Source organism: Cetorhinus maximus, chromosome 19 (assembly GCF_964194155.1).
Source record: "Cetorhinus maximus chromosome 19, sCetMax3.hap1.1, whole genome shotgun sequence".
In the NCBI taxonomy this organism is placed as follows: domain Eukaryota; kingdom Metazoa; phylum Chordata; class Chondrichthyes; order Lamniformes; family Cetorhinidae; genus Cetorhinus; species Cetorhinus maximus.
The window spans coordinates 54,294,780-54,438,958 of record NC_135897.1 but is presented as its reverse complement, the minus strand read 5'-3'; the positions used below and the strand labels follow the sequence as shown (position 1 = coordinate 54,438,958).

At 43.8% G+C, this 144,179-nt stretch overlaps 1 long non-coding RNA gene across 2 annotated transcripts; it reads left to right on the top strand.

Annotated features, from left to right (window-relative positions):
* The first annotated feature begins 36,078 nt into the window (after window positions 1-36,078).
* On the top strand, window positions 36,079-82,552 carry LOC144694198 (uncharacterized). 2 transcript variants are annotated; one of them, XR_013579674.1, is made up of 4 exons: window positions 63,991-64,127; window positions 69,950-70,006; window positions 79,555-79,653; window positions 82,097-82,552. It is a non-coding gene; the product is annotated as an uncharacterized LOC144694198 (long non-coding RNA). The 2 variants fall into 2 exon arrangements; XR_013579675.1 differs by lacking the exons at window positions 63,991-64,127; window positions 69,950-70,006 and adding an exon at window positions 36,079-36,193.
* The last annotated feature ends 61,627 nt before the right edge of the window (window positions 82,553-144,179 follow it).

Below are 144,179 nucleotides of genomic sequence, written 5' to 3'. Positions count from 1 at the left end.
TACCCAACTGAATGACCAACATCATTCCTCAGACAACAGGTTTTCCAGTAGAAAACATGGTCAGCTGGATTTTATGAGGAGGCAGATAATCCCATCGCCAGTACTGAAAGCTGGTCTTGGGCCCATGTGGGACATTGGGACTCCAGGCGGTATTTTACTGATGGCAGCCAATTAAGAGGCCACCGCTGGGCCTAATGTCTAATTGAGGATAGCAGCCTGCCTCCCAGAGCTTCTAGCCCAATCAGAGGGCCATCTGCTGGACAGCCCTGGCAGTGAGGTAGCCACTGCTGAGGCTGCAGGAAGAAGAAATGGTGCCTCCATGTTGAGGAGCCCTCGAAGGTCAGTTAAGCTATTACTTTTACTATACTGGGGCCAGGCAGGCAGATACTGGTGATCAGAGGGGTGAACCTTTCAGCGGTGGAGTTGGAGCCACAGGGATAGCCATGCTACTGGGAGCCACTTCGTGAGCCATAGAGCAGACATCAAGGAAACCCTCCCAGCTGGAAAGCCTTGGTCTACCTGATAGTCTCCCCGTGCAGCGGGGCCCTGTCCCTCGCTGGTAAAATGCCGGCAGGGTCAGGAAGTCGTCATTAATTGGCCACTTGCCTCTAGTCAGTGGGTAGCTATACCATTTCCATTTCAACTGATGACAATATCCTATGATGGCAGGAAGACATTGGACTCCCCTCCCAATGTCATCTGTCAAAATTTTATTAGTGCCTCCCATCTCCCAGCCCATCTCAAGAGAGCTGGTAAAATTCCAGCTGGTATATTTAACTTAAAGGAGTCTCTGAAGTTGTAGCTGTTAGCTATTACTGATTCTACATGATTGTGAAGCCTGCAGCAGTATTTGCCTTCTCACTCTGCTTTTGGACCTTTGCAGGTTATGCAAACCTGAAAACACAGCGGGGTTAGGTCAGGGCAGGTCAGACTGAGTGTGCTTTGGGTGTACTCCATCTGACTATTGTCAGGCAGAGCAGTGGGGAAAAAATTCAATCTCCATAAGTCCACTTTCTCTAGCTTATCCAATTCGACTTTGAATAAATCTAATTCACATATGCTTGCAACTTCTCTTGGTAAGCTAATTCAAATGCTAACCATCTTGAACTGATTCCTTTTCAGTTTATACCTATGCCCTATTCTTCTGCAATCCTATACCAAATATCCCTAAGTTGATTCTCAACATCCCTAAGTCTTTATAATTTGACAACCAGTGTCATATCCTCCCTTAGCCACATGGGCGCACAACATGAAACACAGATGCTCCTTTTTAAATAAGAAGGGGTGTTCAAAACTTAATATCTTCCTCTGTGCTGTAACTTAAATCATTGGAGCAGAGGTCTGCTACATGACTGAACAAGATCTTGCACATGGTTTGGGATGTTGCCTCATATCTTTCTGTAAAGTTGAGCCCTTTAAAGCAAACTTAACAAGCTTTCTGACATGTATAAAATATACATTGGCTGTTTGAAAGCATAAAGAGCAACAACAATGTAGTATTAAGATGTTCAGGGTTGAAAGAATTAATGTGTGGGACTAGAGAAACAGTACTGCTCTCATGATGATGTAAGACACATATGACCAAGAGTCGAGATAGAGAATGCTCATGGCTTAGACTGAGTAACACCTAACCTGGTATATTTGTATATGTATTTGTATCCAATAAGCCAGTTATTGTTCAGACATACCTGAGTCTCAGCAATCGTTCCTTATTCAGTCACAGCCAACATACAACATGGTCTCAGAGATGTGATCTTACAACATGGTGGCAGCTGTGAAGGACCTCGAAATCTACAAAAAGCAACTTTAAAAGGTTTATAAGTCTGACCTGAAAAATAGCACCAAAATTGAAGACTTTGGTAAGACAGTTGAAAATCTCTAAAAGAGCTCCATAGAATACCTGGAGGCAGAGAGAAAAAAAAGCAATTGTTCAGCTTACTAAGGGCTGTACAACAGCAAGGGGAGATGGTGGCATAATGTCGCTGGACTAGTAATCCAAAGACCCAGGCTAATGCTCTGGGGACATGGGTTCAAATCCCACCATAACAGTTGGTGGAATTTGAATTCAGTTAATAAATTTGGAATATAGAGCATTGATCCTTGTAAAAGGCCCATCCAGCTCACTAATGTCCTTTAGGGAAATTTAACATCCTTACCTGTGACTCCAGACCCACAGTAATGTGGTTGACTCTGAACTGCCCTCTGAGATGACTTAGCAATTAGGGAAGGACAACAAATGCTGGCCTTGGCAGCAACATCCACATCCCATGAAAAAATAAAGAAAAGTGGTGGTTTATGAAAAATCCCGATCTAGCACCAGAGTCAAAGAACATAGCAACAATCAAGGAAGAATGAGCAGACCTTGAAGAAAGGTCAAAATCTTCAATAAGTAGGCAGCACTGGGAAAATTCCATTTTTAGCAAGCACAGGTTTTGATACACCCCGTAGTCCAGGTGCAAGGTCAGCACCATTACACATGGTGACCGTGAGCTGACAATTGAAAAAATAAATTGGTTGCTTTGGAAGAACCAAATCAAACACAGAATTGGGCACTATAGAGGAAGAGATTTTTAAAGTCTGAATCTCTTCTGAATTGGACAATAATTCTGAGGCTGAACAAGTCAATAGATTATTGTACTCTTTTGGAGCAATGGCAGATGATGTTATAAGGCATTAATGAAACATCAGACAAATTCAAAGAAGTCTTAAAAGTCTTTGATAATTATTTTAATTTATGGAATAGCAAGATATTAGAAAGACCCAATTTTAATCAAAGGGTCCAGAAACCAGGTGAACCAGTCAAATTATCAAAAACCTATATCAACTGGCTGAAGGTTGCGTGTATGATGATCTTAAAACTGAGCTGATACGAGACTGTGTTGTAGTCAGTGTTACTGATGACACCCTATCTAACCTACTGCAATCCAAAGAAAACTGAACTTTGGAGAAGGCAATACAGTTGGTGAGATAAACAGAGGTCTGTAAACAAAATGGAGCCATACTCATAGGAGGAGAAAAACCATAGCTCAGAAAATCCCCAGTGACAATACAACTTATTAAACAAAAGAATGTCAAAGATACCCCAGGGAAGAAGACACCTTATGAACAAAAGTTCAAGATGCCATCAAACCATGCCAGTGCTGTGGCATCAAAAAGGCCCACAGGCATGAACAGTGTGCTACAAGCACTGCAGAACGCTTTCATTGTAAAAAATTTGGACACTTTGGAAAGATGTGCAGAACCAAAACCTCTAGATACACAGAGGATAACAAGAGAATCTCCTCACACAAGGCCATCAATGAAATTGAGGAATCTCAACGTCAAGTAGAGGAACAACAATGTTTCCTGGTGAGACCAAAGACCCCAGATACACATTCTGGAATGCGGACATTTGTGTCAATGGACATATCACTAAGTTCAATTTCAAATTGGATACAGGACCAAGTGTGACAGTCTTGTCAGACAAAGAGCCATGGCTAGTAAACCAATGGCTGAGGACAACTGAAACACAGTTATATAGTCCAGGAGAGATCAAACTATAAGTTATAAGCATGTTACAAGCAATGCTGCAGTACAGGGGTCAACAGATACTGGAAACAGTATATATTATTCACTATCAGGAATTTTCTCATGTGAGCCGAAATACCTATGTAGACCTCAACCTCATCAAGACAGTGGAGGATGTCAATCAATAGGCAGTTATTGATGATACCAAATCTGAGCCTCTCAAATTGTCCAACTGCACTGAAAATGTGGATTGGGACTTCAGCACTGATTTTTTGATGCTCTTCACAGTGGCCGATAATCCAGCCCCTTTTCAGGAAGATGTCCAGGAGACAGAGTAAACTTGTTCTCACAGAAGAGGTAATGAGCCAATTGGACCAACGAGTACCCAAGTGCGACCATGACCCTCCATCATTTTGAGCGTCAGCTGAGAAGGTGAAAGAGAAACTCAAGCAATGGGATACACTGGTACAATACCATATTCATCTGACAGTGGTGACCTCTTTGTAATTGCATCCACACCTATCCATCCACCAAAAGTGGTAGTCAAGGAAGCAAGCAGTCAAACAAGTCCAGAACTAGAGACAGAACCAAACCATGCAATGTCCACTTCTTCCACGTTAGAAGACGCTGACCTTACTGTTTCACCAGCATTACTGGAATTTGAGGGGAAGCAAGATGTTGATCAAGTGTCTTCCTCACCTGCCTATCCTGCCTAAACAATTATCTCCAGAGGCAGCATCCAGGATTACCCAAGAGTTCACGAACAAGAGGCTACAAGGAGTCATCACTACAGAAGTAAAGAAAGACGGACAAAATCATCAAAAGGAACATGAGTCAACTCAACAGACAGGGATAGGGAACATATGAAATGTAAAATGATGGAGAAACCCACAAAATCCAAACATGAGAGAGATACAAGGGATTGGGAGAGATGTAGCTGCAAGGCAAGGCAAAAAGATCAAGTCTAGATCCAGATAAGAGATTCTTCCAATATACATTTGGAAGAACCAGATGATGAGTCACAAACTGACAATGTACCAGATACTGAACCATTACCAAAGGCCAACCAAGTCAAAGCAAAGAAGTCCAATGGGAGACTACCAATCTTCCAAATCTGACAAGGACATGATCAGGGAGAGTCATGAAGCCACCAGATCAATTGAATCTATGAAGCCAGAGACTTGGGGGAGATGGGGTAGAGTTTAAATATAAAAGTAAAATGTATTTGGACAAAGACTTGGGGGGGAGATATGGTATTAGGTTGTTCAGGATTGAAAGGGTTAATGCGAAGGCCTGGAGAAAAAGCACCGTCCACATGATGATATAAGTCGAACATGACCAACAGTTGAGAGGGAGAGTGCTCATGACTTACACTGAGTAACCACTAGTCTCGAATATCTGAATATAGTTATGTTTATCCAATAAATTGTTATTGTTCAGGCATATCTATGTCTCAACAATCATTCCTTAGCCAGTTACAACCAACATATAACATGGGCTCAGAGGGGGATCTTACAGCAAACACAGGTCATGCTAAAGGAAAATAATGTAGGAACTGGAAATCTGAAATAAAAACAGAAAATGCTGTAAACACTCAGTAGGTAGGCAGCATCTGTGGAGGGAGAAGCAGTGTTATCATTTCGGGTTGATGACCCTTCATCAGACTGGGAAAAGTTAGGAATGTAATAGGTTTTAAGCAGGTGAAAGGAGGGAGGGTGGAAAAAAGAACAGTTCAGTGCATATGGCCCCATTTGATATAAAAACACAGAAAATGCTGGAAATACTTAGGCAGCATTTGTGGAGAGAGAAACAGAGTTAATGGCCAGGATTTTCCCCTTGGCGATTTGGGGGCGGGGCCCGCTCGCCGAGGGGAAAATGACGCTGGATGATATCGGGAGGAACCCCCCGACATCATCCCGGCCCCTTTAATTATTCACGAAGGCGGGCGGACGGCGAAATCAGCTGACCGCCTGCCGACCTGTCAATGGCCAATTAAGGCCATTGACAGGCTAATTAACATTATTAAACACCCTGCCTGGCCAACGTAAAGGCTGGCGGGCAGGCCAGGAGCCCCAGTGGGCTGCAGATTGTTAATGAAACTTCATCCACTAGCAGGATGAAGTTTCATGTCCATTTTTTAAAAATTTAATAAATTTTATGTGTTTATTATTAACATGTCACATCTCGTGTGACATTGTCACACGAGGGGGACATGTTAATAATTTTAATATTTATCTATTTTTAAAGTTTACTTACTCTCACAAATCTCCCTGATTCTCAGGGCACACTTTGACAGATGGGGATTCCCCCCACCCCCCCCACACAGGAAGCGCATAGCGCATAACGCTTCCTGTCGGGCAGGCTGCTGGGTGGGCCTTAATTGGCCCGCCCACTCAAAATGGCGGTGGGCCCCGTTTCAGCGGCGGGGGTCGGCTGCTTACCTGCTACCGAGCCGGTGAGGCCCGCCCGCCCATCAAGGTAAGAATTCGGACCAATGTTTCAGGTTGAAGACATTTCATCAGAACTGGGAAAAGTTAGAATAGTTTTTGAGTGAGTGGAAGGGTGATGGTGGGGAAAAGAACAAAAGCAAAGGTCTGTGATAGGGTGGAAGACAAGTGAGATTAAATGACAAAATGGTTCATTTTGCAAGGCCAAAGGGAGTAATAATGGGACAAGTAAAGAAACTAAAAATGTGTCTAGATGAAGTGGGAATAGCAGAATAATGAACAGCTGCCATATGAAAGTAAGAAGAAAAAAGAGTGAGAAGCTTTATATGCATGCTGTTCACGTGAAGGCTGAGTGGATATGGCCTTCTGCTGTCATGCCACAGGTCAAGGGGGGATAAAACTACTGCAGCCATGGCTGGGGGCAAATGGTCTAAGTTGAACCCTTGAAGTCAGAGCCAATCATTCAGCACATAGGCCACACCACTACCGATAGGCTTCAGCAACTTTAAATAGCAGTTCAAGCCTCCATACACTCCTACAAACAAAACAACAATTAATAGAAATCAATCAGCCACTTACCTGAAAGTAGTTGATGATCCTTTTAAATAGCACTTGTTGGAGTTTCTTCCTGCTGCTGAGTGTTCAGCTGTGTGTGGTTAAGAGAGGGTGTCAGATCTTTCGTCTTGGATTTGGGGCCTAGAGGGGTTTCTTTAGGATGCCTGTCACCCTAAGAGTGCTACCATTGATAGTTATTCGTAAAAACCATTCTTGTTTAGTTACAGATCTATGTACATCTTAGTACTCTACACAATGTTGTATTTCTGCTTCCCACTAGAACTCAGTGTCTTAGTCAAGTGACATTGCATCACAGTTACATCATTGGTTACATCAATATCAGTTGCTCCTGATGTTAACCCTTTACACTACATCTCTCTCTAAGTCTTTATCCCAACTATATACATCCTCCTACATCTCCCCCCGCCAAGTCTCAGAATTCATAGGATTACAGTTAGGGTTAGGTACCTTGACGAATCTCCCTGATCTGGTCCTCATTTCATTTTGAGGTTGAGGACAAACTGCACTCTCTCATTGTTCAATAGGAGTGTCTTCCACCTGGGTAGTTGTAAAGTTTTGACTTGTTTCTGGTGACTTGTCTCCACCTGGATCTAAATAGTACATCCGAGGTTCTGTTGGTTTCCTTCCCAGTGATATCAAGGCTCTTCAGTCCCTTCTGATATTTCCTTGATGTGGAGCTCTTTCTGTTACAATACCCTACTTCTGTTGATCTCATATCCACACTCTCTCCCTGGACTGTAGCACTTTCAAGTCTCATGCTCTGTGTCTGAAGTTCAAATTACAAGCTTGACTGTCTCTTTGTTGATCCTCACACATCCTAACTTTCTAATGATCATCTGAGGTAATGTTAGGTTGTAATGTTTATTGTGGGGCTAGAAGTTGTGTTTGCAGCTGTCTTCCTGTTAATAGTTCCGATAGTGAGAGCCAGTTTTTTTTAGCGGTAAGGTTCTAAATTAAGAGGGACTAAGTTAATAAAGCTGCTCTTTTACATCAATTCCTTGATTTTTTTAAAACTCCTTTTTCTGCTTCTCTGCTCGACTGAGGATATCTAGGTGAACTAGTCACATGCATGAAACCACATTCCTGAGCAAAGTTGTAGAACAGTTCGTTAGCAAACCGAGGTCCATTGTCTGACACCACAATGTCTGGGATGCCATGTGTCAAAGATTCCTCTTAGTAATATAATGACTGCATCCACCATGGTGTTGTGCCATCTACTCACTTCAAACCATCTGGAGTAGTTGTCAATGACGATGATGAAAACTTTTCCTTTCAACTCAAATAAATCCATTCCCAGGTGCTGCCATGGTCTTGAAGGAAAAGTGGAGGGTGCCGGTCGTTCGCTCCACTGTTGGCTATTCACTGCTCACATGAGGCAATTCGTGATTAACTCTTCAATGGAGTGACTAATGCCTGGCCAGCAGGCTGACTGCTGGGCTCTAGCTCGGCATTTCACTATTCCCAAGTGACTTTTGATGGATTTTCTGGAGAACGTTGAGTCAACGCATTTTAGGGATAACTAGTCTGTTGTTAAAAACTAAGAAGTCATTGATGATTGTGAGATGTTTCCTCTGTTGAAGTATTGGCGAAGTACTGGGTTGTTAGGATTATACTCCAGCCATCCATTCTGGCAAAACTCTTATTTTGATGCACTTGTCATCTTGCTGTTGTACTTGCTTAATTTTTTATAATTTCTCAGTGGCTGGTAAGTGTTCAGTAATAAGCGAAATATATGCTCCCACTTCCTCAGTAACGTTTAAGTCTTCCAATTTAACTCCTTCCACTAGAATTCTTGACAATGTATCTGCAGTCGTCCGGTACTTCCCTTGAAAGTGCTTGATAACTGAATCTTTTCTGATTCATTTCAGTCTAAAACATTGAATTCTAGGTGGAATTTTTGCAATTTCATTTAGGTTAAGAAGATTAACCAAAGATTTATGGTTGGTTTCAGTTTTAAACCTTAGGCCCATGACATTATCAGAGAACTTCTCGCAGGCCCATATGGCCGCTAAAGCTTCTTTCTCAATGGTTGCATACCTCTTCTTTGTGTCCATGAGAGATATTGAGGGCTAATAAACTGGTCTGCTTTGTCCATCTTTTTTGAACTTGAAAGAGCACTGCACCCAAGCCTGTAGATGATGCATCTGCTGCTAAAATTGCTGGCAACTCTGGATAATAATGTACAGGAATTTCTGGAGAAATTAGGAGCTTTTTGATGCTGTCAAAAGCATTTTGCTGGTCCATGGCCCAGCACCACTTTTGACCTTATTTCAGGAGCTGTCATAATGGCTTGTTGATTTCACCAAGTTTGCTAGGAACTTGCCTACTTAGTTAGCCATCCCAAGGAATCTTTGTAATTCTGTCATGCTCTTTGGAATAGCTCAGGTGCAGGAGCAATTCCAAATGGTAACCTGTTAAAACAATAATGATGAAACGGAATGATAAAAGTAGTTGGCAATCTGGATTCTTTAGGTCCAGAGGCAATTGCCAAATGCCACTGTTGGCATCCAGTTTTGTGAAGAGGGTGCTTATTGCTAATTTGGTGAGACTTTCATCCACTGATGCCATCGGGTGGATCTTGTGCTCTATTGACTTATTTAATTGAGTTAAATCCACACAGATTCTAATTGAACCATTAGACTTTGGTACTGTGGTCATTCCAGAACACCACTTTATTGGTATGGTTATCGGAGGGGTGATCCCTTGTTGTAATATGTGTTCAATCTTGCTCTTGACTTTGTCTAAGAGTGGGTGACAGACCTTCCTCACTGTGAAGAGACACATAGGCCAGAATATTGCTGTCGGCATGCGGAGACGGGCCCGACATGCCGATGTGCAAAATGATATGAGATGATGTCGAGCATGCGTCCCGACGTCATCACGCGTCATCTCCATCTTTCGTTCGGCGGGTGCGTGCCCACTGAACTGTCAACGGCCTATTAAGGCCATTAAAAAAGTAATTAACGCCATTAACATTTCTGCCCGTCCAACCTTAAGGTTGACGGGCAGGCGAGGAGCCCAAGCAGCCTTCGCATTTTCCAGGAAACCTCATCCACAGGTGGGATGAGGTTTCCTGAAGGTTTAATAAAATAAATAAATTCATTTTGCTACATTGACAAACATGCCCCAGTTCATGTGATATCATGGGACATGTCTGAATAATTCTTCTCTCTATTTATTAAAAAGTTTCATTATGTACTTCATCTCCCTGAGGCAGCTCCGTGCCTCAGGGAGATTGCTGAGCTCCTTCGTGCGCATGCGCGAGAAAGTGCAGGCCCCAACTCCCCCTCCTCCCCCCACCCACGCAGGTAACGCTGAGCACTCCGGAACACGCATTGCGCTGGGCGGGCCTTAATTGGCCCGCCCACGTAAAATGGCGGCGCGCAGCTGATCGTGGGTGGCGATCGGCTCCGTACCTGCCCCTGCCCACTCCCGCCCAGCCCACCCGACATAAGTGAGATGCAGCCCATAGGCTTAGCATCTTCCCTTAGGATTATGTGATATTCTGTTTTTAGCTTTCCTGAGCATGAAAATAGGGATGGAAATTCATTCCCGAATACCTCACTATAGTCCTCATCAGCAATTTCATGTCCTTGTAACTGAGCCTCAGCTGCAAACGCACTTTTCTGCTCAATAATGATGACTCCTAGTTCTTTATCACAGACAAGGGTTCCACAATTTCTTTTTCCTTGTATCTTAATCTTGCCAAGTGTTGTCCTATTACTTTTAGTGTAGACGCTCTAGGACCTTGTAACTGGATGGAGGATGACTGATATTTTTAGCCATTTAATTTCATCAGATAACACTGAGATACCTGCCCTAGTATCTAGTTTGAATTCTGTGGGGTGACCATCAACGTCCAATTTAAAGCTCCAGTAATTACTTTCTGTTTCGTTAACTTCTCCTAAGAAGGTTATTTGTTTTTTTTCTGTGGCTCTCCCACTTTTTGGATTTTACTTGGTTTTGTTGTTCCCTCTTTCTACCTATGAGCTATAGGAACTTTGGGCCTGTGGACTATTTTAAAATGTCCTAACTTCCCATAGTTGTGCCACTCAGCTCCCCCTGGTGGGCATTCTTCTCGCCTGTGTAGGGTTTTCCTGCCACACCGGGAGCATCTTGAGATGGTGGTTGGCACGTTTTTTCCAAATTTCATGGACTTTTGCTTCACCGTGTTTTCTTTTTTGTCCAACATATTGAATAGCTTCACTCATTTTTTTTTCCCAAGGGGCATCTCTTTCCCCACAAACAACTGCTCTGTTTTGCATTCTAAGCCCAGTCTGTTACACTGTATGTATTGCCTTTGAGAGAGTAAAATTTTCCCTCATTTGCAAAAGATCTGATAGGGTTTCATCTAAAAGCCCAACCACGTATATTAATTCATCTGAGGGTCCCATAGCTGCAATTCTCCATAAGCCTGTACAGGTGATTCATAAGTGAGTCCATAGATTTTCCTGGTTTTTGCTTCCTCTTATTAAATTTTGCTTGCTCAATGATCAAAGGTCTTGAACACTGAGGTATGAATCGAATGCCTGGAGGACTTCCTCATATGAGCTTGAAGCCTCATCGATGTCTTGTCTTGCAATAACATTGTCTGTGATGTCCCCTACAGTGTAAAGTACTGACTCTCTGGTCCTTCTTGGGCAAACCTGAAGCTGTTCTGTATCTGGAGAATGTCTTCTTCCAATTGTCCCAATGTTGTGCCTGTCGCGAGCCTTCAACGCTTTGGGTCGGTTCTGGGAGTAGCAATGTAGACTCCAAGCTTACTCTAAGCTGTGGATCTGTTGCTGCTTCAACAGTTTGGCTTGTAGATTGTGATCTGTCCCCACTGCTGTCTGGACTCCGGATCTGTGTGTCTGCTTGCATCTGCAACACCCAGAATGCTCCATTCTCAGGTGAGCCTTCAGTATATTTTCCTTGTCCATTTCTCCAATGGTTTGTAGATCTTTCAGGTCTACAGTCTTCTTTTGGAGTTCTTCTGGGTCTTTATGCTCTGTCCACTGCTACCATGTTTTATTTTGGGTTTGGGATCTAGAGGGGTTTCTTCAGGGTTTGCCTGCTCCCCTAAGAATGCTACCCTTGACTGTTATTTGCAAAAACCTTTCTAGTTTCTTTACAGATCTATGTACATCGCAGTAGAGTCATAGAGTTATAGATGTCAACAGCACAGAAAAAGGCCCTTCGGCCCATTGAGTCTGCACCAGTCAAACAAGTACCTAACTATTCTAATCCCATTTTCCAGCACTAGGCCCATAGCCTTGTATGCCATGGCATTGCAAGTGCACATCCAAATATTTCTTAAATGTTATGAGGGTTTCTGCCTCTACCACCCTTTCAGGCAGTGAGTTCCAGATTCCCACCACCCTCTGGGTGAAAAAATTCTTCCTCACATCTCCTCTAAACTTCCTGTCCCTTACCTAAAATCTATGCCCCCTGGTTATTGATCCCTCCAGCAAGGGGAAAACTTCCTTCCTGTCTACCCTATCTGTGCCCCTTTCACAAGGTTGTTCTTCTGCTTCCCACCAGATCTCAGTCTTGCAGTCATGTGTTGTTGCATCATAGTTACATCATTAGTTACATCACTACCAGGTGCTCTTGATATTATCCCTTTAATTCTACATCAACTGGAGCCTTCAGCTCTGTGAGCATCAAGTCAGTAATATGAACAGGCTGACATCTCAACCTTCCTACTGTACATGCTCATGGTGCATGCTTCCTGCACCCCTGCCTTACCAAAAGTCTGGTGCAACCCACACGCATGCATGTCGTGAGCACCATTTTGCAACCAAAATGGCACCTGTGGCACCAAAAATACAGATACTACTAATCGAATATTAAATCATATATTTTAAAATCATGCTGTCCCATGATTTCTGTGAGCGTTAAATTTATGAGAAGATGAGAACTCAACCACTTTTGGCTAAGGAACACTGCCATTAGTAATAGAAGTAATCTGTGACATTCTGAAATACCTCATTTTGAGATATTCAAAATGACTTCTATATTTAAATGAGATTTTTGTACTGCATAGTAATTTAAAAATGACTTTGGGACAAATATATTTTTTATTGTTGCAGGAAGTGACAGTGTTCCTGTCAAAGTTGAAGAGTCACTTGATTATTCAAACTGATGAAAAAAAATTAGCCTTAAATCATCATTTAAAATTCATGAAATATTGCTATAATACATCGACCGGAGAAAATAGATTTATTATTTATTGTAATGGATTCTAGACCACTGTGTGTCATTGAAATAATTGATCAAACAACATCTGCACCTAGCAGTACAATATTTTCCCAGTAAGGATTATTCAAATATACAGTTAATTTAATGAAGACTACACAAACTTTCAAACACAGCATTTACCTAGATAATTCTGCTTTTTACATCAAAATCCTGTATGCCTCATAAATCTGGACAATAAATAAAGATCTGTGGAAGAAAATAGAGACCTTTGAAATGTGGATGCTAAGACGTAGAGTAATGGGTTAATATTAGAAGCACGTGATACTGATGTAATGATGATGTAAAGCACAAGGTGGCGTAACAGAGATCTGGAGGGAGGAGAAATTCCAACCTCGTGCAGAGTTCCTATGATGTACGTAGTAGCTGTAAATAAACAGTAATGGTTTTAACAAACTACAGTCTCGAGCAACTTACCTTGGGAGAATAGACAAGCCTGAAAGAACCTCAACTAGACCCCAAACACACAATGAAACAAAGATATTTGCTAAAAATTCCACATAGAACCATTGAACACTACAGCACAGAAAACAGGCCAAAATATTATTCCGCTAGTCCCATTGACCTGCACCTAGTCCATAACCCTCCAGGCCTCTCCCATCCATGTATCTATCTAATTTATTCTTAAAACTTAAGAGTGAGCCCGCATTTACCACGTCAGATGGTAGCTTGTTCCACACTCTCACCACTCTCTGAGTGAAGAAGTTCCCCCTAATGTTCCTCCTAAACCTTTCCCCTTTCACCCTAAAGCCATGTCCTCTCGTGTTTATTTCTCCTAATCTAAGTAGAAAGAGCCTACTCGCATCTATTCTGTCTATACCCCTCACAATTTTGTAAACTTTTATCAAATCTCCCCTCATTCTTCTACGCTCCAAGGAATAAAGTCCTAACCTGTTTAATCTTTCCCTGTAACTCAACTCCTTAAGACCCGGCAACATCCTAGTAAATCTTCTCTGCACTCTCTCAATCTTACTGATATCCTTCCTGTAGTTAGGCGACCAGAACTGCACACAATCACACACACATTCAGACCATAAGACCAATGAAGGGGTTCTTGAAATTGCAAGAACAGAAAGAGCTCTAAAATGTGACATTCAGGAAATGATCAGAGCTGAAAAGCTACAGAGATCTTTTCTAGAGGGAAAAGTGGAGGGCAGCAAAAAGAGGGATCAGTTTGGGCATAGTTGTATGATGATGGCACAGAGTGGTTGCATACAAGCTATAGTGGGTATGTGAGGATGGCGCAAGACAGGCGAGTGTGACATACCATGACAGCAGGTGCCCTGGTAGGAGTAGCTACAAGCAGCAGAACTAGAAAATCTAAAACACACAGAAACTGATGTTACTCACATGAGAGCAGCATTTGAACATTGCATTGCCAGTATCTCCAAGAATGTCCATGTTAATTTGGCAGCATGTTGGCACATCATTGGTTATGAATAATAACTTCCCAAATCCATTTAAATGCTAGAAGTTGCAGAGCAGACTTAGTGCCAGAATGTATAGGAGCAATAGTTCTTTCTTGACTCTGCTTATAGATACTTCTTAAAGTTTAGAATATAATAAAAAGGGGGGAATGTAGGACCACACAGCAAAACCAAGGGAGCTGAGTGGAGATGATCCAGGTAGAAACACAAGAGGAACTGCTGCTGCTTCACAACCAGCAGGAGACCAGTAATCCTCAATCATTTCATTTTACAACCCAGAAGTGAAAGATCGATCAACATCAAGCATGTACTTATCTTTGTAAAAGGTGGATAAGTTCCAGAGTATGATTAGAAATACTGACAAACAATATATTGGATTAGAAATGTGATGGCAACATGCCACTGTCTCGGGCATCAAAACCTCCAATATGAGGGTCAGGAAACATATCGACCTGGAAGTGCATTGCTGTCATATTGGCACGGGCAAAAAAAAGGTGTTCTGATGCAGGTGCCAGACCCTTTGCATACGAAAATAAAAGATTAACACTCGTTTGAAACTCCCTGTGCAAGATGGGGTTGTCCTGAACACGGCTGGTGCTGGGCCCATTGTATTCATGATAACCAGGTCAACATTTGGCCTAATGAGCAGTCCTTAAAGTGAATATGGCAGGTCACTGCTTAAAAAGGTAAATTTTTAAAATCTACTTATCTGAATGTGGATCTGGGAGGAGCTGCCATTACCAGTCACTGCTTGGTGTCCAGATCCCAACTTCAATGCCCATCCCACACCCCCATAACTGATCATCATCTCCATCCCATCCCATTTGGCCATTTGCTCCATGTTTCCCCCCCGCCCACCCTCTTGATCAGTCTCTTCTCCTGGTACACCCCCCCTCTTAATTGGCCCTTCTCTCCCGGTCACCCCACACTCCTGATTTGCCTTCCTCTTTAAGCACTTACTTGAGGACCAGTTCTGACGATGCAATATTCAAAGGCCCTTTGCCAGCAAGCTGTCATAAGTAAACAGTCGCAGCCCACCAGTGTCATTTAAAAGAAATCAAGATCCAATATCGGGTGTTTATTGGGCCTACCCATTCAGGACTACCCATTGATACTCTCTTCATGCTGTCAGGCTATGGAAACTAATTTCAATCCAAAAGGACTGAAACTCCTAGAATCCCACAAAAATGAATTGCAACATACAAGGAAGCAAATAGAAAATGATTGGTAATCTTTCTAAGACTCATTAAGGAGGCAAAAAAAAAAGAAGGGGCATTGTGCAAATAGCTAAACTTTTATTTCAACTCATAAATTTGGTTAAAGTACTCTGATATGTGACTTGCCGACATGCTTATGGGACCATAGCAATTTAATATGATCTTTCATGTGTATCCAGAACTTTTGGTTTTAGAATTCCGCCTCACACATGCTTCGGAACAAAGGAAACATGTTAAACATTCTGTGGAGTCAGAATTAAGAGAAGGTTCATGCTCCTAAATATGACAAGTAGTTAATCATTTCCAATTCTAAAGTACGACACGCAAAGCAGCTCAGTGCTTATAACCATGACTGTATTGGTCATCCACATTTAAAGTGTAGTTCAGTGGAATCCTATGTTCAACGAAACCCTATTTGTGTCTGCAGTTTATCTATAAATTTGATGTTATTGCTCTTTATTAAACATATTTCGTTTTCTTTGTGATCTAGTTGTAAATTAACATATACGTTTACCCTACTGCGCTGATTAACCCAAAGGGAGAGGGGGTGTTGGTTTCCCATCCTATCAGTGGGATAGCATGAGAATAACACTCACAACCACCCATATACCTTCACTATTAATCTGCTGAAAGTTCATCCAGGGGCCCTCATTTGAGCTGGAAGATGAATTTATAATAATAGTATCACTCCTTATAGGTTTTCCACCATTGGGAGGGAATTTTAAAGTTGCAACATTTTAAGTGGTGTAACAATTTAAAAGTAGCACAGGTGTTTTTGGAAAGTAGCAGTCAGCATTGTCAAAATTACGGAAAGTTTAGCAACCTTGGAGATGTCAACAGCTGAATGGATTCCCAGATTCTGAAACAAAGCTGTGGAGGCCCTTTTGAGAAAAGTAAAGACTGGAAAATCAGGACTGATGGAGGCAGGAAACCCAAAAAGACAGTGGGCTGAATTTGACAGTCCCCCTGCCAGGCATTCTTTTGGTGTGTGGGGAGGGGGCAGTAAAATATGACGAGTGGCTAGCCCACCACCTTCCCCCCGCCCCCAACACATTTCCCCATAATACGGTGAATGGAGAAGGTGCCCCACTAGGCTGCCCATCCCTAGGCCTATTGAGGCCCTTAACTGCCCAATTAAGGGGCAATTAAGGACCTCATTTCATCATCACCACCATAATATGCTGGGCAGTGGAAGGTGGGCAGGAGTGGGAGGCCTGCCTTTTCAACATTTGAGGTGCAAAAGCACAAAGGAAGGGGTTAATACTTCCTTTGGGGGGGAGTTCCCTTGTGCATCAGGCAAGATGGTATCACCATTTGTGTCTCGCACCCTGGCCTCCAAAACCCAACCTCCACCCTCCTCCCACCCCTCCCTAAGGTGCCCAATGCCTCCCTGCCCAAAACTCCCAGACTTACCTTAGTCCAGTATTCATGCTGTCTTCTTCATGGATTTGCTTGCAGCCCCACCAGTGCCCACTACTGAGTTCTGACGCTGCTGGGACTGCAAAAGCTTCTGGTGAATCAAATTGGCCGGTGGCTCTCAATGGCAAGACTTCCCTCCACTGAGGGGCGGAAGTCCCACTCTCAGCTTATTAAGGCCACCACAGCATAATATCGCTGCGCAGCAGCCTTTTCTTAAAGTCGGTCAGTTTGTGTCTAATATTTCAAATGACAGGGATAAGCAATATGCCCCCTCAACCCAATAAAATTCACCCCAATGTTTTGGGATGAGTGGAGGGAGGGACAGAGTCTTCAGTGCTACCTTCACCAACCAAAGCACTGTGAACAATGCAGCAGTAAATTCAGTGATCAAATTGGCCAAAGGAAGCCTAGATATTAGGACCAGCACATAGATTCTACCACTCACTTCCTTCGCTCATTTCCTTACCTAACATTAACTTTCTGACTCAGCCATGCATACCACGGAAACTCAACCATGCAAATAGCAGCTTCCCCAAAGATGCATTTGCCATATAAACCAACAGTCTTCAACTCACATTGCCTGTCACAAAGGTTTCTGCTAATCTGCTAGGACACAAAGGGGCAATGCACCTGTTCTCCTCTCAACTTGGCATGCCTACATACCTATAATGTTTTCTGCTCTTTGTCTAAACAGCAAGCTAATCCACAACGACCACGTGAAAAATGCAGTTGGAGAATAAGCATCATCACTTTGAGTCTACAGAAACAGAAGGTCTTAAATATCACGGGCAAACAGGCGAGAGAAGCTGTGGCAGATAGCAAAGTCAGAGACGAGATAACAGAAACTTTCTAAAGCTTGAGAAAGGCACAGGATATGTAGTCTCTGCTTCACGTTTGTTCAAAAAACATTGTGATGCCTTTACACATAACAACTATTCCTTCAAATGTTCTTCAGTGCATCACACAGACCTCTTATCTGTTCAAGCACTAGCTGATCAAGTAATGGATCTCCTCATCAATGGTGGCTTTTTGAGAGAGGTGGCTGTCAAGGTATGTAAAGTGCTCAACATATTCCATAGGCTCTCCTTCAATATATATATGAAAGGGAATATTTGGTGAATCAAGTATGGGTTGATATATGAGTTTTGTTTTGGCAACATTCAAAGACAGGCTGAATTTCTTGTATGCAGAATTGAAGAGATCAAGAGTGGCTTGCAAATCTGGTGCAGAGTGGGCAATGACTCTGCAGTCACCTGCAAACTGTAGGTCATGTATGTCTGTGGTGGCCAGTTTAGTTTTGGCATGGATGCAACTGAGGTTGAAGAGTTTTCCATCCAGACGGTATTTAATAATGACACCTGAGGGAAGCTGATCTTTAATGAGATGCATAGCCACTGTAAGGTAGATTGTAACTAGTATGGCGGCTATCATACAGCTTTGCTTGACCCCAGTCTGGATTTTGAAGGCTTCTTTTTCAGACCTCAAGACAGTTGCAGTCATATCATCATGCAGCAATTGCAGGATTGTGATGAAATTTCTTGGACATCCAAATCTTTGGAGACAATTCACACAGCCTGGCAATTTACTGAGTTAAATGCTTTGGTCAGGTTGGTGATGGAATGAAGAGTTCCTGGTGTTGTTCTCAACATTTTACTTTGATTTGTCTGGCAAGAAAGACCATGTTAGGGGCTTCTTTGGATGGTCTAAAGCCACAATCTTACTCTGGGAAGTAGGTGAAACAGGAGAACGTGTATCAGGATTTCCATTGCTATGGACAAGAAGGAAATGCCTTGATAGTTTTCAAGGCATGATTTATCTCCCTTCTTGAAGATAGATACAATTTTCTTATTCCTGAAGTTGGGGGGTGGAGAGTCCTTTTTCCTCTCAAATCCATAGGATGAATGCTTGGAGTCTCGATGTGAGCAAAAGTCCACCAGTTTTGAAGACCTCAGTTGGGATACCATTGGGGCTGCAGGCTTCGTTGTTTTACATCTGTAGGATTGTTTGTTGTAGCTCTCCCAGTGATGGTAGTTCACCCATAGATTCTACCACAGGGTACTAAGGGATAGCCTGGAGAGTATCAGCTACCACTGTGGATTCATGGTTGAGAAGTTGTTGTAAATTTTCTTTCCAGCATTGATGAATGACATTGTCATCCTGAAGAAGAGAAACACCATCCTGTGAATGAAGAGGATTTGTCCGTTTGACCTTGGTCTATAGATGGCCCTGGCGGCTTCAGAAAAGCTTTACACGTCATGATGGTCTGCATATTTTTTATGTGGTATTCTAACATTAGCATTGCTCCCTTTTCTAATACAGACTAGCAGCACTTGCATTAAGGTCTCTGGGAAGCTAAAGGCTCGCCATTTCCCTTGTTGCAACAGCCAATTTAATCTCTCTTCCGGGTGCCTGATCAACTCTTTCACTTCATGCTGATCTTTAAATGACACCTTGCCCTTGCTCCATTCCCAAATTTTTCAACTCCCTTTAGTGTAACTGGACTCCTGCCAGAAGGATTCATGTCCTCATTTTACCAATGGAAGTTGTTGACCCTGGGAGTCCTGATGAAGTCAGCCTTCTCAGATTTCAGCAGGCATTTATGTTGCTCCACTGTACTTACATTGCTACATCCAGCATTCAGGAATTTTGAGCTCTATGAATTTGCTGGATTAAATGGATACCAAAATTGATACCTGAAGCCCCATCCTTTACACGTTTAAGTTCAGTTCAATGGTCATTATATACAATTCTTCAGGAAAGCACAAAGTAGACTCTCAATAGGAAGTACAGTTTTAGCCAATAACAAAGAAAGCCCTACAGATATAAAGGCCAACAACCTGTGCTTCAACAGTACACTGTAATTAAATTTTTTTAAATGTCAGGCAGCACTTGAGGCAAAAATAAAATTTGAACTTCCCAGCATGCACAAAAGCAGTTGAACTGCCTTCATACTGGAGGCAGTTTTAATGTTAATTAGAGGGAAATGTAAGTAGTATCTGATTGTATCAACTAAAAAGACATCTGTTTTACTTAGAACACAAATGCCAAAGATCAATAAATAACTCTGACTGCGGCATGTGGTTGCAGACACCACTTCCAGACAGTGAATAAAACAAACTGATACAGAAAATGGCTACATATGGAGATGTTGTCATCCATCATTAGTATCACTGTGTATCACTTGTGATTTGATTAAATAGGGACTATTCTGACAATAATTCACCGTTGATTCTGTATATATTTTGTTCCAACTATAAGAATCCTAAAGCATCATTTGTGAAGTACTAGGATTTATAATGACTGATGATGTCAATTCTATCTCCTCCTCTGCAAGAAAGAAATACATATTACAGACAGCATGTTTCATCTTGTTTCAGATATTCTGAAGTAATGTTACACGATTGTCTTGTATTTTATTACTCAACTGTGACTTAACATCTTACTTTAATGATAAAACTCTAACCCCAATCTTTTGGTATGAAACCTGCAGCAAAATACAGTCAAAACATACACAGAACTAATATTTACAGTATTGTGTCAGCTGTTTGTTCAGCTGTATCACATATAAAAAAATATACAGGTCAGCAGTGTTTTCTTTCATAGAAGCTTCCAAAATAACAATATATGAACATTCTGTAAACCGGGAATGAAGTTTACCTGCCAGATTTTAATTGTGTGCAAAAAGTAGTACGTAGCACTTTCTCCATTAGAGTATTTTATTTATTGAGAAATAGCCATCCAACATGTGAAAAGCCCAACTTCAGAAATCTGAATTGCTCCCATATTCATGGAAATATGACTTTGTTAACAGCTTTTTGAAATCTGGGTTAGACAAAGCTTCACAAATTTTGTTTGTCAAGCTAAATAATTAGAAGTATTGCATATGGTGTTTGTTTGATATCCGCAGGGCAAGGGAAAATATTCAGTCTGTTTATAGGCTATTATATATGCTGATTGGTTGCTTCTCAGTGACTGAGGCCCAAGCCAATCATAAAGTATTTAAATTCTCATGCATGTTACGTGCATACTTTACTGTCTATTAAAAAATCACTTTCGCCAAAATAAATATGAAAAAGCCAAATTGCTTTGTAATTTTCCCTCATGTTTACTCCATTTTAAGTTTTTCCCTTCCCTCTGCCGTGGGTCTGCAACATGGAAATGTTGATTCCTTGACTAAACTTTGCCTCCTCCTGTTCACCACAGTCACATATCTTACTGGTCCTCCCTTACACAAGTTTCCTCAACCATAATAAACTATCCTGTGCCTCTGTAGTAAAGACAGAATTTTGGCCACACTAGATTGTGCCTGCCAGTACTCCCCAGTGTTCATCCAATTACACAAGACCAATGAATAACTAGAAAGTCTCTCCAAAACCAGCCAGTTCCCTAGGTCAAGGGGTGATCTAGATTTATAAAAATATATTCTTACTCTTCAGGGCTCCAGACCTCTCCCCTATTTGGATCCCACCTGTAAGCCCACTAATGGTGTCCTCTAGGCCAGCATGCCTCATTTCACTGAATGTACCAGACTTCTGATTGAACTAGGCAAGCTGAAGCTCATAGGATAGGGAATCCCCATACCAGGCCGTGGTAATTGTGCCCCTGATGTCATTGGTCTAAGGGCAGGTGGAGGTTTCAACAAGCCCATAAGGAAAATCCCAGTAATGGCAGTCAATCAGCCGTAGACATGATTGGTTATTCCCAGGATAACGGCTCTGCTCATCCATAACTTTGTGACAGGATAGCTGATAGGGCACTGGGGATACTCACTTCAGTCACAGATACTGATGCCTTTTTGTAATCTAGGGACAGAGACTAAAAACAAGTTTAATGGGGTATTAGGTACTGCCGGGTTCATTGTGGACCAGACCAGCAGAATTATCAAGCCTTGTTTCCAATAACTGAACAGATTAAGGGGAGTCCTGCAGTGTAGTTCAGCAAAGTCTTCAGAACTTTAAAGGCTTATTTAATCCTCCATAGCTTAGCCATAACAAAGCTATTGAGTGTTCTAAGCACTTAGGTGAACACAAGAAGACCAGGAAGGTGGGCACTTTTCCTACATTGCAACAGTGATTACAGTTGAGGATTACTTCATTGGCTGTGAAACACTTTGGGATTTTGTGTAAGGCACTATATAAATGTAACTTCTTTCTTTTACTTGAATAAATAAGGTGTCATAACAGAGTTAGTGGATCAGATAGAGGAAGGGTGTTAATTGTATTTTATTGTGCACAAGTGGTGAGCATCAACTGGGGATTCACTTGTGCTCCTATAAAGGGAATAAGCTTATGGCCATACCAGTCAGAAAACATCTGATCTCATCTGATCTGGGAAGCTAAGCGAACTCAGGCCTGGTTTGTTCTTGGATGGGAGATGTTCTTGGTGGTGTTAGGAGGTGCACATTTGTAACGTGTATCTCTGTAAATAAATTATAAAAACGTGTACAGATTGGCTCAAGTTCTGTCCTTCACTACCTGGCTTCATGGAGTATACAAGGGTTTCCTCTCAAGCTGCCAGTCTGTTCATTGGATGCTTCCTTTTATAAGCACATAGCATCTGTAAAGACACAAAGGATGTGATTGTAGGGAAGTCCTCTCTGACCTTTGAATTGGAAGGTGCCACTGAGCAGTACTGGGTCGCCTATCAAGTCATTATAATGCCCATAGACAAAAAAAGCTCACAGTTATGTAGGTGCTCCATCCCATGGCTAACCTGAATCTGACAGCTCTCATCTAACTTCTTTATCTCCCATAGCTGAAGGGGCAGATGAGAGTCTTTCCTTAATGCATTGCAGTCTTTTGCATCTGGTTGCTCATGTTTCTCATTTGCAAAAAATGCAAAGGGGTTGATTTTGAAACATAGGAGATTGTGGGCAAGCAGGATATGAGTAGGGGAAGGGCAGGTGAGTGCAAAATGTACTAATTTATCTAAGCTTGCCATTCTGGGCAGAAAATAGGGAAGAACATTGGGAAGATTGTGTTGCCCTTAGCTACCTGATGGCTTACAGGTAAATGGCCAGGATAGGATTATAGGAGTGTGTTGTGAGAGGGATACTGGGAAGCCCAGGACAGGGGAGACCAGAACTCTTCTTTGATCCTGAAGATGCAATTCTGCTCCTTCTGGCCCCACAAAGAAAGTGTTTCAACTTGCCTTGTGGGCCTCTTTATCCTCCTTGCAGCTGGTGTCAGCTGTGATTCAGGCCAAATTTTTACTCCCAAGTCAGGGGCACAGAAGTGGGAAAATTCCTGACTGAGCAAACCCAACTCGGGAGAAAGTGCCCCAAATGGTCTGACTTTCATTGCAAGGTGTGGGGGTGGGGGGTGCGGGGGAGTGGATACTAACAGAAGTTGAGCCTGCTGCCCTCAGAAAGAGTTTCAAGGCAGCCACAAGGGCTACTGGATGCTGAGGCAGGCTGCAGAAAAGGCCTGCCTTGGTGCTCCAGGACTTCATCGCAGTTGTAAAGAAAACAATAAAACCAAAAATAGCCCTCATCCTTCACGCACCCTCACTCCCCACATGCGCCATGTCCCATCCATGCCACCTCATATCCCTCTCCTCCATGGCCCTTTATAAACAATGCCAACTTAGTGCTAACCCATGCCCCCCACCCACCATCTTTTGCCTTTACCCCCTTCCATGCAAACTCATTCAGTATCCACCATGGAGAGACATCAGGAGCCACGGTGAGATTAAATAAAATAAAGTTCTAAGAGTATTTTGCAGACTTCACTATTTTAAAAAAAAAACTCTCATTCATAAAAACTGATTCAATGCATTTAAATTTATTCAAGTACCTAATCCCTCATAAAAACAAATATTAACTTCAAGTACTCAATCCCTTATCAGGATAAACATTTGTATTCATAGCCCCATAACAAAGATAGATAATCTCTTTATAAGCACTTGGAGCTGTCAATCAAACTGTGAATTTACAGCCCACCCCCCCCCCCCCCACCCCGCCATTGTGATAATGATAGGTTGTAGAAGCAGTCAAGCAGCACTAACCCTCTAATGATATCCCTCAGGCATATGTCAACAACCATCTGGTGAAGTTGCAAGCAGAGTCACAGCAACCAAGTTTTTTTTCCAAAACTTTAAAGAGCTTGGGGATTTAAATGATTTGACATCTTAACAGTTCCATTGAGCTTGTCCACTTTTTAAGCATATTCATGTCTACTCTTAACAATCCCAAAGGACTCCTTACCTCTCCCAAAGGGATACCTTACCTCTTCAAAAGGGCACTGGACTTTTCCAAAACAGTACCTTTCCTATCCAAATAACTCTGAAAGCTTTAAACCTTTTTCTCAAATGTCTAAAGCCCACAAGTTGTGTTTTGGGCATCCCAGTAACAAAAATTGCGCTTGGTTAATGGCAGCTTTTACATGTGCAGCTGTCCCTGTGAATCACAGGTGTGCAAACCACAACCTGCCGCCGCCCCCAACCACGGCCTCCCCCCGCCCCAGCAAAAGTAATGGGTGCCGGGCTCAGTGGTGGGACTTACAGGATCGGGTTCTGGTAAAATTTTGGCGGAGGCTCAGAGCCCTGCCACTTTACAAAAATTCAGGCCTCAGTATATAGCACTCCTGCCTCTGAGTTACCAGGTTAACACTCCAGTGCAGTGCTGGTAGAGCGTTGCACTGTCAGATTATAACTAGGAATCAGTAGGAATGGGGTGGGAAATTGAACCAATTAAATTGCTTGCTTACAACCTTCCGTACATGTGGAGGAGTGAAAATCCCCCTAGTGACCAAAAGGTCTCATTTATTTCTCCTTTTCTACTAGCTGGTCCTGGATAATGTGCAGAGGAGCCATGATTCCAGCAGTATCTCATCCATGTCTGCTTTAGCACCCATGCGTTTGTCTACCTTGGCCAGCTGGTGAGGTGGTTAAAATGTTTCTGGCACTGAATAGTTGTTAGTGGAATTGCCACTGACTACCAGTGCCACCTCCCCCTCGACGGGCTAGCCATCCTTGTTTTGGATATCACTCTCTGGCTGTCAAAAATGCTTTGTCTTCTTTCCCTCTGCTAGCATTATCTCTACCAAAGCTTCTGAGAATTGTGGGTCCTTAGTCATTGACGACCCCTAGATGGTGCTCCTCTTTCTTCCATCACTAATCCCTGTTCAAGCGCAGCTCCAGTTCTCTCTTTCACCCTCTCCCTGAGTAACCTGCTGTGCTTGTGGTTATTTTAGCTGCAGTGGACTTCTTACCTGCTCAGTTCTCCTCTGGGTCAGGATTGTTATTCTCGCTGAAATGCCATCCTGCAAATAAATGCAGATTCCCCCAGAAAAACGTAATCAGGTGGCAGCAGGTTACGTAGGTAGGTGAATGTCCCACCACACTACGTTACTGATGATGTCAGGAAGTCCTGGACCTGGTAAAGGCAAAAATGCTTTTGCTCTGATTTCAATTACAGGGATAAGACCGCCACCATATACTAGTGTCTGCCCCATGACCTGTCTTCCAATCCTCTGGGACAGGATAGAAAAAGAGAAATGTTCCTGGGTCAGCTTAGGCAGAAAGGTCCCTGAAAAAATTCTCTTTGACCCCGAAGGTGGCCGAAGAATTTCCAGGACACCCTGGTTCATCCAACTCCCTTTTGGATATTTGAATGGAATGCAGAGCCTCTGAATAAGTTGTAAACCTATTTTGAAGAAGGCTGATACTGTGAAAAGAAAAACCTCCTGTAATTTAACTTCTTTCTATACTTATGTAACTTTATGTCTCTGGTTCTCCATAACACACTCACTCAAATAACCTATCCAAATGGAGTAAATTGAATCTTTTCATTAATGTGGAGACTGCAATCAAATCCCATTGAAGTTAATGCTTCTCTAGATTAAACAGCTCTAAGGTTATAGTGTAAACTGAGGACCTTTAAACTTGGTATAAATCTAATGGCCCACTTCTAAACCATTTCCAGGGTCTCTGTGTCACCAATTATGTTGGGAACCAAAACTGGACACAATACTCAAGATGAAACCTAACCAAAGCTTTATACAAGAGAAGTAGAAAAGAGTAACTTTTGTTCTATAAGTGAGTATACCATTAATACACTCAATCTGCTTTTACTATAAACCCACAGCAATAAACACTAAGCATCAGAAATTATTATACTACAGTGACTCATACACTATGAGGTCTTTCTCCAACTCAACAGCCTAAGTCTGCATGATGTGCACTTGCTTCTAAGTGTATACAAACTATTGTTATGGTTCTTGTAGAGACCAATAACCCTGAAAAAGAAATTTGAACTTCCAGTGAATGGCTGAAAGGATCACGTGGCACGCTTTCAAGTTTTAAGACTTTTACTGTAATGCAGAAACTAAAAGCAACATTGATTGAACACTGGGGTGAATTTTATGGCCCCGCCCCCCCCCAATGTATTTGAAGGCGGGGTGGGAGCTCATAAAATAAATCAGGTAGGCTGTCCACCACCTTCCTAACCACCCCTGACCTGTCTCCCATATTACAATGGGATAAGGCATCAGGCAGCCCACCCGTCCTGGACCTCATTTCACCTCTGCTGCTATAATCCATGTGGCAGGGGAGGGTGAAAGCAGGTCAACTTTCACTGCACAGGCTGCTGTCGTGCAAGAACAGGGTTACCTTCTTTGGCTGGGGGTCCTCTGTGCCCATTGGGCGCACGCATCATCTCAAGATTATAACCCCCTTTAAGCCTCCCCTCCCGGCCTATAAAACATGCCCACCCCCCAAACCCTCACTGGGGCCTGCCAGGTAGGCCTGTCCAAAATCCCCAGACTTACCTGAAGTCCAGGATCCATGACACTTCTTCTCCAGGGACTGTTTGTAGTCCCAGCAGTGACCATTACTTGATCCTGGCATTGCTGGAACTACAGAGCTCCCTGGGGTGGGACCTCCTCCTAGGTGGAGTTGAAGTGCAACTGTGACGCAATTAAGGCTGCCCCTGGTGTAATATTGCTGCAGGGCAGCCAGGCTTTGGGTCGGTGGGTTGACCTTTCAGCTGGGGGGGGGGGGGGGGGGTGCTGGGGAATAAGCCCAACCAATAAAATGCACCCCATTATTTCAGCAGGCAACTTATACTCTACACTGCAGAAAAAAGTCCTCCACTCAACATTTAAAATGACTGAAAAATCACCTTCCACGGTTATACTTTACTCTGTCCCATCATTCTCCAGGAACCAGCCCAAAGTGATTCTTAGCTCCATTTTCTTTTTGCAGCTACATAACTTCTAATCCCTGAGCTGACTTTCATGGTATATATTACCTTGGAAATCCCCCTCCCTAGCCAAAGCTAGGTGAATCTTCCAGCTTTGTTTAAACCCTCATGACCTTAGACTCTTCAGTTGGAGTGCAAGCTCCCACCCACATTTTGTGTGGAGAATAATAGAGGCTAGCTGCCTCTAACTCTTTGCTCTCTCTCACTCTGTCTCTTGGATTCTTGCAGACTGAACCAGTCTGTGGCCATTGTTTGCAGGAGTAAATATCTTGCACCTTATTCCCAGTAAAATAACCTGGGCCCCCCTTTTACCTTTAACAACCAAGCTCCTCAGGCCTGTTGTAAGCAGAATTTAGAGCAGGTCACACTCCTCCAATTTACTCTAAATTAAAGACACGGTCTCAAAACGTAACTATCTTACAGCCCTCAAATTTGTGACACTATGCTGTGCTTTTCTCAAATCTGACAGTAGTCTGCAATTGAAGTACAACTCAGTTCTAACGGATTGGAATGCTCTAAAACAGTGTCAAAACAATGGCAGCATCATGACAACAGCACTGGATTAAGGCACAGATTATTGTGTTGTTTCTTTCTTTCAGCTATAAAGTGTGAGTTATCCTCAAGTATTTTATCTGCTTAATGAACATAATTAGCATTTAATATGTATGAGCAATCTTCCATATAGCATAAACTGTGAGGTTATTCACATAATGAATCAGTTTATTTCACTATTATGTATCCAGGCTACAGTGAATATATTGCTTTGGCTGCCTTCTACTGGTAAAGGCATTCTTATTGCATATAACTCTTCCCTCTGTGCTCTATTGAATAAAACATGATTCTATTTCATTTGGCTTCTTTCACTATTTGATTTTTTTCTCTTTGTTCTCTACTTTTGCTACTAAGATGTAAAATGCTTCCTTGCTTATGATTTTCCATTGTAAACTAAAAATCATGTAGGTTCAAATTGAAAATTTATAATGCTTGTGTTTTCACAGTAGGAGACCTTGACTTAGGAGAAAAGGCATCGGTACTTTGACTCTGTTATCTAGTGGAGTACAAAAACATTTCTAACAAAGTAAATCAAAAACATACTGGGGGAAACCATTGTCTTTATCACTTGGGCATTAACCATCACTTGGATGGAACACAGAAAGAAAATCTGACAAGGAGGATCATATGCCTCAAATATGCCATTGAAATGAATGGAAATAAAATCCAGTGGGTTCAGTAAGGAGCATGCGATCCTCCTGTTTGATTTCCTTTTTGCATTCTGTCGAGGTGATGATTAATACACAGGCAAGAAAGATGAAAATCTATTTCACACTTTAATTTGGAGGCACAGTTACATGACTACAAGGTACTCAAACAGATAAAAGAATAAAAGCCTTGCCTTCCTTAATATAAAAAAGGTTCAAATTATCTGTTCATTGCACTCCAGAAAAAAACAAATCATGGAATGATAGCTATTTTTTAGATGGATATTCTACCCCTTTTTCATTAGAATTAAGCAAATATAAAACATTTTTCATTTTTATTGAACAAATTGCAGTCATTGCGTCGTGAACATTAAAAATACTGAGAATGAATCTATTATTGTAAACGTTTACTGACATTTATTAATGTAATAAACAATTGCTTCTGTAAGTTTGAATGAAGAACTTTAAAAAAAAAAACAGGTCTTATTTTGAGGGTGAGTTTCTTTGGAGCCTCTCTTGCTTTGTTCCTGTAGCTTTGATGGAAGATTGGCAGAAGCAGAAGCTCTGTTTACAGATGTAAATAGAGCATCCAATGAATTTAGGCTGACGTTATGGCAGTGGAGCAGGAGAAGCTGCAAGGAAATTAACATCTTTTCTTGATTTAATGTTATGTCCTATTATACTTTAAAAGTAGGATTCTATCCTACTGTTGCAGCTACTCCTGCTTGTGAAATCCAGCTTGCATTGTTACGCAAAGAACACTTTTGAAAACATTTTTCAGACTTTTATTGGCCATGAAGACGCCCATTGTGAGTTTGTATTTAAATTCTCTGGGACCTCATGTTCTTCACTTGATTTAAAATTCTTGCTTTGGAGAATTAGCAATGATTATTAAAACTGTATAGATTAGGATTTTATTCTGATAAAAGAAAATCATGATAAAGACATGAATGCCTTGCAATTGTTATGACCTTTGACCAGGAAACAGTACAGTAAGGAAAGATTGCAATTTCTTTAAAATATCTGTGGAACCTATAATTGCTTTTAAGAATGGTTGGAAAGGAGCTGAAGAGTTTGCATCAATGGTAAAGGCATCAATTGTAATTTTCTTTGATAACAAGAAGTACTAGTCCATGTGGCATGGCAACCATTGACCTGGAAACAATACCAACAGAAAGGAAGTTAAGGAAGAAGCCATGTGGCTGGCAGACACAATGGAGAGGTAAAATCAAAAGAGCTGGAGGTGAAGGTGATCAGGACACAGGTACAGACATAAAGAGAAACAGATAGAGACAGAAAGAGGAACACAGAGAATTCTTGTGAGGAGACGAAACAAGTCACTCCCAGGAAGAGGTCAGTTTTTCTGTTCAGCAAAAAAGGAGGCAGGAGCCCTTGTAGGTTCCAGGCAAGCCAGCTGAAATGTTTTAAAACCAAGAAAGCTGTGTGAATATCTCAAGAGATGCTAAAGAATTGTGTGTTCTCCAAGAAGTGGCCAAAACCATGAACTGGGTTGTTATTGGTTGGTCAGTTAAAAAAGAACTCTGGAAAGCTACACCATCAGGACTGTTGTGACCTGAGGGAGAGAGGGTTCATTGAAGTGTGCCTTTCTGATGGCAGTCATACCTGCGAAACCTGTTGTCGGATAGGACTCATATGCTATATAAATAAAGAACATCACATTGTGGAACTATGTAGCTACATTTTCTTACTATTTCATGGGATATGGGTGTTGCTGGCTAGGCCAGCATTTATTGCCCATCCTTAACTGCCCTTGTTCAGAGGGCATTTAAGAGTCAACCACCTGCTGTGGGTCTGGAGTCACATATAGGCCAGACCAGGTAAGGACAGCAGATTTCCTTCCCTAAAACACATTAGCGAACCAGACAGGTTCTTACAACAATCATTTCATGGTCATCATCAGGCTTTTAATTCCAGATTTTTATTGGATTCAAATTTCACTATCTGCTGTGGTGGGATTCAAACCCAGGATCCTAGGACATTACCCTGGGTCTCTGGATTAACAGTCCAGTGACAATACCACTATGCCACCACCTCCCAATATAGTGCCATGTTTGTGCAGGAAGCAATGTAAAGGCTTATGGTTGTGTAAGATATCAATGCCTTGTACTGGCTATTTAAAGTGCAATTTACCTTTTTATTTGAAGTATCACCTGCTTTTTAATTTATGTTTAATTTGCAATGATTCTGATTCATATTAAAGCAAAAGTTACAAAAAGTAAAATTTTGTTGGTAATTTATTAATTTGGGGCTCATTTGGTAAATTTAGTTATTTTGGTTGACAGTTCCCCCACAGGGATCGTAATACCATGTAATATCCTGGTCATAATAAAAGGGTTATATACACTATCACCACATTAACCATTATTATAGTCTTAGGGATTTTCAGCTACTCATCCTTGTTGGCCATGGATGTTGATGGGTTGTAGATCCCAATCTGTTGGTGGAAACTTGGTCGACCGTTGCATCAATCAAAAACCTCTGGTAGGGTTTTAAAAAGTCTTCAAGGGGCTCAATGAAACATTTAAATTTTAGCTATCTATTTTGTGACTTTTGACCAAGAGTTTTGATCCAGAGAATGCTATTGCTTTAGTTATCTATCAGAAAATAGACACTCTAATGGGGATTCCATTACCTGTGTTCTTTTTGGAGAATGAAGAAGACGAAAGGCAGGTTATATTGCTTGTGACATGGAGTCCTTGCACTTCTCTTTGTCATGGAAACTGTTTTTGCAGCATGCATGTCATCAAGAACAAATGACAGAGCTGCACCATCTCCTGAAAACTCTAGCAACATCTACTACAGGGATAGCTTTTCCAATGATTGTCAATGTCAACACAGCCCTGAATCTTTGTGCCTCAGGCTCATTTGAAGGTGCAATGTGAGGTTCACAGATGTATGAAATAGGTGACTAATCCATTGTTCAACAGGGCAAACTATCCGGTTACTTGTCCTATGAACAATAAGTTGAATAAAAAGACAGTATTTCCTAAAGTTCAAGATATCACTGTTGGAACCTATGCTGCAACATGGACATCTGCACATGTTTTCATTGCCATCGAGTGCAGCAAGGACTTCTACCCTATCAACAAGTAGATTGTCTATAACCCTCAGACCAGCAACAGGTAAGCTAATGAAGGAACATGTCATTATGTCATCCTGAATGGAGCTTTACCTGTACTATGGGATGTTCTGATTAAGTGCTATATGAACACATGTCCTTTCTTTCTGAAATGCCCTAAGGTGGATATATTTGCATTGGATGTCTATGACATCTTTGGCAATCTCTTCTTGGCCTCCACCTATCACTGGCCCCCTATTTAGCTCTACCTGTCCCACCCCCCTCTACCAGCTTATATTTCATCTCATTTCTATATTTCTTAGTTCTTATGAAGGGTCATACGGACTCGAAACGTCAGCTGTATCCCTCTTCGCAGGTGCTGTCAGACCTGCTGAGTTTTTCCAGGTATTTTTGTTTTTGTTCTAGATTTCCAGCATCCGCAGTATTTTGCTTTTATACTTGTATTGGCGTTTGCTACGGTTGGACTGAATAAACGTGAATACTGAGAAATGGCCTTGCAGTTTCCTTTTCTGTTTCTATGGGCAGAATCGTCCGTGCCCACTGGTGCCAGGCATGTTCAGTGGTGTGAGCGGACAATATAGCGAGAAAGCCAAAAATTGGTTTTATGACACTGTGAAACCATTTTGCGTTCGTCTGCTCGGCCCGTCAATGGCGGTCCATGTTTCCTACCAATGAACATCAGGAAACTCATTGCAATAGATCAGCCAGCCCGCCGGACTCATCCCCCCTCCCGCTGGATCATCCGCCCACATCATCGTAATTGCTGCTGACATGTTTCACAACAGCATATAAAAGGCGTGCGCTTGGCAGACTGCACTTTGAGGGGAACTTGGAGATGAGTGCACAGTTAACATTGCGAGGTGCTGGTGAGGGATGCCTGTTGGACTTCAAGGTTGAGGCGTGTTGGGGCGGGGGGGAGAGTGGGCAAAGGCTGCCATACGGTTGAAGGTTGATGGGCAAGGGAAGCAGCCACTAATTAGGGACCATTAGGGTATAAAGTGGCCATTCCTTTGCAGCTGAGACAGTTTAGGCACAGCCACATTGATGTGATTGGAGTCAGACTTCAAGCTTATCTGGGAGGTGTCAGCTGTGGCTCAGTTCATAGCACCCTCACCTTTGAATCAGAGGGTTGTAGGTTCATGTCCCACTCCCGGAAACCAAGAACTGTGATTGTACTCGAAAGAGTTGCAATCTGTGACTGTTGATAACTCGAAAGAGTTTCAAGCTTATCTGCCCACTGAAGCAACGGAGGAGCATCAAAGTGCCACCAAGTGCTCCAGCACTTCTCACCCCTCGGGCACAGACTGTAAAGTAATGAGCATTTTAGTGGATTGCAGAGCAGTTGGGCAAGTGGGTATGTTGTACAGTCTCCTTGCTAAAGCTGGCCATGGAGCAGTCACTGGTGGAGGCGCTCACAGCCCCTTGCAATATCACCATCCTGGTTTGGACCAGTCTCCCCCATGGTTAATGCTAACAGTGCAGCCTTGCAGTGTGAGTTAGGAGAATGCCTGCACCTGAGCTGAGGGCACAGCATGCAATCCAATGAGCAAAGCTGCTGCCCATCGGTCAGATGGAGTGGGGCGGAGGTGGGTGGGGTTTCGGGCAGACATGCAGCACACTAAACTCTGACCATCTAAGTGGTGGCCAGCACTCTCTGGGATGCAATAAGGCGCCTTCAGACTTAATCAGGGCAGGTTCTTAGTGTGCCCATGCTAACCCACATGTCTCTCTCTCTCTTTCATCTTGCAGGAGGAGTACATCAGGGCTATGGAGCCTGGTGAACTAGCTGTATGCCTCGTGGCGTACAGAGAGCCAAGACGATGGAGAAGAGAGCAACTGAGGTGCCTGGCTGCACAGAGGGAGGAGCAGCACCATCAGGAAGAAGGGCGGCTGGGGCTCCCACACACGCCGCTGAAGAGCCGCACTGGTTGGTGCCTTGCTAGACTCAGGGTTTATAGACACCGCCTTTCGTTCCTGCAGATGACCGAGGACCAGTGTCGCCAAAGACTGTGAATGTCTTGGGAACTGGTTGGTCACATCTGCCAGCTACTGCAGGATTTGGCGCCATGATGCATGGACGGCATCCACTGCCAGTGGCCGTGGAAGTGACTGGGGCACTCAATTTCTATGCCAGTGGCTCCTTTCAGGGCTCCATGGGTGACCTATGTGGAATATCACAAGCATCCACCCACAAATGCAACCATGAGTTCATGGATGCCACCTTTGCGAGGGCACACAGCTTTGGCAATTTTGCCTGGGACCAGGAGAGCCAGGATGCCAGTGCGATTGGATTTGCCCAGGTCTTGGGTTTCCCACAGGTCCAGGGTGTGATCAACTGCACTCATGTGGCACTCAGATCTCCATCGCAACATGTAGTCAACTATGTCAACTGCAAGGAATCCCATTCGCTGAATGCGCAGCTGGTGTATGATCACGACAAACTCATCCTGCAGGTCTGTGCACAGTTTCCAGGGAGTGTGCACACAACTCCTACATTCTTAGTTGGTCATTAATCCCTGGCGTATTCCAAGGTCAACAGAATCTGCAGGGATGGCTCCTCAGGGACAAGGGCTACCTGCAGACGACGTAGCTGATGACACCCATGTGGTGGCCTCAGACTGCAGCAGAGTGAAGGTCTAATTAAGCTCATGCTGTAACTAGCAGATTGGTGGAGCAGACCATCGGGATGCTGAAAATAAGGTTCCGGTGCCCGGACCGGTCTGGTGGAGCCCGGCAATATAGCCCATAGAGGGTGTCACACATATTTGTCGCCTGCTGTGTCTTTTACAACTTGGCACTGCAACTGGCAAAGGAACTGGCTTAGCAGGAGATGGAGGACTCCTCGATAAGGAGGACATCGATGGTCATGAGGGTGAGGAGGCACTCGAAGGTGACGGTGACAGCAATTAGGCCCTTGCACTGGCCAGACAAGGAAAGCACGCTCAGGAGGCCCTCATAGCTGCTAGATTTGTGGAGGACGATGACGACATACAATGAGGAGACATCATAAGTTCCTCACACTGCATCTTTGAACGTTTGACACCAGTCTGGCTTATAGCAGCGCACATAAACTCTGTGATAATGTCCCTGTCATAGTGATGCAGTGGAGGCCCTAATAGTCGCTTGATTGCTGGAGGATGATGACGACATGCGGTGAGGAAATGCCGTAGATCTTCACATAGCCTCTGTGAATGTCTGACTCCTGTCTAGCCGAGGGCAGCTCACTTGTTCTCCGTGATCAAGGTCATATCATGGAGACGCAGCCGCAAAACTTTAAAAGCATCTGATCCTTTGTCAGTCTTCAGCATCTGACCCCTTCAGGAGCACAGCATCACTGATCACAGATGCTGAAGAAATGGGGACAGCCACACCTTAAAAGTGCTGAGAGCACACAGAGAGAATGACAGAACTCTGTGACACTGGCCCACGACATTCTGGCAGCAATGACAAGCACCTTTGAGGTGCAGGCATCAGTAATGTGCCCAGAGAATGCTAGGCTGGACCATTACTTTGGTCTGAAGGCTGCACAAAGCACAGGGAAGAGAATCTTAATCTAACCCGTCTGGCAAGAAACTGGAGGAATCAGGTCAATCACCAGTTTTACAACACACCCAATGTTACTCTTCATTGGCTTCAGTGGGAAGTAAAATTGGGCTGGGTGTAAAATGGACAGCCAATCCAACATTATCATTGTGGTAGTTTTTATGTGCCTGTAAGTCAGTGAGTAAGAGAAAGATGGAAGAAAGAATCTAAGAAGAGCATGATATCTGCCCTGTTCTTCAACAAAACCAGAGTTTCCTTTACTCTTGCCTATACCTCTATATGCTCCAGTGCAATGATGTAAACTGTTTGGAGTCTAAAATTAGAGTGTATTTTCTCTTTGGGTTTTCCCTGTGGTGTGAGGCTTTGTTCTGTGAGCCGCAAAGTTATGCTGAAATGTTAGAAGTTCGAAAAGTACACTGACACTTGAGAACCATCTGGCTATCTTACCCAGCTTGTGTCTAAGTAACTGAACAGATACTGCTGAATGGGAAGCTTGCTTTGTGAGGGCACTTTTCTTAATATTCAAGTGACAATAGTTTTTTTTATTAGTAATAATAACGAGAGCGTTACTGCAGCACAGTATATGCTCATAAAAGGCTGCTTTCTCAAACCTTAGCTTAGTCTGGACAAGCTAAAACCATTAGTGGCCTGTATTCTTTGCCCAATGAACTGATACAATGTACTACTGACTAGCCTTAGCGGACATCCTGAAAGATTAACATTTTCATTGTCTGCCTCCACATTCTCTGCATGTTTGAGGCATTAATTGCTCACACCTCTGTATGTAATATGCACTCTTCTCCACAGAAGATGGTGCTGGGAAAGCCAAAGCAAAAAACAATCCTAAATATAATTAGCATAAAATTGTGTCAGTGTATGTGAAGCAATTTAGCAAATCAAGAATGCTAGATTAGGTTCAATGAACTCATGCTTTGATAAGGATAGAAGTCTATTTTAATTTTTAACAGGAAACAAACCTTAAACTATGTGCCTGAGTATACAGATTGATGTCTATTTGTGTATCCTTTCCTTTCTCCCTATATCCTCACTGTTTTTTTTATTGGGTTTTTGGCACTTCTTATAAGACAATCTTTAAATTTCCATCAGAAAATGGGGCTGACTTGCTTCTTGCGACAGATATTTCTTCTTCAGTGGTGAGCAAAAAATAATCAGCAAGTTAAATAGCAGGCATTAAAAACTGCATGTCATTTCCTGCTTTCTGAGGTCAGGGAACTTCCACTTACAGGGTAGACTCAGTTTTGTGATGGGACTTATTATGAGTATAATCTTGAGGAACCCTAATGGGCCCCATCTTTGGTAAGTGATAAATTTATTGCTCTGACATCCTGCTACTTTAGCACTTGAACTGTGAAATTCCTCATAAAATGAGGTACTATTAATGTTACCAATGCTGTAGGATTGCCCTGGAGCCTACAGGAATTTACAGATTAATCTCCTGGGCACTGCTTTGAGTAAAAGATGAGAAAAATCATAGACATATTTTAAAAACGTGTTTCCCCCCATTTCCTTTTACTTATAAATTGATTAAAGTTAGAGATGGGAAATTGTTCTTCAACTGGTTGAACAGAGGGTACTCAAAGTGATTAATATCTCCAGGTATATATCCAAAGAGATCTTGAAATCCTAAATATAATTAGCATAAAATTGTGTCAGTGTATGTGAAGCAATTCAGCAAATCAAGAATGCTAGATTAGGTTCAATGAATTCATGCTTTGATAAGGATAGAAGTCTATTTTAATTTTTAACAGGAAACAAACCTTGAACTATGTGCCTGAGCATTCAGATTGATGTATATTTGTGTATCCTTTCCTTTCTCCCTATATCTTCATTGTTTTTTTTATTCATTCACGGCATGTGGGCTTCACTGGCTGGGCCAGCATTTATTGCCCATCCCTAGTTGCACTTGAGAAGATGATGAGCTGCCTCCTTGAACCGCTGCAGCCCATGTGGTATAGGTACACCCACAGTGCTGTTAGGGGGGGAGTTCTAGGATTTTGACCCAGCAACAATGAAGGAACAGTGATATATTTCCAAGTCATGATGGTGAGTGACTTGGAGGGGAACATCCAGCTGGTGGTATTCCCATCTATCTGTTGCCCTTTTCCTTCCAGATGGTAGTAGTCGTGGGTTTGGAAGGTGCTGTCGAAGGACCCTTGGTGAATTCATGCACTGCATCTTGTAGATGGTACACACTGCTGCTACTGTGCGTCGGTGGTGGAGAGAATGAATGTTTGTGGTTGTGGTGCCAGTCAAGTGGGCTGCTTTGTCCTGGATGGTATCAAGCTTCTTGAATGTTGTGGGAGCTGCACTCATCCAGGCAAGTGGGGAGTATTCCATCACATTCTTGACTTGTGCCTTGTAGACGGTGAACAGCCTTTGGAGAGTCAGGTGGGGAGTTACTCATCGCAGGATTCCTAGCCCCTGTCCTGCTCTTGTAGCCACAGTATTTATATGGCTAGCCCAGTTCAGTTTCTGGTCAATGGTAACCCTCAGTATGTTGATAGTGGAGGATTCAGTGATGGTAATGCCATTGAACATCAAGGGGCGATGGTTAGATTCTCTCTTGTGGGAGATGGTCATTGTCTAGCACTTGTGTGGTGCGAATGTTACTTGCCACTTGTCAGCCCAAGCCTGGATTTTGTCCAGGTCTTGCTGCATTTGGACATGGACTGCTTCAGTATCTGAGGAGTCACAAATGGTGCTGAACATTGTGCAATCATCAGCAAACATCCCCACTTCTGACCTTACGATGGAAGGAAGGTCATTGATGAAGCAGCTGAAGATGGTTGGGCTGAGGACACTACCCTGAGGAACTCCTGCAGAGATTTCCTGGAGCTGAGATGATTGACCTCCAACAACCACAACCATCTTCCTTTGTGCTCGGTATGATTGTTTCAAAATTAAGACATACTGTGCCATGTATTAATCTAACTCATTCTTTTCCAAGACCTCAAATCTTCTATAATCTGCAGGCTGTGAAGCCCAAGCATGTGACCACCTTATTATTACTTCCTATTTTCTCCTAAGCCTACATGCCTAGCATCGTGGCACTAATCACTCAAAACCAGCTCCACTGGGCCAGACATGTCATTGGTATGCCTGACGCCAGACCCCCAAAGCAACTGCTCTATTCAGAACTCGGTTGTAGCAGGAAACTCCCAGAAGGACAACAGAAATGCTTTAGGAATGTCCTCAAAGCATCCCTGAAAAGGTCAAACATCCTTGTGGAATTATGGGAGACCTTGGCTTGTGGCTGACCAATTTTTTTTTTTATTCATTCATGGGGTGTGGGCGTCACTGGCTAGGACAATATTTGTTGCCCATCCAAAATGGAGAAGGCTTATTCGAGAGACTTCATCCCGAACAGACATAGGCAAAGTCAGGGCACACAAACCTCAAATAAGTAATCTAGCAGCACCACGTAGCCTGCATGTGGCAGAGTCTCCAGATTACACATTATACTTATCAGCCACTTCAGAACCCATCAAACTGGAGTGGAAGCAATGCATCCTTGCTAGGGGCTACCTAAGAGAAGAGAGACTTCTTATTTTACTTCCTTGTTTCTATTACATTTTTCAACTTTTTTTTTTAGCTCTATGGGGTTTGGCCCCTGCACTTTAATTCCTCAGAAAAAATTGCAATGGGGCAATTGGTTGGTCATCTTTATCATTGCCAGCACCAGTCACATATCCCGCTTGAAACAAATAAACACAGAAAAGGTTTGGAGACTGTTATCTGCAGTAGGCCCCAAAACATATTCTCTGAAAAATAATCAGAACAACCCTAATCAACTAAATCACTTCTAATATTTCTTGTGACCACAAAAAGCACTCAAAAGGAAAATGCTTACCTCAAAGCATTGAGTTATGGAGATCCCAAGCTTTGAGGATTCTTTTTCCGGTGTTTTTTTGCATTCTGCTTTCTTCTCATGAAGTTGAACAGCAGTCAAGTGGTTCCCCAGCTACAATACTTCAAAACATTCTGCAGGAAAAAACATTTATTGCACAAATAGCTTTGGGCAATGAAAAAAGCAGTATGCCAAAACTAATAAATTATTGATACTAGTCTCCAAACAGAGGGTTATTTAAATCAGAGATTAATAAAATGGAAGAATGTATTTCCATGTAAAACTTAACATCATCCAACTTGAATCCTGTTTCCAACCAGATGCCTCACAAAAAACATTATTCACAGATTCTTGAACCTTCTTGTGTTCAGTTAAATATTTGGTATAATATTAATGGGCCTTATATAAAAAGTATAGGTCTAGAAATTCATTGGCAATATAACCATTTTACAGGTGCTTAAGTTTCTAATGTGAATTCTACTTGCGAGTTTTCTGCTAATAAATATATTTATATAAATAAAAATATTTATTAAAATATATTAGCATAAATCAAGGATTGGTTAACAGACAAAAAACAGAGAGTAGGATTAAAAATATCTTTTTCCAGTTGGCAAACTGCAACTAGCGCGGTACTGCAAGGATAATTACTTTGCCCTCAGCTACTTACAAATTATATCAATGCCTTAATGCGGCAACCAAGTGTAATGCCCTACTCAAAAACCTATTTCTTAAACTCTTGTGTTTTATGTTCTTAAGTAAACGAAGCCAGTGGACCAATTCCCATGGTCTTGCCATCGGCACTGCACCAAGACCACACCCTTATCCAGTTACAATCCAATTTCTAGCTTATAATTTCTTCAGTTTGGAAACATTTTTCATAATTATGTGTCCTGTAAGACCTTACACTAAGCATGCCACTAAAGGCAATTCTGTAAGTTTTCAATCTTCCTTGCAATATTAAATGGTTGTGAGACTGCTGTGATCGGATGGGAGGCATTCCCAACAAGGTGGCGGGGCGGGAAACCTTAGCTATCAAAAAAATCCTTCCCTCTGTTTCCTGTTAGTTTGCCAATCCTCCATTCATGCTAATATATTACCCTCAATACCATGAGCTCTTATTTGTGTGGTAATGTTTTATGTGGCACCTTATCAAATGCCTTGTAGAACTCCAAATACTTTACATCTACTGGTTCTCCTTTATCAACCCTGCTTGATACATCCTCAAAGAATTTGTAAAACATAATTTTCCTTTCATAAAACCATGTTGACTTTGCTTGACTGTATTATGATTTTCTGAATGTCCTGCTACTACTTCCTTAATAATGGAATCCAGCATTTTCCCAATGACAGATGTCAGGCTACCTAGCTTATAGGGTGGAATTTTCCATTACCACTGGCATTGGGCTTGTTTGGTGGTGTGAACGGAGAATATGGTGAGAAGGCCAAAAATCGGTTTCACGAAGTCGTGAAACCAGTTTGCAATCATCCGCTCTGCCCGTCAAAGGCAGGTCGCGTTTTTTAATACATCTGCATATCATTATAAATGCAGCTCGCTGGAATCATTTCCCCCCGGTGGATCATCTGAGCACCAATGTATTTCACAACTGAGCGTAAACAACGTGCACTTGGTGAGCTGAACTTCACTCGGCACTTTGAGGTTTGTTTGCCTACCTTGCTTCAGCAGCACTCGCAGTCATCAGGGCCAGGCTTCACAGACAGCACCACATCACTTTTAGGGGGCTCACGGGCAGGTCTCTATCTACCAGTCCAGCTTTAAGGCGGGGGTGGCTTTTCAATGGCTGCAGTGCTAGGGCTTGTTTGGGGAAGGGGGAAAAGTGGCCTCAGGCAAGGAAAGAGGCTGCAGGGTGAGGGCTGTACTGGGGAAGGAGGGCATCCCCAGGGTGGGTGTGGGGGCACAAGTTGATCTGTGCAAGTGGCCTCAAAATGGTGAGGGCTGAAGAGGCAATCTCCTGAGGAGATGAAGTCAGATGGAGATGTGAGGGTATGTGTGAGTGAGTGAGTGGTGATGTCCCTTGTGCTGGCAGTGAGTGAAATGCCAGTGAATGTGAGATGGGCTTGAGTATGTGAGTTTAGAGTGAAGAGATGGTTGTCTTACCCTGGCAGCACAGATGAGATCATTCATCCCCTATCTGCATTGGATGGCCAACATCTTCAGTGCAGCATTGGCGCTGATCACCACTGCCATTACCCACCAAGCCAGAGTTATAATGTTACTGCCCCTCCTGTAGCCAGAGCGGGATGGAGGACATCACGCTGGGCCTCCGTGGCATCCAGAAGAGGCTAGAGGGACACATCACGAAACCAGGGAGGGGAGGGGCTACAGTCTTCTTGCCTTTCAAGGCCATGTCTTCCTTTCAATAGTCCTGGGCTGGAAGCACTGAGAAGTGTGCATGCGGCTACACTTTAAATATGGCACCCAGCATGAGGAAGCGGTGAGGTGTCGGCAAGGCGGGTGAATCAGAAGCTGCCCACTAGCGAAACAGAGTGTTTCCTGGGAACACATGATTAATGAGACGGGATTGGGATGATGTAGCATGAAAAGCTGCCATTGCAGCCGGTGAGTAAAATGTCCTTTTTCCTGTCTGCTACCGCACTTAGTGCAAATCTGGGACGATTCCACCCATAGTTTCCTGATTTCTGTCTCTCTCCTTTCTTTAATAGAGCTGTTCCATTTAGGGTTACCCAATCCACAGGTGCCATACCAGAATCTAGGAAATATTTGAAGATTACAACCAATGCATCTAGTAGCTGTATAGCTGCTTCTTTTAAAACCTTAGGACGCAGGTCATCAGGTCCAGGAGACTTGTCAGCCTTTTGTCCCATTAGTTTTCCTAATACTTTTTTTTCTAGTGATAATGATTGTCTTAAGTTCCTTCTTTCCTCTTATCCCTTGATCTTCTTCAATTATTGGGATATTCTTGATGACTTCTACCAAGAAGACATATAAATAATACTTGTTCAAATTCTCTGCCATTTCCTTGTTTCCCATTATTCATTCTACAATTTTACCCTCTAAGGGACCAACCTTTGATTTAGCAACTCTCCTCCTTTTATATACTTCTAGAATCACTTACTTTCTGTTTTTATATTTCTTGCTGGTTTAATCTTATATTCTAATTTATCCCTCTTTATTCTAATTCTAACTTCTCCTTCTCATCTGTTCTCTAATTTGTTTCCAATCTTCTGCCCTACCACTAATCTTTGCAGTATTGTACACCATCTCTTTCAATTTTATACTATCCTTAACTTTCTAAATTAACCACAGATGATGCAGCCTTCTTGTAGAATCTTTCCTTCTCAAATGGAATACATATGTTGAGAGTTATGAAATATCTTCTTAAATGTCTGCCACTGCTTATCCAACTTTGAACCTATTTTCCCAGTCAACTTTACATACCTTTGTAATTGCCTTTATTTAAGTTTAAGACACTAGTTTCAGACCCAAATTTCTCACCTTCAAACTGAATGTGAAATTCTATCATGCTACTGTTAGGGGGGTCTATAAACTAGTTTCACCAGTGACTTCTTTCATTTGCTATTTCTTATCTCCACCCAAACTGATTCTACATCTTGATTTCCAAGCCAGGATCAGTTCTCACTACTGTATTGACCTCAACCTTTATTAACAGATCTATCCCACCTCCTTTTCCTTTCTTCTATCTTTCTGAAATATCAAAGACCATTGAATGTTCAGCCTTGGTCACCTCCCATCCACATCTCTGTCATGCCAATCATACTATACCCAATTGTTGCTATTTATACTATCAATTCGCCCATTTTGTTACGAATGCTGCATGCATTCTGATAAAGAGCCTTTAATTTTGTCTGTTTATTATTTTTCCCTACTCTGACTTTACTTGCTGGTGTGCTTTTAGGTTTGTATGCCCTGTCCCTTCCCGTCACACTCTGGTTATCATTATCCATACCTCTACCATGCAGTGTTGCCTTGTCTTTTCATGTTAGCTTTAAAAATCTCCACTCACATAGACCCTCCCCCATCACCCCTATTTAGTTTAAAGACCTCTCTACAGCTCTAATTCACCAGGATAATGGTCCCAATGCAGTTGATGTGAAGTATGTTCTAGCAGCACAACTCCCTCTTTCCCCAGTACTGGTGCCAGTGCCCCATAAAATGTATTTCTCCCACACCAATCTTTGAACCTCACAGGCAGCTCTCTGATCTTATTTACCCTATACTGATTTGCTTGTGACTCAGGTACTAATACAGGGATTATTACCGTCAATGGTTCTGCTTTTTAATTTAGTCCCTAGCTGCTCATACTCTCTTAACAGAATGGCTTTCTTAACCCTACCTATGTCATTGACACCCACCTGGAACCATGACAACTGGATCCTTCCCCTCCCACTTCAAGTTCCCCTCCAGCCCCAAGGAAATGTCGTTAACCCTGGCACCAGGCAAGCGACACAGCTTTTGAGACTCACACTGTCAGCTGCAGAAAACAGTATCTATCCTCCTAACTATACCATCCTCTACTGCTACAACATTCTTTTTTACTCCCCCAACTTGAACAGCCCCCTGTACCACAGTGCTATGGTCAGTTTGCTCATCCTCCCTGCAGTCACTGTTCATGTCCACATAGGGCAACCTACGCCTGGGGAACATCACCACCTGCAAGTTCCCCTCTAAGCCACAAATCATTCTAACTTGGAACTATATCATCATCCCTTCACTGTCTCTGGATTAAAATGCTGGGGCTCCCTTCCAAGTGGATGTACCTGCACTACATGGACTTGAGCAGCTCAAGAAGCCAGCTCACCACTACCTTCACAAGGGCAATGAGACCTGGGAAACAAATGATGGCCTTGCCAGTGACTTCCACATCCCTTGAAAGAATAAAAAAAAAGCTGCAAGAATCTCAAACCTGCTGGACAAATGCAAGGGCAGGGCCTCCTCCAGTGCTGCCTTCTGGATCTCCATATCTGCCTCACTCACACCTTCCTGCACCTGACTACAGACCAAATATGAAATACTTAACCTAAAGGTGTGTGACTGCCTTCTGATGCATCAGTGTCCATAGCTCAGACTCCATCTCATCAACTCTGAGCTGAAGTTCCTCAAGCTGCAGACACTTACTGCTGATGTGGTTGCTGTGCGTCCTACAGATGTCCACCAATTCCCAGATGCTGCAATTGCAACACATCACCTGCTCTACCATACTTATTGAATTTAGTTTAACTATTAAAGTTTCAAGTTTAGAAATATCATGCAATGATTATTTGAAATTAAGCTAAGTAGTTTAACTAGTTAAGCTATAAATTTAATGCAATATCTATATTGTCCCAGTACTAGTTTAAACTATTTCCACAATTTAGAGAAAAAATAAATCTTAAAATTCACCAATCAATCACCTACTTCCTTACCTAATTATGCCTCTGGACTTCAGCTCTCAAATCTCGCAGTGTCCCACTCCCTCTATTGGGCTAATCCTTGTCTTGTAAAAGATCAGAGCAGCACTTCTTTCCTCACTGTGCAGAATTCCCTCATCAGCCACATTCAGTGCTCTGTCAATTTTTTATTCAGCTGAGTGATTTGACAGAACCCCCTGTGTTTATACTAGCTGAAATTCCAGAGACCTGAGTCAGACTCTTCTGACTAGGCAGCCTGCTTACCACTGACCAGGAGTGAAAGAAAATACAAGTTAATGTTAAAGTTAATTTAAATACTAAATGCAGCACTTGACCAGATTTTGGAAAGAGATCATTGCTTAAACACTCACAAATCCTTCATTCGGCAAGTTTCCAATTTCGGTATTCTTTCAAAGCTGTACTCCATTGAACTGGCTTCAGTGCTACTTTGTCATTGAATAGTCTGCCAAGATGCACTGTCTAGGTCATGGGTATCCAAACTGCAGCCTACATGAAACTGTAGCTTCTGAGCTCTGATATGCTAGCCTTTGAAGCCCAGTAACTCAGTTATATTTGCATTTGTGTCTTTAATATTTACTAGTTTCACCTGTTAAAATTAATTACCTTAAAATTAGGACCATTGCAAATAAGGAAGAAAGACCTCTCTTCCTGTTTCTCTATCTGTGCTCCCATTGACTGGGATTCTGCACCAGGACTGGAATCTCTGAAAATTTATGCTGAGAGATGGCAGAAGAGAATGGTGGTAAGTGGCTGTTTGTTCCACAACCACTGCCCTTTGCCTCTAGCAATACAGCAAGAAACAACCCTTTGAGAAAATTCCCCATGCTGCCAAAGGTGCATGTGGTCCAGCATATATGTTACTGTGGCAGTTCCAGTTGGGGGAGTCTGCTGCCTTAAATATGGTGGTGCCCCATGATACCACAAAACCACAACACAAATGGAAGCAGTTGCACAACAGAGCCAATTCTGTCGGTACCAAATTTGTCCTGGCCATACTGCAGAGCAGGTTTGCAGTGAAACCTTGCTTGTGAGTATTTTTATTTTCATTACAAAACCTTCATTACTTGGAGAGAAACACTGCACAGGCCATCAAAGCCAAAAATGGTCTACATGATGAGGAGGTGAAAGATCAGTCCACCCAGAGGTAAAGCTAAAATGGCAGAGTTAGTGCTCAATTGACCTTAGCTGGGGATGGTACCTACTTCCATAGGATGATTTCATTATCTTCAGTTCCATTCATTTCATGTTGTTTATGCTAAGGGGTTACTTCCAATGGTATACTTGCTGGAGGATGCAACCCTATAAGGTTAATGGTGCATAACTGAGATAATAGACACTGTTACACTGAAGGAGTGGTGCCGCTGAGGGCAAATGATATTTTATTTTACCTCCAAAGACCCAATGCCAACAGTTTTTTTATGGGTATCGTGAAAACCATGCATGTTCGCTTACAATTAAATTAATGGAGCCTGATTCCCTGCCTTTTCACTATGGAAATCATTGATTTTGGACTCTAACTTGATCAGCAGGAAATGAGGTAAACAGAAGAGAGCAGCTCATGAAGGTGGTGTTGGGTTGAGGCTCCCCTGAGATCCCTATGACAATGTGAAAGTACCAAAGATCTATTCAGCTGCTGCAGAAACTGCTCTGCAATATAAACAGGGTGGTTGTTTGAACAGCTGTGGGACATGAAGCTGGTATGAGAACCACTTCCCCTGCAGCAGTTCTCCAATTAGTTAGGTACTAGGGAAAAAAACACTAATTCTTACCAACTCCCCTGTTCTGCCCCCTTAAAATCACCCATTAACACCTCCTCTCCCCCCATCTCCTGACTGTGAATGGAATCTTTTGTCCCCAGTTGCTACTCTTAATTTCTAATTGTCTCAGTATTGCCAGGGGCCAGACTGCTGAAATCAATGACATTTTACAAAGCCATAGAGATGAACAGAACTGGTGCAATTTTTCATAACCAGAGGGAAAAAAATCACAGAAAGAGGCTACATTTAAATCAAGAAAATTTGTAGTTTCTTCTTCTATACCTCAACACAATTACAGAAGGTAAATATTAAAGATATTAATGCCTTAACAATGTCACTATTGAATCCTTTCATCAGCAAAAAGTTTATATGCGACAGATTGCCTGAAAATACAGGCAAACTCCTGAGGACCCCTTGCCCTATTTTACAAAAGGTAATGTCAATACGGAAGGTAAACAGTATTATCAATGCAAAACTGTTTTCTCTTCAGTAGACAGACATAGAACCAAAAAGCTATTAAGTGAACACAAAAAGAAAATCTGGTAATGCACGCACAGAAATCTGAATCCTCTTAATTTGTAAATCTAGATTCTAAAAGGATGGTTGATCAGGATGTGAATTACACTGCATCCAATTTTTTTTTAGGGCAAGTTCAAAATGCAACAAATACACATGAGCATATGAACTAGGAGCAGACGTAAGCCACTCGGCCCTTCAAGCCTGCTTCGCCATTCAATAAGATCATAGCTGATCTGATTGTAACCTCCCGCCTACTCCCGATAACCTTTTACCCCCTTGGTAATCAAGAATCTATCTAGCTCTGTCTTAAAAATATTCAAAAACTCTGCTTCCACTGTCTTTTGAGAAAGATAGTTCCAAAGGCTCACAACCCCCTGAGAGAAAAAAATGCTGTCTTTATCTCTGTCTTAAATGAGCGACCCCTTATTTTTAAACTGTGACCCCTAGTTCTAGATTCTCCCACAAGAGAAAACACCTTCTCCACATCCACCCTGTCAAGACCCCTCAGGATCTTAAAGTTTTCAATTAAGTCGCCTCTTACTCTTCTAAATTCCAGTGGATACAAGCCTAACCTGTCCAGCCTTTCCTCATAAGACAACCGACCCATTCCTGGTATTAGTCTAGTAAACCTTCTCTGAACTGCTTCTAATGCACTTACATCTTTCCTTAAATAAGGAGATCGATACTGTACACAGCACTCCAGATGTGGCCTCACCAATACCTCGTACAGCTGAAGCATAACCTCCCCACTTTTGTATACAATTCCTCTCACAATAAATGATAACATTCTATTAGCTTTCCTAATAATTGCTGTACCTGCGCACCAGACTTTGTGATCCATGCACCAGGACACCCAGATCCCCCTGAATCTCAGAGCTCTGCAATCTCTTACCATTTAGATAATATGCTTCCTTTTTATCCTTCCTGCCAAAATGGACAATTTCACATTTACCCACCTTATATTCCATTTGCCAGATCTTTACCCACTCACTTAACCTATCTATATCGCTTTGTGGCCTCCTTGTGTCCTCTTCATAACCTACTTCCCTGCCTCTCTTTGTGCCATCAGCAAAGTTAGCAACCATACTATCAGTCCCTTTATCTAAGCTATTTATATGAATTATAAAAAGTTGAGGCACCAGCACTAACCCCTGTGGCATACCACTCATTACATCTTGCCAACTAGAAAAAGATCCATTTAAGGCTACCCTCTGTTTCTTGTTAGCTAGCCAATCTTTTATCCATGCCAAGATATTACCCCTTACACCATGAGCTTTTATTTTCTGCAATACCTTTGATGTGGCACCTTTTCAAATGCTTTCTGGAAATCTAAGTACAGTAGATCCACCAGCTCCCCTTTATCCACAGCACATGTGACTCCTTCAAAGAACTCCAATAAATTGATCAGATGAAATCAATAAAATGATTTGACTTTTACAAAACCATGTTGACTCTGCCTGATTGCCTTGAATTTTTATAAGTGCCCTGCTCTTTAATAATAGCTTCTAACATTTTCCCCATGACAGATGTTAAGCTAACTAGCCTGTAGTTTCCTGCTTTCTGTCTCCCTCCCTTTTTGAATAAAGGAGTTACATTTGCTATTTTCCAATCTAATGGAACCTCCCCCGAATCTATGGAATTTTGGAAAATTAAAACCAATGCATCAAATATTTCACTAGCTACTTCTTTTAAGACACTATGATGAAGTCCATCAGGACCTGGGGATTTGTCAGACCGCAGCTCCAACAATTTGCTCAATACCACTTCCCTGGTGATTGTAATTTTCCTGAGTTCTTCCCTCCCTTCCATTTTCTAATTTATAGCTATTTCTGGGATGTTACTCATATCGTCTATAGTGAAAACCAATGCAAAGTGCCTGTTCAATTCATCTGCCATCTCTTTACTTTCCATTATTAATTCCCCAGACTCACTTTCTATAGGACCAATGCTCACTTTTTTAACTCTGTCCTTATTTAAATATTTATAGCAAGTCTAACTGAATGTTTTTATATTTCTAGCTAGCTTTCTCTCGTATTTTAATTTTCCCTCCTTAATCATCTTTTTGGAATTATTTGCTGTTCTTTATATTTTGTCCAATCTTCTGATCTGCCATCTTTGTGCTTTTTCTTTAAATTTGATACTGTCTTTAACTTTTTTTAGTTAACCATGGATGGCTGGTTCCTTGGAAGTTTTCTTTCTCATTGGAATGTACCTGACCAGAAACTGAACTGGACGAGCCATATAAATACTGTGGCTACAAGAGCAGGTCAGAGCCTAGGAGTTGTATGATGAGTAACCCACCTCCTGCCTCCCCTAAGCCTGTCCAACATCTACAAGACACAAATCAGGAGTGTGATGGAATACTCCCCACTTGCCTGGATGAGTGCAGCTCCCACAACACTCAAGAAGCTTGAAACCATCCAGGAGAAAGCAGCCCACTTGATTGGCACCACATCCACAAACATTCACTCTCTCCACCACCTATGCTCAGTAGCAGCAGTGTGTACCGTCTACAAGATGCCCTGCAGGAATTCACCAAGGCTCCTTCGACAGCATCTTCCAAACCCACAACCACTGGAAGGACAAGGACAGCAGATAGATGGCAACACCACCACCTGGAAATTCCCCTTCAAGCCACTCACCATCCTGACATGGAAATATATCGCCGTTCCTTCACTGGGTCAAACTCCTGGAACTCCCTTCCTAACAGCACTGTGGGTGTACCTACACCACATGGACTGCAGCAGTTCAAGAAGGCAGCTCACCACCACCTTCTCAAAGGCAATTAGGGATGGGCAATAAATGCTGGCCCAGCCAGCGAAGCCCACATCCTATGAATGAATAATAAAAAAATATCTATGCTATATATTCTGAAATATCCCTTTAAAAGTTTCACACTGCATCTCTATGGACCTATCCATTGACCTAATTTGCCAGTTCACAAATGTACAGACTGAAAAGGAAAGCTTGTGCCCTTGAATCTCTGACTACCACTTGCCCACAGCTAGTTACTTCCACTATTTCCATCCATTTCTCTCCGACTTTGCCACTACACCAGGAGTAGCTGAAGAAATAACCAGAAATGTACCCTTCTAACTTATTACATACAGAGACATCTCAGAGCAGGGGCTGTGGCATGGGCCCCCAAACGAGAGGGGGGCCCCAAAATGATGAATGAGTTTCACCCAGAAGCTAAGAGCCGCGGTTTCAAAGTGCCAGCACTGGTGTATTATACCATGATGTGAGACACAGAAAGCATCAAGAATTCCCAAAGCCAGCTTCTTAAATCACCTTTACGATCAAATATCTCTGAAGGCTGGGAAGAGGGTACAGGGCTGCAAGTTATTGACAATCAGACCACACCAAGTAAATGTAGAACCACCCTGCTCCCACCCCATACACTCAGATTTCCGTTGACACCTTTTGGTTTTGCCTGTGTAACCGAGTCTGGTGGTTTGGTGCGGATAGTGGCGGCTTTATTAAACCTGTAATCTTCCCAGTGACAGGGACATGGATGGCAGTAAGCGATCTGCATAAATCACTCCTTCATTTCAGCATTGCATCTCGGGAATAACCCTTCCGTTGGAGCAGGCTGTGTCTCTCTTCAAATAAATGTAATTCTGTGCAATCGATTTCATGTAGCAAGAAAGAGGCCGACCTGAATCGGTCTGAACATGACTAGGAAACTATGTAAAATTTGAATGATTTAACAATCCAGCTTTGCACACATGGGCAGAGGGACACCTTCCGAATAGCCCTCTCCCCCAGCTAATAGTCTGAACCTATTAGAATGATTGCCACTACTAAATAAAAGAGCTGCCAAAAACAGCCCCTGGCACTCTTACCCAGCAGTGTTGTACTTTATTGGCTGTATTGTCATTGTTCAAGATCACCAGATGTCTCAAAGTGTTATTACATTTTAGTCTTTCTTATAAAAACTCCAGCTTAAAGACAGGGAGAGAGATCGAAGAGAGTCACAGGTTAAATAAATCTGGAGATCGCTACACAGGAAACTACATGATGACCCCCCTCCCGCCCACACCGCCTAACATACTTCGAGAATTCTATTGTCTACTTCATATATGGATGCATTTTAAAGGGCAATGAATAGGTTGTGAGGTGAGCTTGGGTATAAACTAACTGTTTTATAAGATTGAGCTTAACCATGGGGAGAATTTTCTCACCGTCGGGGGGGCTGAGCAGGAAGGGCGCGGCAGGCACACAGCCAATCGCTGCCCATGGTTGGCTGCCCACCGCCATTTTATGTGGGCAGACCAATTAAGGCCTGCCTAGTGTGAGACGCACCAGGAAGCGCTGAATGGTCCCTATGCAGGCTGGGGAAGGAGGCTGAGTTGGGGCCTGCGCTCTTCCATGCATGCACATGAAAGAGCGCAGAAGTCTCCCTGAGGCGCGGAGCTGCCTCAGGGAATGTAATTTAATTATGAAAACTTTAAATAAAAAGAAAAAAAAATTCAGACATGTCCCCTCATGTGAAAGTGTCACATGAGCTGGGACATGTCAACCAATTTGAATTTAAAAATTTATTTGATTTATAAATCCTTCATGAAACCTCATCCCGCCCGTGGATGAGGTTTCATGATAAATGCAAAGGCTGCCTGGGCTCTTCACCCGCCCGCCAATCTTGAGGTTGGACGGGCAGCTCCGTTAATTCTTTTAATTAGTTTTTAAATGGCCTTAATAGGCCTTTGACAGTTTGGCGGGTGCACAGCCGACTTCGGTGCACGCCCTCCAAACTGAAGATTGGAATGATACACGGTGACGTCAGGACGCATGCCCGACATCACCACGTGTCATTTTACGTATCAGCGAGCGGGGCCTGCCCCCGCATGCCAACCAGAAGATTCAGCCCATGGACTTTAATCTCTATCCTGAGTGTTTAACCTATTCATAACATCTTATGTTACCGATAAACGCCAGATGGTTTAGATTATAGCAATCATCGCAACAACTTTTTTTGGTCCGAGAAATTGGCATCAAATTGAACAACATGAATGAGCTAAAGGGTCAATACTGAGATGAAACACACAGTGCAGGATCAGCAATATCAGAAGGATCATCGCCTTCGTTTCTCTCTCCACAGAAGCTGATTCATCTGCTGAGTATTTGCAGCATTTATGTTGATACTTGGGACATTTCACTGGGACAGACCCATTCTCAATCTACAGAAATTGGTCCCTTTCAATGAAATTATTTTATTGCTTGAATTTGCACCGTGTCCCGTTACACAGCCAGTCGAAAGTTCATGTTTTTCACAACATGAGCTGCTCAACAGAAGCTCCTCTAGGTTTGGCTTGCACTCAGCATTGCACACGCCTCAATCCTGCCATTAATATACCATGTGCTAACCGATTGTGCCACGAGAGCAAAGCAGCGCTTATTTGCATACAGGTTTTAAGCTGTATCATCTCGTTAGAGGCACTAAGTTTTTTTGATTGAGTGGCGAGAACTGAGGTTATATGATTGTGCGCAGAAATATGTGACTGTGAGAAAACCAGTGAAATAACCAACGCCCCATAGTTTTGGGTTGTTTCCGGGGTTGGGGGCGTGGGGCCTAAAATGAAGTAGAGCACAGGGCCCCACTCACTGTAAATCTGCCACAGCCTCAGAGTGCTTCGCGGGGAAGAGGGTGGTAAATCAAAACCTAGCAGAAGGGAGGCATAAGGAGAGAATTGTGATCAAAGGGGAGAGTTTTGAGTTTTTGAGGGCAGAGGGAAAAATGGCCAGACAGAAGGAGAAGGAAGGAGTTTCAGAGAGTAAGAGCAAAGTGGCTACAGGAGCAGCTGACACTGGATGAGCAGAGAAAGAGAGGAAGGGTGGGCTGGAGAGTCACCAATAGACACAGGGCTGGAGAAAATCCATGTCAGAAGGTTGTGCTGCTCTGAGTTTGTTGTCCTTGTCTTTCTGGGTGATTGAGGTTGTGGGTTTGGAAGGTGCTTTCAAAAGGGACTTGACGAGTTGCCGCAGTGCATCTTGTAGATAGTACACACTACTGCCGCTGTGCGTTGGCGCTGGTGGTGGAGAGAGTGAATGTTTAAATTGATGGGTGGAGTGCTGATTAAGGGACTGCTTTGTCCTGGATGGTGTCAAGCTTCTTGAGTGTTGTTGAATCTGCACTCATCCAGGCAAGTGGAGAGTATTCCATCATATTCCTGACCTGTGCCTTGTAGTTGGTGGACAGGCTCTGAGGAACCAGGAGATGACTCACTTGCTGCAGAATTCCCAGCTTCTGACCTGCTCTTGTAGCCACAGTATTTATATGCTTGGTCCAATTCAGGTTCTGGTCAATGATAACCCTAGGATGCTGATAGTGGGGATTCAGCGACTGTAATACCATTAAATTGAGTAGTCTGCCGGAACCCAAACTCAGTATCAGTGAGCAAATTATTGCTGAATGAGTGCTACTTGATAACACTGTCGACAACACCTTCCACTTTGCTGATGATTGAGATTAGACTAATGGAGTAGCAATTGACCAGATTAGATTTGTCCTGTTTTTTGTAGACAGAACAAACCTGGGCAATTTTCCACATTGTTGCAAAGTTGCCTATGTTATAGCTGAGTATTTCCAGCATTTTCATCTTTTATTACACAAATGTCACATTCCCTGGACAATATGGCAATTACTAGTGTTAAAAGACCATGAATCCAGTGATGTAAACTGCTGTTTTCAGAATTATTTTAAATTGGAAGGACATCATGATCCTACGTGCAAACAGATTAAGTATTTGTGTTGCGAAACTTTCACTCAGTGGGAAACAATAGGTATTCCACTCTGACTAACTGAAAGCTCTGTTCTTATCTAATCTTTGGGGGTAATACTTTGAGTTTGAGCTCTTGGCTGGGAGCCTCATCCACTGGCAGTAGATATCAGATATCTAGTCATGTGCTGTGCATGCTTTTCATTATGTGCTCGATCATGGCTAGAAATGTTCCCTGTCAACAACATGAACTTAGAAAACGACTGCAATATCTTTTCTCTGGTTTAGCACATATATATTAATAACAAGCTATTGCCAGCAAGTGTCCTAAAAAGACAAATTATGTGTCTCTGACAGTGTCTGCAATCCAAATTTTCCTGCGTCCCAAGTCAACATAAAACTGTGGGTCATTTCGCTGGTCCACAATAGGGTTCAGTAGCATGTTGATACAGTACAAAATGGGGATAGTGTCAGTCAAAGGTTGTGGCTTCCCATTCAGCTTCAATCTCTGGTGCCGTAAACAAACTGCCTTTAACATTAGTTTTGAAGAAGGTATTATCCATATAGCAGTCCTGCCGGCTGTGTTTGCTGTATCTTATCAGGCTATCCCTGGATCACTTGCTGAGAGAGCATTTGTAGCTCTTCGTCTTTGCTGGCCTCATTACTAATTTGACTCAATTCATGTGGTGTTACGTTCAGCTAAGTGATGGATCTTTATGCCTAGATCTTTTACCTCATGTGTCTCCTGTAGCGACAACTGTGATGGGGCATCTGCTAACACCATTTCTCTTCTTGGCTTGTATTTCAGAGTGAAATCATAGCTCTGAACCTTCAAGAGTAGCCTCTTGCAGTCTTTCTGGTGCTTTACACAGATTGTTCTTGTAGATCTGCTCCAGTGGATGATGATCACTCTCCTCTGTGATCTTGCTCCCATAGAGGTATGTATGGAATTTCTCACAGCCACACACAACTGCCAAAAACTCTCTTTCTATGTTAGCATATCTGGTTTCAGCTGATGCTAGAGATTTGGATGCAAACAGCCCATTTACCCAACCCTTCGAACACCACCTGCCCCAAATGTGGCAGAGTCTGCAGGTCACACATTGGACCTATCAGCCATCTCAGAACCCATCTAACTGGAGTGAAAGCAAGTAACCCTCAATCCCGAGTAACGGCCTAAGAAGGAGAAGAAGGAGATGTAGATATCATTAGCTATACTGGCTGTTCCTTTACATCCTTGAAATGTCTCATCTATTTTCTGCTGGAACACATCCTGTCTCACTTTAAGGCCAAAAGGTAGATGCAGGAATTTATTACGGCCAAAGGGTGTATTGAGCCTTGTTAGTAGCAAAGATTCATCAAGCTTCATGTTCCAATAGCCATTTTTGGCATCAAGCTTGCTGAAAACTTATGCTCCTGCCACTGCTGGTGTGACCTCTTCCAGTGTTGGAATAGGGTAGTGATTCCTCTTTATTGCTTGATTAAGATCTTTGGAATCTGGGCAAATTCTTAGCTGTCCGTTTGGCTTCTCTCTCACCATGGTGGAGTGTACCCAATCTGTAGGCTCTGTGACTCTGGCAATCACCTTTTCTTCCATCTCTTGAAGCTCTCTTTCAAGCTTTCCTTTTAGTTCTATTGGTACTTTATGTGGAGGATGAATCACTGGTTTCAGCAATGGGTCAATAGCGATGTGATACTTAAAATCTTCAAAGCATCAAAACACTCAGGGCACATTTGTACCAGATCTTCCTTGCTTCTAATCAGAGGGTGCTTTATAATGTATGTACTACCTTCAGCCCTCAGTGCCGCCTCCTTCATCTCATGGTTCACTGAGATAAGTTGCAGTTCTTCGCAACTGCTAAACCCCAGAATAGCAGGACCCACTGTTTCGGTGACATGGAACATACAGTTTCCCTTTGCGTGTCCATCTGATTTGGGTTGTTCCTAGTTGCTGAATCTCAGTTACCCGGTATGCCATTAGCATGATGTCACTCAGTTTCAGAGCGTCTTTCCTTGGGTACTTATTATCTTTCAAACTTTCAAGAAACATCTATTATATAGTCTGAGTGGGATGATATTACTCTGTGTCCCAGTATCAAGCTTCAGCTTCAGATTTATGGTTGTAGGCTTATTTCTCACTCTCTTCCTGAACTGAAAGGTTTTGTGAATTTCTTTTCTCTGGGAACTGTTACATCCAGCCATTTCATGCTGTTGTATAGTTTGTTTCCTACTCTGTCTTCAAACTCTTCAGCCAGGATTTTCCCCTCGGCAATTTGGGGACGGGGCCCGCTCGCCAAGGGGAAAATGACGCGGGAAGACGTCAGGAGGAATCCCCAACATCATCCCGGTCCCTTTAAATTTTTAGGAAGCTGGGCGGACAGCGAAATCAGCTGTGCGCCCGCTGACCTGTCAATGGCCAATTGACGCCATTGACAGGCTAGTTAAGATAATTAAAGACCTGCCCGTCCAAGCTTAAGGCTGGCGGGCAGGCCAGAAGCCCCAGAGGGCTCCAGATTATTCATGAAACTTCATCCACTGGTGGGATGAAGTTTCATGTCCTTTTTTTAAAAATGTAATAAATTTTAAGTGTTTATTATTAACATGTCTCATCTCGTGTGACATTGTCACATGAGGGGGACATGTTAATAATTTTAATATTTTTCTATTTTTAGAGTTTACTTACCTCTCACGAATCTCCCTGATTTGCCTCAGGAAGCAGTGCGCTCTTTCCTGCGCATGCGCGAAAGACCGCACTTTGGCAGTTGGGGATTCCCTCCCCCGGAACAGGAAGCGCATAGCGCTTCCTGTCGGGCAGGCTGCTGGGCGGGCCTTAATTGGCCCGCCCACTCAAAATGACGGCGGACCCTGTTTCGGTGACGGGGGTTGGCTGTCCGCCCACCGCCGAGCCGGTGGGGCCCGCACGCCATCCGAGGGCAAAATTCTGCCCTTCATCTTTCATGGTATGGATGTTTTGCCCTGTTGCCCTGTCTCTGATAACTCATTTACCATCTTCTTTCTTTAGTCTGCACATCTTATTCCAGTGATTGGGCTTTGCACAAGCTTTGCAGTTTGATCCATATGTGGAACATATTCTTCTGTCTGTGAACTCATGTGATAATCCACAGCTCTTGCACATCTTTCTCTCTGTTGTGTTGTGAATTGCTTTGTTGCTTTTACTGCCATAAGCCTTGCTGCCTTTCTCTTGACTTAACTGAAAGCTAGCCGTTTGGGCAGGCAGCATCTTCATCTGTCTGCATGTGGTTTTATGTGCTTTATCTAGAGCCTGATAGTGTGAGCTTGTCCTTTCTAATCTATTCTTTTTGTACTTCAGGGTGAGCTAATCTAGCAGCCTTTCATCTGTGTCCTTAACTTTACATTTTCTGGCTGCACTTTTCAATTTTGTTATGAAATTATCAACAAGTTCACCTGATTCCTGCCTCAGGCCTTGAAATTCATTATCAGTAGACCCAACGATTTGACTTTGGTTGGGGATGTGTGCTGATTTTTAAAAATTTTGTCTGGGTTTATACTGTCATATTGACTTAGATATTAAACAAATTTGACCTTTTTTCTCTCCTGCCCACAAACCGATGTAGTTGGCCCTTTCCTCTTCAATAGTGCCTTTTAGAAAGCTACTGAATGTTAGTCTTCATTTTTGTTTAAGCTTCTTAAATGCCTCTATGACCTCATCAATCTCCCAATTCATCATGGACTAGAACTATGCCTTTATTGCTTTATTCATTCATGGGATGTGGGCATTGCTGGCTAAGCCAGCATTTATTGCCCACCCCTAATTGCCCTTGAAAAGGTGGTGTTGACCTGTCTTCTTGAACCACTGCAGTCCATGTGGTGTAGGTACATCCACAGAGCTGTTAGGGAGGGAGTTCCAGGAAATGGCTGCAGGAGCCATTTTATTTTTTAAGTTTTTCTGTCTCTCTCTGGCACTAATTCTTTTTAATTTTTCAATCTAAATCAGTATTAAATTTGTTTAAAATGTTTGGGTTTTTACTCACAGACAACCGTTGCTATCTTATGTCTTCTGGTAAGTTAGAAATAATCACATTTTAGGCTCAAAGTGCTGGAGCCACATCGAGTCTATTTCTTTCTGCTCTCCATGTAGCTGGTGGACTGAATAGACTGCTACAGTTACTCAGCACAGGACTGCAGTGTATCAGTGAATGTGGCACCCCGTGATATACAAATATCTATTATTTCCTAGCTCTTTACGAATTAATATAACAACATAACATCCCACATGAAGAATAATCACTGGGATGAGGTGCTAGAGGGCCGCTGGCATTCTTGGAATCACGACCTTCCAAAATTCAGTGGAATGGGGACATTGTGAATCAGCAGGCTGTTTCACAGCATACCAGAAAAAATAAATCTGGCAAGGTGTAAAACAGAGATGAAAATCTCGCAAAAACACATGAGTAATATCTCAAGATCAGACTGGCCTTTAACTCATCTTATCTTCCTCACAAGTTGCACCACCATGGTTAAAAGAAAAATTTGGCAGCAGGTTAGAATAATGCTATCTTTCTGCTGCCAATGCTAAACGATTGTAAATGTTCACATACAGTAATTCCAATGCCACCATCAGCTGCTCTTTTGGTCTCCCTGAGAGCAATTGCCCAATTAGAGTTAATTAGCATTGAATTATGGCCAGTTTTCACAGTGGAACCATGTCTACTGAGATTTCTGAAATGCACTTCACTTACAGTGGGACCATTAAGGTCCACAAATAGCTGAGACTTTCATCTTATCAGTGCATGCTGGATTTTAATAAAAGGTCTCAAATGTAAAGGGCACCTATATCTACTATTGAACCAAATTAACTGATACTGTTTGCATTCATAATAACATTTAGACAATTAATAATATTTTGTGCATTTTATATATTATGAATTGTGCCTCACTAAAAATATTTTATCAAAATGCTTAATGATCAGTTTTCAAAAATATATTTTTTGTGGATTTTATTGAAAAACAGCACATCCTGATTTGCACTCCAGGTTACAATGAATGAAATCAAATGTCTTTATTGAGTGACTGCTTTTCTCAGTCTGTGCTCTGCAGTTTCTAAACTGGCAGTCAGCCATCGTCTCAAGTCTCCTCATTAGAGAACCAACTGTAAGTCATCAAGGAGCAAGAGACAGCTGGTTCAAGATTAGCAGTTTAATGAAAAAAAGCCTTCCATAACAAAGATTTCAAAGGAAGAAACAGAGCTTGAATTAACAACAAAGGGTTCAGAATTGTGCAGAGTTTTGTAAAATGATTTAAACTAAAATTAAAGTGGTTGGATATAAAGTGGGATTCCATTAGAGAAGTGGTGTTTATCAGTGCCTTACATAAGTGAAATAACTACAAAGGTATTAAATATCTATTAACATCTAATAAGAGAGTGTGAGTGATTACATTTCTGATAACACCTTTACAATTTGGCTGCAACCAATAGCAATGGTGATGTGAACACTTCAAGATAATGGTGGGCTGAGAATTGGCAGCATTCAATATAACAGCTTTAGATGAAAACATTTTCAAATGGAAGCTTAAATGAGAAGATTTCATGATTTTTACTTGACTCAATGAAAATAATCAGTCTTAATTTATAGTCCAAATGTGTGCACTATTAAAAGAGGAAAGAAGAAAGGGGACCTGCTCGAATACATTTGACTATATGTAACAGAAGTTGCCAGCTTTGAATATTTTAAAAGATTCCTCATTTACACTTGAATATTTTACTCTAGGTCATTGAAAAATGTAATATACAGGCACAGTAATTATAAAATTTAGCTGCAAATCAGAAATATTATTATTCTCATGAAAGCTACATAAGCAATTTAATGGGCCAAATTCCAAACATTAAAGGTTGATATAAACTACCTCCAGGTCAACCACCAATGTGAACTACCTACTTTACTTTATTCTCCTTGTCACTTTGTTTTAATCTTAAGAAATATTTTTGCAAGGTCCAAGTCAAAATCAAAGGCTAAACCAAGTTGCTGATTAATCACCAATGGGATGTAACCACAGCAAGAAACCCATCTGCCAATCTGTGGTATGAAAGGATATCTGTAACCCATTAGATAGGCATCCAGTACATGCATCAAAATGACATCATTTGTACTTCACCCTTAAAGCAATGCTTTCTTGAAAACCTAGAATAAATATTCATGATTTACAATTCAGAGTTTTTGAAATGACTGTTTATTGTCAGCTTCACTATAGTCAAACTGATTTATTTATTGTATTGAATATTATTATTATTAAACTTCAACACAACATTTTTGTATTTATGCTTCACATTAGAAAAAAATGTCATTATATTTGAAGTCTTATCTCCATATTATTGATCCAGTCTATCAAAGGGTATCGATTTGGGAATTTCTTTGTTAATAAAGAAAATGAAAGGCACTCATGTTGTAGTAACTCATAAAATAATGAATGTTATGAATACCAAGTTCATGGCTCATAGTAATATTTTAGAGGTGATTTAGAGGTGGGAAGATTAAAGTTTAACCGTAGAAAATGGGATAAATGCAACTAAAGCAGCTTGAAGACTATTACACTTAAAAGGTTGGGGCCATGTTGATTTAAAAGGTTAACAGCAAGAAAGGTAAGATCATAAAACAGCAGGTGGGCTTATTTAGCAGTAGAATTGGAGACGAGGTGTCTACACTGCTTGCAAAGAAATGCAGCCCGGAGAGTTGTTTTGTTTTGGGAGTTACAGCTACAATTAATTTCCAGCATTCAGTGAGTCCTGGAAGGCTACATCATCATGGAGATGGTGGAGTGTAAGAAAGTTCTAAGATTTCAATTTATCTGTGTGTTTGCTGGGGGAGTGAATGTTCTGCAGTAGGTGAAAATGTCATACCGAAAAGGTGCTTCTGTTAACAGGCTCCAGGCAGCAAAAGTGTTGCAGTTAGCTGGCTCTGTGTTGTTGGGGCTCAGGAGAACTCCTGAGGAGGAGGTGAGAAGGTGACAGACAGAATGTCACTGGCCCTGTGCTCAAAAGGGTTAGGGCTTAGAAGAAGCCCCGGGAGCCATTTTCAGTTTGGTGTAGCTGGGGAGATTGGCATAATCCAGGGGCAGTGCCAGCCCAATGAAGCTAGCCGGCTGTTAAAGAACTGAAATTGTGCCAGTAAGTAGAGCTGGAGAGCAGAATTGGAAATTCAGGGGAATGGAGTCTCAGGAAATGAGATTGAAAACCCTGGGAGGTGTGCATTGAGGCAGTCTGCGTTGGAGCAGCCTTGAGGGAACTCAGAGGCTTGATCTTCAAAAGTGAAAAGTTTGGAGTCCCTCGTGAGGGAGACAAAGTTTCAATGAGATTGGTTGACTCGCAGTGTTTACTGAAGCCTGGATGAGTTGCTGAGAAACCCATGGGATCTGTCTTGGTTGCATTTGCTATTTATTGTACAGTGTGGTATGACTGCACAGTTTGCCTGTTAATTCACATGTACCTCATATTAAATCTGAATGTATAAGGCAGGTATTGCATGTTGATTTATCTTTTTGACCTTGTTTGCTAAAGTTTATTTTTGTTTGTTCAAAACCCATGGAATCTTCTGGCTTTATTCTTTTAGTAAGTGTCTTGAATCTCAAAGTTCATCTACTTTAAACAAAACATTATTGGTTCTTAACTGGATCTTACCAAAAACTTGGGGATCTGGTCTAGGATCATAACATGACGGTAATAAGTAGGGTACCTGAATATATAGGGTATAACAATGTACTCATTGATTTTGCTCAAGTTGGCAATATTTTTTGCAAACTTTTAAGTTCCTGTTTCCGTCAAAGCAAATTAACTTATTGTTGCCATAAAGCTAGGGAAATCATGATGGCTAGTAACTACAGAAGTGCTGACAAGTTATTCCTCTGAACAAAAGGACATTTAATGCAACTTTTAATTCCTTAAATGTTAACTCAAAATAAGCTATTATAGAATGTATTACTGTATTCTTAGTCCACCTTTTAATTTGGTCCCAACATTTGGGTAAAATATTTGTATTTAGATGTCAATCCCATTTCATCAGTTGTTGATACTGTACAATAACCCACTGTTCAAAAAGCTGAGTCAGGAACTTTCCCACAAGTGATTATCTAACAAGTACTAGCCTGTGTACAATGTAAATTGAAATACTATATTTCCCTACCTCAACAACTTGTTGCTTTTTCTCCTCTCCTGAAGATAGTTGGGACTGATATTCCTCTGTCTAACACCCATGAGCTTCTGATTCTGGGGCATGAAGCAGAAGAAATTAGAGCAGAGGCTCATTATACAAGATCTTTGTCGACTTTGCACACATTTCCTGGGGCAACCCCTGGCTTGGGTTAGAAGCTCCCTCATGAAATAGCTGGGAACATTGACATTTTACATAAATGCTACAGGAATAACATCATCATGCCTCCTGTGCATTTTCCTAAGATTCTGCTAGGTGAACACCTAAGCAGATTAGTAGCTACATATAAACTCCTCAGGTTTGTACTGGAATAGTGAGTATTTTTTCTGAGGGGCATCAGAGCTGAAGCCAATCATGTCACATTGGTTGTACTCACACAACAATACCCATTGAAATTAATTAACTCTATACGGATGTACAATAAATCTTGGACTCCTTTCTAGCCCATGTGGATTAAGGGCTGAACCATCAAGAGGTATTCAAAAATAGTGCAATTTCCAAAATGAAATCTACTGAAATAAAACTGTAAAATAGGCTAATATAATTCTATATTTTATCTCAAGAAGTAATGGAATAAAGAAATCAACACGTAATGGTAAATCTTTGGGCAGGATTTTTAATTCGGCGGGCGCCCGCAATCGGCAGGCCCAGGAGCGGCTGGGGAACAGACCCCCGACTGTGATCAGACCCCGACTGCAATTTCACGCTGGCTGGCCAATTAATGGCCAGCCAACATGAAGCACGCCCTGGGGAGCTCAGCTCTGCTGGGGTGGGGGCAGGAGGAGGATGAGTGCTAAAGTCAATGCGGGGAAGCGCGGAATGAAAGCTCCCTGAAGGCAGAGAGCTGCCTCAGGGAGCTGAAGAATTTAAATGCAATAAAAAAGTCTTAAATCTGGAAAAAAAATGCCCACGCATCAGAATCAGTCACTTGAACATATACAAGATGAAAATTCTGTCCCATATGTTTTTAATATTTAATAACAGAAACCTCATCCTGCCCTTGGATGAGGTTTCTGAAAAATGCAAAGGCTGCCTGGCCGATTTGCCCGCCCGCCAACTGTAATGTTGATTGGGCGATGAAAAATCTCTGTTGAATGCGCCGTTAATGGGCTTAATTGCCCTCTTAATTGTTGGCGGACACACTTTTGACTCAGGGACGCTCGCCTGACGTCATCACGCGCTATTTCATGCTCAGGTGGTTCGTGTGCACATCCGCACGCCGAGCAAAAAACTCTGCCCATATAAAACCTTAATAAGACCAAAGTTTAAGGGCAGAATTTTCTGTTTTTGAAATGAAGTGAAGTGGCAGGGGCGGGTTTCACAGCGCGTATCCCCTTGCTTGGAATGGTGGGAAATGGCACCCGATTCCGCGCTTGGCAGCTCATTAATGGTGCACAGGCCAGTATCTCTCCGAATCACCAGGTGGGTCGAGAGCCGATTCGACCCCCTCACCATTAGCCGGCAGGGTCGAAGGCCTGAGTAGTATATTTAAATACCACCAGAGAACAAAGACCTCACTCTCTCCAGCCTACCTGTCTCCAGGGGACCCACAGAGATGTCGTTAAGCCAAAAGAAGAATGCTGCAAACCTTAAGAAGAGTGAGTGGGGAAAAAATTGGCAGATGGAGTTTAATGTAGGAAAGTGTGAGGTCATGCACTTTGTTAGGAAGAATCAAAAGGCAGACAATTAATTAAATGGAGAGAGACTCCAAAAAAGTGCAGCACAGAGGGATCTGGGTGTTCTTGTGCATGAAACACAAAAGGTTAGCATGCAGGTGCAGCAAGTAGTTAAGAAGGCAAATGGAATTTTGGTCTGTGTTGCTAAGGGGTTGGAGTTTAAAAATAGGGAAGTCTTGTTACAACTAGATAGGGTGTTGGTGAGGCCGCACCTGGAGTAATGTGTACAGTTTTGGTCCCCATATTTAAGAAAGGATATACTGGCATTGGAGGCAGTCCAAAAGAGTTTCACTAGGCTGATTCCTGGGATGAAGGGGTTGACTTATCAAGAAGAGCTAAACAGGTTAGGCCTTTATTCATTAGAGTTTAGAGGAACGATGGGTGGCCTTATTGAAACATACAAAATTCTGAGGGGGCTTGACCGAGGATAGTGAATGTCTGGAATTCTCTACCCCAGAGAATTGTGGAGGCTAGATCACTGAAAGTATTTAAAGAGGAAGTAGTTATATTTTTGAAATATAAGGAGTTGAGGGCTAAGAGGAGCTGGCATGAAAGACGAGTTGAGGCCTGGGGCAGATCAGCCATGATCTTATTGAATGGCGCGGCAGGCTTGAGGGGCCAAATGGCCTACTCCTGCTCCTATTTTTTATGTTCTTATGTTCTTACGAAGGCAGCATCCCACTTCAGTACCAGGCTGTTGAGGTCTTGATCAGAGGAATGCAGGTGTATAGGAATGCCCTATATCTCAGGGATGGTTCCAGAAAGTACAACAGCCTCACCTCTCCGACCTGGGAGGCCATCGCACTCTCCATCCTCAGACTTTCTGGGATGAGCTCACCACACACAGGGGATATGAATCTTTGCTAACCTATGCTCCATTCCTTCTCATCACATGCCTTTATTTTGTCTTCATCCAGGGCAAGCTTGCCCACAATAGGGGGGAAATATCGCAGTTGGGGAAGGCACAGTCAACATAATTGCCCTCCATGAATTCAAGGATGCTACAGCCAAGATTGCGGGGGAGGACAGGATCGCTCGATTTGGGAAGTAGAGATTGGATTGTCTCAGCAACATAGTATGGATCACATCTCCATCAGTTCATCACATCCTGGCAATCACAGTGAGCGACATGTGGTCTTATAATCCTCTTGCTCATCAACTAAAGTTCTAATCTCTATCTTAAAAGCATCAGCAGACCAAGGACCATAAGGCAGTCCACCATAAGTCCGAGCCTCTAGATCACATCAGAAGAGGAAGCTCACCCACACCCTCCACCAGTGCAGGCTCACCCACTGGAGATCACCTCACATCACATCTCCGCAGCAGTTGGAGGCAGGGACAGCCCAGGTCTCAGGCACTCGGAGGGCTGCTGGAGACCAGTCACCCGCTCAGTCCAAGTCAGATGGTGAGTCTCTGCAAGCAGCCGCCAACTCAATGCTGGAGGTGCAACAACAGGCGGCGGGACATTTGGCAGAGATTCAACGGCCACTCAGCAGATTAGAGCGAAGGATGGATGAGTCTGTCTGCGTTCTCTCTGATTTCATGGCACTGACATGCAAGTGCCTCAAGATCACCATGGGAAGGTTGGTGACCACCATGGTCACCTTGGTCCAGCAGTGTTTGCAGGATTTGCATTCGGCCCCGGACTCCTTGGCCACACACCCTGGTGGGCACTCTCAAGATACAAGTGACATGGGGACAAGGCACCTTGACCTCGCTCCAGGTGCACCATCTCATCAACGAGCCAGGAAGGGGCCCTCAGGCATCCATAGAAAGGATAGGCATCAGCCAGACACCCCGGAGGCCTCCTCTCAGGACACTCCAAGGGTGTCCAGCTGCTCAGAATCCCCTGTGACCCCATGCACTCCAGTTGCTCAGGCTGGGGAAGGTGCATCTGCCCCAGAGCACAAGACCCTTATTAGGCCTTTCATTGCAGGCATCAGGACATAGCAGTCAGCAGGCTGTATCTGCCTCTGCTGAGGATATCAGGACTGCACCCAGGCATAGTGATAGAGTTAGGAAAATTAAGAACTATTGAATTCACTTTGGGTCACAGGTGTGCCACCACTGTGAAAATTTTGCACTTTTGTAAATACGTTTGATGATTATGTGAATTGCTTGGTCAAATGAAGACGTTGTGTTTATATACATTGGAATCCTCTTATTTCGAGGTTTAGTCATCCTCCCACTCAGTGATTGTCTCCCTCTGTGAGATTCACATTCATGTGATGTGAACCTCACTGAAGTTAGTTTCCACAATCCTGTGTGATGTTAGGAAGATGTGTTAAAATCTTTATTGGAAATGTGTGATTTAAGCACTTGTGACCCTTCTTTCTCACGCTACACCATTGTGTGAGGGCAGCTCAGCAGCCTTGATGATTAGCAGCAGTTTTGCCTCCTAGTGCCAAAGGACAAGACATGGACGGGAAGAGGAGATCCCCAACCATGTCCTCATCTCACTACCTGCTGTAGTTTCTTAGTTATGTGGTGACAACTGATTCAAGTTAGTTTCTACATCGCTCTCATTGCTGAGCGGACTCTCACTTCCCAGAGCGAGCGTATACAGAGGACACCGCTGAACTTCTTAGAGATCATGGCCTAGTGACTTGTGAGGCTAGAAGGTGCAAGTATGAATGCTGGCTCTCAACGTGACTGGTTGGACATCCCTTGAGATGAAAGGGAATGCCATTGAGGGCCAGGAAAACATCTCCCCTCGCCTTCACTTTACTCCCACTGGAATCTGGCAGCAATTAAAGTGTCATGGGCACATCTCCCTCATCTTGCTTCCTCTCTGGATCGTCACCTTCAAACTGACCCTCATCACCCTTTTGAGGTTCCTGGGCCTCCGGATTTTCATCCTCTGAAGGGCTCTCATCCTCCTCCATTTCATCTCTGGCAAGGGATCCTTTGCATCTCTTTGCAGTGCGAGGTTTTGTAGGGTGCAGCACACAGCGATAATGCGTGAAACCCTATTGGGAGTGTGCTGTTGTGCGCCATCTGAGTCATCCAGATATCTGAAGCGCATCTTTCTGTACCCCTATGGTTGCCCGCAGGCAAAGAAATTGAGCACCATTAAATCCACTGGCAGGGAATAGCCTCCAACCTCATGGGGCATCAGGTCTTCATGAAGAATGTGGTAGATGTGATCCACCAGAGTTCAGGACAAGCAGAGGCGTATGCGCATTGCTTCCCACTCATTTTTGAATAAGAGAGTCTTCATTGGTATACCCTAGGTCTGGCGAGTCACCTCCATTGTCTGTGTCACTCCTCCTGACCCTTTTATTCTTGCTATGACTTCCCTTGACCCTGGACCTCAGGGGGGCCCTCCTCCTGGGCTGTGCTCAATGTTGCCTTTCCCTTCCTCACCTCCTCCATTGCATTAGGACCCTCAAAAAGGTTGCATTGAACCCTGGATCCATTTTTCTTTCACCTTCTCTCTGAAATGAAACATTGAAGACATTAATGATCAACGGGTCAAGGCCTCCCCCATGAGCTGATCACAACTGACTTGCCCATGCTGAATGTGGACCTCTACCCTCCCCAACTACATGCAGTATGCATGGTCACCTACCAAGGTGAAGCCCCCCCCCCAGGAAAGCTTCACATACTCCCCCACTCCCATCCTTTATTATGTGTTCCCCAAATACAGGGAAATACAAGGCTGCAGGTGCCAACCATAACCATCAGCATACCATATGGAGACAGACCAGCCCACAGACAGCAACTGTGAGACAGCCCTGCATACCAAGCTGTATATTATACCAATTGAGCACACAGCCCTTGCCCTCCCTTGAGCTTGAGTGCACCGTGCTCCCAATGAATAGTCCTGCAGCATGCCCACTACACCCCTTAACTGTCTCCAACCTCTGACTCTTGACTATGAGGTACATGGAGGCCCAGGACTGCCTCTACTCTCCAACTCCTTTCCACATAGCCCCTTGAGTGTCTCTATTCTCTGATTCCTGACTGCAAGCCCCAGACCAAGGACTATGACTTTCACAGAGTTCCCCATTGCCCTCATAACTGAAGACTACACTGTCTCCCTTCCCAACCATCCCCCTGATATGTCTCTCTATGCGACCTATCCCTCTGGTGCCCCCCTTTCCTGTTCCAGAGTCTGCGTACATCCCCTTCCATCCATACATGTGTATTGCTTTCACCGCCTTGTTGGTCAGCGTTTCAGTTGCTCATGTTGGGCTCCAGCTTCCCACCTCTCAGTTTACCCTCTGCATCCCAACGTTCCCCCTCCTCCAACTGCTTGCAAAACCTTCCTGCCCCTCTGCCTTCCATCTTGTCCCCTTCACCACAACCCCTTGCAAAGCCTTCCTTCCCATTGCCCACCATATGTTCACCCTTACCCACATCTCCCCAACCCCAACCCAGTTGAAATGCTGGTTTCTGAATGGTCAGCCCTGCCTGAGTACCGCTGCACAGAGGTGTCCTTATGACTATGGGAGCATCTACCGCAAGAAGTCCAACCCTACATCCCCAGTAGTGTGGGGTTCCACTGGCATTGCAACAAGACTGACACAGCACTGTGGGAGGAAGGCTATGAATGTTGCCCTCACCTCGAAGTCACAGGTGAAGTGAGGTTCGACCTGTACACACCGCCCTTTTTCAAATGAGATCAGACCGACGTGATTTCCCGCTGGCATGATGCAAGATTGGAAGGTGGCACCTGATTCTGTCAGGAAGCTGATTTAATGAATATTCATGAGATGGTAATGAACGCAAATGGTGTTCATGCTGCTACTCAGTGGGATACGCAACCCGCTGTTAACCGCCATCGGGAAAATCACAAACTATTTTTATGTTGCCCAGTTTTCTGATTTTTTTTCTTGCCTTCCGCTAGATTCTCCGTTCCCACCCACCACGAAACCAGCTGCAGGTAGGATAGGAAAATTCCATCCTAAGGCTTCTGTGCCATATTGACCTCTGCACCATAGGAGAGATATTGAGGCTTTAGAAATGGCATAACACAGATTGTCTTGGATTCAGCCTGTTGTGAGGAAATATAAATATGAAAAAATACTTGCAAAGTTGAGTCTCTTTTTGTTAGAACCACACAGGTTACAGGGTAATGTAGAGATTTCCAAAACTAAGGCAGTAGCTTGTTCTAGAATGGTGGCCTATAAATAAAACAGGTCTAGAATGGAGAGCAGGAGAAACTTCTTCACACAGTGAACATGATTTTCTTGTTGGCAAGCGGTGGGCGGGGCCCGCTCGCCGATGCATAAAATGACACGTGATGATGTCGGGTGGAACTCCCGACGTCACCGCGCTCCATTTAAATTTTCAGGTAGGCGGGGGCTCAGCAAAATCAGCTGTGCGCCCACCGACCTGTCACTGGCCAATTGAGGCCATTGACAGAGTCATTAAACTAATTAATGGACCTGCCCGTCGAACCTTAAGATTGGTGGGCAGGCTAGGAGCCCTGGCGGGCATTAGAAAAAGCATGAAACCTCATCCATGGGCAGGATGAGGTTTCATGTAGGTTTTAAAAAATTTTAATAAAGCTTCTGTAAAAATTATGGACATGTCCCAACTCATGTGACAGTGTCATAGAGCCGATCTACCTGAGGCAGCACTTAGCCTCAGAGAGATGAGTGCGCTCTTTTGTACCCATGCGCGAAAGAACGCACACTCAGTTTTGGGGTCCCCCCCCATCCGCACAGGGAGCGCATAGCGCTTCCGTGCAGACGCCACGCTGGGCAGGCCTTAATTAGCCCGCCCATGTAAAATGGTGCCCGATCGGAAGCGTGCCTGTGCGCGCGCGCCCTTCAACTTCGCCCCCGATAGGGGGAAAATCCTACCCAGTGAGGTATGAGGACGTGGAATTTACTTCCAAGGCTAGTAATTGAGACAGAAACCATATTTTCAAGAGTAGATAGGTGGATGAAGGAAACAGAGTTGAAGGAATATAGGAACAGAAATGAGCAAATGGGATTAGAACCATTTTCTCATGAGGAAGGTAATTGCTGACATGTTGGGGCAAATAATTTGTTTCTGTGTTGCAATTTCTAGGAAAAGAATACAGTAGCTGTTATGCACTGCAGCAGTAAATTCACTAATGATCTAAAACTCCAATTTAATTTAACAGCTGTTATTTTAAATAACTGCCAAAGCTCTGTGTACTAGAAACAAGAGCGACACCGTCTGAGGAATGATGAGGAAGAAATCTTTGGTCAGAGGAACTTCTAACCACTTGAGACTCTGAAATTTGGCACACTTTAGATTTCTATACATAAGTACCTTTAGGTAGATGTTTGCTTTCACTGTCACTGTTGGAGCGGATCATACTTGATTTTTAGCTTGATTTTATTCCACTAATTTCAATGGAATTGAAATTGGGCAGATTCTATAACAAGCATGTGGTAAAAATACTACCCATGCAGTTGAGATATAACTTATATTTGATTTATTTTTGCAAAGTTTAAAAAAATGTGAAATTTTGCAAGAATCCTTTGTCCAATTCCAAGAAAGACTTAGTATAGCACTAATGTTGGTGACAAGTGAGCAGACAGTATGAAGAATTATTGCTAAAGATGCCACTTTTTTTTACTGTAATGCAAAATTTATAAAACCATATAAATCTGTGTGTGGTTTTGTTATTCTGTAATTCATCACAGTTGTATGCTTTTAAAAAACTCCAAAGACTATTGAAAGCACTAAAAGTGATTCTGTAATATGAGTAGTCTGGCAGATCAATGTGCATGCAATGCTAATTACCAATGTATGCAATGCACCAGTATGGACTATTTGGAACAGAGCCCATTTCTTGGCAGAGGGTCTCAATAGCTGCAGGTCACAGTCAGACTGCTTGTCTACCAACATTAATTAGAGTGATTTGTGAAGATATAAGTCAGCTTTATCAAAAAGCTTCTGGGTTAAGCTTCCTGGAAACCTCAGACAGGGTTGTTTTTTATGGTTTATGTCTTACAGATCATGTTCTGGCCACTACAAAGAACTCGAGACAGATCACAATGGAATATTAAACTGGTAATGGATTTTCTAATGTAATTTTCTAGTTTGTAAATATGTAATTTTTAAAGAATTTCTGTAATTCTAGTTCCTTTTTACTGACATATCTATTTGCATTTTTCTCATGAGTATGTTAGTATATTGGCTCCTCTTCAGTATGGGATGTGATTTGAAAAGAAAACATAATCTAAAGAACACTTCTAATAACGACCACACTTTGTATTATCTGTATCCTTTCCCTGCATTGTAATTACCATAAGCTTTACTGAAAGCTATCATATGTAGAAATGGTAAACAAATTCAGATATTTAAATCAGCAACAATTTAATTCTGCATGACTGAATAGCCATAACAGCAATAATTTTTGATCATGCATATAAGAAGAATGATCAAATAACAACTTAATCATAAATAATAATTGCTTCTTTTCCTGAAATTAATACTACAAAGGAATCTCATTTTAACAGTAAGTAAAAACTACCTAGTCAGAACCGCAGACACATTTCACTCCACAATTTCTTCATTCTTTCCCCTTTCTGGCCATTTTTTCAGTCTTTTATTAAATTCTCTTTTCTACTGTTGGCTTTTTTGCATTTTTCTTTTTCTTTTCATACTTTTCCCACCAAATGCAGTAGATCAAAATGGTTCAGTAGAGCTTTAAGATAAGTTCATTCTCAACCAGAGGTCATAAGTTCAGCTCCCAGTGCTGCCTATCTCTGAATATATTTGTTAGTTCTAAACAAAGCAGATATATAAAGCAAAATGCAAATTTGAGATGTCACATGTTAGTGGGAGCAAAACTGATTCAGACCAACTTATGTATTGAGCAGTGCTATCAATTGGACAATCACAGATTAGCAGGGATAGTAGAATGCTTCCAAACCGGCTCTACTGCCTTCATGGCAATGTTGTTAACAAATAGCATTACTGAGAGGAGTGCATGAGGAATAAATAAATAATTTCACCCCAATTTTCCCCAAATCCTTCACTTTTATACTTATATTGGAGGCAATGCATGGATTGGTTATAATTTAGGTGCTGTTCTTAACAATTACACATGAGAGCAAGCAAGCTCATCAATATCAACTAATCATCACCTTCATGCCAACAACAGCTTATATAGCTAGTAAAATATATACTGGTCTATTTTACAGGGATGATTCAAAGTAATGGCTTGTTTATATGGCAGTGGACCCCATCACTGAACAAATTGCCATAACACCCAAATAGGTATGTTGGTAATGAGGGATTTTAAAAAAAATTGAATGATTATGCCATCAACTAAATATTTTAATAAACGGCAGCTTTATTTTAAGAAATTATTTAGATTAACTCTTTAATTCCCCAAAATATTTGAAACTTCAGATTATTTATTACTCCAAAAATTATTAGCCCTGGTCAGGCCTTTTCCTTGTTTCACCATGCTCCCAAGAATTGGCTTTGTCTGCAATCTATTAAATGCATTCCTGATCAGATAGCATATGTTTAATGTCACAGTGAGGGCCTTGGCTCATAATTAATAGCCTTAGAATCTTATAGTCTTGGTTCTGGAGTACAATTGCATCAATTTGTTTGTGCTGTTATACTTGAAAATAACTTAATGATCTTAAACTTGCCAATAAATGAGTTGTTCAACAAAGAATATGTTTTAAAATGAGATCTATCGAAGGTGCTTTCTTCCATGGTGGACCTAGAGGCCAGGATTTTCCGTGCCCACCAGCGTCGGGCGTGTTTGGTGCCGTGAGCAGACAATATGGCGTGATCGATTTCACGAGGCGTGAAACCGGTTTGCGATCGTCTGCTCAGCCTGCCGATGGCGGGCCACCTTCTCCACCAGCGTATGTTGGGAACCTCATTGTAATACATCGGCCTATCATTAGGCCTGTCCACTGGAATCGTTCCCCCTCAGCCCCCAGCTGGATTGTCCGCCCACGTTGGCGGGAAAACACGTCAGTGTAGAACACATCTTAACAAGTGTGACGTGCAGAAGTCGGGACTTACCCACCAAGTCCTTGCTCATATCGCAGGCATCTGAGGAGCTGAAGATGCTGGAGCCCAACAGCAATGGCACACTGAAGGAACATCCATGGCTTGCTGGGTGGATTCTCATGGCCTTCGCTCTGACACGAAGCAGCTCACGGAAGTTAGATAGTCACCATTGATGCTCACAACGGATGATGGTCGAGGGGGTGGGAGAGGAAAGTCTAGGATCAGCTGGGAGAGGACAAGGTGTCGGGGGGTGAGGTTGGGAGCGGGCGGAATGAAGGTGTCAAGGAGAGGCTGGGGGGGAGGGAGAACGGGGGAGGAGGGGGTAATGGGGAGAAGACGGAAACTGGGGAGGTAGGTGTAAGAGGGGTGGAAGGAGTGCAGCGAGGGAAAGGAGTGCAGAGAGGGGAGGTTGTCCAAGGGTGGAAGGGGTATGGAGTGAGGAGGGAGTAAGGGAGGAGGAAGAAGTAAGAATGGAGTAGGAGTAAGGCTGGGGGAAGAGTTGAGGCTGGAGGAAGGAGTTGGTGGGGGAGCGAATAAGGGTGGTGGATCAGGTAAGGGTGGAGGAAGGAGTCAGGGAGGGGGAGGGACAAAGCAGGAGGTGGGAGTCTGTCTGGGGGGTGTGGGCGGACTTGGGGGGGAGGGGTTCCGGGGGAAGAGGTGCGAAGGGGAGGAAGGGGCACGAAGTGGGGAAGTGTGCGAAGAGGGGAAGGGGTGCGGAGCGGAGGATGTGCAGGTGAACTTGTACGGGAAGAGTCGGATAGGTCCACCTCTGCCTCCTGGGAAGCGACCTGAGGGTGGGCATGGTATGGAGGAAGGGTGAGAATGACTGAGGGTGGGGGGGGTGAAGGTTTGACGTTAGCGATAGATGGATGGTGAGGGTGGTTGGTGGGGACGCAGAGGCAGACACGGACCCTTGGGGTGGGAAGGAGAAGTTTGGGGGGGTGAATGTGGATTGGGGTGGGATTTTTGGGAAGGAAGGGAACATGCACATTCACCTGGACATTCCCAAAGGAAAAGGGTTGTGGCTGGAAGGTCACAAAGGGTCGGTGGAAAGTGATGCCGGGGCAGTGAACACTGTTGGGGGAGAAGAAATTGGTGACTAGGGGAGGGGAAAGGACGGGGAAGCGCACAATGCAGTGAAACCAGACCATGCTTGCTAAATCGAAGTGAAACTAGAGTCATGGTGGATGAGGTCAGGTGCTGCATGGGAGTGTGATCATTGGGTGGGTGGAGATACAGGTCAGCTCAGCTGGACAACTGAAAGTGAACCCCAGCAGGCAGCATTGAAAATGCTCAGGACATTGAGATGAGTGTGAAACATGAATGAAATGCACGAGGTTCCGAAAGGCCCTGCCAATGCACACTCTTTTCCCTCCAGAATCACTCGTGGGCCAACTGCTCCCTCTGCGGTGACAGAGGATGAGGATCACAGGCAAAGGGGACTCAGAGGGAGAGGGCAGCCTCTGAGATTCCTCAGTGGATGACCCAGGGGCGTCCAGCTGTCACTCCTCCTCCTCTCGGGTGCCTGGGGACCCCAGTCTGATTCCTTGAGGGGAAGGAGCACCTGGAGGGACGCTGAGGTGCCCCGTTTCCCTCTCGTGTTGCCAATGCAGGAACTCGCCAAAGGTTACCATGATAGAGTGCAGGTCTGCACACATCTCTGCACTACTGGGCCAGAGTCTCCATAGCATCCACTATCTTCCCAATGGGGACCTCCATGCACGCACATGTGGGCACCACTTCATCAGAGAGTAGACAGATGCACTCTTCCAACTTGCATGCCACTCTTTTGAGGGCTTTCAACAGCACTGTGGATGAGTTGGAAGGTCAAATTCAGAGGTTCATCATCTGACTCGGACCTCACAGATGCCTCTTCCCCAGCAGTCCTCCGACTACCGGGGTGCTCGACTGCCCTACCTCCTCCTGTTGCAGACACCTGTCCGTGCGGTGACCACGAGATTGTGATTCTGAGCCTGCTCTAGATCTAGGACCCACCGAGGTCTGTGTCTCTGCACTGGTAGAGAGTGTGGGTAAGCGCTGTGACAGGTCTTCCGGGCTGCTTATATCCACCTCTTCACTGGAGGAAGTGCCCTCTTGGCTGGAGGTGAGAACGTGGATGGAGCTGAGGGACTGGCTGGCTGAGGGTGTTGATCGATTGGCAGAGCTCCCTGTGAACCAAAGTAGAGATAATTAGTGCATGGCATCAGAGTCAAAAGCAGGAGAGAGAGCACTCACAGTTCCATTCAAGGAGGGATGATGCAGTGCAGGATCCTCAAGCGGGTGTTCATTGCCGACCTCACCGTTGCCGCAGGCACGGTCCACATCCTCACCATACAGCACAGTGGCAAGCTGCTCAAAGTGAGTGAGGGGCCTAATGTTGGCCACTCCACCTGCGGTCTGGGCCTGCGCCCTGCTGATGTGAGCCAGCTTCTCCTGCTGATGGAGAGAGTGTGAGCGGGGCACATGGCACTGCATGGAATGTTTGTGTGGTGAGCAGAGCCATGGACAGGAATGAGGATGTACGCTCCAGAGGATATGAGCCTGATGGAGATGTGGGGCGGTGTGTGTGAGAGTTAGTGGTGTTGTCCCTTGAGGTGTAAGGTCCCTGTGGATGTGTGATGGGTTTATGAGTGTGTGAATTGAGAGTGATTAGAAGAGTGCGTTACCCTGAAGGAACAGATGAGACCATTCATCATGTAGCGGTACTGGGCGGCTGTCCTCTTTTGCAGGGCATTGGTGCTGACCACTGCTTGCCATGCTGGATTGGTGATGCCACTGCTCACCCTCTGGCCAGAGTGGGGCTGGAGGACATCACGGTGGGCCTCCATGGCATCCAAATGGCATTCCAATGACTTGTCATTAAACTGGGAGTGCAATCTTTTTGTCTTTCGTGGACATCTTTCCTGCAGCAGCCGTGGGCTGGAAGCACCGAGATGTGTGCACTTGGTTGGACTTTAAATATGGCGTCAAGCATGATGAAGCGTCTAGGTGATGGTGTGGCAGGTGAATGAGAGCTCGCCCACCATGGAAACGGCATGTTTTCTGGGAATGCATAAATAATGTGGCAAGTTTGGGATGATAGGGCGTGAAAACCCACCATCGCGGCCGGCAGGTATAACATTGTTTTACCCGCCTGCTAACCCATTTAGTGCAAATCTGGGACGATTCTTCCCAGAGATTCAAATCTTGAGTACAGCAATTTGATTGTAATTGACGCTGGTCTCTCTATTACATCATTATGTTTCATTCATGTAATTACCAGGATCCCACGGCTGGAATGGAGGTCAAAGCTTCTTCTTTTAAGTTAAATGTTTTCTTTTGTTTTATCAGACATATAAATGACAGAGATACTTCCTTGGAGCCAAAAAATGCAATCATTCATGAAATGATAAAGGCAGCCAAACGCCCCTCGATATATTACCTATTCATCACCAAAATAGGAACAGACAAGCGATGTCAGTTATAATTATTTTAAATTAAGTTCATTGATGTGTTCCTTGAAAAATGCTACAGGTTTTAATTTGAGATCAGATAATCACATGGGGCAGAATTTTGCCCTCGTCGGGCAGGCTTGTCAGGAGAGGTCGGGAAGCTAACCTCTACCCGCGATCGGGTCCCGACTGTGATTGCACACTGGCTGGCCAATTAAGACCCGCCCGGCGTGAACGCCAGCCGCTGAACGTTCAAGAAGGGGACAGGGGCCGGTTGACTGCCTGGACCAATGGCGACCCGGTGGCCGGTTCAAAAACCCGCGTCGGAGTTGCAGCAGCGACATGGCTGCAAATGAGGACGTAGACACCAGGTGGGAGGGGAGATCTTTGGGGCACTTGGCCCTCTGTTTTTCCGACGAGTGCCTCGCTGCCCTCCTGGAGGAGGTGGCTGCCAGAAGGGACACCCTTGTCCCCAGAGATGGGAGGAGGAGGTCACCACACCTCACCAAGAGGGCATGGGAGGAGGTGGCAGCCCGGGTGAGCTGCCACGACGTGGTGCAGTCCACCTGGGTGCAGTGTCGGAGGCGCTTCAGCGACCTGCTGCACTCAGGCAGGGTGACTACCACGTTGGCATGGGTCAGTATGTTGAGTTGTTTTGGGCTGGCCAACCCCCCACCGGGGAGCTCAGGGGTGTTAGAGTCTGAGCGCAAACTGTCAATCACGCCGGAGCTGGCTAAGGGGCTGAGCACTGGCTACTTTGACCGAGTGCCTTGTGCCTCAAGGACCATGACTCAGATATGCCCTGCAAGGTGCTCCTCAGCTGCGGTTGGCCAGGCTGCAATGGCGCTGCAGATAGAGAGTGGACTAATTAATGCTCCTCTGTCCTTTCAGAAGAAGACATCCCATAAAAATATTGAGAGGTCACGGACTGATGGAGGACCCCCACACCTCCTCATCCTCTCCTGGTACAAGCAGGAGGCCTTGGAGCTCGAGAGGCTCCATGCACCTCGATCAACCGGCTGCGGAGAGGCTGGGGTGTCAGACGAAGGTAAGAGTGCAGTGCACTGAGGTGAGAGTTTCAGATGCTGCAAATAATCTTGTGCAGTCTCATCATTGATGGGAGCCTCCAGACTGGATTCCTCATTGATCATTGAAAGACGATGGCACCATGATGCAGATCTCCATTGTCTCACCGGGGTTCCTGGCATGTTGGCAGTCAGAGAACTGCTGGGGACCAGGACGATGCTCAGTTGAAGGCTGATGTTTGGCCTCTGGAGTCATCCATTAGGTAACAGATGCTGGATGCCCAGCGGGGTGTGCGGGAGGATCTGGCGGAGATCCAAGAGGGTATGTGTGCCATGGTCTCCGTTCTGGAGGAGTCCCTGCAGAGTGTGAGCACTGTGTTGATCCTCAAGGCCGAGCGCAATGCCTCCTTCATGGAGAGAATGGCGACTCTCATAGAGAGGCTGCTCCAAGGACAGAATCAGGGGTTCCTAGGGTTGCGCTTGGACCTGCAAGTCCTCACACAGGCACTGACCTCAGCTGGTCAGTGCCCATGTGTGAGATGGATGGGGCACCCAGTGTCCCAGTGAGGTGCCCATCCATCAATGGTGAGCAAGGAGATCCAGAGCGACCTCACATTGGTGCACGACCTTGTTGTCCCTGCGGGCTCCTCTCAGGGCGCTCTGGATGATGACAGCAGCTCTTCCGCCCATCCACCAGTGACCGTGGCATCTAACAAGGCTGCAATGACTGGGGAGATGCCAGCCATGGCACTGGCTGCTCCCTCCCATGCAGGGCCAGCACAGGCTCCACTGGGCAGAGGACGGCCACCAAGGTCATCAAGGCCAACAAGACAGCAGAGTCAGCGGGCTGTCTACAATGCCGGTGCCAGTGAGGAGGGGGAGCACCTAGACGTAGCACCCGTAAATATAAGTTTAAAGCACCTTAAGCACAAGAGGGACTGGTCACAGGTGAGCTTTTGCTCCCCCATTTTGTTTTTCTTTTTTTAATCGTGTGACCAGCAACACCAGATATTGTTCTGTTCAATAATATGAGTTCCAACATTAAATTGCATTTGCTTTTGTGTTATTGGTCTGAGTATGCCTCATTTACCTTGTAGGTGCAGGGTAGGCCATTGTGTAATGCTGGATGTGGATGGCTCGAACCTTTATTGCACAGGCACTGAGTGTATCTGAGGGGGCCGAGGAAAGGGTCATTTCTGCGATCCAGGATGGAGGCGGCAGCCCTGACATGAGGTGGTAGTTCTTATTTGGCAGCCTAGCTGAAGGAGCGTTGGATCAAAGCGTCCCTGGTGTCCCTGCCTCCCTGGAGGTCACCAAGGTCTGCTCCAGGCCCTCAGCGTTCTCCTCACTGTGCTCCTCTTTTGACTCACTACTGGACTCGTCATCTGTTGCCCGTGCAGCTGCATCAGCGTCCTCTTCCTCCAGTGGATCCCCCCTTGCCTGTGCCAAATTGTGGAGAGCGCAGTGACACCCGCTCTGGGGGGTATTGCAGTGCAACACCTGAATGGTCCAGGTATCGGAAGCGCATCTTGAGAAGACCTATGGCTCTCCCTACCATTTCCCTTGTGGAGGCGTGGCTCCTGCTGCTGCTCCGCCTCTGTTCTTGGGTGGCGGAGAGGCGTCATGAGCCACCTTTTCAACGGATAGCCCTTGTCACCCAGCAGCCATCCATCCAGTAGGGCTGTAGCACTGAAGAGCCTCGGCACCTGAGAGCGTCTCAGGATGTAAGCATCATGGGAGCTGCCAGGGTACCTTGCACAGACTTGCAGAATCTGCATCCTGTGATCACACACTATCTGCACGTTCATGAAGTGGAATCCATTTCTGTTAATGAAGGCATCTGGCTGACCCACTGGTGCCTTGATGGCCACATGTGTGTAGTCAATGGCACCGTGGACAAGGGGGAACCCAGCAATCACTGCAAAGCCTCTGGCTCGCTCAGCCTGGCTGGCATCATCCGTACGGAAATAAATAAATGTGATCACCCACCTGAACAGAGCTTCTGTCACCAGCTTGACGCAACTGTGGACAGCTGATTGGGACACTCCACACAGATCGCCCACTGACCTCTGGAAAGAGCCAGAGGCATAGAAGTTGAGGGCCACTGTGACCTTCAGAGCCACTGGCATAGGGTGTCCACCCACACAGTCAGAGCTGATCTCAGGCCCGATCCTCTGACAAATGGAGGTCACATCTCCCTGGGGAGACGGAGCCTCCTTCGGCATTGCACATCGGACATATTGAGGTAGCTGAGTGGCTGCCTGTAAACCCTGGCAGCAGGATAGTGGCATCTTCTGTGGCCCCTTCTGCCTTGGACTGTCTGCTGGCCCTGTTCCCTTTGCGCCTGCGCCTCTCCTCCCACAGGTCCCTCCCCTGGAAGCTGCATTGGGACACCTGGCCTCCTCCCCCTTCTGCCCCTCTCATCCTCCTCAAGGAGGTGCCTCCAGCGGAGACCACAATCCCATTACCATGGTACGGGAAGGCTGCCTGATACCTGGAAGGGTCCACACGTTCCGAATCCTCAGGGGACCATGAAGACACCGATGAGTCCTGAAATGACACGTGGAAATGCTAAGAATGAAGCCCCGATCATAGATTAAGCTGACAAGTACCAATAAGCTACCAGCAGCAAGTTATCTCCAAAACTCCTCACTACTCATATTGACAATGCTGCTGACCCTTTTGATCCTGCTTGTGGATGAGGCTTTGCAAATTGTAGGCTGCTTGCCTGCCCGTTTTGCCTGTGCAACGAGCAAAAAATCGCACAGAAAACGTTAAATCGCCTTCAGTTGGGTTGTCAAGGGCCTTAACTGGTCTCTTAATTAATGGCGGGTGCCGCTCCGACTCCCACACGCGCCCACCAACTGAAATATCGCGTAAGTGCACGATGACCTCAGGATGCTTGCCCGGCGTCATCGCATGTCATTATATGCTCGTTCAGGTCGGGCACATGCCTGCCCGATGAGTGGAAAATTCTGCCCATGATTTTGTATAACATTCACTATATGCATATTCAATATATTTTATGACATTTTATTCTCCTCCATAAGTTTTCACAACTTCAGTGCAAAAAGGAAATAAAAAGCCTTAAAAAATCCCACATCTTGTGCTTTCTTTATAGACAATGATCGAGGCAGAATGGCTGGAGGCCACAAGGAAACAAATATGATCCTTAGGCTATTCAAGGATACAATTGTACAATGGGAAATGGTATGGAACAGTGTTGGTACTTCCGTGCATAGAAAATTATGATAATTGTAAAGTTAAATATTCCAATAACTAGACGCTGCATTTATTTCCTGACATATTTAATTAGTTTTCTAATTATCCCTCACCACAAACCATAATATGAAAAACATCTCAATTCATCTTTATGAGAAAACTATCCAAGCGCTGTGAGGGCCGTTTTGATTGATTCATTGTGTTCATTTCTTCCTCAGTATTTAAAAGTGCCCCTCATTCAATAGTCTGTTTTAGATTAGATCAAGTGGAGGCATTTTGGATTCTAACTGACCTTCTATCATCCCATAGCATATATTTCACAACAAAGTGCATCATCCAGCCATCTGTTTTTGTATTTGTATTTATTTGTCATTCGTCATTTGCTAGAGCAAGGCGCTGTACAGACTCTCATTACAAGAAGTCAATTTTATGAGTTAATGAAATCAAGGTGCCTGGAGAATAGCAGTTGGTCAGAAATCCTTTTAGTTCGTTATTAATATTTGTTTCACAACCAAGAAGTACCTCTTTAATAAGGCAGAAGACTCTGGCCACTTTCTTTGGAAGGACCTCAGCATGAACATAAGAAGATTGTACTCACCCTGATTGTCTTATGGTGTCAATCACACAGACATTTCAGCATCCACCCAAGGATGACAATACAAAATGTCAGAGAATCACAAAACAAGCTGTTAACATTTCCAATGATAGGTTGCTTATAAACTGAATTTAAATCGTACTGTCAAGAAAATTTCTTCTCGTGATACTTTTCTGCAGAGAGATTGTTGTTTCTTTGCTGTTGCCACCTTGATATGATCAGAAGGAACAAAATATGTTTTATTCCGTACCTAGTACATTTGAAATAAACTATTTCTTGCATTTTTCACATTCTACCGTTGGCATGCATCATTATAAATCTACAGAACAATTTATCTGATTAAAAGGTAAATGCAACTATTCACCACTGCTGTAACAATATGTGTACTAAATTCAGAGCAAAATAGATAGAAATATGTTATTATATGGGCTGAATGGTCTTCTTCTATGCTACAGTGACTCTAAGAGGATGCAGTGCAGTGCTGGGCAGCTGTTGTGCACAAAGCCAAAAGCTCCAGAATAAACTTTAAATTGACTCTGCTGTTGGCAGCCAGACTTCATTGGGTCAAATGTGCAGTTTCTGAGTGTTCCAGGTCATGATTCTAATGGACTAAAAAGATTCCTGACCAATTGCTATCATCCAGATCTATTGGTTTAATTATATCATAAAAATTGACTCTTGGAAATAGGATCTGCTTCTATGGCGCCAAAGTCCTTGTGCTAGCTAATTACAAATGACAAATAAATACAAACACAAAAACAGATAGCTGAATGATAAACTTTGTAGTGACCAATATGCTATTGAATGGTAGAAGGTAGGTCATGACACAAAATGTCCCACTGCCATCTGGTTCCTGCAAGCATACACATAGGCAACAAACATGGAAGGGAGAGTTAGGGATATTCTGGTGGATGACACCATCCCACTCGTCCTTCCTCAAATAATAACATCAGGTTGCAAGGGGGCATATACAACAACCGCCAGCCTCATCCCTATGTGAGATCTTGGTATAATTTCCAATAATTGGTTCCCATCTCCATTTTTAACATTTTGCTCACATTGTGCTTTGAAACTATTGATAAGAAATGTGGACTTCTTGATGCCTCAGGTATTTAAGCCATTGAGTATCTGAGTCACACAGAGTAGGAAGATCCCAAATCCAATCACTGATCTTTTCTAAGTTAGGAGATCTTATCTGTAGTGATCATTCATGATTCCTGTTCTTAATCATTATCCATTGACACTGGTAGAAACATGCATATATGGTCACCAGGTAAGGGTGCGAATGAGGTCAACTGTGATTTTGTCAACACTCACTGTCAAGATTCAGGTATATTTGATTGCTACTTGGGCAATATACCTGAGGGGAGCTGATGAATAATGGACCATAGAGTCAGGACCTTCTTGAAGTAAGAAACAAAAGATTGTGCCCTATTGTCATGACCATGGATCCTATCCCTGAATTACCTATGGACATATTGAACTTCTAAGTAAGACGCATTTTTCTTTTAAAAAAGGACATAGAAGCAAAAGCTGGCTGAGACTAAGGTAACCACTTGCTGGAAAATTCAAATGTGGATTACTTGACCAACTAGTTCAGAGGGAACATAATGTTGCACCTAGAAGGTGTGATACGGTCGACTTCAGATAGAGGCACTTCAAAGGAAGAGATACAATACAAACAACTAACCTTCTGTGGTTGTGGAGATAAAGGAAAATGATTATCATCTCAGCCGAAGCCGCCTCCTGTTGAGTTATATCCCAGATTGTGAACATGAAATGAGTTGAAAAGAAAACAGATCTGGGTGAAAGACATGTTTGTTTTTCCCTTCCAGGAACACACAAGAAAAGGGGTTTTTAGAAAAGCCAACTGCAATCCTAGCTCAGTTTGCTAGTCTGGGGTTCTGTTCTGATGTGTTGTAAAGGTCACAGCTGAAGAATATCAATTGGGCATCCCTGTGCTTGCAGGCAAAATAAAGCTCCTTCTCTGATTACTAGAAGCAAGTCACAATTCAGCAAAGACACAGTCAAAAAGGAAACAGGAAAACTCCTTTCAGCTAACCCGTAGAACCAAGAATCTCCAAAACCAACTGCTCAACTGCCAAAATCAGCGCGACTGGAATCACCCCAACTTAACAGTTGCAACATTTCACCGTCTACTCCTCACGGACAAGCCAAAATGATTGATTCATATATCTTTTTAACTTTTATTTTTAGACTCAATTTCTCATTTCTAACTTGTGTGTATGTGTGTTGCATTTTTATTATTTTTTCTTGCGTTTAGTAACTAATAAACTTACTCTTTCTTTGACTCAAGACAGCCTGGTTAAATTGGCCCCTTTTAAAACATAAATATATTTGGACTGGGAAAAGGTATCCACGAGGGAAGGGGTCCTTTTTAAACTAACCTTGTTGCACCCAACCGAGGGGGTTGAATATAGGAAGGGAGCCAGTTCATCCCTCCTCACCCGGGAGCATACCAAATTGAGGGATCTTGCCCGGGGACTGGCCATAACACTATGCACTCTCTTGTAGAAAACTATATATTCAGAGACAGCTTGATTGGAAAGAACGATCATTAGGTTTGAGGTTGGTATACATTCTAGCCCTGATTTTAATTTTGCAATGCGTAGGGAGCAGGGGTGAGGGGAATGGGGTACAACACACTTGGGAAGCCCATCTGTCAGTGGCTTTTAAACTAAGCTACCTCATTATAATTTTACTTCTGAGTTTCCCATCCAATCAGTGACAGTGGATGTGATGTGGACCCACATGACACAACATTAACTTCGGTATTTAAAGCCAAACATTCAAGTTCAAGGAGTTTGGAGTTGGGAAAAAGAGAGAAGCAAGTGGCAGAATGTAGTCCACATGTGCAAAGGGTGCAACTTGTTTCAGTGAAGCTTCCCTGGACATGCTGTTGGAGGCTGTGGGATTCAGGGAGGGAAACTGTTCCCTACCATCATGAAGAAAAAACCTGTGGCAGAGAGCAAGAATGTCAAGTTGTCAATCATGGAGGAAGTCAACAATAGGGACTATATACCACATATCTGGATTCAGTAGCAGAAGGCAGTGTGATGATTTAAGCAGGTGAGAACACTGCACATTGACCTACATCCTGTTGTGCACATAACCCCAACCCTCACTGTCCATTCTCAAGCTGACCCCATCACATCACTCACACACCCAATTAACCTTTCAGATGTGCCCATCCTTCTCTTCATATGCACTTATTCAAATCTCCATCTATCCATCCACAACTCCCATCATTATGCAAAGTCATCTCCCTCATAGTCACCTTCACCAAATGCAATTCATCATTTGCATGAATATATGCTATTGTACTCTTTCAGGGGTCACTTTTTTCCTACCTTGCAGGAGATTTTACTTTATTCGTTCTTGGGATGTGAGCATTGCTGGCAAGGTCAGCATTTGTTGCTCATCCCTAATTGCTCCTGAGAAGGTGGGGGTGAGCCGCCGCCTTGAACCACTGAAGTCCATGTGGCATAGATATACCCATGATGCTGTTAGGAAGGGAGTTCCTGGATTTTGACCCAATGACTGTGAAGGGACGGTGATAAAGTTCCAAGTCAGGATGGTATGTGACCTGGAAGGGAACTTGATACTGATGTTCCCATATGGTTGTTGCCCTCATTCTCCTAGGAGGCAAAGATTGTGGATTTGGAAGGTGCAGCTGAAAGAGGCTTGGCAAGTTAGTGCAGTGCATCTTGTTGATGGTACACACTGCTACACCTATGCATTGGTGGTGGAGGGACTGAACGTTTAAGTTGGAGTATAGGGTACCAATCAAGCAGGCTGCTTTGCCTGGGATGATATCATGTTTCTTGAGTGTTGTTGGAGCTGCACTCATCCAGACAAGTCAGGAATATTCCATCACACTCCTGACGTGTGCCTTGTAGATGGTGGACAGGTTTTGGGGAGGCAGGGGGTGAGTTACTCACTGAAGAACTCCCAGTTTCTGACCTGCTTGCAGAGCCACAGCATTTACATGGTTGGTCCAGTTCAGTTTCCGGTCAATGGTAACCTGGGGATGTTGACAATGGGGGATTCAGTGATGGTAATGCCTTTGAATACCAAGGGGAGATGGTTAGATTCTCTCTTGTTGGAAATGGCCATTGCCTGGCATTTGTGTGGCACGAATGTTACTTGCCACTTGTTAGCCCTAGCCTGAATGTTATCCAGGTCTTGCTGCATGTGAGCACAGACTGTTTCAGTATCAGAAAGTTGCGAACTTAACACAATATGTAATCATCAGTAAAATCACCAACTCTGACCTTATGTTGAAGGGAAAGTCATTGATGATATATGTGCTTGAGCCTAGGACACTAGACTGAGGAACTCCTGCAGCGAGGTCCTGGGCTGAGATGATTGGCCTCCAACAAGCAAAATCATCTTCTTTTGCGCTAGGTATGGCTCCAACCAGAGGAAAGCTTTCCCCCTGATACCCATTAACTTTAATTTTGCTAAGACTCCTTAATGTCACACTTGGTCAAATGCTGCCTTGATATCAAAGACAGTAAGTCTCATCTCACCTCTGGAATTCAGCTGTTGTGTCTATGTTTTGACTGAGGCTGTAATGAGGTCTGGAGCTGAATGGCCCCGGCAGAACCCAAACTGAGCATCGGTGAGCAGATTGTTGCTGACTAAGTGCCACTTAATAGCACTGTCGATGACCCCTTCCATCATTTTGCTCCAAACATCTTGCAACTGACATGAGCAGTGGTGGAGCTGCTGGAGATCAATGGTGTTTTGGTATCCATTGGAGAGGGGGGGCTTCCAGCACCCTGAAAACACAATGAAATAAAACTAACCACATGTCACACAGGATTCAATCATGTTGACTTATTTCAACAACAAATGAAACATGACCATCATCATATTGACTGCTTGCAACATTTTCTAACCTTACCAGGACAAAGTTTTTTAAAATCTCCACAAGGCTTTCATGCATGCAGCAGCAGTCATTGGAGGTGGCTGACAACGTTTCCTCAAAGGAAGTGAGTCCTCCTAAGTGTGAACTGTAACACAACTCATGCAGACAATACACCAGCTCAGACACTCACACTTTGGTGGGACCAGTAAAGGCAGATAGTTGGGGTTCCACCTAGTGATTCACACTTCACAAGTGAGGAAGAGTAAATGGTGCCAATAAGGACAGTAGTGGAGAGTCTGTATTGGAGGGTTAGTTCTCTCCAAGTTCTGCTCACCTGGATACAGATGCTGTATCTCGGAGGCTATTGAAGAAGAGGAGAGTCATTGAGTAGCAGCAGACAATGTGTGATGCATTGGCACAAGGGTGTCTGAGAACATCTTGCCCTGATCAGCTTTTGTTCTTTATTACATTTACATAAATGTTATTCCTTTTCACCACTGTTACGACCAGGCGAGGAGGTGTCAAATGACTCCCCTAATTGTCCTCTCCTTGTTTGACCACAACAGGTTTTTTTTGTTTGAAAAGGATATACTTACCAATTCAGCAAGCATTTAACTATTTATGTGCTGTGATCATAACATAACCAATCGGACATTTTTTTTTGAATTTAATAAAGAAAGGGATTAGCTTTATTATATTTAAACAGGTCAAAGTAAAATAATAATGTACACCCCAACTTTCACACACACACAGACACACACACAGGGCAAAATTTTTAGCTCAGCGGGTGGCGCGCGCCCGACCCGTCCAAGTGTCCAAGTATAAAATGATGTGTGCGTTGACACGGACGAGTGTCCCGACGTCAACATGTAGTCACGTGCTATTTCATTCAGCAGGCATGCGCTGGAGTCGGCAGCATGCCCGCCAACAACTAAAAGGCCTGTTAAGGCCATCAAGAAGGTAATTGAACGAAATTTTTCGCTGCTCGTCCAACCTTACAGTTGGTGGTCAAGCAAAAAGGCCAAGCGGCCTTTGCATTTTTTAGGAAACCTCATCCACGGGCGGGATGAGGTTTCCTAAAGCAAATAAAAATAAAATTAAAATTTTTAAATTTAATTAATAACATGTCCCTGCTCATGTGACAGGGCATGTTTTATAACCTTTTTAATTTCTTTATAAATCTTTAAAAAACTCTTCATCTCCCTGAGGCAGCTCTGTGTCTCAGGGATATTCTGAAACGTGCACTCATGCGTATGCGCGAAGATCGCACTCACCCCACTCGCTCTCCTGCCCTCACTCACACAGGCAGCGCTGAGCACTGCCGCTCACGTTTCACGCTGGGCGATCCTTAATTGGCCCTCCAGCGTGGAATCGCCTTTCGACCTCGTTTGCGGGCGGTGGTCTGCCCCCATTGAGCCCACCTGACAAGGGCAGGATTCTGCCCATGAAGCTCTCATACACACAAATACAGATTACAGTGTGGGGAAGGATATGTTGCCCAAATTAGACTCTATAAAATGTAGAAGATTGTACAGTTTGGTGATTCGGCTGGCTTTAGGCTTTTGTTTGGTGGTCCCAATTCTTCCAGTCTAAAAGTCTTGCCAGTTGATTTGATTGCTATCCTGGAGACAGTAGTGCTGGGCTGGATTTCTTTTAAGATGTCCCTGGGCAGGATTTTCCCGTCGGCGAGCGGGGAGTGGGGCCCGCTCCCCGACGCGTAAAATGACGCGCGGTGATGTTGGGCGGAACTCCCGACATCACCATGCCCCTTTTAAATTTTCAGGTAGGTGGGGGCTTTAAAGTGCTTTGGGTACAACTACAGCTATCCCAGTTATACTGGCTGAGAGCACTGTGGACCAATCTCCTTTCAAGTCCTTGAGGTGAGGGTACATTTCATGGAGCCAGGTCAGAGGGGGAATGATGGGGGTAGAAGTCTGAGGTGGGGAGCTGATGGTTCTGAAGGATTGCTTCAGCCCCCTCAAATGCTGCTGTGTAATCACCTTTGTTACACTGGCAAGTTTCAGGAAGCTCAGGAAAATGTGGACTCAACACTGAAGTGAAAACACTTTTGCTCTACTTCAGGAGGTAGAATATGGAAATAGGCAACATGCCTCTCTTGAGGGGGTTGCACATAGGCAGATTAACCCACTGGAGTCAAATGCAATAGTTGGCTTCCTGATGTGCTGTCAATTTTGCCAATTTTAACCCCATTCACCTGAACTCAAACCCACGTGCTCTGCTAAATTAAAATTCAGTCCTTTATTTTCACACTTGTCATTAATAGTAAGAAAGGAACTCAGGTAAGACTGACTGTCATTATATGTAGAGGACATGAAAGGGAGATTGGATAAGATATTGGGCTGCTAGTTTTAGAATCACTGTGAGTGATCTAATGGGAGATTTAGAAGTGTAGGCTAGATGGCTGAATGGTGTTCTGCCCAAAATATTTATATCTTATGATGCAAGTTTTGCTTTTAAAGTCTCGGCCTCCTGCTGAGGTTCACAGATGCCAGTCTTCAGCCATTTCGATTCATTCCACATAATATCAAGGAACGGCTGAAGGCACTGGATACAGCAAAGTCTCTGGGACCTGGCAACATCCCGGCTGTAATACTGAAAACTTGTGCTCCAGAACTAGCTGTGCCCTTAGCCAAGCTGTTCCAGTACAGCTACAACACTGACATCTATCTGGCAATGAGGAAAATTTCCCAGGTATATCCTACCCACAAAAAGTAGGACAAATCCAATCTAGCCAATTATAGCCCCGTCAGTTGACTTTCAAACATAAACAAGATGATGGAAGGTGTCTTCAACCATGCTATCAAGCAGCACTTACTCATCAATAACCTGCTCACGATGTTCAGTTTGGATTCCCTCAGAACTGCTGCAGCCCTCATTACAGCATTGATCCAAACATGGTTGAAAGAGTTAAATTCCAGTAATGAGGTGAGAGTGACTGCTCTTTACATCAAGACAGCATTAAGCTGTGTGTGACATCAAGGACCCCTAACAAAATTGAAATCAAGGGAATCAGGGAAAAACTCTCTACTGGTTGGAGTCATAACTAGCGCAAAGAAAATTGATTGTGATTGTTGGAGGCCAGTCATCTCAGACCCAGGACATCACTGCAGGAGTTCCTCAGGGTAGTGTCCTCGCCCAACCATCTTCAGCTGCTTCATCAATGACCTTCCCTCCATCATAAAGTCAGAAATGTGGATGTTTGCTGATGATTACACAATGTTCAGTTCAATTCGCGACTTCTCAGATACTGAAGCAGTCCATGCCTGCCTGTAGCAAGACCTGGACAACATATGGGCTTTGTCAGATAAGTAGCAAATAGCTTTTAGGCCACAAAAGTGTCAGGCAATATCATCTCCAACAATCAATGGCATTACTATCACTGAATCTCCCACCAACAACGTCCTGGGGGTTACTGTTGTCATAAAACATACCTGGGCCAGCCATATAAATACTGTGGCTACAAGAGCAGGTCAGATACTGTGAATTCTGGAGTGGGTAACTCACCTCCTTATTCCCCAAAGCCATCACAGATTAGGAATGTAAGGGAATAGTCTCCACTTGCCTGGATGAGTGCAGCTCCAACAACAATAAAGAAGCTCAACACCATCCAATCAAGCCTGCTTGATTGACACTCCATCCATCACAGTGACGACTCACTAAGGCTCCTTAAACAGCATCTTCCAAACCCGTGAGCTCTACCACCCAGATGAACAAAGGGATGCATGGGAACATCACCACCTGCAAGGGGATCCTTTCAAGTCACACAACATCCTCACTTGGAACTATATAACTACTCCCTCACTATTGATGAGTCAAAATCTTGGAATTCCCTCCCTAATATCACTGTGGGTGTACCTACACTACATGGACTACAGTGATTCAAGAACATGGCTCACCACTACCTTCTCAAGGGCAATTAGGGATGGGCAATAAATGCTGCCCTTGCCAGTAATGCTCACATTCCATGAAAGAATGAAAAGAATACCTGAAGAAAAATTTCTATTATACCATTTCATAGGTAAAGAAAACATATGGAGTGAATGGAGAAAAATATGTGATTCTGATTGAATTAAAGGAAATGCAGCATTGTGATGGTTAAGTTTTTTTTCCAGGCAAGTGTAAGTTACTGTTTCATTTCATTGCACATAAACACATGCATGCATGCACATCTGCACAAGCGGAATTTAATGTACAATAATATTTGTATCAGGTAACTGGTTTGCCTCACAATATCCTCAGGGTTGCTTTTAAACTTGATACATGTTATGACTCATAAGGACTGCACCTACAGTAAGAAAACTTGTGGTAGTAATTATAATAAAAAGTTATGATAATTCTGAAGACAACAGCAGATTATCTGGGTCTCATTTTTGAGCACCACAGGGTATATTTCAGGAATCAGTAAATCCTCCAGGGAACTAATCAAGAAAAATTGTTAAATTAAATGAAAAGTCGGAAATTAACAATGGCTTTTAGTTTTTGTTTACAAAAAGCTTTTATTACTTTATTTTCCCCTTTACATACATATAATAAACAGTATCCAAGAAGGTTTCAGATGGTTTGTACAAATTCCATTGCTACTCAATTAGCTCAGAGGTACTTAATTGCATTATCGGAAAAATATTTAAAATAAGAAAACTTATTCAAATACGTCTATTGAATGCTACACCACAGTTTAGCCTTGGAAAGGACATTTACCAGAATTATACCAAGGTTGAGGAACCTGTTATATTGGAGAAACTAGAGAAACTGGGATTGTTCTTCTTAGAGCAGAGAAAGTTAAAGTAAGAATTAACGTTCAAATATTATGAGGGGTTTTGACAGAGTAAAGCAGGAGAAACTGTTTCCACAGGCAGCTAGGTAAAAATATATTGATTTAAGATAACTGGCAAAAGGACTAGAGGGAAGATGAGTATTTTTTATGCAGCAAATTGTTATGGTCTGGAATGCACTGCCTGAAAGGGTGGCAGAGGCAGATTCAATTTTAATTTTCCATAGGGAATTGGATATAGACTTAAAAAGGAAAATTTGCAGGATTGTGGGGGAAAAGTGGGAGAGTGGGATAATTAGACAGTTCTTTCAAAGAACTGGCACAGGCACAATGGGTCAAATAGCCTCCTTCTGTGTTATAAGATGCTATGATTAGAAAATAAATATCTGACAGATGGAAAAGGCATTTTGTCTTTGGCAGAAACAAGAAGGAATGTGTGAGAATTGAATGAGGCTGAATAGATGATGAATGCTCTTTATATTAAAATGATATATGTGTGAAGCTGCTTGGGATAATACTGGCTAGCTCTAAGCAACAACAAAGGTAGTTTCCAGTGAGCATCATGTCAACATGATTAACTATGATGTAATTTATGAGAAGAATCTTTGTAGATGCTACAGCAAAAAATTATGCCTGATAATGACAATATAAAAGCAAGAATTTATTTTGTTCACAATATTGTTTTAAAGGATCAATGATTTTAAATCATTATTGTATTTCCTCTAAACTCTCAAAAGATCAGTGAGTTGTACACTGCACGTGTTTAAGGTTTTAAATGCATATTTTATTCCAAGAAAAAAATAAGTCATGGATGTTCATGCTTAGCAATGTAAAATACTTTCTTTGGTGCATTTACAACATGTCAAATACTGAGACTTCCATTGGTTTAAGAAAAGACACATACTAGATGAGCTAATATGCTGTATGAGAAATGTACAATGCAGGTAGCGTGAAATTGGAATTCCCTATCCTTTATCTTCTCCATCACTATCTAATTCTGCTTCAATGGCATCTCTTATCTCAATTTCTGCACCTATCACTGATGTTCCCATTCATGCCCTTGTTAGCCCTAGGCTCAATCACTTCAATGGTTTCCAAGCTGCAGGCCTACCTCATGCACCCTCTAAAACTTTGCTGCGCATATCCTATCCTCTTTGTGTCATGTTTACTCATCACTCCAATTGTCTTCCAGTCCCATAACAGCCTCAAATTTAAAGTCCTTGTCCTTGTCTTTTAAATCCCACTCCTCCCTATCTTTGTAAATTTATCCAGTACAACAACCATTCTGCCTGTCCTAGAAATTGTTCCACTGACCCCGGCTCCTTTTACACTTAACTCTTCTTTCACTTCATCATTCATTGGTGGTCTTTTGTTCAGCTGTCCAGGTCCCAATCTTCGAAATTCCATAAAGCCCTCTGTTTCCCTACTTGCCTCTACTCCTTTAAAACCTTTTTAAAATCAACTCCTTTGATCAAACTCTTGATTGCAGCCCCTAATCTATCATTCTAGTGTTGGAATTTTGTTTTCCTTCATTGGATATAGGCTTGGCTGGCAAGACCAGCGTTTATCTCCCATCCCTAATTGCCCACAAGAAGGTGGTGATGAGCCACTTACTTGATCTGTTACAGTCCATGTGGAGTAGGTACCCACACAATTCTGTACGGGGGGTGTCCCAGGATTTTGACCCAGTGATGATGAATGACCAGTGGTATATTTCCAAGTCAGGATAGTGTGTGACTTGGAGGAGAACTTGGAGGTGGTGGTGTTCTCATGTGCCTGCTGCTCTTGTCTTTCTAGATGGTTGAGGTTACAGGTTTGGGAAGTGTTATTGAAGGGGCCTTAGAAAGTTGCTGCAGCACACCTTGTAGATGGTACACACTGCAGACATGGTCCACTGATGGTGGAGGGAATAAATATTTAAGGTAGTCAATGGGTTACCAATCAAGCGGGCTGCTTTGTCCTGGATGGTGTTGAGGTTCGTGAATGTTGTTGGAGCTGAACTCATTCAAGCAAGTGCAAGAGTAACAACTGATGCCATTCTTTTTTTATATTAATTCGTGGGATGTGGGCACACAGGCAAGGTCAACATTTTTTGCTTATTCATAACTGCCCTTGAAAAGGTGCCAGAGATTCATCTTAGAAACAGAAACATAGAACAGCGTAGGCCATTCAGCCCTTCGAGCCTACTCCGTCATTCTATATGATCATGGCTGATCCTCTATCTCAACACCATATTCCCGCTTTCTATCCAAACCCCTTGATGCCCCTAATATCCAAAAAATGATCAATTTCTTTCTTGAATATACTCTGTGACCCAGCCTCCACAGCCTTCTGTGGTAGAAAATTCTACCGGTTGATCACCATCTGAGTGAAGAAATGTTTCCTCATCTCAGTCCTAAATGGCCTGCCCTATAGCCTGAGACTGTGGCCCCTGGTTCTAGACTCCCCAACCAGGGGAAACATCCTCCCTGCATCTAGTCTGTCTGGTCCTGTTAGAATTTTATACGTTTCACGTATACATTTCACATATACGTGAAGTGCTGTAGTCCATGTGGTGTAGGTACACCCACAGTGCTAATAGGGAAGTTGTTCCTTGATTTTGTTCTAGTGATGATGAATGAGCGGTGGTATATTTCCAAGTCAGGATGGCGTGTGACTTGGAAGGGATCTCTCATATGCCTTTTGTCCTTGTTATTATAGGTGGTCAGGGTCATGGATTCTCATTAAAAGCACAATATAAATGCAAATTCTTGTTGATATCATAAATTATCAGTTCTCACCACTTCGGCATCCTCAGAGGGGTGGAGGCTTAGGTTTGTGCTGAGGCATTGGAAAAAAACATATGAAATGATAGATACGAACATAACTTTAGTGAAATATGTGGTAAAACATCATAAATCAAAAGTTAGGTAAGCTGGTTACAATTAAAACTTAATGTGCCAGTTGTTTTAAGCTCCAGCTGTATCCGTGTAAGAATCGATTACCATGAGGAAGAACTGTATGTCTCAGTGACTCTATTCAAACACCAATAGGTTCACTAAATGAAATCACACCAACTCTGGGATAGATTTTTATTATCACTCCCTGAGCATGGAGCATTTTAATCAACAATTTAAATAATAGGAGTATCAGGTTGGCTCTTTTACCAATTTAATATGCCCCCTGTCCCCACCTGATTTTTCATTTTGCACTCCGGACAGTCAACGCCCAATATCAAGCTAGGCAATGAAGACAAGAATTTCTTCCTTTATCTTTATCCAAAATTCTTCTGGTCAGGTCCATGGTTTCCTTCATCCATTTGATTTCTTTCAAGGAATTCAAAGCTACACATCGTCAAAAGTAGAAAGAAAGGTCAAGACTCTAGAACTCTTACAGTGAAATGGGTGATCACCCAAAGCATAGTTTTAATTTTCAGATATCCTAATTCTGATTAAATTAAGAGTGGCTTTCTTGTAATCTGAGGTTTCTTCAAAATTTGTGATAGGTGCAAGAAGCAAACTACTAAGCATCAACTGAGAAAAAAAAGGTGGTTTCCAAGTGATGCAGCGTGATTGACTGAGGCCTGAAACTATGCGGACTGAGGCAGAATTAAATACTTTATACAACAAAATATGTGGATTGGATGGTATTAATTTTACCAGTGTTTATAAATTTGATAATCTCAAATGTACTCTCGATCTGAAATGTAACCTTTGCAGGTGAAAAAAAAACAATCAAAAAATAGGGTAGTCAGCGTTTGGTGTAATAGAATAGAACAATAAAGGCTTCAACAGTCTTTGGCCAAATAGGAATGATTGGGACTTCACAGACACTTTCGCCTCTCCAGCAACAGAAACTCATACATCAATGTGCTAGGCAAGGACAGAAATCCTGGAGAGGTCTATGATTGCAATCTATTACAAATTTCACAATAAAACTATTTCAGGCACCTCATTCATGAAAAGAGCAAGCGCAATCATATAATGTCTCGTGAAATAAAATATCCAGTTCCACTAACATAAAGAATGATTGGCACACAGACAGGCTAAAGTTAATAGTATTAAATTGAAGTTAAATCAATGGTAAATAAAAAAATAGTCTAACAATTCAAGACTTCAGGAGCAGGAGTGATCAGAGAAATGTTTACCACCAAGGGATTGGCAGTAGCATAATAGAAATTTGTTTTTAATTTGTTCACGGGATGCATCACTGGCAAGGTCAGTATTTGCTGCCCAAACCTAATCAATCTTGTGAAGGCAGTGGTAAGCTGCCATCTTCAATCACTGCAGCCCATGTGGTGTAGGTACACCCAAAAATGCTGTTAGGAAGGGAGTTCCAGGGTTTTGATCCATCGACAGTGAAGAAACAGTGATATAGTTCCAAGTCAGGATGGTGTGTAACTTGAAGGGGAACGTTACGGTGGTGGTTTTCCCGTATGTCTGTTGTCCTTGTTCTTCTAGGTGTTGGAGGTCATGGATTTGGAAGGTGCTGTTTAAGGAGCCTTGATGAATTGCTGCAGAGCTTCTTGTGGATAGTACAGTACGTTGATAGCGAAGGAAACACATTTTTAAGGTGGTGGATGGGTTGCCAATCAAGTGGGCTGCTTTGTTTTGGATGGTGTTGAGTTTCTAGAGTGTTGTTGGAGCTACACTCATCTAGGATTGTGAGGAGTATCCATCATTCTCCTGACTTGTGCCTTGTAGATGGTGAATAGGCTTTGTGATGTTAGGAGGTGAGTTACTCACCGCAGAATTCCCAGTCTCTGACCTGTTCTTGTAGCCACAGTATTATAAACCTGTTCCAGTTAAGAGTCTGACAGTCGTGGTCCCCAGGATGTTGATAGCGGGAGATTCAGTGATGGTAATGCCATTGAATGTCAAGGGGAGGTAATTGGAGACGGTCATTACCTGGCACTAGTGTGGCTTGAAAATTACTTACTACTTATCACCCCAATCCTGAATGTTGTCCAGGTCTGAACACTGTGCAATCATCAGTGAGCATCTCCACTTCTGTCATTATGTCAGAGGCAAGGTCATTGATGAAGCAACTGAAGATGCTTGGGCCTAGGGCACTATCTTGAGGAACTCCTGCAGTGATGACCTTGGGCTAAGATGATTGTCCTTCAAAGGCAACGAAAATTTTCCTTCATACTAGGTATGATTCCAACCAGTGAAGAGTTTTCCCCCGATTCCCATTGACTCCAGTTTTGCTAGGGCTCCTTGATGCCACACTCGGTCAAATGCTGCCTTGATATCATGGCCAACACTCTCATCTCACCTCTGGAATTCAGCTCTTTTGTCCATATTTGGACCAAGGCTGTAACAAGGGCCAGAATTTTATGTCTCGAGGGCAGGCGCATGCCCAACCTGAACGGACATGAAATAGCGTGAAATGACGTTGGGTGAGCGTCCCGATGTCATCTTTGACACAAGCAATCTTCCAGTAAGCAGGTGCGCGCGGGTGTCGGGATTTTGTGCTCGTTGCATGGGCAGGTGGGCAGTCCACTTTTAACGAAATCTCATCCAAGGGCGGGATAAGATGGGTCTGCAGCATTACCAATGTGAGTAGTGAGGAGTTTAGGAGATAGTTTGCTGTTGGTTGCTTATTTGAACTTGACAGCTTCACCTCTGTTCTGAGCTTCAGTCTTAGCAATTCCAAGCTTCACTTCAGGGCTCATTAGTGTCTCGAAGGCCCCCTGAGGATTTAAACAGTGTGGACCCTTCCAGGTATCAGACAGCCTTCTGTTACTCTGGTAATGGGGCTTGTACTCTCTGCTGATGGCATCTCCCCTCTGAGGAGGAAGAGAAGGGCAGAAGGGAGATGAGGCCAGGTGCCCCTATGCAGCTTCCAGGGGAGCGACCTGTGGGAGGAGAGGCGCAGACACAAGTGGCGCAGGGCCAGCTGGCAGTCCAAGGCAGAAGGGGCCGCAGAAGATGCCACTATCCTGCTGCCAGGGTGTACAGGCGGCAATGCAGCTACCTCAACATGTCAGAGCTGCAATGCTGAAGGAGGCTCCACCTCCCCAGGTAGGCTGTGACCTCCATTTGTCAGATGATTGGGCCAGAGATCACCTCCAACTGTGTGGGTGGATATCCAATGCCAGCGGCTCTGAAGGTCACAGTGGCCCTCAACTTCTATGCCTCTGGCTCTTTCCAGGGGTTAGTGGGGCATCTTTGTGGAGTGTCCCAATCAGCTGTCGCTGTCCACAGTTGTATCAAGCTGGTGACAGAAGCTCTGATCAGGCAGATAATAACATTTATTCATTTCCATACAGACGAGGCCAGCCAGGCTGAGCGAGCCAGAGGGTTTGCAGTGATTGCTCAGTTTGAATACAAAGTCCACTCAGTGCCTGTGCAATAAAGTTTAGAGCCACTCATGTCCAGCATGAGATACTAGCGTGCCCTGCACCTACAAAACAAGTGAAGCATACTCAGGCCATTAAGACAAAAGCAAAATTCATATCATGATGGCACTCACATCAAATGAACATAACAATATATGGTGTTAATGGTCACGCCATTAAACAGATTAGCAAAACATGGCAGAACAGAAGGCCTCCATGCCTGACATAAACAGGTGGAACCAAACTCAACATTTTATTCATCTTTAAACTTCATGGAGGAAATATTTTGAGAGTAAAGGCACTTTAGTTAGCTTTGCTTCATTAACCAATGGCTGAATGATTAGGCCAAAGATTTAATTTCACCAGAGTTTAACTTCCTACAATAAGATAACTGAGAATTTATTCAAATTTCCTTTCTGACAAATAGGAGCACGTCTGTACAAAAGTTATTTGTAATGTTTTGGTGGTAAAATGGAGAATATGGCAACTAAAGAAAAGACATGAAGGAGGAATTATTCAAAGAGAAGAAATAGAATTTCTGCCACACTTCCAGCAAGAGGCACGGCAGCAGAATGAGAACCGCACTGAGAAAATTCTTGATCTTTGGAATTCACCAAGGGTACAGTAGCATTTTGGTACATTACTGGAGTAGTTATCCAGAGAAGATCAGCAGACATTTCCAGCCACTGGTGAGGCCATTGTTCCAGTCTCCTGGGCAGACTCCGCAGCTTCTCCCCTGGCAGCCTGCAGGGAGTTGCTCTGCCGGTTTTAAAGCGCCCGCCAGGTTGCCACTGGACCCGGTGCCTGACAGGCTCCTGCCCCCGCCCGGCCCTTCCCGACCATAGAGGGGGCGCATTTCACACTGAGCGGATCTTAATTGGCCATCGTGAAATCGTGTTTGCAATGCAACTGCAGCCGGGAGTGGATTCCACATCTGCTTCCACTCCCACCGACTTGGCGTGCACGCCAAGCATGAAATTCAGGCCAACTCCTGGACCCAAGTTGCCTTGGCGGAACCCAAACTGAGCGTGGGTTATTGGCAAGTAAGTGATGCTTGATAGCATTGTCAGCTACACCTTCCATCACTTTGAGAGGAAAAGTGGCCCAACCATGGCCAGCAAAAGAAATTAAGGCTGGCATTAAATCCAAAGAGGAGTCATGTAAAGTTGCTAGAAAAAATATCAAGCTTGAGGATTGGAAGCAGTTTAGAATTCAGCAAAGGAGGATCAAGAGATTGATTAAGAGGGGAAAAATAGAGTATGAGAGTAAACTTGCAAGGGACATTAAAGTGGACTGCAAAAGCTTCTATAAGTATGTAAAGGGAAAAAGATTAGTGAAGGCAAATATAGGTCTCTTACAGGCCGAAACAGGATAATTTATAATAGAGAACAAGGAAATGGCAGAGCAATTAAACAACTACTTTAGTTCTGTCTTCATGGAGGAAGACACAGATAACTTCCCAGAAACACTAGGGAACCAACGGTTTAGTGAGAAGGAGGAATTGAAGGGACTTAGTATTACTAAAAAAACAGTGCTGGAGAAATTAAAGGGACTGAAAGCCGATAAATCCCCAAGGCCTGATAATCTACATCCCAGGGAGCTAAAGGAGGTGGCCATGGAAATATTGGATGCATTGGTTGTCATATTTCAAAATTCTATAATTCTGGAACAGCCCCGGCAGATTAGAGGGTGGCAAATGTAACCCCACTATTGAGAAAAGAAGGGAGGGAGAAATGAGGGAATTACAGTCCGTGTAGCCTAACATCAGTAGTAGGGAAAATGTTAGAGTCTATAAAAAGAACATGATAACAGGACAATTAGAAAATATCAACGGGTTAGACAAAGTCAACAAGGATTTACGAAAGGGAAATCATGTTTGACAAACCTACTGGAATTTTTTGAGGATGTAGCTAGCAGAATAGATGTGATATATTTGGATTTTCAGAAAGCTTTTGATAAAGTCCCACATAAGAGGTTAGTGTGCAAAATTAAAGCACATGGGATTGGAGATAATATGTTGGCAAGGATTAAGAATTGGCTATCAGACAGGAAACAGAGAGTAGGAATAAATGGGTCTTTTGCAGAGTGGTAGGCGGTGACGAGTGGGGTGCTGCAGGGATCAGTGCTTGGGCCCCAGCTATTCACAATATATATCAATGATTTGGATGAGGGAACCAAATGTAATACTTCCAAGTTTGCTGATGACACGAAACTTGGTGGGAATGTGAGTGGTGAGGAGGATGTAAAGAGGCTTTGAGGCGATTTGGACAAGTTGATTGAGTAGGCAAATGCATGGCAGATGCAGTATAATGTGGGCAAGTGTGAAGTTATCCATTCCTGTAGGAAAAAGAGAATTGCAAAGTATTATTTAAATGGTGATAGATTGGGAAACGTTGATGTACAAAGGGACCTTTGTGTCCTCGGTGTATGTTGGCCTTCATTGCAAGAGGACTTGAGTACAGGAGCAAGGATGTCTTACTGCAGCTGTACAGGGCCTTGGTGAGACCACACCTGGAGTATTGGGTGCAGTTTTGGTCTCCTTACCTAAGAAATGATAAATTTGCCATAATGGGAGTGCAGCAAAGGTTCACCAGACTGATCCCTGGGATGGCAGGATTGTCATATGAGGAGAGATTGGGTTGACTAGGCCTGTATTCACTGGAGTTTAGAAGAATGAGGATCTCACTGAAACATATAAAATTCAGGCATGATCATATTGAATGGCAGAGCGGGCTCGAAGAGCAGAATGACCCACTCCTGCTCCTATTTTCTATGGTTTTGTTTCTAGTAAGCTTATTGGGTGGTTATTATCAGATTAATTTGTCTTTTTTGTGGACAGGGCATACCTGTGCATTTTCCATATTGTTGGGCAGATGCCAGTGTTGTAGTTGTACTGGAGCAGCTTGGCACAGCTAGTTCTGGAGCATAAATCTGCATTACTACTACCAGAAGTATCCTCCAGATAATAGCCCCTGCAGTGTCCAGTGCCTTCAGCCATTTCTTCATATCATGTAAAGTGAATCAAATTGGCTGAACACTGCCATCTCTAATGATGAGAACCTCAGGAGGAGGCTGGGATGAATCATCCACTCGGCATTTGGGTGAATTTGGTTGCACATGCGTCAGCTTTATCTTTTGTACTGATGTGCTGAGCTGCCCCATCACTGAGACTGGGGATGTTTGTTGAGTTTTCTCCAGTTAGTTATTTAATTGTCCATCACCATTCATGACTCAATGTGGCAGGACTGCAGAGTTTTAATTTGGTTGTGGGACCTTGTAGCTTTGTCTATAGCATGTTGCTTCCACTGTTTAGCATGCACATAGTCCTGTATTGTAGCTTCATCAAGTTGAAACCTCACTTTTAGGTATGCTTGGTGCTGCTCCTGGCATGGTCTCCTGCTCTCCTCAACCCTGAACCAAGTACCCTGACTTGATGGAAATGGTAGAGGAAGGGATATGCTGGGCCATGCGGTGGAAGGCCCAGGGGAGGTGATGATGTTGTGGTATTGTCGCTGGATTAGTAATCCAGAAACCCAGGGTAATGCTCTGGTGACCCAGGTTTTAATCTCGCCACGGCAGATGGTGGATGGTGGAATTTGAATTCAATAAAGTGGAATTCTGAAGATGGTTGTTGTAAAAAACCCATCTGGTTTACTAATGCCCTTTAGGGAAGGAAATCTGTCGTCCTTACCTGGTCTGGCCTACATGTGACACCAGACCCACAGCAATCTGGTTGACTCTTAAATGCCCTTTACAATGGATCAACCCTGGTTCAATGAAGATTGCAGGAGGGCATGCAAGGAGCAGCACCAGTCTCACCTAAAAATAAGGTGTCAAGTTGGTAAAGCTATAACACAGGACTGCTTGCATGCCAAACAGTATAAGCAGCAAGTGATAGACAGAGCTAAGCATTCCTACAACCAACAGATCAGACCTAAGCTCTGCAGTCCTGCCATATCCAGTCATGAATGGCGGTGGGCAATTAAACAAATCACTGAAGGAGGATGCTCCACAAATATTCTCATCCTCAATGATGGAGGAGCCCAGCACAGCAGTGCAAAAGGTAAGGGTGAAGCATTTGCTAAAATCTTCCACCAGAAGTGCTGAGTGGATGATCCATCTCGGCCTCCTCCGGAGGTCCCCAGCATCACAGATGCCAGACTTCAGCCAACGCGATTCACTCCACATGATATCAAGAAATGGCTAAAGGCACTGGATAGTGCAAAGGCCACAGGCCCTGACAATATTTCAGCTATAGTACTGAAGACTTGTGCTCCAGAACTTGCTGCGCCCCTAGCCTAGCTGTTCCAGTACAACTACAGCACTGGCAATATACCCAGCTATGTGGAAAATTGCCCAGGTATGTCCTGTACACAAAAAGCAGGACAGATCCAATGTGGCCAATTCCCACCCCATCAGTCTACTCTCCATCATCAGTAAAGTAATGGAAGGGGTCATCAACAGTGCTATCAAGCAGCACTTGCTTAGCAATAACCTGCTCACTGACCCCCAGTTTGGCTTCCACCAGGGCCACTCAGCTTGTGACCTCATTACAGCCTTTGTCCAAACATGGGCAAAAGAGCTGAACTCCAGGGGTGAGGTGAGAGTAACTGCCTTTGACATCAAGGCAGCGTTTGACAGAGTATGGCATCAAGGAGCCTGAGCAAAACTGGAGTCAATGGGATTCAGGAGGAAAACTCTCCACTGGTTGGAGTCATACCTAGCACAAAGGAAGATGGTTGTGGTTGTTGGAAGTCAGTCATCTTAGCTCTAGGACATCACTGCAGGAGGTCCTCAGGTTAGTGCCCTCAGCCCAGCTGCTTCATCAGTGACCTCCCTTCCATCATAAGGTCGGAAGTGGGGATGATCGCTGATGTTTGCACAATGTTCAGCACCATTCACGACTCCTCAGATACTGAAACAGTCCATGTCCAAATGCAGCAAGACCTGGACAATATCCAGGATTGGGCTGGCAGGTGGCAAGTAACATTCACACCACACAAGTGTATGGCAATGACCATCTCCAACAAGAGAGAATCCAACCATTACTCCTTGGTGTTCAATGGCATTACCATCGCTGAATCCCCCTCTATCAACATCCTGGGGGTTACCATTGACCAGAAACTGAAGTGGTCTAGCCATTTAAATACCGTGGCTACAAGAGCAGGTCAGAGGCTAGGAATCATACGACGAGTAACCCACCTCCTGACTCCCCAAAGCCTGTCCGCCATCTACAAAGCACAAGTCAGGAGTGTGATAGAATACTCTCCACTTGTCTGAATAAGTGCAGCTCCCACAACACTCAAGAAGCTTGACACTGTCCCGGACAAAGCAGCCCGCTTGATTGGCACCACATCCACAAACATTCACTCCCTCCAGCAGAGTTGCACAGTAGCAGCAGTGTGTATCATCTACAAGATGCACAGCAGGAATTCACCAAGGTTCCTTTGACTGCACCTTCCAAACCCACAACCACTACCATCTAGAAGGACAGGGCAGAAAATAGATGGGAACACTACCAGCTAGAAGTTCCTCTCCAAGCCACTCATCATCCTGACTTGGAAATATATTGCCGTTCCTTCACTGTCACTGGTCAAAATCCTGGAACTCACTTCCTAACAGCACTGTGGGTGTACCTACACCACATGGACTGCAGCGGTTCAACAAGGCAGCTCACCACCACCTTCTCAAGGGCAACTAGGGATGGGCAATAAATGCTTGCCCAGCCAGTGAAGCCCAGATCCCATGAATAAATAATAAATACAATTCTGCTGCTGATAGTGTTCGACATAGGCTCATGAATGCTCAGTTTTGGACTGCACTATCTGTTCTGAATCTAGCCCATTTAGCCCAGTGGTAGTGCTAAACAACCTGATATGTTAACATATCTGCTCCCTTGTCACACCTTCACCAATGCCCACCACGATGCCAGTAAAACAGCTTGGCCAAACTGCTTCAATCAGCAGTGGCCATGAAGCTGCAATGCACAGCCAGTTACTCAGGCCCAAGTTCCGTGAGGACACCAAGCACAAAAATCTCAAATGTTGTCACTTGAGCAACACAAGCCTTCCACCTGCTATGCTGAAACCACCAGGGAATGCTCCCTAGGAGCAGTAACAGAAGTAAAAGACAAGAAGAAAAACACTAGGTAAGAGATGAACTCAAGGTTGTCATTGTAGACATTGAGTTGGTTAAATTGGATCATCCCGAAAATAGCTGAGGATCGCAGTACATGCAATACCCATGCATTGTGTTGAAAGCTGCATGTTAAATTCATGCTGACCACTGCACACAACCAGCACAGCATTCTTTCTTGGTTGCATGCTTCAGTAGGAGGCTCATTGTTGCAAGTGGCTCGTGCTACTTAAGGACAGCTTTCACCTCTTAAAGGGGTGGTGCATTGTGACTGCAAGAACTGGTGGGGGTCTTTTTAATGTGTGCTGTATACTTTGAGGAATGGCTGAAAATGCAAGACAGTGAGCACCAACGTTTCCTGACAATTTTGTTCAGGTGAAGTCATGGTGCAAGCACATGGAGAGAAAGAGAGACAATGTACATTCACAGGGTCCCAGGAGGCCCTCTGAGCATATACTCAGGAAGAATTGGGAAGAAATAGCAAAGGAGGTCAATGTCAGGAGTGCAGCTCCAAGAACATAGATGCAGTGCAAGAAAGAATGAACGTCACTCAAATTTCCCATTCAGAAACAGTCCTAGACCTTACCATCCCTCCAGCACTAACCATCACAGCGTCCTCTTGTTGACAATGCTGAAATAAAATCCACCACAAAACAACCATTCCAAAGCAATATTATTAATGAAACCGTCCAATTTTCCATTAAAAAATCAACTAATCATCCTTGAGCATTCCCTTAGTACCGCTAGCTGTGTCCTCATGCTCCTATCCAGTGTAACCCCAATGGCTGCAGCATGGCTGATAAAATGCTGCTGACTTTCGCTATGGGAGACTGCAGATGGCCTTACAGGATGATTCTTACAGCTCTGGCGCAAGGAGATCCAACTTTGGACTGCATCACCTCGGCACAGGTGGCAGCAGTTTGGGCTGTTTAACTGATAGGACACTGGTGGAGCGGCAACAGTGGGAGGACAAAGGCTGTCATAGTGAGGGAGGACAGCAGGTTCATGATCCACATGCCATTTCCCTGGGCACTACCTCAACAATCTTAGTAATGTGTTGGACTGCCGTGAGACACTGCAAGCCCCTTTGCGCACTGGCATCTGCAGCCAGAATGGCAGTAGTCTGAGCCTGCATGACAATAGCTGAGCTTGCATCACTTCAGTCTGAGCTTCCACTGCAGCAAACTAGGCGAGGTTTGTGTCAGGTGGAAGGTAAAGTGTTAAACATCTGAATCTCGACCCCAACATGGCCACTGCCAGTTTTATCGGAGGCAAGATGGAATGCCAGGTGATCAATCAGCTCCCAAGAGGCGAGGTGACAAATTAAATCTTAAAATGAGGTTGTGTATCTCATACTTATCCACTGTTTCAAACGTAACTCTAACTGGCCATGTTTCTCAGCTCTCCCTCCCACCTGCATCACTAATGCCTCCAGCACTGCATCCGTCAGCTTGGGTCTTTCCACGTGCCCTGATTTTTCCCTTTTTCAGGATTTTCCACTGTTGCAATCTTTTTTACCATCTTCCCTTTTAAGAGGTGTCCTGCCTTTAAGGAAAAGCGGGCAACCACATGTTTATTAAACAGCTTTGCCGGTGTCACCTGCTGTGTGCAGAACATCCCAGCAGCAGTGAGAAAAGGAAACCAGCACTTGCCATGAAATCTTGCAGTTGAGATGTGTAAGCCAATTTTGCATCTTATCTACCTCAATCAAATCAGGCTTGGTCACACCATGAACTGAGGCCCCCGGCCCCAAAAACTGGAGCAATTGAATTTTCAGCCTCCTAAGTTTGTAGCCACTGTACATTGTGCAGATGAGAGCAGAAAGTTACAGAGGACCAGAGATAGATTAAGTGAATTGGGAAGCATGAGGTCATCCACTTTGGTTTGAAGAAAGACACGTCAAAATAATTTCTTAAAGATAAAAAATCTAGGACCCGTGAAGGACAAAGACATCCACTTACACAAATTACTACACTTAGGGAAATCTAAAATGATAAAATACAGAGAAACTATTTCTTCTGATGGAGGAATCCAGAACAAATTAAAATTAGAGCTGGGCATTTATGAGAGAATCAAGAAGTATTTTTTCACAGAACAGTTAGTGTAATTCCAGAACTTGCTCCCCCCAAAAACTGTGGATTCTGAGCAAATTGCAATTTATAACATTGAAATTGATAGATTTTTGTAGGGTAAGGGTCCAAAGATCATTGAGGTGGAGATCAGTCAAGTTCTAGTAGAGTGGTGGAAAAGGCTGGAAGAGCTGAATGGCCTACACCTTCTATGTTCTACTATTTCTTGCTTTGCTATGAAACTGTCCATATGACTCATGTATCCATAACATTATCTTTGTTCCCTGCAAAGGAAAAGATGGTCTACAACTATTTCTTCAAGGGGAAATTTCACTATGTGCAACTAAACAAGCTTTTGTGTGCTTCACATCACAAAAAGCACCTTCCCAGAAGAGGGTTGGCCATGCCAATGACCATCCCAGGCACTTCCAGTGGGGAATTAAATGCTGGAACCACAGCCTTACCTGTGTCTCACTATCATGGCAGGTTACTTGTGTAAGCACCGGGCAAGTAACACTATCTAGGAAGAAGTATTTTGTAAGCCAGAAAGGCTGTTCCCAATGCTGCCCTGAGAACTAGGAAAAATGAGGACCTGGGAGAATGGAGAAATGACTATCCTTGACAGAGAGGGCCTAGGAATTGCATCAAATTAAAAAGTGCATTTTACTAATCCAAATCTCCTCAGTGAAGTGCACGTAGAATTTCAGTTACTTGTGTCTTTTTTGGGGGGGTGGTAATATCTGATGAGGTGCATCCTTAAACACTGCCTGACCCTGCTTTCCCCCATTCTCTGCTGCTCCTTCCCCTCCATGATAATGGATTTCAAGGGAATGCCTTACCTGCTACTGAGAAGCATTCATTAGTGTGGGGTTTGTTTTAGTGGGGGGATATCAAAACCTCCCTGTGGGCCCCCACAAAAACATTCAGAAGCAAGTCCAAGGCTGTGTGGGCAGAATGCCAAAAACATTCTTTCAACTTCAATAATTGTCTCTCAAACTCTCTATTACATTTTTGGTTCAGAAACTTCTCATTTCCACCTGCCTCAGCTGATCCTGGCAGCAGCTACAGCTTTCATCTCTCACTCTGTCCACCTCTAACCAGTTGCAAGTACAAAACCAGAAAATGTGGGGTTGCATTAGCACTGGCCTACTTTACCATATACTAAAATAAGTTGGTTGGAGGAAGGATAAGCCATCTTTGGATTGATTTTGGGTGAAAACTGCCAGAAATTACACTCACCCCCAATTTGCTGCCCAAGAAGTAAAAGATGATTCTCCCTCCTTAATCTTACAAAGAACAATGCCAGAAACAACATGTTAAGGTCATTATGTTTTAACAGACTAGAAATACCATTTTTCCTGTTTGTAACCTAGATTTAATCTAGTTAAATAAAAATAACAAAAATAATTTTACATAAATATAGTCAGCATGTTTCAACAGCAACCTCCCCAGAGCCCTGTTACACCAGTCAGATACTTCCATTCCCACACTGTCTATCTCAAGAGTTCTTGCCAAAATGAGTGTTAAATGTTAGTTTTGTCATATAGAATTCTGTCTTTTGGAAAGTGGTGTGTGACTGTGACATTTAGGATCACTATCAGCTGTCAGAGGGAAGGAATATTCATTCCATTTATCAAAGCTACATTGCATATTATTTTCACATTATCATTTACCAGAAGATTGTTATTGACCAATGAAAGTGTTTCAGATGATATTGTTCCTGAACAGTACATGGATAATTTAGTAGGAGGTTTTTCAATTCAATGCTTTATAATTCCTTCATGCAGGTATATGTAGAGGAAAACACTTCACATCTACCTTGGTTACAGCAGAATTAAAGAATCCAGACAGAGCATTATGACAGGTTTGATAATTCACTGCATGCAAGCAACTGATCTCTTGAATTCATTTACCAGCAAAGCTGAGAGTTCACATATGGAGACAGAATGGCTGCATGGTTTGGAATTTAGCACAGTTCCAACAGTCATTTGGAACAGTTACAAAGTGTCATTTTTTTTGTACTGGAAACCTTTTAAACAGCATACTTTTCATATGTGCTCTGGGTATTGTCAGCACTAGACACATCAAACAGCAAAACACTTAAGAGTGTCTCAATTCATAGACAAGTCCAACTTCTCTTTATCAGTGTTTGTGCCTTCTTTTCACTTCAGACTAGACAAATAGGCTTCTTTTCACTTCAAGAAAATGCAGCATGTTCACAAGTTGCACTTTCGAGCCAGGACACTCTCAACATTGACATATTGGGCTTGTAACATTCATAGTAACCCTGAGCCCATAATCTGTTGTACAAAACCAGAAGACAGCTTTGATAAATATGCCAAATTGCATTGATGGATAATCAGGCCATCCAGGTCACATCTTTAGCATTTGCTTAGCCTGTGGGTGGTTCTTTGTACACTGATAAACAAGTGAAAGCTTACCCCTCTGAGGAAAGGAACTATTTTTGGCATTTATGTTTATCACATGCTCAGTACCTAAGCAGGAAAATTTGTATTAAAACAAATAGCAACCTTACCCTAAACTCCCACAATATTCACTTCCCCTGTATTATATGCATGCTTTAAGAAAGAGGGTATAAGATTAGGAAAGCAAACATCCAGCGCTTTTTGTGAATAATATGCCCCATGCGAAGATACTCAATGGTTGCAGGGCAGGAGAGGGGACTGAGGGTTATGGTGATGAAACATTGAAGATATACAAACGGTACCACATTGCCATAAGGGAAGCAAGTTGTGTGTTAGAATGAATACAATGTAAAACTCAGAGCACAAAATTTATACAAGACCTTAGTGCTGTTATCAATGTCCTGTTTGGTTTATCCACATGCTGGAGATATTGAAGCACTAGAAAACACTTAAAGGACAACAGAATATTGTTTTGTCTTAAAGCTTCTGAGCTATTAGGATAAATTATGATGTTTTTTCATTGACTAAATAAACATTGAGTAGGAATTTCTTCAGAGCTGCTCCCACTTGATTCAGTGCATTCGAAACTCCACTTCCTCTATATTTCTGGAGAACTTACAACAGTAGGGTAGGAGCAGCACCCTGGAAATTTCTGGCTATATTCTCAGAGGTGATATAATTGACATATTTTGAATGATAAAGGGAATAGCTTTTGTTCAGGTGGAATATCTGAGCTAGATGGAAATAGAAGAACAGGGTCATTGTGGGTGATATAATGTGAGATCATATGAATATAAAGCACAAAATGAAAATTTAAATTAAATGCTTGGAAGCATTTCTTTACATATGGCCATCAAACTCTGGAACAAACTGTCATAGAACTTAGTAAATATGGGTTTACTGCAGTTCTTCAAAAGGGAAATTGTGGGTTCTAGTGTGAAGGACATCTCAAGTTATTGGGCAGAGTTGTTAGGTCGGCATGCAGGCGTGCGCCCAGCCTAATTGGACGTGAAGTTGCGCGTGATGACGTCGGATGAGCATCCTGACTTCATCCCGTGCCCACGCGATATTTCGGTCGACGGGCGCACGCAAGTGTCGGAGGTGCACCCGCCGACAATTAAGAAGACAATCAAAGTTGTTAAGGTTCCAATTGCCCCCGATTTTTCATGGGCTGTCCAACCTTATGGTTGGCAGACAGGCGAATCTGCCAGGCGGACTTTGCATTTTTGATGAAACCTCATCCAAGGGCGGGATAAGGTTTCCGTTATTAAATTTAAAAAAAGTATAGGCAGAAATTTTCATGTATATGTTCAGGTGACTGATTCTGATGCTTGGACATATTTTCCTTATTTTAAAATCTTTATTTAATTGTTTTGAAGCCTTCAGCTCCCTGAGGCAGCTCTCTGCCTTCAGGGAACTTTCATTAATTGCTCGCCTGCACCCACACTTACGTCAGCATCCGCCCTCCTCTCGCCCCCAACCCGGGCAACGCTGGTCATTTCGCGGTCGGGGGCGGGTTGCGGTCCGTTCCCCTGCCGCTCCCGGGCCTGTTGATTGTGGCCACACGCCAACCTAAAAATCCTGCCCATAGAGGTAGATGGGGGGCTGAGAATGCTGACATAAATAATTACCTGGAGTTTCACTTGATTGCCTTCAAGTTGGGCGATAATTTCATAGAGATGTCTTGAATTATTTTTACTTTTGGTTTCTAGCTTTTTCCAGGACACTATATCACTGGGGGGCGGTTTGAGGTGCATGTAGACTGCACCATGTCTGAATGGGACAGGATTGATGCACCAGTTGGTCTTATCCTAACTCTTTTTTGCATACTCATAATAAGAATAAAACTAAACTTTGTCAACAGATTAATAGCTATTGACCAGGTGAGGAAAGGTAGGATGGCTCCCTTCCTTTCTTCCATTCCTCGGTTGACCAGAACAGTATTTTTAAAAAAGAGTATGTTTGCCAATTCAGTGAGTGTTTGACTGTTTATGTTTATGACTATAAGAAACACATACAGACAGGATTCCCTGAGTTTTTTTTTAAAAGGAAAGAGAATAGTATTTATTGTACTTAACCCAGTCTAAGTAAAACAATAAAAACACACCAACTTTCACACACACGTGCACTCGAAGTTCACACACACACAAATAGATTATAGAGTGGGGGGATCGATTAAATTATTGATAATCTTTTAAAGTTAAAGGGTATATGGCTTTTGAGCTTGATGACTTGACTGGCCTCTGGCAAAACTCAATGGTTCGTCTGGGTAGGCATCAAGGCAGTTTGAAGATGTAAATGGAAGATTTACCTGTTCTTCTGAAGATAGCAGCTGCAAGGTTGAGTTCTTTTTAAAATCTCTGTCTGCAGCGCATGGATAGTCAAATTCAGCAGACAAATTCAAAACTTGCAAGTTGGATGGAGAGAGAGGGAGAGAGGAAACCCACCCAGGATCTTGCTCCTTTAGTGTCTCAGTTGCTTGTCCTGGTGTGCTGAGAAAACAAGTGCTTAAACACATAAAGAGTTGTCACGTGACCCTCTCTCTCCAACTGCCCAGTGACTCAAATATGGTCTTGGCTAGTGTATTTCAGTTGCAACTTGATTAGGTCATGGCTGGGAATTCCTCACTCAGCCAGGGTCCCATTGTCCAAATGATTATGTCTAATGGTTTGGGTCCAACCCATTGAATACCTAAGTGGTTGTCTAGGTGCTTTGTTAATGAGTAGAAGATGGCCCCCATTCATACTCCTTCAAAGTAATTGTTCACTTGTTTTGAAAGTAATCATAAAAGATTTAATAGCTGAGCACTTGGAAAACAGTGGCAGAATCGGCCAGAGTCAACATGGATTTATGAAAAGGGAATCATGCTTGACAAATCTACTGGAATTTTTTGAGCATGTAGTACAGTTGATGAGGGGGAGCCAGTGGATGTGGTTTATTTGGACTTTCAGAAGGCTTTCGACAAAGTCCTACATAAGAGATTAGCGTGTAAAATTAAAGTGCATGGAATTGGGGGTAGTGTATTGAGATGGATAGAAAACTGGTTGGCAGACAGGAAACAAAGAGTAGGAATAAATGGATCTTTTTCCAAATGGCAGGCAGTGACTAGTGGGGTACTGCAGGGATCGGTGCTGGGACCCCAGCTATTCACAATATGTATTAATGATTCAGATGAGGGAACTAAATGTAATATCTCCAAATTTGCAGATGACACAAAGCTGGGTGGGAGGGTGAGCTGTGAGGAGGATGCAGAGATGCTTCAGTGTGATTTGGACAAGCTGAGTGAGTGGGCAAATGCATAGCAGGTGCAACATAATGTGGATAAATGTGAGGTTATCCACTTTGGTAACAATAACATGAAGGCAGGTTATTATCTGAATGGCTATAAATTGAGAGAGGGGAATGTACAACGAGACCTGGGTGTCCTTGTGCACCAGTCGCTGAAGGTAAACATGCAGGTGCAGCTGGTGGTAAAGAAAGCAAATGGTGTGTTGGCCTTCATAGTGAGAGGATTCGAGTACAAGAGCAGGGATGACTTGCTACAATTATACAGGGCCTTGGTGAGACCACACTTGGAATATTGTGTGTAGTTTTGGTCTCCTTATCCGAGGAAGGATGTTTTTGCTATAGATCAAGTGCAGCGAAGGTTTACCCGACTGATTCCTGGGATGGCGGGACTGACATATGAGGAGAAATTGAGTTGGTTAGGATTATATTCGCTGGAGTTCGGAAGGATGAGGGGGGATCTCATTGAAACCTATAAAATTCTAACAGGACTAGACAGGGTAGATGCAGGAAGGATGTTCCCGATGGTGGGGGAGTCCAGAACCAGGGGTCACAGTCTGAGGACATGGGTTAGACCATTTAGGACTGAGATGAGAAGAAATTTCTTCACTCAGAGAGTGGTGAGCCTGTGGAATTCGCTACCACAGAAAGTAGTTGAGGCCAAAACATTGTATGGTTTCAAGAAGGAGTTAGATATAACTCTTGGGGCAAAAGGGATCAAAGGATATGGGGAGAAAGCGGGAGCAGGCTATTGAGTTGGATGATCAGCCATGATCATAATGAATGGCGGAGCAGGCTCGAAGGGCCGAATGGCCTACTCCTGCTCCTATTTTCTATGTTTTTATGCTTTCTATGGTGAGGCTTTACAGACAGGTTGGTTCCACATAATGGCCTTGGAATGCAGAAGGCACAGTGATGCAAATCTGTAGCCATCTTTGACTGTGATTTTAAATCCTTGAAATGTGGCTTTTGTCTTTGTAAAAATTCAATTAGTGGTTTCCAGTAAATTCAAAACTAATTTTTTATGTCAACCATGGTTTCACAACATTATAATTAAGTAATAATCAATGATCCTTCCTGTTTCTAGCTGTGTATATTACAGTCAGATTTATATTTCTGTAGTAGAACTGGGTATTTTTTTTGTGTACACCCATTGCACAATTACCCATTTATATTAATAACATCTATGCAATGGCTCAGAAAATTGCAATATACATGTTCCAGAAAAAAAAGGAATATATATGGATATACAAACACTTATTGCATTGCACTGCTAGACTCGGTATCATATAAGGGGGTGAATTTCAGTTCTGTCAGTACTGAACAATCAATCATGTAAACCCATATGTGACTAATAGAATGTTTTCTTAAATGGTTTGCAGGTGCTTTGGCATGCTACTTCCTCCTCACCACCAGCTGTGCTGGAGACAGGCTGCTGACCCTTATGCTCCTTTGCCTGGGATGACTTTGGCAGGCATCCTCTGGCTGCCTGAGACTGTTATGTCCCCAGTGTGGTGGGAATCTCTTGCACAGTAGCAGGAGGCTCAACACTTACTGTGGCACTGGGAGGCATTTATGTGAATGGCAGAGGGATGGAGGAGAGATTGTCCCCATCAGAAATGCCCTGAGAGGTGCCTCCTGATGGTGGCAGCAGATGCTCATCTGCCACAGTGAGGTCCATTTGGCGCTCCCTGCTTTCCTGTGAGGAACCAGGACCTGGATGTGACTCCAAGCTCCTTGTCCCCCTAATGATCCAGCTTTGGGCACTGAATGCTGGTCAGGATGCATACCCTGCATCCCATCTGTGATCTGCTGGGTTTGGCCCTTCATGACAGTCACCAATCTTTCAATGGAGGAAGCCATTCATTCTGAAGAGTGGGTGATCGCGATGTTCATGTCTGAGCCAGTGCACGTAACCACTCTGGAATCTCTGCCACATTTCCACATACCTCGTGCTGCACGTCTAGGATCTGCTGCCTGGCAAAGATTCCAGAGGCTCGTCATCAGCCTGAGACTCAGCATCTAGGTCGCCTTCAGCACTTCTCTGATTGCCAGAGGCCTGCTCTATCCCAGACTCCAATAGCTGGTCCTGTGACTGTGACGCACTTGCACTAGTGTGCGGATCCTTTAGAGCTGACTCGCACATACCCACCGACGTATGTGCATCTGCGCTGGTACTAGATGCGGAGTAAGGATGTGATGCTCCAGCCTCTGAATCTTCCTCCAACCCCTCAGAGGTTAACATTGGTCCTTTGGGGCTAGTGGCTGCAACTGCTGATGTTTGACCTGTGGGGGAAACAAATAAGGGGTATGAATGGCACCATTATCTTTTGAGGTGACTTCAGAGAAGCACGCATCATAAAAACAAACATCCGAGATCAGGTAACCAGGGTTAGGACCTTAGACCCTTCAACATTGAGACACACATTCTGCAGCATCCAAAGTCAGAACCCGTCAATGTCACCTCCCCGCCACCTCCCCCAGTTTCCACGCTCCCCACCGCCTCTGCTCCACCTACTTTCAGCACTCATAGGAGAGGTCAATGCACCCTTGGAATCTCAGCACCCCAGGGCATTTTATGCCCTCTTCTCCTGCAAATAAAACAGGATATTGTAGTGAATATGTTGTGCTAAAATCATCCTTTCAAATGTTTGGCAAACATGTTCTTTGTCGGCAGTCAACAATTCTCAATGCTCCTTGCTAACAAACAGATGGTGCAGTTCATAAGCCACGACCCCCACCCCCCCTCCTCAGGATCTCTTGCTGCCATGCAGAGTGGTATGTCGGCTTCATGCCACCTTGTGCACTTGGCCGAGACACTAGCCAGTCCAACACTTGACATGCATCACAAGCTCACACTGTACAATAAAGGCCCATCTCTGAAATGATTACACATTTACCCTGGCAGATTATAAGAGGTCATTCAGCTTCTTACAGCACTGTAAACAAGTCCTTGGGATGACCCCATGGCTACTGGCTTCCTTTCCAACCTCTCTCCAGGCTGCTTTGCTCTGGCTGGGAGGTCTCCTCTTCCTGTCACCAGGCATGAGAACCTTCTGCTGATAACTCACAGCCTGGAGGAGGATTCACAGGGAGCCATCATCAAACTGTGGGACCATTCTTGGTCTGGGCTCCTTAACAGCTCCTCCCTCCACCATATGGTGGCCTTACAGCCTCTCTGGAAAGACAAGGACAGTTAAAGGATAGAATTTGAGTCTTTTTCTAAAAACTTGTTATTCATAAGGGGAATGGGGCAGGTGTGCTCAAATGTTCTTTCCTCCCATTCAAGGGTCCTGAGTGAGACAGTGCCAGCGCAATGGCCGCTAAAAACTTAAAAGCAACTCTTACCTACTATTGCTCCAATAATTGGATTTCACACTCTTCTGGGTCAAAACTACTATCTGAAAACCAGTAATTTTGGTGCAGGTGTCACCAACCCATTGCCAGGGTGCCTTTAAATGGGCGGCTGTAACCAACTTCCAGTTCACGTCCTGCCTCCTCTCTCCCTAGATGTTCTATCCTGCAGTCCCGATTGGGCGAGCTGACCACCCTTTCCCACCGGGCAGCCACTAATTGGCCGCCAGACACTTTACTCAGTGCTTTTAAAAGGTGGGGGGCAGGAGTTGGTGAGCACGTACTTCTGGGTCAGACTTTCGGCCATTACCGAGAAGCGTAAAATCCACCCTCATGATTTCAAGTTGCAATTTTCCTCTGCTTTTAGAGATATATGCCAAGCAAATGACTATCAGTTAGGACTAAAAAAAACATTTCATTGGAAAGAAAAGATTGACTACGATAGGTATTTATGAACAAAATAAAAGAAGCTCAGCAAATATGATTGAGACCTGATTTTTTCTGAAATACAAAGGTCTGAAAATATGTCAAAATGGACAGAAGCTAGACCATGGCTTGGATAGGATTGGTCTCGATTCTTGATTGAAGTTTCCTCAGACTTGTTGACTTGTTGTTCCACTCATCCCAATCATGAGATAGCTATCATTGTAGGTTGAGCATAGAGGCTTGGTACATCAAAAATTCTGCACCCCGTCCCCTCAATGGGTTCCACAGTACAGATCACGGGAGGTATAGCTCATCAGACCAGGCTAATGTTCCTGGTCCACAGATGGGACCACATGAGGATCTAGGACAATATTGCAGCCTGGATCACTGAAGAAAATGAGCTCATTTGAAAGGGAATTAAGCAGAACAAAATTATTCTTTTGAGGGTGTGACATAGCATTCCCTAGATCTTGATTTTTGAACCTCATTAACAGGCAGGAACCTGAAATGCATATCTAGTGGTGTAGGTGCCCACCATTGGCAGCAAATATAGGAAGTTCCTCCTGACCGTGTAAAGATGGTCAGGATTTACTGCAGAGGTTACTAGCAGGAACAGCTCACTCATATGAGGAGACTTAAGGTTCAATCATGAGTGCAGGAGGATGAGCCAGGAGCAGCACCAGGCATACCTAAAAATGAGGCATCAACCTGGTGAAGCTTCAAGACAGGGCTACTTGTATGCCAAATAACCGGTGATAGATAGAGCTAAGCAATCCCACTAACAATGGATCAGATCTAAGCTCTGCAGTCTAAGGACTGTGAATAGTTGTGACAATTAAACAACTCAATGGATGAGGTGGCTCCACAAATATCCCCATCCTCAATGATGGGGGAGCCCAGCACATTGAAGATTGATGCGAATGCTTTAGCCTTATCCCCAGCACAGCAGTGCAAAAGATAAGGCTGAAGCAATCGCAACAATCTTCAGCCAGAAGTGCCGAGTAGATGATCCATCTAGACCTCCTCCGGAGGTCCCCAGCATCACAGATACCAGCCTTTAGCCAATTCAATTCACTCCACGTGATATTAAGAAATGGCTAAAGGCACTGGATACTGCAAAGGCTATGGACCCTGACAATATTCCAGCAATAGTACTGAAGACTTGTGCTCCAGAACTTGCCGTGCCCCTAGCCAAGCTGTTCCAGTACAGCTACAACACTGGCATATACCCGGCTATGTGGAAAATTGCCCAGGTATGTCCTGTACACAAAGCAGGACAAATCCAACACAGCCAATTACCGAACCATCAGTCTACTCTGGATAACCAGTAAAGTAATGGAAGGGGTCATCAACAGCGCTGTCAAGCAGCACTTGCTTAGCAATATCCTGCTCACCGATGCCCAGTTTGTGTTCCGCCAAAGCCGCTCAGCCCCTGACCTCATTACAGCTTTGGTTCAAACATGGACAAAAGAGCTTAACTCCCGAGGTGAGGTGAGAGTGACTGCCCTCGACATCAAGGCAGCATTTGACAGAGTGTGGCATCAAGGAGCCCTAGCAAAACTGGAGTCAATGGGAATCAGGGGGAAAACTCTCCACTGGTTGGAGCAGTCCATGTCCAAATGCAGCAAGACCTGAACAATATCCAGGCTTGGGTTGACAAATGGCAAGTAACATTCATGCCACACAAGTTTCGGGCAACACCATCTCCAACAAGAGAAAACCCAACCATTGCCCCTTGACGTTCAATGGCATTACCATCACTGAATCACCCACTATCAACATCCTGAGGGTTACTATTGACCAGAAACTTAGCTGGACTAGCTATATAAATACTGTGGCTACAAGAGCAGGTCAGAGGCTAGGAATTGTGCGATGAGTAAGTCACCTTCTGACTCCCCAGAGCCTGCCCACCATCTACAAGGTTCAAGTCAGGAGTGAAATGGAATATTCCCCACTTGCCTGGATGAATGCAGCTCCCACAACACTCAAGTTGGACACCATACAGGACAAAGCAGCCCGCTTGATTGGCACCAGATCCACAAACATTCACTCCCTCCACCACCAACACACAATAGCAGCAGAGTGTACCATCCACAAGATGCACTGTAGGAATTCACCAAGGCTCCTTAGACAGTACCTTCCAAACCCACGACCACTACCATCTAGAAGGATAAGGGCAGCAGATAGATGGGAACACCACCACCTGGAAGTTCCCCTCCAAGTCACTCACCATCCTGACTGGGAAATATATCGCCGTTCCTTCACTGTCGCTGGGTCAAAATCCTGGAACTCCCTTTCTAACCGCACTGTGGGTGTACCTACACCACATAGACTGCAGCGGTTCAAGAAGGCAGCTCACCACCACCTTCTCAAGGGCAACTAGGGATGGGCAATAAATGCTGGCCCAGCCAGCAAAGCCCACACTCCGTGAATGAATTTTTAAAAAATCAGTGTAAAATACAAGACTGAAGCATTTGCAGCCATCTTCAGCCAGAAGTGCTGAGTGGATGATCCATCTCAGCCTCCTCTAGAGGTCCCAACCATCACAAGTGTCAGTCTTCAGCTAATTACATTCAGTCCACGTGATATCAGGAAATGGCTGAAGGCACTGGATACTGCAAAAGCTTTGGGCCCTGACAACATTCCACCAATAGTACTGAAGACTTGTGCTCCAGAACTAGCTGCGGTCTTAGCCAAGCTGATCCAGTACAGTTACAACACTGGCATATACCCGGTAATGTGGAAAGTTGCCTAGGTATCTCTAGTCCATAAAAAGCAAGGCAACCTGGCCAATTACTGCCCCATCGGCCTACAATCAATCATCATCAAAGTGTTGGAAGGTTTCATCAACAGGGCTAACAAGCAGCACTTACTCAGCAATAAGAGTGCTCACTGACAATCACCTTGGGTTTAACCAGGGCCACTCAGCTCCTGATCTCATTACAGCCTTGGTCCAAACATGGACAAAAGAGGTGAACTCAAGAGGTGAAGTGAGAATGACTGCTCTTGACATCAATGCAGCATTTGACTGAATGTGGCATCAAGGAGCCCTAGCAAAACTGGAGTCAATGGGAATTGAGAAAACGTCTCAGCTGGTTGGAGTCATACCTAGCACATAGGATGATGGTTCTGGTTGTTGGAGGTCAATCATCACAGTTGCAGAACATCATTGCAGGATTTTTTATTTTATTTATTATTTCTCGGGATGTGAGTGTTGCTGGATAGGCCAGCATTTATTGCCCAGCCACAATTGTAAGTTCCTCAGGGTGCTGTCCTAGACCCAACCATCTTCAGCTGCTTCATCACTGACCTTCCTTCCATCATAAGGCCAGAAGTGGGGATGTTTGCTGATGATTGCACAATGTTCAGCACCATTCACAGCTCCTCAGATACTGAAGAAGTCCGTGTTCAAATGCAGCAAGATCTGGACATCCTTCAGTCTTGCGCTGATAAGTGGCAAGTTACTTTCGCACCACACGTTGCCACGCAATGACCATATCTAACAAGAGAGAATCTAACCATCGCCCCTTGATGTTCAATGGTATTACCATCACTGAATCCCCCACTATAAACATCCTCAGGGTTACCATTGACCAGAAACTGAACTGAACCAGCCATATACTATGGCTACAAAAGCAGGTCAAAGGCTGGGAATTTTGCGGTGAGTAACTCACCTCCTGACTGCCCAAAACCTGTCCACCATCTACGAGGCACAAGTCAGGAGTGTGATGGAATCCTCTCCACTTGCCTGGATAAGTGCAGCTCCCACAACACTCAAGAAGCTTGACATCGCCCAGGACAAAGCAGCCCACTTGATTGGCACCCCATCCAGCACCTTAAATATTCAACCTCTCCACCACCAATGAACAGTATGTACAATCTACAAGATGCACTGCAGCAACTCACATCATCTTACGCACCTGTAACCTTTACCGCCTAAATGGACAAGGGCAGCAGATGCATGGGAACACCACCACCTGCAAGCTCCCCTCCGAGTTACACATCATCCTAACTTGGAACTATATCACTGTTCCTTCACTGTTGCTGGTTCAAAATTCTGGAACTTCCTCACAGCGCTGTGGGTGCACCGACACCACATGGACTGCAGTGGTTCAAGAAGGCATCTTGCCACCACCTTCTCAAGGGCAGTTAGGGTTGGCAATAAATGCTGTCCTAACCAGGGTGCCCACATCCCATGAAAGAATTTTTAAACTCCCAGGATGCCCCCTATCGAATTTGTTCAGGGTCAACATATGTAAACAGCCACTCCTGCTGCAATTAATATCTCCCTTATTATCGTAAATTGTGAACGAGAATGCATATTTTTAGTACAGTGTTAGACAATTATTTTAAAATGATGCAATTTGCCTTGTATCAGTAAGTAGTACCACAATCCAGTAACATCAGTAGGTGTGATGTATGAATGTGTCTTGATAACAATCAAACCAAAAAATATATTTGATACCATCTGGCACTGACCAAGTATAGATGAAGTATGTGGTGCTAAAATAAAAGCAAAATATTGCAGATGTTGGAAATCTGAAATAAAACAGCAAGTTCTCGAAATACTCAGCAGATCTGGCAGCACTTGTGGAGAGAGAAGCAGTTAACCATGAACTCTTTCTCCCCGTTTGATTCTGTTGTTTTGCTATGTGTTGATTTGAATCTTGTTTTTCATGTATTTGCTTTTGGACAGAGTGTTTCATTATTCTGCCACTGACACTCATTCTGGACAAATGCTTTGTTTCTTTATTAAAACCATTACCACTCCCTTTGCCTTTTGTTCCATGACACCTTTATCGTTTAATCTCTCCCGCCTTCTACCCTTGCCCAGACCTTCTCTTTTGCTCTTCCTCCCACTTCCCCCATCCAACGGTATAAAAGCCTCAGATTTCAAACTTCCTTCGGTTCTGAAGAAGTCGACTCAAAGCGTTAACTCTATTTCTCTCTCCGCAGATGCTGCCAGACCGGCTGAGTATTTCCAGCACTTCTTGTTTTTATATAAAATATGAGGGGATGCCCATGATTCTCTCCCACGTACCTTACAGGAAGGGATGGAGGATGAAAACAGAGATTTATGGACATTTGGCCTGAGAGCTCGTTACACCTTTTCTTTTCAACTGCTATATGGTAAAGCCTAAATTTAAAGATGCATTGTACCATTTCAGCCCAGAAAAATTGCATATTATGCACAAGTAATGCAATGAGTCAGGGACAATATAAGTGATGTTAATTAAAGCATTGCATCAGTTAAAAACAAAAAAACAGGGCAGTTAAAGGACATAAATCGCTCTCATGTGCTTTCAGTATTTCCAACATGACTTCCACCCATCCAAAATACTGACACTACACTGGCTAAAGGCACAAACAACATCCTGTGTGACTGTGACCATGCCTCTCTATTTCTCCTCATCCACCTTGATCACTGTACATTCTTCCAATATCTCTTCTTAGCAATCCACTGCCCTTTCCTGACTCAGTGCTCATATGATCATCTCTGATGTGCATCTGGGTTACTTCTTTAGTCTCTTCCTCGCAAATATCTATCTGATACCTTTTGGCAGCAGTGCCTGAAAGAGCTGAATCAACTTTCATATGTAGGCTAATGGCACTGAGCTCTACCTGTTTGCCTCCTCCATTGACATCCAGCCTCGAATGATCCAAAGTTTCCTCCAACTGAACGTCAGGAAAACTGAAACTATTCTTTTTAACTCTCAACAGTACTTCCAAATCTCTGACCCCAAACCAATCAAACTCTCTGGCTGCCACCTCAAGTTGAATCTGTCATTTCAGGACCTTAGCATTTTGCTCAATCTAAACTCAGCTTCTTCCTCATATTCACTCTGTTACATTTTCTTCCACCTCAGCAAAGTTGCCCATGTACAACTTTTCTCTCCTATTCCCCTGCCAAAACTCTGGTCCATGCCTTCGTCATCTCAAGTCATGATTTCTCCAATGCCCTTATAGCTAACCTCCACACATTAACCGACCAGAAGCTTCAACTCATCCAAAATGTCAAAGACCATGTGCTCATTTCCATTTCCTCTATTTCAAGTTTAAAACTTTGTCCTGGATTTCAAATCTCTTCAAAGCGTCGCATCACCTTACCTAAAGTCCCTGCATGTACTTTCACCCCTCGCTACCTTTGACCTGACATTGGCACTGTATTAAGGCACTGTGCTTCTACCATTTTGAATACTCTGATTAGTTCTTTCTGCCACCATCTCACTAAAAGCAAGACATTAGGGAAAATCCAAATTATTTTGAATGCTCCAATAAAAGAATTAGCGTACAAGGGTCCGAGCTTCACTAGGTGAACGACTGTACTTTCCTTTTCTCTACCTATGCAACCTCCTCCAATCTTATCTCTTCTCGCAAAGCCTTTGGTTTTCAGTTTTGGTCTTTCATCAGACCTTCCTTCCCATCGTATTATCACCTTGGTGCTATTCTCTGTAATTCCTTCCCTAAGCTTTTTCACTTCTTCACTTATTTTTCTGGCCAAGCTTTTAATCATCTCTCAGAACTTTCCCTCCCTTAACTGCTTTATTTCTTATCCTCCTTTTGTAAAATGAGTTGTGATATCTTCTGTATTAATGGTACCATATAATTGCAAGTTATTGTATTTTTATGCAGTAACCTGCCATTGGTGTTTCTAGTAATAAATAAGAGCCAAATCAAGTACATGTAATTCAATGTAAAATCATACAGGCACCTCCTATGATTATAACATTTTCGTAACCCCATGCTGTTTGAGTATTTATCCCAGGCAATCTCCTCTGTTGTACTCTGCTTTGTAGTACTATTCCTCCAACTTGGAGTTGGAAATTCAATTTGTCAACTAGCTGGGGAAACTGAGCAAGTAACAGTAATATCCTCATCTCGCTACCTTCAACCCTTTGGGGTTTCCTTCTGTTTTCTTGTTCTGATCCTCTATAGCCTATTGTAGATCGTTCCTATCTCACTGATTTAGCTTCTGGTTGGTACTAAAAGGCTAAAATTCAAGGAACTGTTTTAATTTGGGGAAAAATTATTTTGACTGAGTTTGAAAACATTTACTTATCAATCTATGATCCAGCTCTTAAAATATCTTTCCAGCACTGCCTTGGAAACATTGGGCTAGATTTTACATGCCCCAGTTGTGTTTGTTTTCGATGGCACTGGTGGTGGTGGTGGGGGTGCACGTAAAATAGGTTGGGTGGCTAGCACACCACCTTCCCAGCCACCTCTCACCTCGACCCATATTAAGCTGCCACCGAAATTGGCAGCCCACCCGCCATATTTAACTGAATAATTCAAGGTCAATTAACTTTGTTAGCAAGTCTATTGACCTAAATAATAGGAACAGGAGTAGGCCATTTGGCCCATCGAGCCAGCTCTGCCATTCTGTTAGAACATGTCTGATCATCTACCTCAATGCCATTTTCCTGCACTACCTCCCTATCCCTTGATGTTATTCGTCTCCAGAAACCTATCGATTTCTGACTTGAACATGCTCAATGATTGAGTTTTCACAGCCCTCTGGGGTAGAGAATCCCAAAGACTCACCACCCTCTGAGAGAAGAAATTCCTCCTCATCTCAGTCTTAAATGCTTATCCCTTATTCTGAGATTATGTCCCCTAGTTTTCGACTCACCAGCCAGGGGAAACATCTTATCTACATCCAGCCTATCACACCCTGTAAGAAGTTTGTAAGTGTGTAATACACTGCCCATGCCAAAACATGGATGTCGTGGGCAGCCTGGCAGAAGAGGGCAGGCCGTTCCTTAAGGCCTACATGAAAAGAGGTGGGATGGAAGGGGAGCAGCCCACTCAGGGGGTGCCCTGCTTGCTTCGGGGCAATCACCCATGATGTCACCTTCCTTCTACACCTCCTACCCTCCAAAACTGGCCCTCACCCCCTCTCTTCCTCCCTGGTCTCTAGGAACCCTCCCTGCCCTAAAGTGCCAGGACTTAACTTTCTGGGCTAACCATCCATCTTCTGCATGCTCCTTCTTGCAGTCCTGGCAGTGCCCACTCCTGAGCATTGGCACTGCCAGGACTGCAGGAGCTGCCAGCCAATCAGTTTGGTCAGTAGCCCCCGAGGGCAGGGCTTCCGCCTACTGAGGGGCGAAAGTCTCACTGTTAAACAATTTAGCCTGTCCCCTGCGTACTATGGTTGCTGGGCAAGCTTCCTGGACATACAGCCACCCCGCCTCCAGCAAAATGCAGCCCATTGTTTAATTAATGCAGGACCTCTGAGAACTACCTGACATAGCACATTTTAAAGTTCATACTAGGCAACTGGGCAATTCTAAACTTCGAACATCTGAAAGCGATAATTTGGAATATATGAAAGAACATTGAGTACTTCCATTGAATCACAGTTCTGGCAAGCATTTCAGAAGAACATGCCAATGTGGTAAATGCTTCACAAATATTTTTCCAGGGTAATAAAACAGTGAACTACAGCAGGTTAATTTTCATTAGTTATTTATTTTATGTTAGTTATTTTACAGACTCACGATCTCAAATTCAAATATTGAAAGAGCGCAATTGCCAAAAGGGGAATTCCTATGCTGTGCTGCCTTTCCTCTTCCATAATTAGTAATACTGTTTGATCTGTACAAACAAATACAGCGCAGTAATGCAGCTTGAAGAAATCACAGCTGTGGTCTCTATGAATTGCTATAGCCTAGATAAACAAAGTCAGTTGGAAGGAATATTTAAAATGTTAGCATTTCTGCTGCTTTTCAACATGTCTTCCATTTAAGAATGATCAGCATTTACTAATGATGTGAGAATACATAGTCGTCATCCCCAATTCCCCTCCGCCTACCAACTTTATTTGTTAATATTACTTTGGTCAAATATTCTCTATAATTCTGTTGAAATGTCAGTTGTCTTATTCTTATAAACATTTCGCCATTGACGTACAATTGTATTGAATGTGCAGTGGGAAGCCATAAATTTTTTATTTTCTCAATTGAGGCTGTCCAGATATTTTTTGAATGATAAATTATAAATAAAGGTAGTTTGATACCTGACCTATTATTTTCAATTGACTATTAATAATTAGTTTTACTTTAAAATAACAAAAACACCATAAAAGAACAAATTAATTTGAAGTAGCAAGCAGAGTGAATGATATCCAAAGCTGTAGCCATCCCAAAATATCTGAGTTATGATCTGCGAGGGAAGGAACGCTGTTTACATAGGATCTTTGGGTCATTGTTAAATCCGATACAGAATCTCCCAGCACTAGAAACAGATTTTTTTTAAAGAGTTGAATACGCAATTTTTAAAAAATCCTGCTACATCTATTTCTTTTTCTTAGGGCAACCTGAAGATCCATAGGGTTTGGTGACGCATTAACAACTTCCATTTATGTAGTGCTTTAATGCAAGGTGCTCCGTGAAGTAGAAATAAATGAAGAAATGGACACAGCAATGAATGAAGAGACTAGGAGCTGGCTTAAAAGATGTGTTTTGATGGGTTTTAAAATGTGGAGGGAGAGTTGGAAAAATTGAGAAGTGGTATTTGATGGAAGTGTGTGGTGGGGGAGATGCAGGGAGAAAACACTGTAAACTCAAATCAGAAATTAAATATTTTTACTGGCCATTGAGTCAGCAATTAGATGGCATAAATTTATAATCTTCAACAAAGAAGAAAGGGAGAGGTTGGGACATTTTGTTTTATTTAAAAGGCTGTTGAAGCTTGGGCAGCAGAACAGGGCTAAGGGGACATCTCTTTCAGACAGTCCTTATAAATAACCTTATTTTTGTGGTAATATATTTAATGATTTTTGTGATCCTAGGAATGGGCTGTACTCCTGAGGTGCTTGTGTAAGGGACAGAAGCAAACTAACTGCCAGAGGCATGCTGGTTATATGTGGACAGCCAGGAATTGAATTGTATAAGGGCAGTCCCTTGGAGCTAGATGATGAAGAAAAGATGCAGTAAATATATAAATATATCAAAGGTTGTGTTAATGTCAGAGAGGACAAGTAAGAGATAATGCTCATGTTGACAGAGCATTAAATAAAGGAATATGAGTACGAATATGCCATATAGCCCCTCGAGCCTGCTCTGCCATTCAGTTAGATCAAGGCTGACCTTTGACCTCAATTCTACTTTCCCACCTGACCCCCATATCCTTTGATGCATCTCGAGTTCAAAAATCTATCTATCTCAGCTTTGAATTTACTCAATGACTGAGCATTCACGGCCCTCTGGGTTAGAAAATTCCAAGGTTCCTAACCCTCTGAATGAAGCAATTCCTCATCATTTCAGACTCCTTATCCTGAAAGTATGCCCTCTTTTTCTAGAATCATCGGTGGGGGGATACAATTTCTCAGCACCTACCCTATCAAGGCCTCTCAGAATCTTATGTTTCAACAAGATGACCTCTCATTTTTTAAAACTTCAGAGAGTAAATGCCCAATCTACTCATCATAGGACAACCTTCTTACCCCAGAAATAAAACTAGTGAATCTTTACTACACTGTCTCCAAGGAAATTATAACCTTCCTCAGATAAGGAGACCGAAACTGTGCACAGCATTCCAGCTGTGGCCTGAGCAAAGCCACAGACACAGAGAATGTCATTTTATGACTTTAGCAAGGGCTGTTTCATCATTATGGGGAAGAAAAATACTGGATTGGTGAGTTTCAACAGGGAGGTTTGGGAGAGATGGGCATGACACTGAGAGACAATGACACACTTAAGGATTTGAACAAGAGGAAAGAAGGATTAGAGATGGTTAGAGAGGGTAGATGGGTTAAGGTGGGTTTTTGAAGAATTGATGATGGTAGTTTTGAAAGAGAGATTTTGGTGAGGAATGGGAAACAATGATTATGTCAACCAATAGGCTAGGAGCAAGGAGTTGAGTGGGGAGGGAATGAATCAAGGAATGAAAAAGAAAGCCTGAAATTGTTCTTGCACTCCAGGAAATGATCCTGATTTTGGCTGAGACTGTGGTTAGCCCTTGCTGTGGTTGATTCAGATTTGGCGGTGAATGATTTGTTACGCTATGCAGTTATACCCACGGATTTATGGAAAAAGGACACTTTACCTTTAAACATAAAACAGAGAATGGATAACCTGCATCGAAAAAAGATGGAGTGGAAAGGTCAGGTGACCTCCCTTCTTGTCTGCCAATATAGATGAGACACCAGGCTGGAAGCTAGCCTGCTTGTCTGGTCAGGACATTAAATTGCCAACGGCCTTTTGGGACATTCCATTGTGAAAATGCAAATGCCTTTCCAGTGGACGACTGCTATCATCAAAATACCTACAGAACCTAGTGCACATTGGCTCCAGAGACTCTGTGGTTGCAGAATATAATTCCACAGAATGGGTATGAGGGGAATCCATTCTATCACAAGGAGACGCAAATGGCTGAAACTCAAACCCTATTGTGTGCCAATGCTTAAGTCATCAGAGACCATTTGTGTGGACAATGAGAAAATAGACACTATGCTCACTTGACAGAAAGTGACTTGTAATAAGGAACATTTATTAACGCACATTTTGAGTGCAGCCTGATGTTAGTCAGTCTGGGAAACGAGGGCATGTAGAGGGAAGAGACCCACCCAGTAAAGAAAGGACCCTGCACTAACAGGCAGAGAATTGGGGCTAGCCTTTTATCTACTGATTTGAAGAACCAAGGCAAATCTTTGTTACTGGGGCTCAATTGTACCTCGACCAGAACAAAGCCAACAACCTGCTGCTGAAATGAGTAAGCCACTGTGAATTCATCACCAGAGACTTTCAACTTCCATTTCTTTAGTGAACAAAAAGGGAATCATCAGGCCTGTAACATTTCAAGCTTCCATCTCAAAAGACTCAATTACAACAGTAAATTTTCAGACTCTTTAAAAGCCTAAGTGCATGCAACCTCTTTTTATACTCATCTTTTCTCGAGTGTATCCATGTCTGCATATGTGTGTGAGTGGATGCTATTGCCCATACATTTGAGTGTTGAGAAGTAAACACTTATGCTTCCTTTTCTTAAAGTTTTCAAGAATACCTGTCTTTTGTTTTCTCTTGTAAGTCATAGCACTCAAGGGGTTAAACAAATTTTCTTTAAAACATATTTATCTGCGGTCAGTTGAGAGCTGGAAAAAGAGGGAACCATCCTAACCATCTCCTAACTGTCCATAACAGATGAGACCAATATTGGACCAATTACATATAAGTTTGCATCCTTCTGACTTGGAGGAGTAAAGATAGGGGCTGGTGCAAGGAGAGGGGTGGAAGAAAATAAATGATGTACTTGGAACAAAAGTATCAAGGTGCTTGGGAGCATGTTCACAGGTTAAGATATCATTAATGTGAAAATAAGATAGTTCTTAATTTCTATCATTGTGGCTTGAGTTTTCGTTCCAATCCCAATCCACATCATGTGGTGGGTTGGGTTTTCCACTCAACCATTTGAGCTGCCAATGGCCCTAGTGAAATATCCAGCCATATTTAAACTTTTGCTGTGGCCTTCCGAAAGGATGCCAATATACACTTCAAAGCTCACCACAAGAGGACATGCAAAACAGGCACTATAGTAAGAAAGAGATACCTGTGGCAGGTTAAAAGGACAGGCAGCCGGGAAGTTGACAGAAATTCTCCATGTTTCATTGAATTAACAAAATCTAGAAAGTTAGGTCTGCAAACCCACCCAGCCACAATTTGCTGTAGCTGAGCATTCCACAGTGTCATTAGACTTGTCTGTGCAGGCTTAAGTTTTCACAATTTTGCAAGTTGCTGAAAATGCAAACTGATAACAAAAGAGTGAGGAGAACTAGGCATCTGGGACCTGAGTGATCAGAGCAAGCATCTTTGTACCTCTCTAACCAAGCTGATTAAAGGGTTATGAAATTAACAGGACATGAGAAGCAAATGTAAATTAGACCAGATGAACTCAAAGCCAAATCACATACAGAAAGAGAAATAAAGAAGGGGATAAAAAGCTTGGATTAAGAAGGAGAGAAAAAAGAGAGAAAGGAAAAGTAAAACATAGGCCTGAATTTTTTGCCTGTTGGGCACCCACGATTGGCAGGCCTGGAAATGGATGGGAAATGGGTCCCCAACCCCGATATCATGCTGGCTGGCCGTTAATTGGGTGCTGGTGAGCACTTCCACTGAGCTCCCTGAAGGCAGACAGATGCCTCAGGGAGCTGCAGACCTCCACAGAATAAACAAAACAACAAAAGTGCTGCAAAATATGTCCATGCAGCACAATCAAGCACCTGAAAGCATACGTCATAAAAAAAACAGTCACCAGATATCTCTTATTTTATTTCCCCATGGAGATTTCATCCCACCCTGGATCGAGGTTTGAACAAAAATGTAAAGGCCGCTTGGCCGTTTGGCCCATCTGCCAACCATAAAAATGGACGGGCCACGAAAAATCGCTTTCAACTGCTTCCTTAATAGGCTTAACTGCCTGCTTAATTGTCAGCGGGCGTGCTTCCAACTATCACGCATGCGCTCTGAGCGTGATATTGCGCGAGTGCACGATGATGTTGGAATGCTCACCCAACGTCATCTTGCGCTATTTTGTGGCTGGGTGGGTCGGGCATGGGCCTGCCCACGGAATGCAAAATTCTGGCCATAGTAATTTAAAATGTAACATTTTAAGTATCTCCAACAATTAAAACCAGAAGGAAATAGAGTCCACACTTGTAATAGTTAATTTTCAGTGCCAGAGAAGTTGATTCACTAACTAAGACTTATCACATCCTTAAAAGTGTACTTAGGCTGAAATGGACAATGGTTAACTATCTGTGGGATGTTTAGTTCACACCTACTGAGCAAATACAGCAAATTCATGCCATTTAATGAATATAAATGGTGAGATATGCAATGAAGTGTTGTTTTTGCAAAGCTGACAGTGAAGCACTGCAACCTGGTTGGAAACTTCAGAAAATTTGAGTTTAACTGTGCATATGGCTCTCGCCTGAAGTTGTTGTTCCATTTATGTATAAATAACATGAAGTGCCATTAGCTTCACCATTATTTTAATAGAAAATGATGGCCTGTAATGAAAGGGTTAATGCAGAAACCAGATGGGTGCAACACTTGCTAACTGCATTGATACTTGTTAATTGCAGTGATACTGCTGAATTGAATAGAACTGTTAATCACAGAAAACTGGTTGAAATCAGCGGAGGCTGATTGAAACCAGGCAGGTAATCACAACAGGGCAACAAGAAATCATATGGCTAAGCCAATGGAGGACAACTCTAACCAACCATTAGATGCTCATGCACCCAACTAACTAATCCACATTCAGAAGAGGATTGTGGCATGAGGTCTTTCACAAACTATATTCCGTGTGTCAGCCCCTGAAAAAATCCCACATAGGAATGCTCAAGAAGGAAGACAGAAGATAAAAATCAACAGGGAGCGCTCAAAGAAGACAGAAGATAACATATCGACAAGACGAGTCTGGGTGATTCAAGCAGGAGATCACTCCTAAGCAACCTGCAGTCATCTCAGATTGACCACCTGAAAGATAACTATTATTTAATTGAAACTGTTTTGTTTAAAACTCTCAATAATGGTGTTGGATTTATTGTGAGATTGTGTCAATCATAATTTTCAGTCTCCGAACTTAAGAAACAAGTCATATCACCTACAGGCCCATTTTACCTACACCCATTTATCATCCCATCTTACTCTTCTTCCTGCTATTTTGCCATCCTTAGCTTCACTAGTTACATGCTGTCTTAATTAACATCCTGTATTGCCGAGGCAATCATGATGGAAAATGTGACATATGACTTTACTGTTACCACCTGATTAAAATAAGCCTGTGTATATTTCAGTGAGCAATTCAGGCAGCTGGCAGATGTGGGACTGCAGGATTTGTGGAGCCTGCTTACTTGACCACTACAGCTAAAGCAACATAAATAGCATGGAAAAGCCTGTTGAAGGAAATTGGAAAACTTTAATGACAAATTCTTTGAAATTATTATTTAATAGTCTTTGGACAAGGCTTTGTATGTTATTATTAAAAATTAAGTTTGAAACCATACTCCCAATTCGTCTTGTTTTACATCACATTTCAGCTATTCAAAATGGTTTGAGATGGCAAACTGACGAACAAATGCCTTGCCCAAGTGTTCAATCAAACAGCTGTGCTTTAGTGTAAGAGGTTTAATTCTGAAGTGTAAAGGCACACTTCCCACATGACATGTTTGTTTTCATCCTCCCTATACAAGCATACATTCCTGAGTTTTCATCCGTGTCATGTTTGCTTCTTAAAGCAGCTGTTAACATTGTAACATAGGGCAGAATTTTGCCCTTGGCAGGGGTGCTCGGCGGGGGCGATTGGGAAGCCAACTGCCACCCGGGATCGGCACCAGACCACGATTTCACGCTGGCGAGCCAATTAAGGCCTGCCCAGAGTGAAACGCGAGCGGCAGTGCTAAGCACTGCCTGTGTGGGCGGGGGGACCGAGCCGTGCATGCGCGCAAGTGAACGCTTCATAATCTCCCTGAGGCACAGAGCTGCCTCAGGGAGATGAAGAGATACGAAAAAAAATAAAAATGTAATGAAACATGTCCCCTCATGTGACTCTGTCACATGAGCAGGGACATATTATTAATAGAAAATTAAAGATTTTATTTTTATTTGCTTCTGGAAACCTCATCCCGCCTGTGAATGAGGTTTCCAAAAAAATGCAAAGGCCGCTTGGCCTTTTCGCCTGCCCACCAACGGTTAGATAAAGGCAAAATACTGCAGATGCTGGAAATCTGGAACAAGAACAAAAAATGCTGGAAAAGCTCAGCAGGTCTGACAGCAACTGTGGAGAGAAAGACAGAATTAACGTTTTGAGTCCGTATGACTCTTCTTCAGCTTTGTCTCCACAGATACTGTCAGACCTGCTGAGTTTTTCCAGCATTTTTTGTTTTTGTGCCAACCATTAGGTTGGACAGGCAGCTAAAAGTTAAATTTAATTGATTACACAACAGCCTTGAGAGGCCTTTTAATTGTTGGCGGGCGGCTGCCGGCTCTGGCGTGCACCCGCTGACTGAACTATTGAGTAACTGCGTGTTGACGTCAGCACACTCGCCTGACGTCAATGCGCGGCATTTCATGCTCAAGTGGGTCGGGCGCGCGCCTGCCCACCTGCCGAGCGAAAATTTCTGCCCATGGTAAACAATAGTGAAAAGATGTGATGTTAAACTTTCTTAATAATTAAACACAAAAGGTCTAGTACTCTCTCTTTATAGATTTCAGATTTATCAGTACAATATGTGTTTAGGCTTTTTAGGCTTGCAATGAATGAACTCTCATAAGTGTTACAATCAGGTGAGGAGGGGTCGAATGGCTTCTCTCTTTTGCTTTTTTTGGAAAGGATATACTTACCAATTCAGTGAGTGCTTAAATATTTATACACTGGGGGAAAAGTTAATTGGGCAGGTTTTCCTGAGTTTAACAAGGAAAGAGGTTAGCTTCATTATATTCAAACCAATCTATGTAAAATAATAAAATACACTTCGACTTGCCAACACATACACACACTTGAAGTTCACACGCGCACACCAATAAATTACAGGGTGGAGAAGGATAGATTTATCAACTTAGGGTCCAGAGAAATAAAATGGGGACGTAGTCTGTAGTTTGGTGACTCGGCTGGCTTCCGGCTGAATTCAGTGGCCTTACGACTTTCCTTCAGTGGTCCCGATGCTTCCAAGTTAAAGGTGTAGATGGCTGATGTGATTGATCTCCTTGAGATGGCATTTCTGGGTTGTATTCTTTTAAGAAGTCTTTGGGTGGAATTTTCCCTGAAATTGGCAAAGTCTGATATTGGGTGGGGAATTTGGTGTTTGACTTACCAACGGCAATTGTGGAATTTCACCCTATATCATGTGGAACGTTGTGAAAAGAAATCTGAGGCAAGGGTTTTATGTTGGATCGCTGGTGGGGTGATCTTGGAACCATTACCTCATTGCTTCAGTAAACCGGACGCCACATTTAAAGGCCGCCCCTGCACAGAGCTCGCACTCTCCAAGGGATAAGAAGCTGCTTGGAGCTGATGTCTGCCAAAACCAGGAAACATGCTGCCCCCAAATTTAGCGATACCTCCATCGAGCGCCTACTAGATGCAATGGAGGCCCGCTACGATGTCCTCCATTCCCGGTCTGAGAGAAGACCAACAAGCAAGGTAACCAATTCAGCATGAGAGGCGATAGGGGTGGTGGTCAGTGCCAACGCACTTCAAAAGAGGACAGCCACCCAATGCTGAAAGAGGATGAATGATCTCCTCCATTCTGCCAGGGTAATTCACTCTTCTCATCACTCTCAACTCACACACTCACAAACCCATCACACATCTACAGGGATCTCACTCACTGCCAGTTCAAAGGACATCACCATTCACTCTCTCACACACATCATCATCTGCCCTGCGGATTGTGAGCTCATCTAATCCATGGCACCACTCACCACCCACACATGGCAGGCATCCTACTCATCTGGCCCGGCAGGTGTACTGCTTACACTCTCTCCATCTGTCTTCATTCAGGAGAAGATGACATACAACAAAAGATAGAGGTCACAGACTGGTGGAGGAAAGCTCAACCTAAAGGTCCTGACAGACTTTGAAAATAGAACAATTCAGCTGGGCCCTCAAGGATGTGGACCATTCATGTGCCAACAGTGAGGTTGGCAATGCTCAATCAAGTAAGGATCTAGTACTCCAACACCCATCAGACAATCATGTTGTGAGTGATGTCTCCTGTTTCACAGGCCACTGCTATGCACTAATTATCTCTCATTTCATTTGCAAGCACACCTGAGAAGCAGCCGAGGTGGCCCACGAGACAGGTCCTCGACTCCAGCCCCGAGGACACCAAGGAAGAGAAATCCACAGACACTGACATGGAAGACCCGTCACAGCGCTCACCCACACCCTCCACCAGCTCAAAGACACACACCTCGGTGGGACCTATAGTTCCAGAGTAGCCTTCGGGTCACAATCTGGTGAGCACATTGCACTGTCTGATCCACAGCAAGTGGAGGCAGGGACATCGCAGGGTGCTGGCACTCGGAGAATTTCTGGAGACCAGGAATCTGCTGAGTCCGAGTCAGATGAGGAGCCCCTGGCCTCGGTTAAACCTCAGTTGCTGGAGCTGCAAAGACAAGCTCCAGAAAATGGGGAAGTGAGGTCCTCTTGCACTCCTCAGACTGCAAGGCACGATGGAGGATTGCATTTGCCTTCAGTCTGAGGTGATGAGGCTGGCATGTAAATGCACTGAGGTCAACACTGGCAGGATGGCAGCCGCCATGGAGACCGGTCCTGCATTGCTGCACGGGCTGAACTCCATCGCCGATGCCTTAGTCGGCCTCCAACAGTGTCAACGTGAGAGGGGTGCAGAGCAGCTCAATCTGACTCCAGCTTTCCCTTCTCCTCAAGGAGTCAGTCAGGGGCCATCAGGCACCTATAGGGAGGAAGGTCAGCAGGAGCACACCACAGAACCACCCAACCAGGTGATTCCAGGAGTGTCCAGCCTATCCAAATCCCTCCTTTCTGTGACCCCAGCAGCTTTAGCTCCACAGGCCAAGGAGGGTGCCAATGCCACACAGCAGGACCCCGAAAGCAGGCCGACGCCCTCCAAATCTCAGCCCTCCAGAGGACGTGCACCAAGGACATCACAGACAGGGCGTAGCAGTCAGCAGGCTGCCTCCACCTCCGGTGTGGATGTCGGGGGAGCACCAAGATGTAGTGGCAGGGTTAGGAAGCTTAAGAAGATGTAGTTACACAGACTGAGCACGGGTGTTAATTACTTTTACTTAATGTTCACTATTGTAAATAAACTCCCAAGAATGTCTCCTTGCCTATGGCTCCTTGTTATGATGAGCAGTGTTCATGCACAAGATAAAGGCAGGTGCCTTAGTCCAAGGCCTCTTCCCTGTGGAGTGTGTAAGCTTCAGACCAAAATGATGATCTGGCTTCACACTCACTGAACATATTCCTTATGCCTTCACCTCAACAGTGCTTGTCATTGCTGCCAGAATGTCATGGGCAGGTGTCACAGAGTTCCATCATTTTCTCTGTGTGCTCTCAGCACCATTGAAGTGGGTCTGCCCCCACCATCTCTTCAGCATCTGTGACCGGTGACGTTGTGCTCCTTAAGGAGTCAGATGCTGAAAGCTGACAAAGGATCAGGTGCATTTAAAGTTTCATGGCTGTGTCGCTATGATATGACCCTGATTCAGAGCGCAAGCGAGCTGCCCTCAGCCAGACAGGAATCAGACATTCTCAGAGGCAATGTGAAGGCCTGTGGAGTGTCCTCACTGCATTTCGTCATCTTCCTCCTGCAATTGAGCGACTATTAGGGCCTCCGCTGCATCTCCATGACATGAGCCTGAGCACTGAGGTGCATCACTCTGCTGCAGTCTGAAGCTGCCGCATAGGCGTCATCAGCCACGTCCTCTGTGGGTAGCCTTTGTCCCCGAGGAACCAACCCTGCAGCCTCTCTGGACCATGGAAGATGTCAGGGATCAGAGGCCTGCTAAGGATGTAGGAGTCATGGATGCTCCCTGGGAACCATGTGCAGACCTGTAGGATGCGTTTGTGGTGGTCGCACACCAGCTGAACTTTCAGTGAGTGGAAGCCCTTGCGGTTGACGTAATTGACTGCTTGTTGCCATGGAGATCTAAGCGCCACGTTAGTGCTGTCGATGGCACCCTGCACCCCTCATCAGAGATCTTCACAAATCCGAGCACTTTTGCTTCCTGGCTTTCCTGATCCCGGGCAAACTGCACAAAGTTATGTGCCTTTGTGAAGATGGCATCCGTGACCTCATGGATACACTTGTGTGTGAAGGCTTGTGAGATCCTGCACAGGTCACCTGTGGAGCCCTGAAAGGAACCATTGGTGTAAAAATTGATTGGCGTGGTCACTTTCATGGCCACTGGCAGTGGATGCCCCCCCTTTGGCGCCAATGGCCCCAATCCTGCAGCAGGTGCCATATGTGACTGATCGGTTCCCTGGACATATGCAGTCTTCGGCAACACTGGTCCTCGGTCATCTGCAGGAATGACAGGCACCGTCTATAGACCCTGGGTCTAGCAAGGCACCTACGAGTGATGGCTTGCTGTGGATCTTCAGCTGCAAGCACAGCAGGCTCTGCAGCTCCTTCATCTTGAGGGATGTGCTCCTCCCTTTTATGATCCATGTACTCCATCGCTCTCTTCTTCTTCTTCTCTGCTCTCTGTAAGCCATGAGGCATACCGCTACATCACCAGACTCCGTGATCCTGATGTTCCCTTCCTGCAGGATCAAAGAGAGAGACGCGTGGGTGAGCATAGGTGTACTAAGAACACCTGTTGATTCAGTCTGAAGGCCCTTTCACGCATGCAGGGGAGTGATGGCCATCACTTGGATGGCCAGTGAGTAGTGCGCTCATTGGCTGTCCGAAACCCCACCCACCTCTGTTCCACTCCACTTGACCGACTGGTGGCAGCTTCAGCCATCGGACTGCGTACTGGGCTCTCAGCTCAGGCACAGGTATTCTCCTGACCCACACTGCAAGGCTGATTTGTTAGCTTGAACCATGATGGATACAGGTCCAAACCTGAATAAAGACATTGCAAGGGTTGTCAGGGTTAGAAAAGTGTAGCTACGAGAAGAGATTAAATAGGTTGGGGTTATTTGCCTTAGAACAAAGAAGGCTGAGAGGTGACTTGATTGAGGTGTACAAAATTATGAGGGGAATAGATAGAGTGGACAGGATAAAATTGTTTCCCTTGATGGTGAATTCTAGAACCAGGGGACAAAGATTCAAGATAAGTGGCAGAAGGTGTAGGGGGGACATGAGGAAGAACTTTTTTTACACAGAGGGTAGTGGGTGTCTGCAATTCACTGCCCAAGTTGGTGGTAGAGGCAGAAACTTTAAACTTTTTTTAAAAAGTATCTGGATCTGCACATAAAGTGCTGTAAGCTGCAGGGCTATGGGACGGGTGCAGGAAGGTGGGATTAGAAAGGGCACCTGGGTGTCCTCAGGCTGGCATGGACAAGATGGGCTGAATGACTTCCTTCTGTGCTGTAACTTTTCTATGGTTCTATGGCTGTAAGCCCCTTCAACAGTGACTGCACCATGGCCACCTTTTGCAAGGGGATTCTACTGCTTGCCCAGCCGGCCAAATGTTCTGCTGCCCCCTAAAACGCACAGTAATTTGCAGTCTGCACCCAAGGGGTGAAAAGTTCTGGAGGATTTGGTGACAATTCCACGCTTTTGCGTTGCTTGAGTGGGCAGAAAGGCTTCAGAGGCCCGACTCCAAGCATGTTAATGGAGCTGTAGATGAACAGTCTCTGCTGTGGTAGAATGCTCACTTTTGACAAGCTTTACCAAGTGCCCACGCCCCTCAACCCTCCTCCACACACCACACCACCCCCCTGCCATCCTGTGCTTGAGTATTCCCTTCAATCTATCAGTGGTCTTGCCCCATCCCACCCCACCACCCACCCCACCCCCCACCCCCCCCACCCACCCCACCCCACCCCCCCACCCAACCCCCCCCCAAACCCCCCCCAACGCCCAACCCCCCCCCAAACCCCAACCCCCAAACCCCAACCACCCACCCCCAACAGCCCCCCCACCCAACCCCCACCCAACCCCTACACCCCCCCCCCCCACCACCCCCCACTCACCACCATGCCTGACATGCACTGGAGCCCTTGCTCCGGCACTGCACTAAAAGCCAGCCAGGAAAAAGCGACTCACCTGTGCCACCCATGCCCCCCCTGCCCACTCCATGAATATACGGCACCTCTTCCTTGATTTCCTATGGTCAATGCCCGTGAGTGCTGCGCCAGGTTGTGTGCACTCACCTCCGAGTTCCCCTCGAAGTATAGGCAGTTGTGAAGCAAGCCATTCTGAACTCACGCTGACGTGGGAGGTAAATTTGACCTGTGGGGATGATTCCAGCGAGCAGAGCTTATAATTAGATGCAAAGATGCAAATGTATTAAAATGAAGTTCCCGATGTGCGGTGGTGGGAAACATGCCCGCCATTGACGGGTGAAGTGGACGATCGTAAACCGGGTTCACATCGGTGTAAAACTGATTTTTGGCCTTCTTGCCATATTGTGGCACCCCCCCCTCACCCAACCACCAGCCTGCCATGATGCCCATAGCCAACAGGGCTGGAAAATTCCGGCCTTAGCCTCAAAAATGGAAAATTCTGCCCACTATTTTTAAAAGTCCTGTTTGGTTTTCTAGCCGGTGGATTAAAAATCATTATTTGGCATGTTTTTGTGACACAAGGCTAACAACCCGGACACTTAAAATACAAAACGATGGAGAAACACAGCAGTTCAATCAGCATCTGTCGTGATTTATTATGATGTGAGCTTATGATTTTAGCAAATAGACAAATCAAAACACAAAGCCTAACATTAGTCAAACAAAATAATCAACATGAGAAATAATAAGAAGCGACACCTTAGAGATAACAACATAAGAAACAGAAGCAGGAGTAGACCATTCAGCCCTTCGATCCTACTCCACCACTCAGTGAGATCATGGCTGATCTTCTCCTTCAACTCCATTTTCCTGCACCATCCCCTTGTTGTTTTTAATGTGTAGAAATCTATCAACCTCAGTCTTGAACATACTCAGCGACTGAGCCTCTGGGGCAAAGAATTCCAAAGAGTCACCACCTTCTGAATGAAGAAATTCCTCCTCATCTCAGTACTGAATGGCCTTTTCCTATTCTGAGACTGTGTTCCCCGGTTCTAGACCCCCCAGCCCTCCCGCATCTACCCTGTCAAGCCTGATCAGATGGTCAATATTAAAAGCTGCACTATCAAATTTCTTTTACAAATATGACATTATTGAATTAATTTGGAAAATATTGGGTTAATAAATTCTGGGAAACAAACACCAAGCACATACAGGTTTTTAAGTGAAGCAGCACATCTAATCTTTTCCTCCAGTGCTTTTTTCTTCCCTATATTAATTGTTGTTCTCCAGCTCTGTATCCAAGTGCCTTCTCTTGTGTGGTCCTTAATACCAAGTAGTAGCAAGCTGTTTAGCCATAGGGTGAATCACAGACAAGACTGATCCTGTCCTCATCAGATATACATGCAGATGAACTTCCAGCAAGGGTCACTTGGTAATGATTGGGAGCGGCAACCTTTGTTGATACTTACTCCTCATTGAGGCAAATTGCTACCAACATCCTAGCTGATAAATGATCACAAACTAGGTATTAGATCTTCTTGGTCTTGGCTACTCACTGTCTCAACCAGCTAAGCTAACAGGGAATATCAAGATGGCTTTTCTTTGCAACAGACTAAATAAATTGCAATATCTACAATAAAATATTACCCAAAGGAAAACTTTGTCTTTCATAGCAGAATTCTCATGCACAACTACAACTTCAAATCATATAACACCAAAGATTAAAATATAACTTCTTTCCCCTAGGAAAACTAAATACAATATAATGGATATGCATTTCTCTCTCAAGAAAGCAGACTTTGCAGCCTTGATAATAATTAGGTCTTGTTTGTCTGGATGTTGATTCAGTAAACTTAATTGGCTTCTGTCACTTGAATAAAACCTAGCAAATTTAATCTCACACACAATAGCTTTATTCATTAAGAAAACACATTTAATGCAGTCAGTGTCCTACGTATCTGACATTAACAACTGAATGTATTTAGATATTAGGCTGCATGAATAGCTGTCCTGCCAGTAATAACAAATGACATATAATGCTTTTGTTCCAAGAAACAATGTTCAAAGTATATCTTTGTTATACATTACTGAATTTTGATAACTCTATTTCATAGGATACTTATTTAAATGTTGAAAGAAAATAGGCAATTGCATCTCATGCCACCATTTATAATATATGTTTCATTTTACATAGTGGAAATTGTTGCGCAGTATGTGCCAGGCTTTGTTTTCAAATAAATCTGTATAAAGTTCAGAATTTAAGATTTACTTGTGCTGTTCACAGAGACAGAGAAACTATTGTCCAAATTTAATAGAAGCTGACCATTTCCAAATGTAAATTTTGTCATAGAGGTATGCCAATCCTATGGCTTAAATTTATTATGATTTTAAGGTATTTATAGTATTTTCAAACTATAAAGCACAATGTTTAAGTATTCACATCATTAAATAAAATTTATCTGCTGGGAGAATATTAGATAATTTTATTCAAGGATAATTTCAGATCAATTTCTGGCATAATGTTCCCAAGCTAGAAATTTTAAGCACTTAATGCTTCTATAACTCCAAGCAGCAGCTATAATTTCATCAGTTGCCAGCTAGATCAATTTTTGGGACCTGTCAAAAATGTTCTACTCTATTTTGAAGAAAACCCTTCAATTTGTTTGAAACTATTCCAGATACAAGCATCCTCCTCATGGACTTAGTACGTTAACGTAAAATGATTGCTGGAGGAGCCAAGAAGCATTTAGCCAGATGGGGCAGGCTGCATGGAGATGGCATGCCATGGTTATAAAGATGATACAAACAGCAAACATAAAAGTTCTATAATAACATATATGTTACTACAGAACACCAGCAAATACTGAAATACCAAAATACCTGCACTGTGTTATTCACACTTACCTTTACGATGCCAAGTTCTGAAATATATATCCATCAGTTTTCCAGAGTGAATTTTCAGCTCAGTAACTATATGTCTGTATAAGGGAAAAAGACTGTATCAGAATATGGCTTGGCAAGGAGTATCAGAATTGTTAGGTGACATCTGTAGTATAACTTGTTTTATAGGATTACATTCAGCTGGCTAATGAGAGAACAGAGAACATGAGGAGGTTTGTTTAAACAGATGGATCTTCTCTCACTAATATGAAGCCCACAGATTAATTAAACTCTCATAGTCTCAGTCTAGTTTTCAGTAGGCATGGAGCGCAGGAGACTCAAATGAGCTCCAATGTTGATGATGTATTACAGCTTCTAATTTTGGCATCAATGCTGCACTTAACAAATTTTTATCATAATAGGGTAATTTCTTTGTCTTCGCTGTTCACCCATCATAGAACCCGTCTCATTTTCATTCTATTAATTTCAATGGCAAAAAATTGTCCTGGTTTCATAATGGATGTTTAATCCAGTCCACTAAACAAAAACTTACCCCTGTAACCCAATGTATTCGTGTCTCCATTTTTTTTCTACAACGCAGAAAGTATTTTAAGGTTCCTGTTACCTTTTTGCAGATTATTATTCATAAACTTCCACAATGCCTCTATCACTGCTAACACCCCATCCCCTTCCATATAAGCACCTTTTACCTCCTCTCTTTTCATTGTTAAAAGACCCCTAATACTCCTTTAAGGTGAAGCAGTGATTTACATGTGCTTCTTTCAATTTTGTATTCTTTCATGGGGTGTGAACATTGCTGGCAAGGCCAGCATTTGTTGTCTATCCCTTGAGCTGAGTGACTAGACTATCACAGAGAGTATTTAAGAATCAACCACATTACTGTAGGCTACACTAGGTAAGGATGGCAACTTTACTTCTGTAAAGGGCACTACTGATCCAGATAGGGATTTTAACTATAATCAATTATAGTTCCATTACCATTACTGAGATTATTAATTTGAATTCCAATTCCACCAGCTGCCATGTTTGGATTTGTACTCATGTCCCACAGCATTAGCCTGGGCCTCATGATTACTAGTCCAGTGATATTACCACTATGCTACCCTCTCCTGCTCACAATATCACTTGCCTTGCACTGGGGAGACCAAACGCAGATTGGGCGAACGCTTTGTAAAATACTTGTTACTATCATAAGGCTGATAAAATTGTCATAGTCACAGAGCCATAGAGATATACAGCACAGAAAAAGGCCCTTTGGCCCATCGAGTCTGCACCAGTCAAACAAGTGCCAAACTATTCTAATCCCATTTTCCAGCACTAGGCCCATAGCCTTGTATGCCATGGCATCGCAAGTGCACATCCAAATACTTCTTAAATGTTATGAGGGTATCTGCCTCTACCACCCTTTCAGGCTGTGAGTTCCAGATTCCCACCACCCTCTGGGTGAAAAAATTCTTCCTCACATCGCCTGTAAACCTCCTGCCCCTTACCTTAAATCTATGCCCCCTGGTTATTGATCCCTCCACCAAGGGGAAAAGTTCCTTCCTGTCTATCCTATCTATGCTCCTCATAATTTTGTACACCTCAATCATGTACCCCCTCAATCTCCTCTGCTCCAGGGAAAATAACCCCAGTCTATCCAATCTCTCCTCATAATTAAAACTCTCCAGCCCAGGCAACATCCTGGTAAATCTCCTCTGCACTCTCTCTAGTGCAATCACATCCTTCCTATAATATGGATTCCAGAACTGCACGCAATACTCTAGCTGCGGCCTAACCAGCGTTTTATACAGTTCCAGCATAACCTCCCTGCTCTTATATTCATGTTCTGGACTATGAGCGGACCCAGATTTGCACAACGTTTTACCCACTGGCCACTGTATCATGCTGCATCATACCAAACCCGCCGCATTAATTATGCATTCCCGGGAAACACGCCTTTTCAATGATGGGCGGGCTCTCACTCGCCCACCACGCCATCACCTTGCAGCTTCATCACACCTGGTGCCATATTTAAAGTCCAGCCACATGCACACCTCTCAGTGCTTCCAGCCCACGAATGCCACATGAAAGACATGGCAAAAAGACTGCAGCCCCCAGGTCGAGCATTTTTTTGACGCCATGGAGGCCCGCCGTGATGTCCTCTACCCGTACTCTGACAGGAGGGGCAGCGGCATCACCAATCCAGCATGGGAGGTGGTGGCAGCGGTGGTCAGCGCCAATGCCCTGCAAAAGAGGACAGCCACCCAGTGCTGCCACAGGACGAATGGTCTCATCCGTTCCGCCAGGATAATACACTCTTCTCATCACTCTCAACTCACACACTCACAAACCCATCACACATCCACAGGGATCTCACTCTTCAAGGGGCAACACCACTAACTCTCACACACACCCTCACATCTCCATCAGGCTCATATCCTCTGGAGCTCACGTCTTCATCCTGCCCATGTCTCCGCTCACCACACAAACATTTCATGCAGTGCCATGTGTCCTGCTCACACTCTCTCCATCTGTTTTCATGCAGGAGAAGCTGGCTCACAACAGCAGGGAAAGGTCCCAGACCGAGGGTCAAGCGGACCCACATTAGGCCCCTCGCTCACTTTGAGGAGTGTGCCATCACGCTGACTGGTGAGGGCGTGTACCGTGCCTGTGGTGATGGTGACGTCGACAATAAACACCTACCTGAGGATCCTGCACCAAATCATTCCTCTCTCAATGCAACTGTGAGTGCTCTCTCTCCTGCTTTGACTCTGCTGCCATGCACTGATTACCTCTACTTCGGTTCACAGGGAGCTCTGCCAAGCAACTGACACCCTCAGCCAGCCAGTCCCTCAGCTCCATCCACATCCTCACCTCCAGCCAAAAGGACACCTCCTCCACTGAAGAGCTGGAAATAAGCAGCCTGGAAGACCCGTCACAGCGCTTACCCACCTCCTCCACCAGCGCAGAGACACACACCTCGTGGGTCCTAGATCTAGAGCAGGCTCGGGTTCACAATCATGCGTCCTTAGCAGGAGAAGGCAGGTTCAACCGAACTCCCCGGCATTCGGAGGACTGCTGCAGAACAGGCACCTGTGAGGTCTGAGTCAGATGACGAATATCTGGATTAGGCCTTCCAACTCATCCTGCAGAGGCAGCACAAGGCATTGGAACATCACGTAGGGCTGTTGAAAGCCCTCAACAGAGTGGCTCGTGAGTCAAAGGAGTGCGTCCACCTGTCCTCTGATGAAGTGATGCCCACATGTGCACCTATGGAAGTCTCCATGGGGAGGATGGCAGCTGCCATGGAGACCTTGGCCAGCAGAACACGGAGATGCGCACAGACCTGCACTCTATCGCGGGAGCCATGGGTGAGTTCCTGCAGTGGCAACATGAGAGGGAAGCGGGGCACCTCAACACCCCTCCAAGTGCTCCTTCCCCTCAAGGAGTCAGACCAGAGCCCTTGGGGACCTGAAGGGAGGAGGACCGAGAGCTGAAAACCCCTGGGTCTTCCACTCGGGAATTTCAGAGGCTGTCCATCCCCTTTGAGTTGCCTTTGCCTGTGAGCCCTTCAACCTCGTCCTCTGTCACTGCAAAGTGAGTAGCCGGACCACGAGTGATTCTGAAGGGAGAAGTGTGTGTGTGTGCCAGAGCCTTTCAGAGCCTCATGCAAGCACTCTTCCATTCATGCGGATCCTATCCATATCGCACTCATCTCAATGTCCTGAGCATTTTCAATGCTGCCAGCTGGGGTTCACTTTCAGTTGCTCCTCTGACCTGACCTGCATCTCCGCCCACCCACTGATCCCAGTCCCATGCAGCACCTAACCTTGCCCACCACAACTCTTGTTTCACTTTTGATTTGGCAGCATGGTGCTAATTCGGTATAATTTTTGCTCCCCCATCCTTTACTGTCCCCCAGTCACCAATTTCACCTCCCCCATCACGATCGATCCCCCGGCATCACCTCCACCTCCCCGCCATGACCTACCAGCCACAGCCCTTTTCCTTTGGGGCTGTCCAAGTGAATGTGCACATTCCCTTCCTCCCGAAATCCCACCCCCATCCACATTAACCTCCCCGACCTCCTCCTTCCCACCCCCAGGGACCGTGTCTGCTTCTGAGTCCTCATCAACCACCCTCGCCGTCCCCTCCATCACTACCATCGAACCCTCACCCTCCCACCCTACTGCCTCACTCTGCCCTCAGTCATTGTCACCATTTCCTCATACCACGCCCACCCTTAGTTCGCTCCCCAGGAGGCATTCATGAACCCACCAGATCCCTTCCTTGCGCGTTCACCTGGACATCACCACCCCTTCCCCTCTGGAACCCCTTCCCCCCTCTGGATCCCTTCCTCCTGGAACCCCTTCCCTTTCCCTTAGTCCTCCCATAACCCCAGACTCCCCCACCCTGCTTAGTCCCTGCCCCTTCCTGACTCCTTCAGACACCCTTACTTCTTCTGTCACACTTTGCCCTTCCCCCCTCCTAACTGCTTCCTCCAGTTTTACCCCTTCCCCCAGCCTCACTTCTTCTTCCAGCCTTACTCCCTCCCCCTGATTCCCTCAGACATCCTTACTTCTTCCTCCAGATTTACTCCTTCCCTCTTCTCAACTCCCTGCCCCACCCTTACTTCTTCCTCCACCCTTACTCCCTCTGCACTCCTTACTCCCCCTGGACTTCCTCCCCTCTTCGCGCTCCTTCTTCCCCCTGGACTTCTTCACCCCTCCGAACTCCTTTCCTTTCACCCCTCCTACACCTACCTCCCCAGTTGCCATCCTCTCCCCCATTACCCCCTCCTCCCCCCGCACTCCCTCCTCCCAACCTCCGAAGCTCACCCCTCCCTGACACCTTTATTCTTCATTCATCATCCAGTGTGAGCGTCAACGATGACTTTCCAACTTCTGTGAGCTGCTTTGCAGCAGAGCCATGGCCATGAGAATCCACCCAGCATGCCATGGACACTCCTCCAGTGAGCCGTTGGTGTCGGGCTCCAGCATCTTCTGCTCCTCGGACATCTACAATGTGAGCAAGGCCTTGCAGGTAAGTCCCGACTTCCACACGTCACATTTGTCTAGGCGTGTTCTGCACAGGTGTGTTTCCCCGCTGATGTGGGCTGACGATCCAGCGGGGGTGGGGATGATTCCGACTGGCTGACCTTATAATGATATGCTGATGTATTATAATGAGGTTCCCGATATCCAATGCTGAGGAACATGGCCCATCAGCGATGGCTGCAAACTGGTTTCACGACGTTGTGAAATCAATTTTTGACCTTCTCGCCATACTGTCCACTCATGCCACCGAACATACCTGGCGCCAGCAGGCACGGAAAATTTCACCTTGTGTCTTTCATTTAAGGTAAAATGAAGGTGATCATGTGACTTGTTCTGAAGTCTACCTGACAGCAAGCCTGGATGGTTTGATTGTTAGAGATTAAATGGGGCCAGATAGTTTTACTGGGAAGAAGGTGCAATATGTTTGCACTTGGAGACAATGGAGCAGCCTGTAGGTTAACACTGGTTAGACTGTGAGTCTGCAAAGTCACAGAAAAGTGTTGAGAATGTTGGGTTGTAAACAGTTGTGCTTTAAACTGTCCTTTCACTTCCAAGATAAAAGAGAGTTGGTGTCTCATGTATAACTAATCAGTATTTCTACCTGGATACGTATGATT